Source organism: Agelaius tricolor, unplaced genomic scaffold (genome assembly GCF_023055355.1).
Source record: "Agelaius tricolor isolate 1412-34295 unplaced genomic scaffold, bAgeTri1.0.p SCAF_6, whole genome shotgun sequence".
Classification (NCBI taxonomy): Eukaryota; Metazoa; Chordata; class Aves; order Passeriformes; family Icteridae; genus Agelaius; species Agelaius tricolor.
In genome coordinates this window covers 15,808,822-15,933,238 of record NW_027269266.1, presented here as the reverse complement: position 1 = coordinate 15,933,238, position 124,417 = coordinate 15,808,822, and the positions used below count along the sequence as shown (strand labels likewise).

The 124,417-nt window shown below is 38.6% G+C and overlaps 2 protein-coding genes and 1 long non-coding RNA gene across 5 annotated transcripts; 2 read left to right on the top strand and 1 right to left on the bottom strand.

Moving 5' to 3' along the window:
• Window positions 1-39,747: 39,747 nt before the first annotated feature.
• ARMC3 (armadillo repeat containing 3) lies at window positions 39,748-101,803 on the top strand. Its single transcript, XM_071428822.1, has 19 exons — window positions 39,748-40,085; window positions 46,846-46,889; window positions 51,304-51,352; window positions 58,779-58,896; window positions 60,892-61,017; window positions 62,091-62,159; window positions 62,502-62,677; window positions 64,012-64,206; window positions 64,848-65,031; window positions 70,213-70,365; window positions 70,491-70,596; window positions 82,961-83,210; window positions 84,359-84,495; window positions 87,914-88,082; window positions 88,965-89,065; window positions 91,836-91,898; window positions 97,122-97,319; window positions 99,756-99,918; window positions 101,337-101,803. The coding sequence occupies exons 3-19, from the start codon at window positions 51,305-51,307 to the stop codon at window positions 101,535-101,537; spliced, it is 2,457 nt and encodes an 818-aa protein (XP_071284923.1). The 5' UTR covers window positions 39,748-40,085; window positions 46,846-46,889; window position 51,304; the 3' UTR covers window positions 101,538-101,803.
• Window positions 71,448-114,070, bottom strand: LOC139590902 (uncharacterized). 3 transcript variants are annotated; one of them, XR_011679464.1, is made up of 2 exons: window positions 113,944-114,070; window positions 71,448-72,030 (listed from the first exon to the last, which is right to left on the bottom strand). It is a non-coding gene; the product is annotated as an uncharacterized lncRNA (long non-coding RNA). The 3 variants fall into 3 exon arrangements; XR_011679463.1 differs by lacking the exon at window positions 71,448-72,030 and adding an exon at window positions 99,648-100,496 and having other exon boundaries at window positions 113,944-114,047; XR_011679465.1 differs by lacking the exons at window positions 71,448-72,030; window positions 113,944-114,070 and adding exons at window positions 99,648-100,496; window positions 104,073-107,938.
• MSRB2 (methionine sulfoxide reductase B2) lies at window positions 114,057-123,992 on the top strand. Its single transcript, XM_071428823.1, has 5 exons — window positions 114,057-114,189; window positions 115,160-115,266; window positions 116,238-116,314; window positions 120,266-120,413; window positions 122,935-123,992. The coding sequence occupies exons 1-5, from the start codon at window positions 114,063-114,065 to the stop codon at window positions 123,040-123,042; spliced, it is 567 nt and encodes a 188-aa protein (XP_071284924.1). The 5' UTR covers window positions 114,057-114,062; the 3' UTR covers window positions 123,043-123,992.
• The last annotated feature ends 425 nt before the right edge of the window (window positions 123,993-124,417 follow it).

Genomic DNA, 124,417 nt, shown 5'->3' with positions numbered 1-124,417 from the left:
GGTCACTTCTATGCCTAAATATAGATTTGAAGTCAGACTTTTGGAAGAGTTCACTACCCATTTTATCCCTTACATTACACTTAGAACATGACACCTGAGCATTGTGCAATGCTGCACACATCAACATGACTGACATCTGCCACATATGTGTCTTTCTTCATCCTTCCAGAGTAAATCCATATAGTGAAGCATTTTGGTTTATAAATAATAAAAGTAGCAAACGTTTTAATAGGTTTTTTATAGGGAAGGCTGAAGAAGGAAGTTGCTCTTTTTTCCAGAAGGCTTTCTTGTCATCTTGGCGTAGATTCTAAAGAGCTCTTCCCTGCAAATATGAGCTCTCACTAAAGAAAGTTATTTTATCAGAAGAACAAAAGATCTTGACCACAACAATTACAGCAAAATTTAAAAAAAAATTCAAAGGCCTGGGCTATCTACACGTCAAGGTCTGAGGCAAATATTTGTCCTCTTCAATTTTAAGTACCACAAACAAAGATGGTTGCCTGTATTTGCCTTTCCTGTAGGAACCACTGTGGGCACAGGTTTTCCACTGAATTCATGATACAGGGGCCACTTGAAGAGACAAAACTTGATTACGTTTGCAGCCTTCACTCCTCTTGGGATGTCTTTCCCTCAATTGTAATCCTATCCCTTATAACAGAACAGAGGCTGAGGCCCTCCAGCCAGTGCCCACAGTAAAGATTTTCCCAGTCTACTTCTTGCAGCCTAGACTTCCCTTTCAAACCTCATTTAACTCACCTTCAGCTGGAACTCCTGGGCTCTCTCTTCCCTAGTTCTAGCACTGACCCTGAGGAAAAATGTAATTTTATGCTGAGTCACAATGCAGGGTCCCCAGCCATTGCCCACACCAAAATGTTTTCACAGGCACATTCTTCTCACAATCTACTCTTTGACATGTTCCCTTTCTAAGCTCCCTACATCTGCAGCTCTAGGGTCTCTCTGTCGAAATGCCCACATTAACACTAACACAGATCTTTAGACCAGGACCCCCAGCCAGTGCCCTCAATAAAATATTCTCCCTGCCACATTTGCTCTACCCCACACCTTTTTTTAAAATATCTCCTTTCTAGCTCCACTCCAGCTGCAGCTCCAGGTCCTCTGTGTCTCATAGCTCTAACCTGAAGCCTCAAACAAACCATATGCTGGGCTTTGGATGTGGTGCCAGTGCCTACACCAGGAAGTTCTTGCTGCCAAGTTCTTCTGGCAGCCCACACTTCCCTGGGACAGTCACTTTCTAGCCCTGAGCCAGCTGCAGCTGTTGTCTCTTTCCTTCTGTCAAACATAACCTCAAACCTCACCCTATACCTGGAAGTTATGTTGAGCCTTGGACCAGGCCCCTCAGCCATTGCTTCCACCACCAAATTTTTGCAGGCAAGCTATCCCTGTGGTCCAACCTTTTCACTATCAGCTGCTCTCAAGCTTCCCTTCATCTGCAGCTCTAGGCTCTCTTTGGCTCCCATCACCAGCCCTAACCCTCATACAAGCTGTAGGGTGGACTTCAGGCCAGAATTAGTTGGAAGAGCACCAGTCACAACAAAAAGTTCTTGTGACAAAATTCTTCCTGCACCCCAGGTGTACTAGGCCTGTTCTAACTGCAGCACTACACTCTCTTGTCAAAAATAACCTCAGCTGTAACTCCAACCATAAGAGTAGGCTGGGCCTCAGACCAGGCAGCCCTGCCAAGTTCCTTGAACTTAGATTTCCCCTTAAAAGCCCTTCTCTAACTCTCCTTCTGCTGGAATTCTAGGCTCTTTCTCCCAGCCTTAACTCTAATCCTGATGTAAACATACTCAAATGTGTCACCCCCCTTTTAATTCCCAAGCCAAAACAGTCTCCCAGCCAAGTTCTCTTAGCAGCCCACCTCCTTTCTAACCCAACTCTCAGTTGCAGCTCTGGCCTCTCTTTCTTTCATCCCTAATTTTAACCCTAGCCTCTATTGGCTTTGCATGGCAAGGTTTTCGTTGTGCAGGGGTCTGTAGGGGTGGCTTCTGGGATAAGATGCCAACCCACACTGGAGCAGTCTGCTCCTGAAGGACTTGCATCCTGCAGAAATGGCCCATGCTAAAGCAGTTTGTGAACTACAGCCTGTGGGAGTGACTCATGTTGGAGAAGTTCATGGAGAACTGTCTCCTGGAGGAGGGACCACACATTGGAGCAAAGGAGGAAGAAGGAGAATGGAGCAGCAAAGACAGCGTGAGATGACCTGACCACAGGCACCCATTCCCGCACTGGGAGGAGAAGATTGATAAAATTGGCAGTGAAGTTGAACCTGGCTAGGAGGCTCCCCTTGTCCAGTTGAGGAGGGGACTGAGAGCATAACTTGATGGGCTACTGATATCCAGCCAAGGTCACCCCATCTCAGCCATATCAATAAACCCAACCCAAGGCTGAGTCTTGGGCTAAAGTTTACCTTGGGCTAGGTCAAACAGAAAACTTCCCGGAACGAAATTCTCCTTGCAGCTAACGCTTCCAGTTATCCATTCTTTCACAGTCCTACTGCAGCAGAAGCTTGTGGCTCCCCCTCTCAAGCCTAACCCTGACTTTAATCTCAGAGGCTGAGCTTCAGACATGACCCTCAGCTACTGCCCAGAATGAGAAGTTCTTGAAGCCAATTTCTCTTTGCAGCCCACCCTTCACTTTGAGAGCCCTCTTCTAGCCTCTTCCAAATGTCTAGCCTTCCCCTAGGCTTTCTCTTTTTCTCAGCCCTAACTATGACCACAGGGTGAGCCTTAGACTAGGACACCCCAACAATGCCCACACCAAAACACTTTCCCTTCCAAATTATCTCTGCACTGTTTTTCTCTGAAGCTCCTTTGTAAACCCACTCCAACTGAAGCAGCAGGCTGTCCTTCCCTTGACCCTAATTCTAACTGTACCCTAATCCTTGCTGTAAGCTAAGCCTTGGAGACAGACTCTCTACAAAGAGAACAAACTCACAATCCAGGTCTTTTCTTTGTTCCCTTATGCCTTAGGGACAGTTTTGTGCAGGTGTGAGGGAAGTTTTATTCATGCAGCCTGTCATGACATGGAAGTTGTATTTCAGTCCATTCACAGAATGTTTTATAGCATGACACCATGAGTATATGTTGCAGTCAGCATTCATGGTGCCTGTACAGAAATGGGAGATGAAAGACCAGTCAGTATTTAAATACTTCAGAGCTAAGACTGAACCTGGTACCATGTTGCCCGTCATGCCCATGGAGAGACATCTCCATTAGGAGCCTGGTTTTGTGATGGACTTGGGAGTGCTAGGTTAATAGTTAGACTAGTTCTTAGAGGTATTTTTCAACCTAAATGTCTCTAGAATTCTATCTCTTGGATCACATATCTCCACAACTGCATTCATGCTGCATTGCAGGCAACACTGCTTGTTTCAATTCACAGATAACTGGTCAACAAACTAACTTAAATGTTGTGATGATGGTCCAGACACTAACAAAAAATGAAGGGCCAAGATGTGACAGTAAAACCTCTTTTGAAGTTTCCACGAGTCCTTAGCTGCATTTTAGAAATCTCGTCAGGATCTGGTTCCCATGTAAAGCACTTAGGAAAATGGAGGAGGAGATTAATTATCTGGGTTGCTGTGCATTTCAAATCCTGACTGGAAGTTCCTACTCAACTTTAAATAAATCCACCCCTCAATATATACTGGTGTTTGAGACTTTGAATGTCCAGTTTTTTAATAACTGAATGTAAAGCTTTTGCTTTACATTCAGTTATTAAAAAACTCCACAAGGACTGAATAAAAGAGCACAACCAGAACAAACTCACAATGCTTGGAAACCTTATTAAAGAGGTGTGATGCCACCAGTGGACTAAGCTGATGTTTTTGCAAGCACAGAATGTACTCTGCCTCTCATGAAGTAGTTTACTATCTTTAATAGAACAGTGTGTATGTACGAGCATCAATGGAGACCAAAAGGAAGAGCCTCTAGGCTTGTAAAATGTAACAAAGTAGGCTTGGGGTAAACTATTTATTTTGCAATGTCCAGTCTGCTCCATTTGTTCTGCCATTAGTATTAAAATTCCTGCTTTGTCCCATCTTTTTGGTGCAAGATACTCCCAACTGGAAGCTGGTGGACAAGGGAGAGAGAAGAATCATAAACAATCTAGCAAGACTGTGCTAATGAATGGCTGTTCTTGGCTGACTTCATCAATGGTTAGAATAAACGAAAGCAGGAGTGTGAGCTCTCACCTTCCATTTTAAGAAAGGCCTGGGATTAACCATGATTTAGCAAGCTTGCTTCTAAAACCTATGTGCTCTTTTTGGTGCTTGCCACAGAGTTTTGTTTAGCATGGTTGTTTAAACATAAAATTCATTTGTTACTTTATTTCAGTATGAAAAAGTATATGTTGCTTTTTCTCTCAGTGGTCACCCAGACCATTTCTGCAGGTGAGTTAGGGTCTCCACTTTGAAGGACAGGGATATCACATAGTTTGTGAGGCTTTGCCTAGCTACTGGAAGGTAATATTCCCCTTTACAATTATTTTCTGCAGCTGCAAAGAACAGAAGGCTCACAGAGTTCCCTGGGCCAACTGCCATAGAAACTAATTTCAGCTAAGGCAGACTCATAAATTGTTCCATTACTCCATAAATTGGTCTGGGCACATGTCACTTCAAGCCAAGCTGGGTTACTTTAAATCTACCCTGTAGTTCTGAAATGCTGCTGCCTTTTTAAAAGAACATGTCTTAAAGACATGATGAAAATAAATAATGTCTGAAATCAGTTAATATGCTACAAGAGCACAAAACCTACAAGGACGTCAAATTATTAACCATTACCATTTTTTTTTTGGAAATACAAAAAGACCAGACCGAATATTTTTAAGACAAATACTTTCCTTTATTTGTAAAACAGAAAAGGATAAATAAAAATGCAGACTCCTTAATTGCTCCATATTCAGAAGAACAAGTCAATCTGTATGGGGGAATGATTACTGGATACATATATTTACAGGCAGAAAGCATTGCCTGCACTTTTCAGATGTGCCATTAAGAGCTATAGGATTTGCAGAATTTCACAGTATTACAGAAGATTCCAAGTGGTCTGTGGAACAAAATTCAAAATACAAATTCAAATTTGTTAAATTTAATTTGCAAAGATAAATGTGATAGTTTCTTAAGCCAAAAGGATTCTGACATTTCATTTTAAGCAGTACCAGTTTATTTTTGTTTCTCAACAGGAAGCACAGTACAAAACCAAAGCCCTGCAAAGAGATTATCAGCTCCAATTTGAGATCAGGCAACTAACATAAGTGATGCTTTTTTTTTTTTTTTTTTTTTTTTTTTTTTTTTTGTTTGGTTTTTTTTTTTAAGGGTGAAAAAATAGCATCCCACTTCAGTCTAGGCTTGGGAAATTAGTACAGCCAGGTGCAGCTCCCGTAGTCACAATTCTAAAAACAGTGGAAGCCAGGACAGCTGATTTTCACTGATTTTCACAGCTGATTTTTGTTTGGCTCTCCATAAACAAACCAACTAAGTGTCCCTACGATCAGCATCCAGCAGTAGCAGTGTCTATTTTCATTCAAACAAAGTCAACTCTCCAAGGCAGAGAAATGCAAAACCCAACTGTCCTGCTCCCTCTGGGGCCCTCTGCTTCCCTTTTATGACTTCCCCACTTCGGCAGAACAGCTGCCAGTTCCACCTCCCAGCAGTTTAACAAGCCACAACTGCCAGGTTTTGCAGCTTATATGGTCTTTAAGGGCTAACTTCTTCCTTTTTCTGTAGAAAAGGCTTTTAACCCTTTTTAGGTTCCAGGGCCTACAGTTCAACCTCATGAGTTGTTTGTGTGCAGCTTTCTAGAGTAACTGAGATTTTCCAGTGTCTCTCTGGAGAATCAACTCCTGCTTTATCAGGTCTTATCAGGTGGGAAATTGCAGAACTGTTCCTGTACATTGTTACTCCAGCTGGGGGGTTAGAGGGCAGTATATACAATATATAAACCTTTTATTTCCCCAGCAAATTCCTCAAACTTATTAGGTTTCACTATTAAAATAATACAGAAGGCATCAAATATAAGCTTAATAAGGACATTCTGTATATACATTTTCTTGTTTACTCTTCAATTTGAAAGATGTTTTGCTCAACATCAGGTAATAAATGTCATTTTAAGTAGTCTATTAATTGCTCTCATGCCAGTATAAAAGCATTCTTTTTTTTCAAAATATGCTCTTTATTTTAATCTTCCTCTATCTGCTTTTAGTAACCCTTAAAACATAATAGATTGAGAAATAAGATGTAGTATTTAATTCTTTAAATGCACATCCTTTAATAAAAAATGCTCGGTGCAGAGTTTATCTAATTTTGTAGAAAACCCCAAATACTGTATGTTCCATTTTCCTCTAGCTGTCATATATATAATTCTCAAAATTTCAGAAGAATTTTCAATTCAGAGCCCAGAAATACAGGTTCCTTAGCATCTGCCATTTTAGCATTTTGTGCTTATTGTGGTTAATCACAGGAACTACAATAGCTGAAGAGCTGTCACAGAATTACAGTTCTAACATGTTCAAATTAGAAGCAAATTGGAACATGTTCCCACATGTTCTAATTTGGACAGTTGTCCCTGGAACTGCAGGTTTTGTTTTGAGAAAAGGTTATGCTTGTGCATTCTTTCAGTGTTGCTTTAGGACTTACTAGCATTCTTCTGCTGGAGACCTTGAAACGCTCCACTGATAACAATTAGGTTAGCTCTGGAAATTCTCCTGAAAGTTTTGGAAAAGTAAGCTACAGAGTATTCAAAGCTCAATTTACAGAAACATTCTTTTATTTTGAATGCCTCCATTAAAAACCTCAGATACCAAGACCCAGAGTGCTGACAACAATAACTGAATTCTGAAGCTGTAGTAGACCTTGTGAAAATCAGGTCTCCCATGTATCTAAACAAAGTAACAGGTAAACATCTGTGCAACTTACATTAAAAGAAATCCCATGGTCACCATTGCACCACCTGTCAGTTTGATCCATTCCAGTTTTGAAATCTCTAACCTTTCCTGTATTTGGCCAGCTGGGAAACATTTTTCAGTATATCTAATAAGAATTCTAAATGGTCCAGCTTGTGGCTGCTGCTGCTTGTCCTCTCACTGGGCTCTTCTGCAAAGAGCCTGGATCTGTTTTCTCTCTGCTCCTCTCCCATTCGATGTTTGGAACCAGCAACAGGACCTTCTCTTTGCCTTAATTTCTCACAGCTGAACACACCCAGGTGTCTCAGTGTGCTCTCACAAGCACCTGATGCAGCTCCATAGCTCCTGGTGGCTCTCCACTGCACCTGTCAATGCCTTTCTTGTCTTGTGTACCCCCAAAGAGACACCTCAGATACAGCCTCAGAAGTGCTGAACAGACGGCAATAAATGCTTTCCAGACAAGTGGCTACATTGTTGTTATAGCAACCTATTTAATCTGTCCCAGGTGCAAGATCCCAGACCTCATTTGCCCTTGAACTTCATGAGTTTCTGTCAGATCATTCTCCAGTCTGCCCAGATTCTTTGAACCACAGCTGCTCCCTCCAGTGTCATATTGCCTACAAACTTGCTGAGAGTGCACTCCATCCCACCACCCAGGTCATGAATAAAGATATTGGACAGTGTTATGCCCACTATGAATCCCTGAGGGAGGCCACTTGTACAACCAGTCACCAGTTCTGCTTCATGTTGTTGATTGCAACTCTTCCAGCATGGTGGTCCAGCTGATTTTCTACCCCTGCTATCATCCACTTACAGAATCCATACACCACTAATTTGGCTCTAAGGAGATAATGGGAAACCATATCAAAGGCCTTGCTAGAATCAAAGTACACAACATTGACTGCTCCTCCCTTCATCCCAGAGCGAGTCAACTCATCACAGAAGGCAATCAGGTTGTTCAGGTATCATTTACCCCTGATAATTCTGTGCTGGCTGTTCTCAATCACCCTCTTATCTTTCCTGTGCTTGGAAGTGCTTGTAGGAGATTCAGTGTGTAACATTTCCAGGGAGTGCAGCTCAGCTGAGTGGCCTGTACAGCCTCAAATTCTCCTTGTTCTTCTCAAAGATGGATGTGTGTTTGCCTTCTTTCTTTCTGGCTTCTTTGTAATATATTATTATTCTAGTCAATTTAAAAAAACTACAATGGACCCATATATGCTCTTAGAGGGTATAAATCTATCAAGTCTCTCTTTTATGGAAATTTTTTATTCTAATGTAAGGAACTTGCAATATTTAGATTTCAGGAAATTGTGATGTGGTTCTGCTAGAGAAACTTTTACCCTAGATAACAATCTTGTCTCAAATTCTTTTGATTCACATGAAAAATACACATTTCCCAATAAGTATTCTGTAAGAAAATGAAAACTACACATAGTAATCTCCTTAAATCACTTTCCATTACTTAAAAATGTTCCATGGTGCCAAATATATTTAAAATATTACTTTTTTATAAAATAAATGTAAACAATCAGCGTTGTAAATACCAAAATACAAAAGGACAGAAAACGAATCATGTGCTTGTCCATCTAACTACTTTGTAATTACTACATAAAACCAAAGGATTTCAGAGAAGAGATTCTAGTGACATCTCCAAGAAACTGCACAAAATGCTGTAGACCAGAGGAGAAAGGTGTTTGTGCATGGCAGTGTGCTGCAAACCTGTGCTTGGTCTCATCTTTGAAAGGCCTTTGCAGCTGCAAGCCACAAGGCCACCACTGCTCTACGTGAGGCCATGGTAATGGTTTTGTTCAGTTTACTAAAACTTTTTGTACATGTTTAAAAGCACTCATGTATGAGGCCTGATCTACACATATCTTTTTTGCTGATGTTTTGTCATTAGATGGGTAGTGTAACGTTTAACGTAAATAGTTATCCAGGTACAGAGGTAACTGCAACTGTTTACACTAAACAATCTTACTAGCAAAGGTAGGTTATTTCCTGTTCTTGGGGAAAGTTGCTACACTGTAAGAGCACCTGTATGTGCTACATTGTAAGAGCACATGCATGACATCTTCTACTCGCAGATACTGTAGTGCTTTGCCTGTTCTGGTAAAAGAGTACCCTGAACAGAATCATTACAGCTGTTCTAGAGCTGAGGAGGTGCCTCTTTGCCCAGGGTTTCTTCCTTGGTAAGCTTTGGCAGTGGAGGTGGCACTTCCTGGCAATCATGGGGATGATAAGACACTGCTCAGTCTGCATGTGTGGCTTGGTGTCAGTAACCAGAGTCCTGGTGTGAGATTAATTAGCAAGGATTATCAGTGTTGTTCAAGCACTGTGACCTGTGTGCAGACAAAGCTTTGATCATTATACGTCATAGAAAACTTCATAGCAGTCTTCAGCAGCACATCTCCCAGGTTTGTTATCAGAGCTAACAGGTTTTAGGTTCTCTCAGTTTCACTAGGGAAGCATGACAATTTGCAGAAATTCAGCTTTGGAGAAAGCCAGTGGTCCCATGAGGAAAAAGGACCCATGTAGGTAGGAGCTGGATCAGTTTGTTTGCTCCAAATTGATTATGTTACATCACTACCAATCTGTAGTAGAGGATATTGGAAGCTAGATATGGCCAGGGCTAGGACCAGCACCATTTACATTGCAGATATTGTTTTGACAAGTAAATGAAAGTAGACTTGCCCCATTTTTCACTGGGGGCAAGATTTAAAAATTGTAAAAATATGGCCAAATAATATGGCTTGTTTCATTTTAAAGTGACACAATATAAGCATGAGATTAATAATAATTTAAAATTGGTTATTAGTGTATCCTTTGTTGTTTTTAACTACCTTCCTTACTTTTTGTTTTCCTTTTGATGTTCAAGAATCCAGTTTGTATTTATTTTGCATGAGAGCAAAATCCAGCAGGGTGGGATGACAATTGACATAGCACAGAGGAAGTGAGGGTGTAGAATTATCTATGTGAGTTACTAAATGCAAAAAAGAATGTCTTTTCTGAGCACAGAACATACTTTAACCCCAGCTAGTTCCTTTTCTCACAAAAGAAAAAAAAAAAAAAGAGCATAGCTCCTTTAAAATGAAAGAAGCTACAATGATTAGTACCAGGAGAGCATCTTATCTGTGATTAAAGTAGACTTGGTGATAGATTCATTGTGGGGGTGGAGGATGTTGAGGGGGGGAGGACTGAAATCGCAGGTGAACAAATATATATGCCCAAAGCTCACTCTCTGAAGTAAATGGGTTTATATGTGTGAGCTGGGTAGGATTAGAGGGCAGAAAATGGAAGCAGAAGAAGAAATACCACAAACCACAGCTCATTTGGCCCTCCGCTTTCTTAAGCTGTCACTGTTTCTGCACTTGGAGATGAAGCTGCAGCCACATTTCCTCTGCAAGGCAAGCAGAAAGGGCAGCTGAGACACTTGCAAACTGCAGAGTCAAGTGCAGCGCTGCAGGAGTTCTCATACTGATGAAAATGGCAGCTCTTTGATGTCAGGTACTGCACAGTCCTGCAGAAAGTAAGGCAGAGTTCTCATCCTGTGTTGAAGAAGACAACAAGGAAGCCAAGAGGCTTTGTTTTTGCTTTGAAGCAAATATAAACAGTGGCTGTCTACAAATGAAATATTCACATGTTCCAGTGTGCTTTTCAGTTCCTTGAATAACTATAGTTTGGTTTGAGCTCAAGTGTAAGAAATGTTTTAACTCCCACTCCATGGAAGGAAAAGGCTCCAAGGCCTAAAGGCTGTGCTGAGTACAGAATCAGGACATTGGTGACACTGGACCGGCACTACACTTACTGTTGCAGACACTTTTAGAATCAATATTTACTCACAGAAAATTGTCCAAAAAAAAAAAAAAAAAAAGAATCAGACATGCTTAAATATTTGTAATGGGGCAAGAAACCTTTTCCATCCTACTCACTGTTTGCAGACCACATGGTTTCTGTTCAGGTCCTGCTGGGAAAGAAAGAGGAAGAAAGTAAACCTGGGACAGATTGTAGAGTCTCCTCTATTTCCAAAGCAGAGAAAATACCTACTACAAAAGTAAATATAACTATGTAATCTAATATTTTTGTGTCCTTTTCTGTATTATTTTGGCTGCTGAATATTGCAAAGGAGAGGCTTTTTTAGCTATCCTTATACATGGCAAACAGGTCAGCTCTTCACTAATTGTTGGACAGAATTTATTTTTCAAGATCATTATCTGAGTACCAAAGAATAGTGTTAAGACACTGCTAAAAATTACAAGAAAATATTATTTCTTGTCTTTTAGTGCTTGCACAACTAGGCAGAAACACACAAATACATAAGTCAGAAACACTGCTACAGTGAAGTGCTCAAAAAAAGGGAAATGGAGGAGAAACAAGTACATAATATAATGAAGAGGGAGGGAGAAAGCAGTGGGTGTTTTCTTTCCTCTTCTGCACATTCTTTGTGACAAGAAGATTACTTTGGAGGTTTAGGCATCAAATATTTTTTTTAAAGTAACAGAGAAACCATGAATGAGACTTGTTCTTTTGAAACAAGAATTGCCTTATAAGTGAAATGAAATACCTTCTTCTGGGACAGCAGATGTCATGAAGCATGTCATCAAAGAGACCCACTGTCAGGTAGCAAGTTGTGTTTCCCCTTTTACTCAGAGAAAATAAACAATTGTATGGCTTATCATGTCAGTATTTTATTATTTTGCTTTCTTATCCATTACTGGGATGTTTTCTATGAGTTACTAGGTTCCTCTTGGCTCTGTCCTTCGTTATGTTCACCTGCAGAAAGTAGTATTAGTTGAAACAAATCTCTAAAGGAGAAAAATGTATTTCTCTAAGCATTCCAATAAGCCTGAAATATTGTTGCTTCCAACAGTTTCGAAGGAAAGTAGGAAAAAAAGTCAAGTCAGAGTATCTTTTGGATGAGAAACTATTTAAAAATAGATGTAATCTTTTGTAGGTTAATTTGGTTTCTATGAAGAGAGCAGAGTTGGCGTGTCAGGGAGCAGAGTGGATGGTACAGGAGTGGTCTGTGCTGTGGTTAACCATAACAGGCTGGAGTGGAGACTGTGAGCCCCTCTGTGCCATGCAGGGAGAGCTGTATGGGTCAGCTCTTCACTGCCTTGCAGGAGTGTCACAGGCACCTTTCCCTGACAGTGCTCCCTGTCTAGCTTCAGTGTATCCCAGCTGGTACCACAGAAATTACCTACTAAACTCCTACCATTCTTCCAAATACCACACCACTTGTTAGGTAATAATAGCAGTAATACCTAAGTAGTAATTATGAATATAGCAATAGTAAACATTGAAAAGATAAAAATATTCTCCTATGAAACTTGTAGAGAAAGTAATTTCTCTACACTGCAGCCCTGAGATTATTCCCAAATGTTTCAATAACAATGCTTTAACAATTGTAGGCTGCAATCTAACAAAGTGAATAGATACATTAAATATAAAATGAATGTAGGATATATGTGGAAATTTACAGCCATGTAAATAACATGAGCATAAGGCATTAAAGTTGATGGCTGAACCAGTTAAAAGCTTCAGTTTCTAAAGATTTCACCACTGTCCTGGAGAGATTCATAACTGAATAGAAAATTTCACATGAGTTTCACATGAATAGAAAATTTTAAGATTTAAAATCTCATTCCTGAATACTGTCTATTAACATGCAGGCATATTTTCCATGATGTCCAGGTGAAATTTTTCAAGCTTAAAAGTAATGATCAATCTCAAAAATCAGCCTCCCATTTGGATATTCCTTTTCTCTTTTTCTCCACTTAATTCTGACTCTCAGAGTTCAGCAGCATAACTGGTGCCCCCCATTGACTTCACCTGGTGAACTGTCTGGGCTGCACTTCAGTAAAGAGTTTTAGTCACACCCAAATTCCTTTCAGAAAGATGAGCTCTGGGCTGTAGGAGGTAGTGAAGCACTGTAACAATATTTCAACCACTTCAGTAAAGAGTCATCTCACCAAATATATTCAAAGGAGGGATCTGAGGAGTAGGAAAGCATCAGTGATTACACATTTCTCACCCAAGTAGAAGTGCACTTGAAAAAAACATTCAGATAAAAAGAACTACCTGAAAAAGAGCTATCCTATGCTAAAACTATTTCAAGCTGGTACCTAAAGTGAAGAAAATGTGACTAACGGCATCTGAGGACCGGTTCTTTTGATTTTTACTCAGGAAAATCACTCAGATTGAGGAGAATTTTACCCAAAGCAGGAGATCCATTGGGTGCCTTGGGGTTTACTTACACTGGTCTTGGCAAAACCATTTTTGAATTGAAAATAAAAATTGATGGCTTAAAGGAAAGGCCCTATTCCAAAAGGAGGTAAGGCCTTGAGCCACTATGAAGTCAGATACAGCAGGGTCTCAGTGCATAGCAAGTGACCACAGCATGGGAAGCTGCTGCAATGAAAAAAGAGGGAGCAGGCAGCCTTAATGTTTGAAATTAAATGAAACCATGCACCTCCCATCTCTAAGGCTAGAAACAACCAGTTTGGGCATTGTTAGCTTCCTGATAGAGAGAAATTTCCAACATTTTGGAAATTTCTAGAATGGACATTTTGCCTGCTGAGAGAAACCTGAAGTTTTAGCTGACAGGACATATAAGACCTGTTGCTATCTTAGGAAAAGTTTATAATGTATCCTAAAGGAAGTTACTAGCATTATTTAGTATTTATGTATTATATTAGCTTTTTAAAGCATGGAACAAACTGCAGTTGATTTCTTAATTAACTGTTTCTCAGCAGATGGGGAAAACAGACATTTGGAGGTTAGAATAAATTTGCCATACAAGTAAATGGCAGTCAGGAACATGAATCAGTATCTTCTGGCAAGAAGGGCACAAGTCTTTGCCAGTTCTGTGACAATATGGGCGAATCTAGTATCCTGGGCTTGCTTGCTCCTGTTTGCCTCCTGCCAAGAGACAGGGCTTTATGCTTGCCCAGAGGCCCCTCATCCTGGCATGTGGGATGGTCTCACCACAGCCACTGCTCTGCCCCAGTCCTCTTTACCCAGTGAAGGACTTTATTGTTCACGTACAAAAAAGCCTTAAGTTCAAGCTTCTTTCTTCACACCATTATCAAAACCCTCAGAGACCTGATCCAAAGTAATTAAATTAGGTTTAATGATGCCTTTTAATCCTCGACCCTTTCAGTAATTTTCTAAAAAGTTATCTTGTTTATCAGATGATTTACATGATTCAAATTCTTAATTTCTTGAGATCGCTGAATTTCAGCTAATGTGTTTCAGGTACAACTGTTCAATACAATAATCTTAAACAGTCTACAATTATGGCTTGGTTTGCTCTGTTAAAAATCTATTAAGTTTTCCCTTTCCAGGCTGGAATCTGTTTTGTATGTCTCTCTGGATGACACACAACCTTTAAACATCATTTAAAAGCACCCCTCTGAATGCTCTCCCTTTTTTCTGTAGACAACTTCATTGCCATCTGGGGACACCAACACCAACACTTACCCTACTACAAGGAGCAATGTCATGTTGCAAGCTCAGCCCCTTAGGGTTGATTTCTGCCAAACCAGCAGCAGGTCTAATTGTACCTAGTGGGACAACTGCTGATGTTAGAGAAGGACTTGATTTGGGGGTCCAAAGCATTGTTGTCTGGATTAAAGTCTAGATCTTTGGGAACAGTTTTCCCAAGCTAAAATTGGACTACTCAATTCTTAAAACATTTCCATGTGAGGAGAGCCCAACTTCTGTGAATCCCAAATCTGAAAATTTCTGCAGATACTCAAAGCATTTCTCATAAAACCACTTGCCATGTACTCATTCCTTTCAGGGGAGCAACATATCATTTATCTGTCAGGTTCACATGAATTCATTTTACTCCTAGAAAACTTATTATGAAACAAAAAACATTATTCTTGGCATAATTGGAGAAGAACATCCCTCTTGTAAATATTCAGAAGTATTCTGGATGTGTTCTTGGGCAACTGGCTTTTGGTGACCCTGCTTGAGCAGAGGGGTTAGACCAGATGACCTCCAGAGGTCATCTGGTTTATACTTGTTATACTTAACAAGTATAAACATGTCATTAACTAATCTTTTGGTTTAACTTTCACTTATGCCAAAGTTCCATCACAATTTAGCAGCTTTGAGTAAGTCCCTGAACTGGTGCACTGTGGATCAGATGAGTACAAACGCCAGCACAAGAGAGAGGTGAGGAGGTAGGCAGGGTAATTTATCAGGGAATCACAGCCTTAGGCATAATCTGAGGTGTGTTTTGGCCACATTAGCCAGGAGCCATCATCAGCATTACACTTCTAAAACACCAGCTTTAGGAGAATGTTCTCTTTCAGTAAACATACTGTTTCTCAAACAGTAAACTTGGAGGTTTTCTGTTTGCCACTGGATATGCAGAGAGAGTCAACAATTTTTTTAAGACCCTTCTCTTTCTCTACAGACACTGTCTTTCTCTATCTCTGTATCTCTTTTATTATACTGTGATTAAAAGTGTGGATTAATTGCTCAGCATCTGTGAGAATGAAATGGAATAACCTGAAATTTGCTTGAGACCTCCTGTGATGTGCAAAGTTCTGTTTTTTCCAGTCTTTTGTCTTAGGAATAGAAATTTAGACATATTTCACTGCAATTTCACTAATTTTGAGAATCACATGTAATTAAAATGTTGTTACTGTATGGAAGTTTCAGCCTTTTGAGATTAGTGGCATCTTACAAATATCATGCACACCATGATGATACTGCAGTTTTGGTTTCAGAGGCCAGTGTGGCACACTGCCTCTGTGTCCCATTTGTACTCTCTGAAACATTGCTGCTTTTTTGCACTTTCAGAGCCTTGGATGCATCCTTCCCTTGCAAATGGCCAAATTTGGACACCTCGTTCTCCAAATATTGCTATTAAAATCAAAGAATGCTAATGGCTAAATAAGGTGCAACTCAATATTGCTAAATTAATGAGAATATACCCTTCATCTTTTGCAATATAGGAACCTGCTAAAGTGCTGGCTACAAATTTGTCAAAAGAAAAGATACTCAAAAATATGAGAACAGCATTGGTATATAACTAATCTGAATATCCCTTAGCCATAACAGAGCAAAGTAGCTTTTTCATGTCTTATTTTAAAGAAATGGTAAAAAGAATCACAAAGACCACCTTCTTCTACCATGCATACAGTAATATTATTTCTTACCCTTTCTAAAGATTTGGGGAAAAAATGGGAAATGGTTCAGTATTGCCTGTCATACTCGAAATGTATAAATTGCTGTTGTAGGGGCAGCTTAGGGAGCAGATACTCAGGACATGCAAAGGCACTGAGCAGTTACTCATATGCTAACTGTGTTTTTCCCTTCATATTATCCTGCACACCAGTCTCTACCATTCATACTGTACTTCATCCTTTTGCTCTGTTCAGATCTGATCCCAGATTTTAAATGGGAAAAAAGTATTAATAGAGCCATAATCATATTGCTCCCCCAGGTTCCAATAGCTTTGGAAGAACTGCATTTCATACATTATATGTAACCAAATTAAAAGGCTCAAATTTTTTGTGTGTGATTTCTGGCTCAGAGAGGCTGGGTATAATTATTTCTTCCTAGAGTATTGCATTATACTGTAATTTGCACAATGGCCCAAAAGCCTTCCAGTGTGCCAGCAGAATCAAAAACTCCACCACTTTATAGTCAAGTGCAGTGCTGCTGCTCTGCTTGTTTCAGCATGGGTAGACAATTAGATAAATAGGGTGGAATTAACCCCCTCATCCCCAAATTAGGGGTTGTATCAATATATAAAAAAAACCACTGAGGTTGGAACATAAACCTATTGATTTCATTTCGTCAAAAGTCACCAACATAATATTAAATAACATACAAATTAATTATTTTGAAGTGTGGAACTTGAAATGTTGAAGAGGTTCTACAATAGATTTTCATACTGAGATTCATGAAATTGTTTCCCCCACAGCCTTCGAAAGCAGAAACAATCCTTTCTGTTCTTCTATACGTGTAAAATTAGGTACCATTGAGTCACAGCTGTCTCAGTGGACAGAAAACATTTTTATTGTGACAAAAAGTACCCTCATATGAAGCATTTCAGTAATGTCACCATTTCAGCTGTCAGCTGACATTCAGCTTGACATTTGCAAGGTGACTTCAATGACATGTCTGTAATTTGACTAACTAATGAACCTGAATAATCAAGAGATGATAGCCAAGATAAAACCCAAGCATCTGAAGCACATCTTCAACTTACATTTATGTCACAAATTGCTATGAAATTTTGATGATTCTAAATATTTTAGTGGTCTCTTTAAATCTTGGTTGGATAATGAGTATCACAAAAGCAAAAAAATGTAAAGGAAAATTAATCTCAAATCATTGTTAAATTTGTACACCTGGGCTCACCATTCACTTCATACAAAACAGTCTAGCTTATCCTTCATATCACAGACATTTTTCAATAGCTTTTTATGATGCTCAATAGTTTTTCTGGTCCCAGGTTAAATTGTGCTTTCTTGAGATTAGATTATTGCAGTGAGTTGACTCTTTCAAGATATTGGTTGAAATGCAAACAATAGCTGTACCAAAGAGAAATGCCAAAAAAGTAAGTTCAACTTTTTTCTTTACTTGTCAAAGCAATTATTTAAGATCTCATTTAATGAATTTTTGAAGCAATTTCAGAGTTTCCATTATATTCAGAAAATGATGCCAGTTTTCCTGCATTATTATGGGCTTTTTGGATATAGAAAATAAATGCTTAGGAAAGCATATAATACTTTATTTTTCAGATACTGAAATGCATAATTTCATATATATTTTCTGTTAGTGTTCTGAGCTCACCTAGTTCTTACTCTGCAAGTATTCTTTTAAGAATATCTGCATCTGGAAAATTAAGGCATGTCACCATAATGAATTGCTGTAACTCATCCTTTCTCTTGTTACAGCATGGCTAACATCAACATTGCAAGACATTACATCTATTCTTTAAATATGTTTATTCAGATGTATCCATTTTCTTTTTTACTTTGGAAGTGTTGGAAGCAAAATGTATTCCTTATTATTATAATTTTCTAAAGAAATGCAGTTGCTTTTAAAAAGTCAAAGAAACCTGTTATCTTTTCATCACTTCCCTCAAGTTCTCTTCTCCTCTCCTCTCCTCTCCTCTCCTCTCCTCTCCTCTCCTCTCCTCTCCTCTCCTCTCCTCTCCTCTCCATTTAAGAGGTTGCAGTTCTCTGAAAGTTTTGCTTTTATGCTTAGAAGCAACTTATTGAACAGCAAAGGACAGGGAGATTTTAATTTCAATAGAGGGTGTTTTTTTCAACTCAGAAGACTTCTTCATCTGAATTAGTCATCTGGACTCCTTTCTAAGCACTGAAGAGCTAATTATCATTATAGCAGGACAGTTGGACCATGCTTGGAAAGTTTCTGTTTCCTCTCAGAGGAATATGCAAGGAGGTTAGGATGACTTGGTCTGACAGAGACCTCTTGCTGTTGCCACCCAAAGTTAGAGATGAAGCTCTCCCAAAGCCCTACCTGTATATCAGCCATAAAAGAGCCACTGGAAACTGTCAGTTCTGGCTATGAAGAAAGATGAGCCTGCTTAAAAAAAACAAACCACAATAAACAACATGTGGGGAAAGATTTGTTTGAGTCAACCTAGAAAGAGTAACGCTATTAGGCATCTGGCATTTGGCTCCTATTACAGGGAACAGTAAGGACAGGTCAATGATACAAACAAGAGAAATTAATTTCCTCACAGGAAGTGTACTGGCTGTCTTTTTAATTACTTCTGTTCCAAATGCTTCTGTTTTATGACTTTGAAAATGTACACTTAATTTTTATACTTCAGTGGGTAATCATGCACCTTTTTAGATGGGTAACCAGAGTGCTATCTAGAGTGTTTTTTCAAGGGTGAAAAATCCCCCAAACCTCACAGCATTTTGGAGAACTTATAGTTTAATTGGTATTTTGGGTCATATAGGCATTGTATCGAATAGTCTCTATTGGTACAGAACTTCTAGGGCATCATCTCAATCCAATTTGCATGATTATACCGGAATGCAGCTGCTTTCATGTAGCCACCCTCACTCTTCTTGTATCTAAGTCTATCTCAAAGGTGCAGTAGCTGCCTCAGCTAACCAGATATGATCTGAGAGAAAGAAGCCTCTGAGTAGAGAGAAGAGGCTCAGAAGTCATCCTGATTTGCAATGTTATTTATAGGACTGAGTGGAGATTTTCTGAACATACTGTTTTGTTATGAAATATTTATTTAATTAAAGAAAAAACATTTGCAGGCATATTTGCATCACTTTTGTAATCGTTTAGACTGCCACCCTCCCACTTTCCTCTTGTTGTTCTGTTGGCTTTTTTTGGTTCATACTTCCTATTCCACTGTGCTTTTCTGGCTCATTATCTTTGTCCACTGATGAGATACATGCCTGGGAAATTGTATAAGCACAGCTTGCACTCCCTCTACAAGTTCCCTAGTAAAATTCTCAGTACTCCTCAAGTTTTGTTATTTATTGTGTGCATCAATGGATTTCACATAGGACAGGATCAGTTTCAAGTTCAGCTTCACCTCTTCCAAAGTATAGCTCAACATAAAGAAAGTTCAGCTTTGTCTCCAAGTCCTCAGGTTGCAAAGATGCTCTTGTGAAGTCTTGGCAATCCTGGGAGCTGTCAGATACATGACTACCCTAAGGAAGGTGGAATTTGCACATCTTTTAGTTTCAAAATGCAAATTTCTCTATTGAACATGAGCAATCTGTGAGTTTATAAGAATTTACAAATTTTTTAAGACGGGAAAATTGACTGAATATTTTTTTTCTGTGCAAGGTGGACCTTTTTAGCCACAAATGCTGGGGATGTGCAAATCTATAAGAGGAGAGAGAAAAAAATCTCTTACAGAAAAAAAAAATCTATAACAGAAAGTATCAGCTGACCATGACAAGTGTGCTGATCTCTGCCCTGCCTCACAGTCATCTGCTAACCTATAGGGCACCACACTCAGCACAGTGAATTGGGTACTTGAAATGCTGTTTACCCATTGCTATACACAAAACCAACATTTTACCACCATACTAGGAACACATATTACCCTACTTGCTTCTCTTAACACTGTAAGTGTTGGATATATGCAACAGCTTGACTTTCCCTGCCATCCCCTGTGATCTCTGCTCCTTCTGCCCTAGTCACTCAAAGCTCAGGAATGATGCAAGTCTCGTTCACTGGGGACTTCAAGCTCTTGCCCCAAGCTCATCCTTCAGCTTGAAATGTGGGAGGCACACGCAAGTCTTAGATCTGGTCACAGCAGTTTTTGTATCTTGGCGACTTCAGTTGATGTTTCATGCATGAGAGGCTGCATCTCACTCTGCATTCCAGCAAAGTACCATTTGCTGAGCCTGAGGCTAATATCAGCTGAAATCAGCCTTTAAAGCAAGGAGGAGCAGATCCAGCAATCCTCATCTCCATCAGGAGACACTTCATGTACTGCAAGTGTAGACCAGAGAGGTAGACAGGGATTGCTGGTGTTGATGCTGCTGTCATGAAACAGCATAATATTTGGGAAAAGTATCACAGATAATAACTGATACATTTTTGGGGGGGGAGTTTCAATAATGGTTTTTATCATAGCTTTTGCAATCTGTTCTCCCGGCATTCTAAAGAGCTATTTTTGGGCACCACAATATAAAGCTGTTAGAGAGTGTCCAAAGGAGAGCCATGGTGAAGAGTTTTAGTAGGGGAAACCTTATAAGGAGTGGCTGAGGTTACTTGGTCTGTTCAGCCTGAAGGAGACTGAGGGGAGACCTCATTGTGGTCTTCAACACCCTCACAAGGAGAAGAGGAGGGGCAGGCACTGATCTCTTCACTCTCATGACCAGTGACAGGACCCAAGGGAGTGGCCTGAAACTGTGTCAGGGGAGGTTTAGGTTGGATATCAGGAAAAGTTGTTCACCCAGAGGGTGGTCGAGCACTGGAACAGCTCCCCAGGGAAGTGGTCACAGCACCAGCCTGGCAGAGTTCAAGAAGACTTTGGACAATGCTCTCAGGCACAGGGTGTGATTCTTGGAGTGCCCTGCGCAGGGCCAGCAGTTGGACTCAATAATCCTAATGGGTCTCTTCCAACTCAGCATATTCATATAGCCACTATGATTCTGTGATTCTGTGTTCTCATCCCTCACATTCCTGCAATATCTTAATCTTTTTGTAAAGCCTTATAATTTCAACAAGGTCTACTTCCACTAGTATACCCCTTATTGCTCTTTATTGCAACATGCATATCAAAGCCAGGCAGCTACCAGAACACTGTACTTGCTTTGAGCCTCCCTCCTAAACACACAATTGCATGTAGGGAAACAATCATCTAAGGACACAATGGATTTTTGTTTACTTCTATGGAAGCCTGTACAGCTAGCTAGTAAACAGAAAGCTTTAAGCTATATTAATATCTCTGACAGTGTTCAGGATGTATGGTTATTACAATGAAAAATCAAAATATACTAAATTAGTACCAGTGTGAAATACTGTTTGTAGTCCATGGTCTGATTATATTTTATTTGGCTAAAAAAAAAATAAATTATACCACACAAAAGACTAAGCCAAATTCCCCCAATACCTCAGTGGGTCTCAATTTCAAACTTACAATCACTGGTGTTCTACTGAGGTAGCATATGGCCCATACCTTTAATCTTGATTGATATTAGCAGTTAGCTAATATAATACTCCATATAAAAAGATTTTGCTTACATTAATATAAATATGTTAAGTAAAGAGAAAGACAAATGATGATGCAAGTAAGTTAGCAAAATTTGGTAAAAATATGAGGTAGAACATTTGTTCCTCAGATTTGGACAGTGATAGCTTACCACATTTATGAATAATTCCTTACATTTTTTATCATTTTCTGCCCCAGCAGCTAAATTAGTTTTACAACTATTAATTGAATTGTCTAACTTCACTATGCACTGGGTGATAGAAAGGATTATTAACTCCACTTTACAGATAAGGAAACTGAGACAGGGAGAGGAAATTATTAACTGGAGATCACACAGGGAATCAGAGACAGATAAATCCCAGATCTCTCCATCCAATGCATTAAGCGCTGAACATTGCTACTTCTCCTCACAAACAGCCATCAGAAATGAGATACATTTCAAAGAGAAACAATTAAAGCAACATTTCATCAAAGATAAAAGCTTCTGAAATTCATCCTAGGCTGGTGACCCCAAACATTGTTCTCTTTTGTCTCTGTCACATTGTTTTAAGTGCAGATTATCCCTCCTTCCTTGCTTCCTGCACCATTAAATAGGCCAGGATGGGCAGCACACGCATTTCCATCTCTCCCATAGCCCCCCTGAAAATATCTGTATGTATGTATCTACATACAGACACTGCTGTGTATGCACATAAACACCATTTCTATTGCACAAAAGCTGATCATTCCTTAGCACTCTGGTACCTGAAGCACATCTGCCTCTCCAAAAAGGCAGTCTCTATACAGATGTGGGACATTTTTTCTATCAAGAAGTTAATGGGAAAGTTTAAGAGCAAGTTGTGCCACATTCAATTCTCTGAGAGGATGAGGAGTGAGGGGTAACAAACAAACAAACAAATAACAGTATACCTTATACATCAGAGATTTGCTTGGCCTGACCTCACTTACACTCTGGGTGACCAGGAGAGCTCTGGCATATTCAGCTTGTACAGCACTTGACAATTTCAGCTATCACTTCTCTAAATAAGGTTCTTGATTAAACTAATTAAAGTGGTGTTTGTTAGCTGACAGCCATTAATAAGCAAGCTGGTTAAACACTTGCCACAATGTATCAATCAACAGATTAGAATTTTCTTTGTTTTACTGTAAGCCTACATGTGTTTGTTATAATTACCTTAGTACTTAGATCTAATCCTGAAATTCCATAAATCAACAGATATGTTGCCATTAATTTACACAGAAAAACTAACAGGATATCTATTAAAAACTATTTATAAAGCACTGTATGCAAGCAAATCAGGTGTCTATATGATTACGGTTTTGAAGAACTTTAGTTTCTGGCTTTAGCACTTCTATGCATACTCTATCCCAAATTAATACTTGTACAAAAATTCTTTGCTCTATTTCTAACAGAGTGAATGCTGTCTAATGACTTTCATTTAATGGGTCAGGTCTATACCACTAAAGAAGAGAACAAAATTATTACATAACAAACATTAGGGCAGGTGTGTAGATTCATATCAAACAAAACAAAATACTTAAAGAGATAGAATTAACTATTGAAAAAATCTTGCTTGAGCTACAGCATTTTTGAAAACCATTCTTAAGTTTTGATGTGCAAGTTTGTAAAATAAAGACTTTCCAAATAGCAGCATGGATCAAAAATCATTGTATTTTTAAAACAGTTCTTAATGATTGCTAATTTAGTGTGGAAATAGCCTTCCAAAATGTTCAAAGTTAAATAAAAGTATGTTTGTCTGGACTGGTTTCAGTGGAATCACTGGGAATATGATCTGATGAACAACTTGCTTAGTACTTGAAGATTAAGCCTCAAATAACTATCTGAAAATCGAGAAAATGCAGTTAGATAAAATTAGAGTGACTTACTAATCATAACTGACACTACAACAGTTGTCTTTGCCTATTGCTTTCCATAATTATAAATAGTCTTCTACTGGATTGTCCTGATGTCTCATACAAGGCCCAGAACATGAACACATTCTAATTTAAGCATGACATTACTTAGCTAAAAGGTATAATGCATTAAATGTTAATACTCGCTCTAGATACATTAAAAGTATTTATTTTGCTTGTGAGGTGAATATTATGGTTATTGACTTATAATTATTCTTGGGACCAATTATATTTTGTTGAACAAATTATAGTATGTAAAGAATGATAGAGGAACACTTTAAAAAAAGCTAAAGTGAGTGTGGTTTGTAATAAGACTTTTTCAGGTTATCTAAGAAAAAGAATTTGTAATTAAAGACTTTTGTCTTCTTCCTAACAGCTATAATAGTCCTTAAACACAAAGCCACCTGTTTAGACTTCAGCTGTAGGCCATTACACACCTGTGACCTTCTCCCACCAGCAGCTGAAGAACTTTCATATTGAATCTTTACCTAATGGCAACTCTGTTTTCAAAAAAAACCAAAACAGCCCCAAACTAAAAAACCAACAAAAGCAACCAACCAACCAAAAAATACCCCTGTACCCAGAATTCTGGAATGAAGGACTTCCCCACTTCCAGGAGTCTCTGCCCCTATTCTTTCAGGCTAGAGGGGCTCAGAAATCCAGGAAGTTCTTCCACCAGTGTTATTCTACAGAGGGAAAAATTCATGGTGTATGATCTCATTAAGTGCCTAGGGCTGTGTCAAGGCACTGGATTGTTACGTCTGCACACAGATTAATTTTCAAACCCATCTCCTGAAATCCTTCTCATCCTTGCCTCCCAAGTCCCAGTGCAGAGCCTTGGTCTGCTTCAGTTCCATTTTAGATGCCAAGAAGAATTGAATGTTCAGAAGAATTGAATGCCACAAAATCCAGGCTACAGCTGCATCTCTATTAGTGCTGTGTTTTGAGGCAATGGAATTCCTGCACACTGGTGCAGTCCACAGAACAGTGTTTATGCTGACTGGGTTTCCTTTCAGGGATGTGTAACCTGGTGGTGGTGCTCCACATGGCCAGCAGTTTCACTTCAGCCCTGCTGGGGACACATGAGACTGTAACAGTTCTTGCTGCTCCAGAGCACCACATATTGCAGTGAGTCAGTTACATCAAAAATGTGTTTGAAGCAGATCTCCTGGCTGCCCCACTCTTTGATTTGCACCACAGAGGAGTCTCAGAGAGCCTAAACTGCATTCCTGTAGGTGAAACTAAACTAGAAAATGTACCTCAGTTTCACCTAGGGCACTGCAGCTATTAATGGACATTCAGTGTATAAGATCAGGTGAGATCCAATTTGAAATACACCCTCTGAAACACATAGAATGTGGTCCTCAGCACCAGCTACTCCCCTCTGCAGGCCTGCTCTTCTTGCAGCACACAGTCTGCTAACTCAGACACAGCCTCAGAGAGTTTCAGACCACATATGTGGTCATGATGATTGTGGGGGTTTGGCAGTCCAACTTCAAACTGCTGCACAGTAAAACCCCTGGACTGCACATAATGTAGATGTACAGGCCTCAGAACTGTTCAGCTCAATAACTCTTCCTTTTATTGCACCAAATTACTCGCTTATGTGGCATAGTAGAAAGCTCTTTGCCGTTAGACAGTAGCCTCTGTCATGCAAACAGGTATTTTAGACCTGTGAAAAAATATATGCTGTGTTATCACAATTTTTACACCTGAACATTTCTGCTCATCTCTCTGTTGCTTTAACTGTGTGGTACTACAGACAGTAGGGTTGCAAGCAGGGAGAGACCTGCCATCATAGAGACCCTGAAATGGGTTGAGGACATTGGTTTTCATATCTCTGCTTAGTTAAGACTAAAATTCCATCATGCAGCTTTTACTGGTGGTTTGTTTAAATCCTGCAAATGCAGTTTTATTTTATTAATGTACTGTATATCAGATTAAATTTTGCGTGGGTTTTTTTTAGCTTGGTATATCACCTAGAATTAAAAGTGGAGTCACTGAAATATAAATAAATACATAAGTGGACTCAAATCCACCATAATTCTGCCGGTCTAATTCTGATTTTATGCTAGTGTTAATCAGAACTAAAACAACTGAAAAAAAATGCAGAGTGATATACTTCCAGAGCTGGTACTAGTGCACCTCACAGAATCAGAAAGTTGCCACCTAGCAGCACAGAAACTTCTGCTGTTGTAGATTGCAAATACTAAATGAAGAAAGAAATAATGATGGAGCCTAAAACTGATCTGATGCAAAGCCTGAGAGAGATCCTTCATGATACTTGTCAAAAGGGAACACGAAAGATTCAACCAAGTATTACTGGTCAGGAATTAAAACGTGGAAATGAAGGTTTCCACATACCTCTGACTTCTGCCTTGTGATTTCAGTCTGCAATAGAATCAATGTACAAAAGAAAATAAATTATGACAGAACTACAGACCAAGACCAAGGCTGCTTTAGATTAAGTTACATCAGGGATCTGCACCATCTGTTTTGTATTCAAAAAGAGCAATATTTTAAGACACACTTATTTCAATATACTAAGCATCTTAAGACCTCACATAGTCTTTTAAAATATATATTGAAGTAAAAGTCAAAGTCCAATAGTGGAAACTGAGGGTCCTCAGCATCTTTCAAGAGACATTCAACAATTTCCCAATATCACTGTAAATGGAAAACAAGCCTAATATATATGATTCTTGCCTGAATCCTGTAAAAATAAACACCTTTAGTTATACTGTGCTACTCACATGTTTTAAATGCATATCCTCATCTCTGGAGAATAATCTCCAGTCATAATATTTACAGATAAAGTTGTTATACCATTTTATGGAGAATTTTATAAAACAAAGTATTTGTTTCTTTTTAGTCATGGATGGACCAACTGAATTTTCATACACTAGACTTTAGAGAAACTGGATTTAAAATACAGCTTTTTAATTTTTCACTAGATAGAAAATTCACTGGTTTTGTTGGTTTGTATAACTTTTCTCTTATTATTCAGACTTCACAATGTCCTTGCATTGTATGCCTTGGTGAATTCCCTAACTTCAGGTTTGTTAGCAAAAAAACAATTGATGAACTACCACATATTTTCCTTGAGCACTGCAGTTACAGTTTCCTTTTGACAATTTAGGCAACTCATCCATGCTAGGACAACTCTCAGTTGTTTTTTTAAATGAGTTATCCAACATCATGATAGATATAAAAGGGCCCTTCTGGGATCTGGGTTTTTTAAATGGTTCTCAGAAACTAGGGCTACAAAGATGGCTTCTCTGCAGCTTCTCTGTTTCCAGGCTCTGGCTGTCAGTGCAGCAGTGCTGGTGCCATAGAGCTGCATGAGCAGCAGCATGACCTCCTGGCTCACAGAACCAAGCAGGCCCCTCTATTCGACACTTATGTCCAATTTTGGCAACCATAGTACAAGAACAACACAGGCACACTGGACCAAGTCCTACAGACAGACACCAAGATATTTGAGGGACCAGAAACACAACATACAAGGAGAAGCTGAGGTATCTGGGTTTGCTCAGTCTGGAGGAGAGATGACTAAGTGGGAATAATCCAGTTTCTGCTTTTAACTACCTAACTGGGTTTACAGGAAAGATGAAACCAGACTCTTCTGAGAGCTGCACAAGAAAAAGACAACAGTCAGGTTGAAATAAAGGGAATTCTGAGTGGATACAGAAAAAAATTCTTCTGTGAGAGCACTAAAGGACAGGAACAGGTTTCCCAGAAAGAGCAGGAATCCATCCCTGAAGATACTCAGACTTCAGCAGGACTACTCACAGCAACCTGAAAGCAAATTCTGCTTTGAGCAGGGGGCTGTATGTGGTGACCTCCAATAGTCCTTTCCAACTAAATTCTAAGCCTGTGTGCATGGCCTGCTACTCCTACCACAGTAATACTTCTCATATCTAGCTTCTATATCTGCATCTATACACTAAATCTGTCATCTAGATCCTCATAATCCTCCATCCTGATTAATTTAAAAGTGCTGCTTTCAGGCCATCTGTTATACATATTCCTTCCTGCCCACCCCCGCCCTCCATTGAGTATAGACAAGATGCAGTGGTTATGGTATTCCCTGACCACAGTTCTGACATTACTGCATTTTTGTGTCTCATCACAGCGTTGCTTATCTCTCCCCACAGCACAGCAGATTTGCTTGCCCATTTGTCAGATTCTGCCACTAGGTTCTGCCTGTGCTGGCAGATCTGCATGGCAAATCGTAGGCTGTGACCAGTCCACTGAACTGGTGCATGAATGCCTTCCAGCCTCCCACATTCTTCTGCACAGAGTTCAATTATTGAGATTTTCTGAAGAAGCTGCCAGGTGAGGCATAACTGGAAGGGTTGCGATGTTTGTCAGCAGCTTTCTTTAAAATTATGTGATACAGATTAGAAGATTAGGGAATATGTAGAATATGCTATGTCAGAAATTACATTCAATTAAATAATTACATGTGTCTAGATAACAATATAAGGAATCCCAGCAATTTTTCAAAGTATATGAGTTCCCACAGATAAGGGACCTTTTTGGCAAGAGTCTAGGTAACAACAATAAAAATACTGCAAAGGCTCTTAATTAATCTAAGTTCATTTTCAGTCCAGTATTCTTTAGGCATTTTGATGGTTGTGTTTTTGGAGAAGACTCTAGGATGTTGTCCTCTATATAAATGTATAATTCTGCAAAATAAAGTCCATCACAAAGGTCTGATTCACATACTTGTACACAGGCACCTGGTGATCTCTGAGATGTCCTAATTTCTTGCAAACCCACCATAGCCTCTGGGCACTATAGAGAGAGAACTAATCACACACTACATTGGGCAGCTACCTGAGGGTTCCTGAGATCCTCTAGGATGTCTGAAAAGATATGGAGTACCTTCAAATATAGGCAACTAAATTGGAGGCCCTAGTCCCCAGTTTGTATGTAACTTGTAAAATAATAGAATGACGAAGGAAAAAAATCAACAAAATACAGTGAAATTATTAAAAGAAAATTGTAAGGATTTCAATGGGAAAAAAATCACCATCAGGTATTCGGTTTCAAATGCTGGGTGTATCAGTACTTGGCATGCTGGAATGGAAAGTGCTTTCAGTGATGGTGAGTCTGGTCCCTGCCATCACTGGCATAACCTATAATCCTCTCCAGACCCACAAATTTTGTCCTTGAGCACATATCACCTGCTCTGCCAACTAACAGCCAAACCTGGTAATCAGTTATAGCCCCTAGATAAATGTGATACAAAAATGAGTTATATTTTCCTGGAAATATCTACATTTTGTTTGTTTCTCACACTCTTTCCATTCTTTTGGAATGTGTTTAGACCATGATTTTAAAGAATTGTCAAGCTGGTTATCCAGCTGCAAATTATGGAATACTTGTCTCCAACTATCTGACTATAATGTTCTTAGAGAAAGTGGAAGTACTTTCTAGACAACAACCCTGTATTTTTCATGTCTTTTGGATAAAAACTACAAATAATGATATCTCCTTTTGTACTGCCTCTATCCATTTTGGACAGACAATCAGCTGTCTAAAAACTGATGTTTGCTTTATGTTATTCCATATAAAAAGAGAAGAAATAAATTCAGGACAGATCAACACAGAAAAACAAAATCCTCATTTTCAAAGTGGTCTAACAAACAACAGCTTCAGTAAGGGAAGATAAGTAATGCAACTAATAAATTAGGATTTTACTGAACTCTCTACCTAATGGGAAGTTAGAAACATTTGGGGCCGGACCTCAAACTACACAGTCAACAGAGGTCAAACCCACTGACTGAAACTGAGATGTGGATTTAATTCTCTTCACAAAGGAAGGGAGTGCTGCTAACTTCCCATATTTTTGGTCATCTTTTTGCTTGAAACTCTTCACTGGAAAGTTCAAAAGTTCAAAATAATGTTGAGGGGGAGGACTAAAAACTTAGTGTTTCAAAAAAAATGAAGATAGTCTTTATCAAAACTATAGAGAGCCTTGTCCACCAGACCCCTATGAGGTCCTATACTGTAAATAACTGCATAACTCTGTGAATATAACTATGGGGAAAATCATTAATAATACATTGGTCAAAATATTTGCATATTAAACCCACCAAAATACCCCCAAATTCATCCACACAATCATTATTCAGCACAATATATTAATTACAGATTGACCTTGACAACTATGACCAGCTTCATAAAAGCATTCTGACATGAAGCGTAACCTCTCATTTACTTATAGTAAAGGATTCTTTTCTGGATTTAGGTGGCTTGTTATAACAGTCTCTATCTTTTTTGGGATATTATTGCCATATTCTCTCCTTCCTTAGCAGAGAAATTAAAAATACCTGATGGTGGTAATTTTCCTGCTGTATGTTTCTTCTGGCATAATAAGCTCAATGTGGTTACAGCCTTCTATCTCTTTTATCCAAAAGATGTGAGTGAATGTACAAGATGCTAGTCTGTGATAATCACATTCATTACATAACTGAATTTAGACTTCCAAGTATTTCACACGGCTTGCAGGGCTCCCACAGTTGGCTCCTGCCTGGCCTTCTCTTGCAGCTGGGGATCTAACACGCACATGTATTCAGCACTGACACAGATCCTTTGATTTGGGACATGAGATCATGGAGCAGGAATGAAGCTGTCGCAAGCCCAGGCCATCTTAATGGAGCCTTCTGCTCCCAGAGGTCCTGCTAGGGGATGTGCTCTCTGGGCACTGCCCAGTTCCCCAGCTGCATGCTAGCACATCACTCAGTGCTCCCTCTGTGCCCTGGCCTCACACAGCATTCCCACAGGTACTGAAATAAATAGGACGGAAAGCACCGATATCTGATACCATGCAATGCACAGAACTTGCAGTTTATTACTAAGCAGACAGTGCAATAAATCCCTCTGTATTATATTTAGTAATGGTAGCATTTGTGCCATTCAGGAAAGTGATCTGGATAGTTTTGTAAAACCCCACGGCTTTGAATAAATCACTTCCAGAGTGAAGTATTTGACTGATGAGACACTAACTGTCCTACAGCGAGAAAATTGTTCAGGCTGGGAAGATGACAGGTTCAGAGCCCGAAAAACAATACACCATAGAGAGGCTGGAAAGAACAACATGTACAGAAGACCAAAGGGCAATTGTCACTATCCCTGAGTAATGACCATAACAACAGGTGCTAAAACATACAATACAACTATATAGTACTAGCCAATTTCTAAACTGGCAGAAAGCTGAATAGCCAAGTGAAACCCTTTTATAAGCAAGAGAGTCTCATTAGCACAATGAAAGGGACAAATAAAAATGACTAGGTTTTGTTTGCAATACCCATTACAGTCGCCTGCAACGTGAAAGAACTTCCTGTTTTCTACTTACATTTGATCGCCCTATGCCATATCTAATATAATGGTTGCCAAGTGGAAAATAAGTAGAATCTGTTGTTAAAATGTCTATGGCCTTGCAATGGTTATATTTTTTCCCCATCTTTCTTTCCAATGGGATCTCTGTCTAACCAAATACCATATATAACTATTCCAATTTTCCTTCTCAAAGATGTTTATCCTTTCTTATCTAGCCTGCCTGTCATATCTTATTATAATTTACAAAGATCTGAAATACACTGTTCTGATAAACCTGTCAGAATAATAACAGAAACACATATAGTTAATCATTGTGATAGGGTTTTCATATTATCCTGGGAAAGACAGAACTGAACATTATGAATAATGCTAAATATAATTTATATGAATATATAAATCCTTACCAGTGGTTTCAATTTTCTAATAAACTTGAAATTTTATCAGATACTAATTTCTAATAAGCATGATTCATTATGACTTACTATGCACAGATTTACTATTCGTGACAGTGAAGTTGACAGCAGACATGGGCACAGAGTATTCCTGAAAAATTTTTTAAAAGTTGTAGCTATCTATAAGTCTGCCTAACATAAAATACTTGTTTTACAGAACATTTACAGAATGTCAGTATGTCTGTGTTGGTCTTCAGTAACTATGTTACTCTCAGCCTTTTTTTTTAATATAGCATGCAACCAGGCTGAGGTAGCTAGAGATAAGGATTGGCATCAAGCTGTCATTTGGGGAAATATTGCATCTAGATTCTTCAGGTCCAGTCAGGGAGACCTGAAGAGAGATTTATCTTCTCCCATAAATTGCTAATGACTTCAACATTGAATTCACGAGTTTGGAGAACAGAAAATATAAACCCTGGAGAATGGCTTTTTTTGTTTGAAAGGCACATTAGCTGTAATCCTAAGCATATGACCCTGCCCCCTGCACAAATAAAGGAAAATCCAACAGAACAAGCAAAACCATTCTTTGATTTATTTCTCTGACTGTTCATGCTCCAGCTTTGTCATCAAGCAATCCATTTCAGCCTCCTCTGTGCACCTTGCATGTCTTCTCATTTCGCTGTTTTTCACTGCAGCTCTTCTTGCTGCTACTGCCTCCTAAGTCACACACAAATAGATTTAGTAATGAACATTTAATGGCAAAGGCCTTTGAAAATGATAGAACTAATTTTTTTTTGTCTAGTTGATAGCTTGCAGCACCAAACAAAACAGAATCATTAAACGGTTCAATGGACTAAGATCAAAGGGAGACACCTGTAAGCAAAATCCTCTATTATCCTTTCACTGTCAAAAGTAATTGTTGCTAATTGAACAAGTTTGTTTAATTGTAATATAGCTCAAGAGACCATATCCTGAGCTGCTGGAAATAGATCTGCTTCTGCTGAAGTCAGCTCTGCTAATCTATAGCAACTGAGGAACTGTCACAAGGAAACAGTTAACCCATTGCTTAACTGCATGACCAGCTTTTGCAACCAAAAATGTCTCAAAAGTTGGGCTGAACAAGAAAAAACGTCACATTAATCTTTGCCTAATTTGATGTGAGAAGCTATTAAATACACGCTTTGGTATCAGTAGACTAAAAAGCTTCCAATAGAATTTTATGAAGGCTAAATTTAAAATATGCCAGCAAGTCTGCAAGCAGACACCAGCCATTCTTTTGTAAATGCTTTTAAAATCTGATTTCCCTTTGCAAGCAAGCAAGCTTCTCTCCTACCAGCTCAGTTTAACACATCACCACAACAAACCAGCAAGCGATGAGAAGCAGTGCTAGTGTACAGATTTAAATGTTTAGAAAGCAAATAATCATAAATCCAGCACATCTTCAAATCAGTCATCTTTATAAAAAGAGCTTAAAAAAAAAAAAAAAGGAATGTTTCTGAGCACCCTGGTTTGAGTGTGCTCAGCTTCATGTGCCTTGTGTCAGGAACTAAAACCCATGAAATCTCTGGCTTGCATCCTTCCCCTTCTCACTCCTGCTTTAATTCTGCAAGACAGTTCCTGAATGTGAATGGTGAAAAGAACAAGATCCTGGGGTACCACAAAGACAGACGTTATTCCTTCTGGGTACAGTCATTTGTGTATCTCACTGACCATAAGGTAGGCAACAAAACACAATTATATATCTAAAAGCCTTTTCCAATACCATTACTCTCTGCATTGGAAACCATATCCTCAAGCTTGAACTTCCCAAGTTCTTTGAAAAGTTTCTGTTCTGGTCTATAAATGAGCCATGTAAGGAAACTGACTGAATTATTGCTGTTCTGGTCAACAGTGATTTTGCAAAACCACACAGCATTTAGTCCTTGTCCAATTTAAGCATAGCAAAAGGTGCATTAATTAGTATGTATCTACTCAGAAATTAGGAACGGGCAAGTACAAAAACTGCAATTCTTCTCGAGTCAAAGGGAGTGCCAGATCCAATGACACCTAACTGAACACAGGAAAAGGAGAAAACAAAGGAGGGCTGTGTTGCAAGAAATGTTAATGTTAGTTAACATCTTATTTAATATTCTAAACTAAATGCAGCTCTGAAACAATTCTGTGCAGAAATCCTACCAAAACTTCTGAACGCACCCTGACAAACACCTCAAATGGCTGGGCTGATGACCAATTTCTTAACATCCAGAAATATGGAGCATTTTGGTAGGCTGACAATATGCCAAGGTAATTTTCAACACAAATAACGCCAAACCAAGAACTGGATGGTAATTGACACAGGAAATGTGTGAAATTCAAAATAATTTCAAGTAAAAATGAGAGTCTTATTCATTCATTTCCATGCAGTTCAAGGTCACTGACTAAAGCACGGCTTATCTTGCTTTCTGTGCTCCTCTTCCACTTTGTCTAGACTTTTAGGAGCAAAATTATAAGAAGAGCTTGGCTGATAGATCTAAATCTATATCTAAATCTAATTGAAAATGTGAATGACTATTCTAACAGTAAGGCCTGGCACTGCAACCAGGTAGACAGCAGTGCTGGCTCCTTCCAAGTTACCCATTCATTGAGCAGTTGGCCAGCAAGATGCTGGGCTCTCATTCTGGTGGGAGTCTGGCAAAAGCACTCCAAAACAAGCATTTGTAGGGTGTAGGAACAAATAGGTGCACTGAATCTTACAAAAGTTCCACTAACTGACTGAGATGGGAAAAGGGAAGAAAGCAGCTTGAAGATATTTTGATATCCCTAAATACAGGTATCTGACTTTTTGCAATAGTAACAGGCTATTGACATACTCTTACAACTTAACATCAGAAAGGACAACAGAGAGATGTATCCTGGGTAAAAGTAAAGAATGTAAGAAAGAATAATTAAAAGTAATATATAGACTGACAACTTAAAATATTTTAAATAATATTGAGTTCATTTCTGAACCCATTCTCTAGATCTAAAAGGAATTTCCAGTTTAAAAAAAACCCCCCAAAAAAAACCACAATGGGACTTTCATCCAAACTAGTATCTTTCTAAGGAAAATTTATTTTTATGACTCATGTGCATAACCTCAAGCTTTAAAATGTTTATTTCTTTTCTGTTTGCAGAATTAAACAAAACAAACCCTATACAGGGGATTTTTTTTCCTCTTAAATGCAGAGATATTTTGCCTTAAGATTTTAAAAGTTGCACAGTAAGAAAAAGAAAAAATGCAACTGTATTAATGTACTCTGTACTGTTTTTTTGACTTGAGAGAGTTATGTAAATTACATAGCAGATTTATGAAGAGGAACTGAAGAAAAGTGAAAAAATTGCTCAATTTCCCCAGCGAATCTGAAAGAAACTTAGGGAGAAAAAGAAAGGGACCAAACCCTCAAATTCTGAGAATTCTGTATCTATAATTAAAAGAGCAAAGACTTTGATAAAGAATAATTTTCATTTTGAATGTTGCAGTATTGAATCAACTTAAAAATATTCATTAAACTATCTTCTATATTTTGTGACTCTAGCCTTCAAATGCAAGATAAGAACAGAAAACAACACTGCCTTGCTGAAACACAGCCTTTGGCAAGGCTTCAGAGGATCGGTGCTGCTACAAGAATGGAAACAATGCAGCACAATTTGTCCTGAGGACACTACAGAATATTTCATCTTTGAAGAATGAAGCTGTACATTGAAATTTGGGCGAGAAAAGTCTTGGGAGTTTTAAACAAAATCTGTGTATTTCTTCATTGGCACAGGAGATTGTGGTCTCTGAGAACACCCGATATCAAACAATCTGTCCAGGATGACACTTAACAGTATCCCTGAGAACTGATTCAGTTTAGCCTTTAAAAGGATCTATGTCTTGGGAAAACAAAGTTTAAAATATATTTGCTAAGAGATGTGAAAATGTTTAGGCAGAATTATCTGATCTATGTTAGATATGAGGTCAAAAATTTCTTCAGTTTCTTCCATTCCTTCACAGTCATTCCTTGCAGTCATCCTTCAACATCTCTGATAATATCTACAGTTTTCAAATACCACTTTAGATAAAAACCATACTTGTATATGTTCATTTACATTAGCTTACAGTGGTCACTCCTAACCTACTTTTACATAAAAATGTGATAGTCATGGTGACTCTCATTTTCTTGGGATACATATGCCCTAAGGAATACGTTTGCCACATATTGATTTCCCAGGTACCACTCAAGCATCTCCTTCATGATTTTGTAATGTTTATGTGTTGCAGCGACAATTTTTGAGAACTGTGATGAATTTCATTTCAAAACACTGTGTATGATGAGAACTTCAGAAGTCCCCACTTTCATAGGCAGATATTCACCTACAGAAATACTAAAGTATTTGGTAATTTCTGTTAAATAACTAAATTGGTTTCATTTTATGCAGTTTATTCAAGATTCAAAGATCTGTGGTCACAACTCCTGGCTTAAAGCTTTCACTACTGAACCACCTGTCCCTTTCTGAGAGTCTCAAGCTATGAATACACATGCACATGCACTGTTGTGACATATCATGACCAGCACTTGGTACAAGGTGTGGCTGCAGGTCACCAGCTTCTAAATGATAGCGCTATGCTATTTGCTAAAAGTTATAATTCATTAATTTATTTTTATTGTTTTATAGAAGAGAATACAACTGCATTGGGGGAACATTTTTCAATACTCCATACCATACGCTTGTTCAGGCAGGGTGCCTATGAAAAATGAAGACTTACAAATCTCACTTGCAAATTGAAAGAAGGAAAGGCTTGTTCTCCATTTTGATTTCTTTTTTTTTTCCCTAGAGAAAGAGGTCCATTTACATTGATATTGAGTAATTTAATGTGTGAAGTAATACAGAAAACTGAAATGCCAAGATGATGTGTTGTAAATTCATCACTCCTTAAGCCAGCTGCTTCTTGTCAGAAAAGGAAAGTTCCTTTTAAGTGTCTTTTGAGACTGATATAAAACATGTTATATGACAAGACTGTTTGTACTGTATGTCATCAGGCATTTCTTAAAGCATAAATTATGATTTTTTTAATGGAAAAAAAAGAATTATTTCATACAAGCACTGCAGCAAATAGTAATTCTACTTCTGATGTTTTAGGAAATGAGAAATTACTCCCCCAGTGGCACTTCCAGTAAAAGCAGAAAGATAATTTCGAACACTTCAACATGCAAATTTCCAACACTTAAATTCAACAAGTACTTTGATTTGGCAGTAGCTTATTCATTTAAATACCTTTTGAAATTAAATATTTTAAATGTTCTAAAATGTTGTTCCCCAATATTCTTTCAAATATGTTTTTAATTCATACTTGAGGGGTTTTTTTTCAGAACCTTTAAATTAATCAAACTGATTAGCCCTGTCCCTTCATAGGACAGCACACAAATTCTATAGTGGCTTTATCCAAAGTTTAGTCACAAAATTTCATTAAAATGTGTAGTTAATGAAGCTCTTGTAATTACAGACTTTTTCACTCTGTTAGGTATTGAGTCTCTAGGAAGTTATTTTATTTCATAATCTCCTGTCTTTAATGCAATATGTATTATTTTGATTTGTATATTTTTTAGCATTAGAAAAAATTATATTTCAATAAAATATTGAGCTCAAGAAGTGTTTGGACAATGCTCTTAGGCCCATGCTGTTATTCTTGGGGCTGTCTTGAGCAGGGCCAAGAACTGGACTCAATGATCCTTGTGAATCCCCTCCAACTCAGAATATTCTGTTATTCTGTGGATCCTGTAATTTCTGACTCTCTGCCTGTTGTGAGTTTTCATGGCATTTTTTAGGTGTTCTCATTTGTTCTCTCCCTTTGCTTCCTTATTAGTAAGTTGTTACTTAATGACAAATTCAGAAAATTTCCACAAAATTAAATTATAAAATATTTTTCTTGATATATTTGTATAATTTTGCCAAAACACAGGTAAAAATACTGCAAATATATGTCTGTCACACAGGGTTTGATTGCCACTTCTCATGTTTGATTGCCACTTCTCATGGCAAACACAGATGAAAATAAAAACACGAAGTCTTCTTCCTGTCACTGCAGGCTTGACTTTCTCCTGGTCATCTGCTGTTGTCCATCTTCCTTTCTGCTTCACAAAACAGACTCACACTCTTCACAAAATTTATGAAAAGTCCTGGCTACGAGTCTGAGAGTACCTGTGCTTTTCCTACCTGTGGAAGACCCTTTAGTCCTCAGGGACAGCCGAGGCCCTGGTTCCATGTGAGTGTATTGAAATGCAGGGTGAACACGCAGGGTGAACGTACACCCGATTACCACGTCCCTCCTCTTCCATGTGGACTCTGCATCTGTTTATCTTCTATGTGATCATTTATATGAAATAAGGAAAATATCTAACCACCTAGCAGTTGGCCAGAATTATGTTTGAAATAGCAACAAGAAGTACCATTATTGATGACAAAAAAAAAAAAAAAAGACAAACTTTCCTAGTAATGGATATTGTGTTTGGGATGAGGAGATCCTGAGGAGATCCCAAGCAGCAACTATGTACCAGTGGGCTGCTTGATCACTGTATCTCCACACCCACAGCAGGATGCAGGACAGAATTAGAAAAAGAGAAGTGAGAAAAGAACAAATGGCTCAAGATAAAGACTGTGTAATAAATGAAGAAAAAGTTTTAAAAAACCCCAATGATCTGCAAAGACTTAGCACCTCCCACCAGCAGGCAAGTGCCCAGCCAGTCCCCAAGCAACAGCTACTTTAGGAAGACCACCCTCCAGCTTTATTGCTGAGCCTAATGTGATTGGGCATAAAATCACCCCTTGGTCAGTCGGGGTCAGCTCTCCCAGCTGTGTCCCCTTCCCAAACTCCTGCCCACCCCCAGCCTACCCCCTGGCAGGGCAGTGAGAGAAACAGAGGTGGCCTTGACATTGTGCAAGCACTGCTTATCAAGAGTGTAATTAGCACAGTTTGGTCACAAACATACAACATGGCAATGTACAAGCTGCTATGAAGACAAATATCTGCAGCCCAGCCACACTCAGCACAGAGTTAAACCCAAATTTTTGCCTTTACTATTTACATTCATCTCTTATATTTATAGCACCTACCTGTCACTGTGGTGCCTGACTGTTTAGAGAAAAGTCCATGAAGAAGTTAGGGAAGCTGGTGACTTGCCTATACCAAAAGTTTTTGCTTCCTTTCCTGCCAGGGTGAGATTCTACTAACCATTGTAAACCTGGGACATCCATTGGTCAGGCCTTATGGAAAGTCAGTCAGTCACAAAGTTTGTGAAAACAAAGTGTGATTTCCTCTATCTCCAGAGGTACCAGTCAGTAGAAATTGTTCTCGACTTGTCATGGCAGTTGCTTTCCAAGGAAGATGACTATAAACCTCCATAAATTTTCTATAGGAGTTATGATGTTGAAAGTGGAAGGAGATGCCTTTACATGTGTCTTGCCTATGGCTGAAAATGACCCACTGGCTCTTCTGTTATGATAGCACATATTTGTCATAGTGTGAGGCCAGGATATGTTTCTGCCATGATCTCAACAGAATGATATGGCTTATAAAAATAGAACCAAATTTATATTTATAACATCATAAGAAATCTGGGGAGAAAGCAATGATATTTATGATTAAAAGGATCACAGTAGAGAGACAGTAGCAGCTGTAATTTCTTTACCTATAGCTTACCTGACTTTGAGGCCCCAAATTATTATATTTGCCTGATTTCTGTTACTCCTGCAGCTACTGATAGCAATTATGCTGCATTTCAAGTAGAAAACGTTATTTGATTTCAGAATTCAGCTTAGGATTCCTTCCAGAAGAGCCCTGGCTGGCAAAAGAGAACACTGGAATGAATTATTATTCTGAGACTAGCACAATTCCCCACAGAGCACAGCTTCCTTCATCACCAGCCCAGAGCTGAGGAGTGGAGGTCGCCCCTCGGGCCCGCTGTGCCTCTGGGCTGATGCTCTGCCCATGGCTTTGCCCATTGCTCCTGAAAACTGCTGGCTTCCACTTTTCTAATTTTTTTTCCCCATGAATGCCCTGAAAATAGAAAGTGAAACAGGGTAGAGAAAAATCACAAAAGTAAGGCGTGAACATATCAATCTGCAAATTTTAGACAGACTGCACACGTTGGTTAATTTTCAAAAATTGTGTCTTTGGGTGAGTAAGCAGCCTTTTCCTTTAGTCTGCAGAAATAACTGATTCTTTTTTCCATCATTACCCAGAGCCCATCAACATTAACGACTTGAAGTTTCCCTCAAAGCAGCGTCACCGGCACTTCGGAGTCGGGATACACTGTGAAGAACTGGATTAAACGCGTGTGTCACGGCGAAACGCTTCCCTGAAGGCTTCTGGGAGCTCACACGAAACGCTCGAAGCCGTTGCCCAGGGACAACCGGCAGAGCGGAGGGAAGGAAGGAGGCGCGGGGGCGGCGGGCCCGGCTCCCTCAGGCCCGGCCTCCCTCAGGCGCGGCCGCCGCCGTCTCCCGGCAACGCCGAAGCAGCGGCGCGGGCGGCGCTGCGCGATCGCCCCCGGGCGGCGCGGGGGGCGCGGGCGCTGCGCTCCGCTGGCTGCGGGCAAGGCCGGGCAGCGTTGGCCGCGCCGAGGGCAGCGGGGCTCGGGGCAGTGAGCACAAACCACCGGTACAGCCCCCGGGTCGCGGCGGTGCCGGGCGGCATCGGCGGTATCGGGCGGGCGGTGCGTTAGCGGCCGGAGCCCTCGGGCCGTGCCCCGGCTGCCGGGGGGTCTGGCTCCTCGGCGCTTGCCAGTGAACTGAGGGCCAAGTGTCTGTAGACCTTCGGAGTAAGTTAAGGTTTTAAAAGCTGGGGGTTTTAAAATTTTGTTTTGGTTTTTCGTTTTGTTTTGTTTTGGGTTTTTTTGTGGGTTTTGTTTTGTTTTGTTGGGTTATTTTTGGTTTTTTTTTCTTTTTTTTTCTTTTTGTTTTGTTTTGTTTTGTTTTGTTTTGTTTCGTTTTTGGTGTTTTTTTTTTTTTTTTTTTTTTTTTGTGATATCATCCTTCCAGGTACCAAAAGAGAATTTACAGGAAGGATGGAGCAAGACTGTTTACGAGGGCATGTAGTGACAGGATAAGGGGGAATGGGTTTAAATTGAAAGAGAGTGGGTTTACATTAGATCTTGGGAAAAAATTCTTGACTGAGAGGGTGGTGAGGCACTGGAACAGGTTGCCCAGGGAAGCTGTGGATGCCCCATCCCTGGAGGTGCTCAAGGCCAGGTTGGATGGGGCTCTGAAAAACCTGGTCTAGTGGAAAGTGTGCCCTGCCCACAGCAGAGGAGTTAGAACTAGATAATTGTCAAGATCACATTCCAACTATCATTCTAAGATTCTATAATTCTTAAAGGCATACATTGAAGTTTCCTCCAACCATAGCCAAAAAGCCCACTAAAAACTTACTGTCTCCATGATAAGGATATCAACCCCTTTAAGAACAGTAGTGGCAATTGCAAGATTTATATTAAAGTTATGATGTTTAATAACAACTGAAGTGCATCACTATGAACATAGATAAAATTTAAACCCAGACAGAATATCCTGCACTGAAGGGCTCCTCACACTATTTCATACCAGAAACTGGGAATTTAGGAACCGATGTCAACAATGAGTGGACACATTCAGCAGATAACTGTACCAGTCTTTTTAGATGCAAATTGGGAAGCAAGAAACTGCAGTAAGGAAAGACCTGCCATAAGGAAACTTAGATGGTAGAAGAAAAAGAATTTTATTTAAAAATCTAGATAGATAACATGGAAAAAGAAAAATAACAGTTCTCTTCAGTGAGACGTGGAATTTCTGTGTGACAGTAACATGAAAGGTATGAAATCTAAAACTCTGTGGATTGGAGATGAGAATTTAAAAAAACCCAATTGGATACAGAGGGTTTCTCTAAAAGAACAGTAACGGGTGATTAGGCTATTAGGGGGAAAACCTCACCTCATTTATTAATATTTCAAAAGTTTTGGGACTATTGTAGATGGGAATTTCAAAGCAAAATATGGATCAGCTGGTAGAGAAGCATTGTCTATAGTACAGAACTCTTTTAAAATTTTTTTGGCTATCTGATGTTATCATCTATACAAGATAGTCTGAGATTATGCAAGGTAAAGACATCTGCTTTCTATTGTTCATTGACAGTGAGCAAGATCAATTTCACATTTATTGATGAAAGCAAGATTTCCTTTTTAAACTTCCTTTCATTTTTTTATTTTTATCGGGTTGCCATTTTCTGATTATCTAATATTCCTCTAACACAATGAACGCCAACATGGGCTTATATGTCCACTGCTGTCCTTAGGTTTGCAAATCTGCTACCTCCATATTTGTCTTAAACTGCAACAAATGTCTTTTTTCTTTTTTTTTTTTTACTGCAAACGTAATAGAGCCTGGTAAATGAGCAGTTCAAATGAAACAATAGGGCTACCCTTGCAGACATAACCATCAAAATCATGAACGTGATAGTAACACATCTGAGACGTTTCCCGTGTTGACAAAGAAGTATGAGTACAATTTTGTACAAGGCAGGGGAGGCTTCATCTGGGATGTTCAGCAGAGGTCATCCATGTTTTCAAAAGGACTTAAAAAACGCTTATGAGGATGATCTTTCTAAAGCAAAAATTCAGAAAAGGAAACAGCCAATACATTTCTTTGAAGATAAAATTATTAATGGAAGCAGTTTCCATATTCCTATATTCTTACCGGGTCTTGGAAAAGTAAGGGCTAAACTTAGAGTTTATCTCATTTCCTGGGGTTCTACTTATGTTATGGTGTTCCTTACTCATAATTCATGTGTGTGTGTGTGTGTGTGTGTGTGTTTTGTGGTTGCTGCCTTTTTTTTTTTGAGTCCCCTTTACAGCCTGCAGAAACTCTTTTGTTGCCTTTGCTATGTTGCATCATAGCCATTTTTCAGAGCCTATTTATATTGTTTAAAATAACTTCATTTTCTGAAAAATACTTCATGCTCTTCAACTGTACTTTAGTTAAGCCAGATGGTGACATATGGCCTTGTCTCTTCTTGCTCTTTTGCTTTTACATGCATAAACTACATATTTGCAGTGGTAAACTTTTTTACCAAGAAAGGAAAGAACATAGGATTTCAGTATGTGCAGTGTGAGAAGTCCTTTGATTAAGGTTGCAGTTTTGTATCCTTAAAATAGACAGAGCCTACTATATATGTAATGTACATATACACATGAAAAATTATTAGAGATAATATATATTATGTATTATATGTGTATTATGAATTGAAATAGAGAGGAGGATAAACATTCTGTTTGTGTTTCATTTAGGATTTCTATTTGTTAAAAGCCTAAATAATTATAAAATTTCACTATAAGTTATAATTATTATAATGTTTTACAATTTTTATTAAAACATTATGCAATGAATAACATGCTGCTGGGACATGATTTTTCTTTCTAAAGCAATCTGAACACTTCACTCAACAGCATGTGTCTTCAGAGAGCTTGTGAAGCCTCTTATTTGAGCATCTTTTTTCTGTAGATAAGTCTTTAAACATTCTGGTTGAATTTAGATACATGTTTCTTCAGTTATTTACATTAAAAGAGGCCCTGGGGAAAGATCTGGACTAATTAGAGGATTGGGCAATTACCAGACATGTGAAATTTAACAAGGTCAAGTGTCAGGGATATGACAACCCTGGATGTATGAACAGGAAGGGGACCTGGGGGTCCTGGTCCATGGCAAGGTGAACCTGAGCCAGCAGTGCCCTGGCAGCCAGGAGGGCCAACCCTGTCCTGGGGGGCATCAGGGACAGCATGGCCAGCAGGGCAAGGGAGGGATTGTCCTGCTCTGCTCTGCATTGGAGGGGCCTCACCTCAAGTGCTGGGGGCAGTTCTGGGTGCCACAATGTAAAAAAGACATTTAACTGTTAGATTGTCCAAAGGAGGGCCATGAGGATGGTGAAAGTCTGGAGAGGAAGCTGTGTGAGAAGCACTGAGATCACTCCTCTTGTTCAGCCTGAAGGAGACCAGGAGGAGCCCCCCCGTCCCCAGCCTTCACAGGGAGAAGTGGAAGGTCAGGCACTGATCTCTTCTCTGTGGTGACCAGTGACATGACCTGAGGGAATGGCCTCAAGGTGTGTGAAGGGAGATTTTTTTTTTTAGGAAAAATTTCTTCACCCAGAGGGTGGTTGGAAGAGGTCCCCAGGGACCTGTTCACTGAAGCAGGTCTCCAGGGAAGTGGTCACAGTACTTGAACAGGTCCCCAGGGAAGTGGTCACAGCACCAAGCCTGACAGAGTTCAAGAAGCACCTGGACTCTCAGGCACATGGTGTGACGTTTGGGGATGGTGCTGTGCAGGGCCAGGAGTTGGACTCGATGATCCTGATGGGTCCCTTCCAACCCAGCAGATTCTATGTGGGAAATAAGGAATCTTTTTTTTTTGAGGAAAGCAGAATTCTTTAGGCTAACAAAATGAAATGTTACCTTCAGATAGAGGAAGGGCATGATCAGAGGGCTGGAGTACCTGTCCTATGCAGATAGGCTGAGAGAGTTGGTGGTTTTCAGCCTGGAGAGGAGAAGGCTCTGGGGAGACCTTAGAGCACCTTCTAGTACCTAAAATGACCCCACAGGAGAGCTGGAAAGGGACTTTTTACAAGGGCATGCAGGGATTCGGCATAGGCGACTGGCTTTAAAAATCAAAGAGAGTAGGTTTAGGTTACATAGTCACTCAGAGGGTGGTGAGACATTGGAAGAAGTTGCCCAGAGAAGTTGTGGATCCATCACTGGAAGTGTTCAAGGCCTGGTTGGATGGGGGTTTGAGCAACCTTGTCTAGTGGAGGTGTCCTTGCCCATGGCAGCGGGGCTGGAATGAGATGATATTTAAGGGCCCTTCCAACAAAACCATTCTAGGATTCTAAATGTATTCTGATTCTATATATGTAATTATATGTGGAATTTATAGAATATAATATATGGCATGCATAGAATACAGTAAATATATATTGTATAGTATAAATATTTACTATAAAGAATATTTTCATACATGCCAGCAAAGAAAGTAATTGAAATAATTGAACAACTTTTTTTAACAACTTCTTAATGAGACAGGTGGGAAAAATATTTAAGGTTTTTAAGATATAGTGTGATAGGTGGGATTAATATGATGCAGTGTCTGTGATGGGGAGAGGGACAAGTCCACTCGTTCAGAATGTCCCTTTCCCCTGATGCTCCCATGAAACTGACAGGAGGAAGCATTCGTTTTAATTCATGTAGATTGTCACAGCTGGCTAAAATCTTAGGAGTGTCTTTAATTTTTTACTAGTACTTCTTCCTGAGTCAGACCATCCTTGCCTTCTGAATGGGAAGTGTCTGGCTATTGTAGCTCAGATAATGGTTGTGCAACTAGTGTCTCTTACTTGGTTTAGATTAAGTCAATTTTTCTTTAGTCTGTTTTTCATGGGATGAGGGATTTCACTATGCATCTCAGACATTTAGAATTACACACGAAAATCTCCTCGATTCATCTTGTCACAGCTTGGATTCTCCAAGGATAGATCCTAGGTCTGATGTTTATTTAATCTGTTCATTATAATTTGGAAATTAGCAATAACATAGAGAAATAAAAATATTCTGGTGAGATTAAAATAATTTGTTACAACTAAAGAAGACTTGTAGAAACTTCTGAGAGCTCTTCTGCATTTGGGTGAACTAGTAACACCATGACAAATAAAACTCATTGTTGATGAAAGCAGTGTAATTTATGTCAGGAATACTTGGAACAATATATTCTCTTCAGTAGTAAATCTAAATTAATTGTGATCGACTGAGAAAATGAGCTGTTTACCATATGTGGATAACTTAGTGAAAATCTTCACTGAGGAAACTGGGTTAAAATAAATACCCTGAAAGTTACAATGTCACTCGAATAAGTCAGTAGTGTTCTAGAATTGATTACAGTATTTCTTGTTAGGTACGTCATATCTGAGAAAGGTTTAACAGTCACAGAGGGACTCTGAGACAGGAAACATACATGTCTGGAAAACCTATATGGAAAAAAATAATTAAGACAGCTTAGAAAGGAGGTAAATCAGAATGTACAGTGACTTATAAAGGAAGTTAGAAAAGATCAAGTCAAGGCATCTGGTAACTAAAGCTGTAATATAAGAAGGAAGGGTTATTGTGTTGGATTGAATAACACATTTAAACTATTTACATATTTTTAAATCTAAGGAGTAGTTCCTTATACAGGACACTTGACAATTGGATATATGCTGTAGCATGTCTAAGAATGAGGAGTAAAAGGATTAGGCGTTTATGTGGACAGTAAAAATAGCTACTATTGTTAGGAAGAACATAAAAACTTTAGGAGATCTAAACCTTGGTACTTTAGGGAAATAGAAACCCTGTAACAGATGGAAGAAATCTGACTTTTGGGATTAGTTTCAGGCATTTATCAGAAACATTTGTCTGTTGTCATTCTGGAGGCTGGATACTGATCAGCCATGTGGAAGACTGTTCTTATTCACAGAATCACAGAATCACAGGGTGAGTCAGGTTGGAAGGGACCACAGTGGTCATCTGGTCCAACCTCCCTGCTCAAGCAAGGCCATCCCAGAGCACATTGCACAGGATTGCATCCAGATGGTTCTTAAATCTCTCCAGTGAGGGAGACTCCACACCCTCTCTGGACAATCTGTTCCAGTGCTTGATCACCTGCAGAGTAAAGAAGCTTTTCCTCATTCAGGTGGAACTTCCTCATCATTTTTTCAACAAATATACACATGCACACAGATAAAACAGTGGGCAAATTCAAAGGCCTTGACTTAATTGGTCTCCCACATAATGTATTATTTTCATATGGCACAAATATCTATATCTGCAGGAACTGAATATTAAATTGGACCTGCTATCTCTTATAAACTCTTTTATTATATGAAGCCAAGTTTTTTAATGGTGTGGTAATGCTTGCACTGTCATGACAACACAGGGAAAGGGAAGTCTATTGATCCATATTTAAGGATTTGGGCAGAAAAAAAGATGAAAGGAGAATTTGGGAGAAGGAAAGGAGTTTCAAGACTATTCCACATTATTCTCTTAATTAAGATGAAGCTATCTGAGAATGATGAGGATATTAAGGCTGGTATACAGAGGATGTATTGTTTTATGGACTCAAGAAAGGAGTGAGATTGTCTGCTGATGATATGATTATCTTTTGATTCCATTGGAGGGCAGCAGTACTAGAATGTCCATACAAAAATCAGTTGAAATAATCAATGATAATGACTGATTTATAGGCAATTTTCACTGTTATCACAAGAAAAAAGTTTCTCTGAGACAAAAATAAACAGCTATACTTCAATTAAATTTGTTCAACTAAATTGACATTATGAAATTATCACCTGTAAGGCAAAAAGAATCTTACTTGTGCATCATTTTCAGTAAGAACCTGAAAATCGTGGCTAGGTTGGAGTAACACGGATTGAGACTAATTTAAGGAATTTGACTGTTAATTTGAAAGTGGATCATGTAATAAACAACTGGTTAGAAGCTATTTCTAAATCCTTCTCCTTGCATTGCTTTTCCACAGGGGTAATTGCTCTCAGCCCAGACCTTTGATTCCTTGACTAAGAGGTAAGTTCCACTGCTGGCAGTGCCTCTGACTTACTCCTGTTCTTCGACTCAGCTCTCACAGTTTGTGCAGGGTCCTAGGTTGTTGCAGCTGTTATTTAAGGTTTTAGAAAACAGAAGATGCAAATGGAACAGGAAGTGTTTTTTAAGTGCATTGTCTGATTTAAACTCAGGAAATACCATGTTCTTTAGGTGTATGCAACAGGACTCTAACAGGGTAAAGGAAGTACTTATAAGTCTTCGATATTTCAAACAGACAAACAATCAGAAATATTTCCTCATATTTCAAAGTATAACTTAGAGATTCTTTTTTTGTTAAAGCTCACTTGCTAGCCATCATCTTGTGTTTTTAAAAATAAAAAGTGTAGTGACTAGAAATAAGTGGGTATCTCAAATTTGCAATCTAAGAAAGTATTCACACTAAGAAAAGCAACTATTCACATTAAAGCATCACAGTAAAAATAAATAAGTACAGGGATCAGGGCCACCATTATCTTATGATCTAGTACTTGGAGTCTGCTCCTCTGAGCAGGCATCTGCAGCAACTCTTCCAAAAACTAAATAAATTTTCTGTATTTTATTTGACATGGCAGAGATGCCAGTTCCTGATAAAATAGTTTAGAAGTTAGAGGCTTCCACTTTGAACCAAAAAATCTGCATTTCTGACCTTCTGCAAAATCATTTTCCACTCACAGGCAGAATGTTCTGGTCATAGAGATATTACTGGAGATGTGCCTGTTCCTGCAGCCATTGCAAAAAAGACAAGGTGGCTGTGTTTTTTTGTATGCCTGGTTCTGCTGGTGTTCAGTCTGCTATGATAGTGTCTGCCAGACCTAGCCTGGCATGTGGATTCATGTGGAGAAATGGGGTAATAAACTTAGCTCACAAACTTAGATGTCAATGTAAATACATGAGCTAACAACTCCAGACTCTGGTCTTGGTCCAAGGAAAAAGTAGTTATTTTTAAGGTGCTATTCCATTTTAGATACCTCCTTTAAGATGAATCTGCCTTAAGAGCTATTGAATAGGTTGATTAGATCTCCATCAATTATCAAGCAGAGTGATTAACTTTAGTGCTGATACTTAGTTTTGTTTAATGGACACTACTCATAGATTCTGGATATGGGTTTAACTTAGGATGCTCATACTGGAGTGGTTCTGGTCCTGTGGGAAAGCTAATGAAGTTCAGAGTGAAACAGGGAAGTGCCTACTGAGCTAAGGCACTAAGAATAGCCAGAGCTGAGGGAGAGCTTTGGGGATTGTGGTTTTGGAATGAGGATTTAGTTAGACATAATGACTGTCCTGCTGCTTGAGAGACACCACCTGATTGCACCACTGCACTAAAACTGCCTTGGAGAAGGAAAAGCAGGCTAGGTTGTCTACCACTGAGGCAATAAATTCCAGGTGAAGGGCAGGAAGTAGCATAGAATGATAACTTCATGGATTGCTTGGCTATGTATTGGCCACATCTGTTAGGTCAAAGTACTTTATTACCTCTAGCTCTACATGATTTAAAACAATCAACCCTTTAATCTCAAAAAACATATGTAGAAAAGGCATGCTCCTATGATTCTAGAAATGTGCAGGACATGAAGTAGAGGATATTACTCAAATGAGAATTTTGTCTTTAAAATTTAGAAACATAGAATAATTTAGTTTGGAAAAGACCTTTTAGAACAAGTCCAGCTGTTAACCTAACACTGCCCAGCCCACGACTAAGCCATGTCCCTGAGCACCAAATATCTTAATACCTCCAGGACTGGTGGCTCAAGCACTTCCCTGGGCAGCCTGTTCCAATGCTTACAATCCTTTTGGTGAATAAATATTTCCTAATATCCAATCTAAACCAACCCTGGCACAACTTGAGGCCATTTTCTCTTGCTGTAATGCTTGTTATGTGGAAGAAGAGACCAGCCCCCACCTTGGTGCACCCTCCTTTCAGGCAGTTGCAGAGAGCAGTAAGGTCCCCCTGAGTCTCCTCCAGGCAAAGTGTTAACCCATCCATGCCATAAACAGCAAGTTTTTCCAGGAATGAATTAATTTAATTACATGTACACGTAATTACTAGTGAATAATTTTGAATAATTTTCATTTTTAAAATAAGTTTTACAGGGAACATTAAGCCAGCATTTGATAGGTATAAAAATTTAAGCCCGACTACAATTGTTGTCCAAATTCGAAATATTTAGATTGGTTAACTGAGAAACTACTGAGAAAAAGACAGCATGCAGTTATCTTGGAGAGAAAGGGATTTGAATAAAGAAGCTCTTTTATGGGTCAGTAGCCTTTCAATACCTGTACGCATTGATTGTCTGTGATAATTACAGTTCAATGCAGAAGACACATTTTTAATTATCAGTAAGCCAAAGAATTCCGTGTCCATCATTCCTTCAAGTCAGAGAATGACCACTGAATACAGAGAGGTTTATGGAAACAAAGCTCACACCAATGTTTGATGGCAAAATGTATTGAAACTTAGATTAGTAACTGCACCAAAGAAATAGACAGAGTGGCATAACTGACAGTAAGGTAATCGACCTGTTCTCTCTGCTTGTTGCTACAAATCACACTGCTTGTTTTTAAATGAAATTTTTTAAGGAACCAAATATTTCTGAACACTGAGAAATATGTAAAAGTTTCTTTAAAATATGCTCAGAAATTGTATGTATTTATACAGAGTGAAGAAATATTTGCCATTAAAAGCCTCAGTTATTCTTGGTCTTGAAATATATATAATTTTAATCTGAGAACATTAATTATATAACATTATAAATAATTTTTCATTAATTAACTTTTAAAATTAGTTGGTTTAAACTTAATTAAACTCACTCAGAATTAGAATTGCCTTTTATGACTGCAGCTTAATTTATATCTGAAATGAATTGAGCTGAACTGAATGATTCTGAGTATGTGTCCATATCTCCATACTGGGATCTAGCACAATCTAAATAACCCAGATTTCCTGAATGTCCATCTAAATCTGGTTCTTGCATGTGTGCATGATTCTTACTTTCTCCAGTGACTGCATAAATCAGAAGGTAGTATGTCCATCACACCTGTTGAATATACTGTCAATAAATTGTTCTTATGCTTTTTCTTACATAAATTAATTTGTCTCTGGCCAAAGCTGTGCTTTCTGACACACTGAATTTGTGTGTGTGTGTTTCATGCATGTGTGTGTACAGATGCAAAAGGATAAAGCAGATTAGAGCTGAAAAGTCTTTGGCTGTGTGGATCTTCCTCTCAAAACTGTAATTAGTGACCTGCCTATGAAGTCTGAAATTTCAGATCTGGTTTTACGATGTGCTATATCAACTGCTTTCATTAGTGCTGTGTTAATTTATTTGTAGAGATTGGTAGAGGAGCAGTACTGGAAAATTCAAGAAGAGCTCCAAATTTTTGTTGAAAACAACAAGTAAGCATCCAGGTTACAGCTCATGCTGCACTAGAAAATAATCTCTTATAGCAGAGGTAGGCTCTCAATAAACCCTGGCTGAGGGTGAATGTGTGGTCTCCCTTTGAGAACTAACTGAGGAATTAACAAGGGGTACTAGCGGTGCACATTTCACTTTTACGCATTGTTAAAACAAACTTAAGTTTGCCATAACTTGAGTTATGTTCTATGCAAAGCTAGTGCTAGTGGCTCATGTTGCCCTTTACTTTTGCCTGTACCTCAACTGGAAGGCTCTGCTGAAGTTTTGCAAGCTACATGAAATTAGGTCCACATGAGGTATTACATCCATATGCTTCAGAAGCTGCTATTAGATGCAGCTGAGGAGGTCTTCTTGGTTATGTGCACGTGTGCTAATACAAAAAGAAAAATTAATAAGACAAGCTGGACTTTGTGTAAATAAATGTAACTTTTTAAAAATCAATGACATTTATACTGTGCAGAACTGTTTCTTAATACCTGCAGACCTGATTTTTGTCTCCTGTGAAATATGAACAGAGAATTCAAATTGCATTTGAACCATGTTTTCAAGGTAGAACTTATTTGTACGTTCTGCAGTTGTATGGAATATTTGCCAACATAGAATGTGTAGACAAACATGGGGAAATGCCCTAAAAGGACTTTCAAGTTGATATATGATTATAGATGCAGATAAAACTAATTTACAGAATGGAATATTCTATGTATTTGTACCACATTACAACCTAAGCCTGTGCTGTCTGAGACCTTTTTAGCTATGTATGTTGTTGACATGTATTTTACCAAATGTGTACAAATGTTAGAAAGAGGGACTACTTTCTCTATAGAAATTACTTTGTCAAAGAAATTTTCAGACTGATTTGGTGGGTAAAATGAATAAGACAGTCAGTCTTAAAAGGTTCCCTGAATTACTGGTAAACTGGTTCCTAAAACACAGAAGGGAGTTTGTTTGCCTGCTTTTATTTTTGTTTGTTTGTTTGTTTTTAGAATGGGTAAAAAAGCAAAGAAGGAAACAGAGTCTCCACCCAAGGATGTGGTAAGTTTATAAACTGTTATGTGCTATAAAATAAACATTACACAATTACAGGCCCAGCTCTACCGTCCTTACATAGTTCCTTATTCTCCTGGTTTACCCACATTATTCTAAAAATGGCTTTTAAAGATGTCTCTGTTTCTGCTTTTCTTGGAAGGCATACAAACCAGAGTGACTGGGCATGTGTAGTTCTTTGTAGAGATTGTTGTCTTTGGCAGGCATTGCAAACAGTTATGTATGAAACAATCCAGGCTTCTTTTTATTTGAAGAACAGTGTTAGCTTTCTCTTCGTAAAAATCAAAGGAGAATGGAGAAGAGCGACCTGAAATCTGCCTGTCTTTTCAACTGTGAATACATTCTCTTTCTTTAAGGATGAAAGAGTTAAAAGCCTAGATGGATCTGTGTTTTTTTACAGAATACAAAATTTGACAAATATTTTGAATAATACTACATACTCTGTCTCTTTTGCAAATATGTACAGTCTTAAGAGGCAGTTTAGGTTTTTCTGTTGTCATTGGAAGTACAGTGAAAAGTAGAGGAGCTGTAGCCAAATATAGAATAATGGTGATCGGGAGACTTTTTTTTCAAAAGGTGGAGGTTAAGGGTCTGATACTAGCACACTTTTCAAGAATTTCTGTAAATTCACAAGGTACAAAGAGGCCCCCAAAAAGATAATTGTTTGAAACACAGCTATTTTTTAAAGTTTAGTTGTTTTCTTCAGAAAGAAGTAGAGGAAATACAGAAACATTGAAAAGAGTACAGTATCAACTCTGTGTCAAATAACAACCAAATTAATGAAAATGCAGACCTCAATGAGTCCCACTCCCTCAGTGAGTCCCACCAAATGCCAAGTTCTTTACACTGTTTAAAAAACACAGTGGATTTATGTGTAAAGAGCTGTAGTACTGCAAGAGCTTTTTCAAAGGTCACAGAAAAGTCACCAAAAACTACGTTGCAATTTCAATATTAAATAAGCATATATAGTTTTGACTAAGACAGTAATATCCAATAGTCATGATGTCACTGAGACAGAGCAGTTGACATCAGGTTTACCCAGCTGTTCTGTGGAAAGGTGAATATTACAAATGTAATTCATAGCCTTCAATCAATAATAAATCCTTATGAAAAGAAATTGTATAAAACCTCATATAAAGAATATATATATAATATATAATATAATATAATATAATATAATATAATATAATATAATATAATATAACATATAAAGAATATAAAGAATACACTCACAAAGAAGGTGCATGTAGATGAGTCTAATTCAAACAGGCCTGAGAAATTAAGACTAAATATCTTTGCAGCCTAAGAAAAGGTTTGAAAGGCACGGCAACACATTTAAGTCATACAGAGGAGCTGAAGTAAATAGCTAAAAAATCAGTAGATGCAGCACCACAATTTCTATATCCAAAATATACAATTAGATTTTCTAGAGAAAATGGTGGGACAGCATGCTAGGTACTACAATCTACAATAACCTGTGAATACACAGAAAAAGTCAGTAAAACTATCAAAAGGAATGAATTGGAAAGAGTGAATTCCAGATGGCATCTACAGCTTTTGGCTTAGTTTTTACCCTTATTGTGCTTCAGCCTAGCATGTCTATTCTGACAGTTGTAGCAGGAGAAATGTGGCGTATCAGGACAATATTAAACATGAAAATAGATCATTTTAACTATTAATGAAGAAAATCTTACCATAATAAGAATTTTGTTCATAATAATTGAGTAAAATCAAATCTGAAAACTTTAAATTTCACCTGGGTGTTTCAGATGGCAGGAAATGAGATGCAGACAAAATAAAATATGTATTAGCTATTATCTTGTGATTGATAATCTGTTTATGAAAATGTCAAGTCCAAGAAAAGAAGCCTTGAGATAATGTAGACGGGCTTATAAAAGAAGGCCTTTGTGCATGTGGAATGCTCTGAGAATATATGGTACTGCAGATGACCACTAATTTTTTATAGATTTCTAGGAACAGGTGGGAAACACATCTCTTAGCCTAGCCACTGCTTATATGTTTCAGAAAGTATTCCTGAGGACTCTGTTTTCACTGCCTTTCCTAATTTGTCTTATAGTATTCTCTGTTCTGAGAACTGGTCTCCAAGAGGAAAAACATTTCTTTGAGCCTCTGTCTCTATATGAATGACCTAAGACAGCAATTCAGGCAGATAAAATATGCTAGCTTTGACATAGATTGATAGGAACTTTTCACATGATATCTACATTAGGTTTGGTCTAGACAATACTATTATTTGATCATCAGCTAGGCCATGGATATTGAAAGGGGAGCCTGAGATTATCCCTAGAGAAAATACTGAAGTGTTATCACTTAAAGAAAGCTATAGATACCTGAGTATTTTTGAAAAAGGCTTCATTCACAAGACTGTTATTAAAAAAAGTGGAATGTATGAATTGGCACAGTCAGCTCCTGAAATTGTCCCCACATAAACACCTTCTTTTGATTAATGTCTAAATATTAATTTGACTTGACTTTAGTGAGGCTTTCAAAACTGCCTCTTGTAACATCCTCATAGGTAAACTGGTGAAGAACAGAAGAGATAAACAGACAGTGTTAATGAACCAAAAGGTAGCTGAACTGACAGGCTCAGAAGGTTGTAATCAGCCTCATGAGATCCTGTTAGAGGCCAGGCACTCGTGTTGTGCTCCAGGGGGTGATCCTGGAGCAGATACTGTTCAACCTCTTCCTTAGTGACCTGAATGATGGGACAGAGTGCACACCCAGCAAGTTTGAAGAAGATAAAAAATTAAGAGGAGTGATTGACAGACCAGATGGTTGTGCAGCCATTCAGGGGGACCTCAACAATTTCCTAGAGAAATAGGAAATAGGGAATTTAATTAAGTTCAATAAAGGGAAATGGCTAAATCCTGCACCTGGGGGAAGAATATCCGGTAGAGACTGGGTGAAGACCAGCTGGAAAGCAGCTTTACAGGAAAGAACCTGGTGATTCTGGTGGACTTGCATCAGAAATGGGAACTTGGGACAAAGAAAGCTAACAAAATCCTGGGCATTAGGCAGAGTGTTGCCAGCAACCTGGGAGAGGGGACTCTTGTGTTTCACTCAGTACTGGTGAGTGAGGCCACACCTGGAGCGCTGTGTTCTGTTCTGCGTTCTCTGGTACAAGAGAGATGAGGCCTTAGTGGAACAAAGTCTTGGAGCGTTTGTCTTAGGAGGAGGTACTGACAGTTGGGACTGCTTGGTCTTGAGGGAAGGCTTGGAGGAGTCCTGTCAGTGTAAAACTTGCTGATGGGAAGAAGTAAAGAAATCAGGTTAGGCTCTTCACAGTGGTGTCCTGTGAAAAGATGAGAGGCAGTAGGCACAAAAGGAAATGCAGGAAGTTTCCATTTAAGCATAAGAAAAAAAATTCCTCTTTTGCCTTAACAGTGATGGAGCACAGCATAGGTTGTCCAGGGAGCTTGTGGAGTCTCCATCCTTGGGGTTACTCAAAATCAGACTGTGCACTGGCCCTGAGCTCACCCTGCTCTGAACAGAGCTGTTGGACCAGATCGCCTTCTATTATCAACTGTTTGTGATTCAGTGAATATCTTGGGGTTTATTGTTAGTACAGGAGATCAGACACCCACATCCAGGTATCTACTAAATCTGTTTTTCTAGGTAAAGGGACTAAGAGTAGTGAAGATATCTGTAGTTCTTCTGAAGATTCTATGAGAGGTGAAAGGTTAAAACTGACCTTAAATCAAATTCAAGGGATTAAAAAAAAAAAAAGGAAAACCAGCATGATTAAATAATAGAATGATTAGCAGATAAATACATCCTTCAAAAGGTGGGATTTTCATCCAAATGGGAAAACAAAAAAATGCTTCCACTTCCAATGAGAAGTAAAAGCATTGTCACCCTGCATCAAAATATTTTGGGAGAGAACTAGCAAAGATACAAAAAGTAGCAGTAAAGCTTTTTCAAATTGACTAGATGCAAAAAGCTTCTTAGGGTGAACATTATTAGGTGATTGCAGTCATGAAAGAAAAGCGAAATTACTTATTTTTGTGTCAAAAGACAAAGCAATGTGGTAATCACTAAAATAAATGTGATAAAATTGCCCAAGTAGGAATAAATAGTGTTTGCCCAGGTCTTGTGCTAAATGAAAAATAGCTAACATCAGAAAATGTGGTACTAGAAGAATGGATGGTAGAAAATTTTGTTTTCAAAAGGAAATACAGCAATAATTACATGAAGTTTATCTTCTGTGCTGTGTTAATTGGTAGAAAGAGTTCTTGAAAAAAACAAAATCAAACCCATGGAGAAATATGATAGTAATGGGGAAGAATCAATAGTGCTTGTGTAGAGGAGTGTTTGAGCTATGAAATCTACTTGAATTCTTTAGAGGGATATTCTTTGGATAATGGTGTTCTAATTGATACAGTTGCTTAGCTTTTCCAAAAGTTTTCAGACCAGGCTTTTCACTCTCATAAAGATGAACGGGTAAAAAGAAATTACTCTTGTAGTAGTAAAGTCTGGTTATAAAATAGGAAGCAAAGGTGAGAAAACAAATTATTGTTCAGATATTGTAATGGCGAGAAGTTGCCAGTCGTGGGATTTTTATTCTGCAGCTGTGTCATCGTGTGTATCAGAATGAATGTGGATATTTTCATGAAAATGGCATCCAGTTCCTAAGTAGGAGAAAGTGAATAAGTACAAAATGTCAAGTTCCAGAAATAAAAGACAAAACATTGTGTTACTAGCATGCACGTGAATGCCATTAACAGTTCTGGTGTTCCCAACCCAAAAAGGTAGAGCTGAACTATAAAGAACTAGAAAGACATCAGGATGAACTAAGAAAGAATGAACTAAGAAGGACAACAAGGACAGTCGGGTGGCCTCTGTTTTAGGAAAGATCAAAGGGAGTTGGTTTCTTCATTCTCAGGAGGAATCACTGTGAAGAGGAATATCATAGAAACTTATGAAATTATGAATATACAGTGAAGGCAAATGAGTGTAATTTATTTCACCTTTTCTTATAGTGAATGAACTGTGGAGGATAAATAAAATTATCAGGTGGTATTTTTAAAACAAAGAAGAGGCACAGTTATTTTATGAATATTTAACTGTGATACTTGTGTCTCAGAATATTAAGGGTGTTAAAATACAGATGGCTTTAAAAATTATGTAGCAAGTTTTTCCTGGACTTTTTGAACACAGAGATAAAATCACTAGGTTCTCCAGTTCTCTAGGTTGCAGAGCTAGTATCTGAGAGGGAACATAAGTAAAATTTAATAGTCTGCTTGGCCACACCTATTACTTGGCCCTTGTCAGAGACAGGAGGGACTAGGTGGGTCTTTGGTCTGACTGGAAACATATTTTGTATTACATTCAATTTCAACTAAATTAAGTTGATGGAAGTAAAAAACAACTCAAATCACAAAAAACAAAACACCCCTCCCCCCCAAAAAAAATCCCTAACGGAAACAAAACAAACAAGCAAAAACAAAAACAAACAAACAAAAAAAAATCCAAAAATCCCAAACCAAAACCAAACATACACAAAAGTCAAGATCAAAGACATGTTATAGCTTTCTTTTTCATTTAACTTGCTGTTTTCTTAATACAAACTGAATGATGGAAATGTTGTTGCTTATAAATGAGTTAAATTTCTGTGTTTAATTCAAAGTTGTTTGTAACTTCAAGTATATTATTCTAGCACATATAATGTCCTGTATGTGCCATTACAAGGAAGAGTCTGCAATAATGTATGAAGATTTAGATGCAAGCCTTGTATAAAAAAAAAAAGGTGGAACACTATCTATGCAGACATAACGATAGGTCATAAGGAGTTCTGTGATAGTTTGGATGAACAACATTACCTCCCAGCAAATCACAGAGTGGGTCAGGTAGGAAGGGACCACAGTGGTCATCTGGTCCAACATCCCTGCTCATGCAGGGTCATCCCAGAGCACATTGCACAGGATTGCATCCAGATGGTTCTTGGGTATTTCCAGTGAGGGAGACTCCACACCCTCTCTGGGCAACCTGTTCCAGTGCACAGTCACCACACAATAAAGAATTTCTTCCTCAATCACTCACTTGCTCAGGCCTCTGATTCTTAAAGATACATTGATTTCAGTGACTATTTTTACTGCATTTTTAGCACAAAAGTGCTTTTAATAGAGAGTGCCTACTGAATATTGCATACAGTAATAGCAAATCTAATGTCTAAGCAAATAGTTAGAGATTAGACTAATTTCACTGAGCTCATGTGCCAACCGTTCATTAAATCCCAGGAATTTTCATTGAGTTGGGATTTATACAATTACTTGTAAACATGAGAAATGCTGAAAATGGAGCAATGCAATTCTGACTTTGGTATTAGATCAATGTATAAATATTATACATGTGCCTGTGATGTAGCTATTAGAAGTTTTTTTAATGAAGTAAATAAAATGATTGACATTTGTAAATATATATGTATATATATTGTAATATTTAAAATTAATTTGTATTGCTATCTTATAATCTGCTATATTTTAAAGGTAATACATTGTTTTCGAAAAACTGCATGACCCCAGTATCCAGTAGTTTCCCTACATAACGCAGATACTGTATAGGCCTGAAGTGTGAGGCTAGAAACCATGCTAATCATTTACTTTAAATTCAAGGAAGCTTAAAACTTTTTAATGAGTAGAATTTTCAGAATTCCTTGAGTCTTCTTAGGAAACAAAAGGCTTTTTTAGAGGATTCCCTTGCTCAAGTGATGTTAGTCCTAAGGAGTCTATTAAGAGGGTGAAAACTGTCCGATTTGTTGGAAGATTTCTTTCTGCATGAGAGAGCTCAGAAATGGAAATGAAACCTTTGTATCATTTCTAGCTGGGTGAGCAGGAATTATATCTTGCAAGTACTTCATCTAGTACGGGATCATGGTGAGCTGGTGAACTGAGCTGACAAAGGCACAGAAAGTGTTCTTTTATTTTTTAAGCAGCAGCAAAGTGATATTGCCACAGAGTAACGAAATCCTCTTCATTGTACACCTGCTGAGTCCACGGGCTCTGTGTACAGCTGCTCAAAAAAAACTTCTCATGTCTGGTTCTGAAGTCTCAGAATGCTCTTACATGTATAACAACGACATAGCTTGTTACCTTCAAAAATTTCTAGATTTGCAGGGAAGCATGAAGGTTTTCCCAAAATTCTCATCTGGGTTGAAATCACGGTTGTATTTATTTGGAAGTCCATTATTCTTTCTAATTTTTCAACACTTACTCTAATTGTTATTAAAAGAATTGGACTTTTCCAAGGAAACAGCAACTCATTAATATTTCTAATTCAGTGTAAATATCAAACGAGATTTATTTTCTATTTAATGAAATGTGGGATCTACCGCAGCACACAGGAAGACTCAGTATAAATCAAACTTTTCTTTCCCTTTTTTTTGTTTTGTTTTTAGTTTGATCCTTTATTGATTGAAAGCAAAACACCAGCAACAGTTGTGCTAATGCTTAGTTCTCCTGAAAATGAAGTTTTGGCCAAAGCATGTGATGCTCTATATAAATTTGCATCAAAAGGTTAGTATTTTTGCAATAAGCTTTGTTTTGCAGTGCTTATATTTTGATAGTTGTTTCATTTCCTAGCATTGAAATCTTACTTTCTCCTCAAAGGTATCTGTTGAAGTTTGGGGGGGTTTTTTGAAGTGCCTATCCAACCTGTAGTTGCAGTAAGAAAGAAGTCTTGTAGTTTGCATGAAGGAAACTTTCATAATTTTGTTGGAGAATTTTATATATACTGTTTAATAGAGCTCATTTTAAATATAAGATAGATATGGGTTTTTATAAGCAACAGATCTGCAGCTGAGAAAGAATTCTTTTTTTATGTTGGAGTTTGAAACGTCTGTACAGTATAGTGATTTTAATCTTCAGTTTTCAATGACAAGAACCTCTTAGCCTTTTTCTGTTATTTTGACACAAAGTTGTTGTGTTGGTGTTTCTGTGCAGGTGATTCATTGGAGGCTGCTCAGCCTCCTTTATCAAGCGTATTTCTGTATGAGTTGGGAATCTAACAGGTCTCCAAGATTCTGAATCTTCCAAAGGTCCCTGTATAATCTATAGCTAAACATCATGTTCAAGGTGCTCAGGAGACAAACAGCTGTATAACAAAGGCTAAAATTTATGTAGCATGTAATTTCCTATGCTGTCTCCTACTTATTCCATGTGATTCGATGTTAGCCACTCACATTGGTATGCACTGGTGGTGTTCTTGCTCTGATTAATCTGGTTTAATTTTAATTTCCATTTCATTTGTGTTTTCTTTAAAAATTATGCATTTATATGCTGATTATTATACTGATGTAAATTACCAACACTGATGAAGTTGTGAGAATGGCAGAAGTCTTTGACAGCTGGCTAGGGGTCACTGGGTTCTGAAAGATATTTAGATTCTGCTTAATATGGCAAGCTTGGTCGAGGGCATGGGATCAAATTCAGAAGATGTGAAGAGAGAATGTGGACTGTTGGGAGACAGCTATGAACCATAAACTCTTGCTGGCTCCTTCCCTCCTGTCCGCAGCAAAATATGTCGCACTGCAGAAGGGCAGATGTGCCATGTCTTTTATGTTTAAAAGAATAATCCTTTAAATTATTAATGTAGATATTCCTGTAATCTTCCAGAAGACTAGACTGTAACTTTGTGGTATGGCACAAGAGAAGGGGTTGTTTTCAGTTAATTAATTGCAGTTAATCTAATTTTTTGAAGTGTTGCTAGTAAAAAGTCCCATAATAAATAATAACTTCTCAATTTTAAGCATGTCTTGGCCTGAGAATGAGCACAGATGTCCAGCTTCCTCTCACATTTCTCACTTGTAGCCAGGAAGGGCAGGCATGCTTCATTAGAAAATGAATTATAAAACTGTTGTGGGAACTGAGAATAGGAGTAGGATTGGGATTTTGTTTCTTGAGGTTTGTGTGTGTTTTGTGTGAGGAGGGACAGAAGGCTGTAATCACACTAAACTCCTCTGTTTTTCCATGTCCAGCACCTATTCAGCTATAAAGCACTTCATTCTCAGGTGGTAGAAATCTTAGGTAGGAATAATGATACAAATCCTGGTAGTTGCTTCCCTTGAGGGATAGTAAAGAGTCACAGAATCAGTGAACTGTTATGTTGAGGAAAATGCAATTGGGAGGCAAGAGAGGAGGAAAATAAAATGCATATTCACCTGAATTTTATCAGGTGTACAGTATTCACCTGATACTGTTCACCTGTACTTTGCTAAGTAGGAAGCTTTCCTTTGTACTTCCATTTGTCTCCAACAAATGACTGGAGTGTCCAATAGACAGAGGCGTCCTTTGCTTGAAAAATGAGAATTAATCTGAGATACTATTAATCCTTGAAACTATTTGAGACATATTTATTAGGGGTGTAAATCAAATGATCTTCAAAGGAGCTGTCAGGCCTCTGTTCTTTGGTTCTACTGTTCAATAAAAGATTGGTAGAGGTTTTACCTTGATTCATTAGAGCTGTGAGGTTGCTGGCCTTTTTCTTAGGCTTTTAACCCAGTTCCTTTTCAGGTGATGAAAACAAAGTGACACTTCTTGGTCTTGGAGCATTGGAACATCTATATAAGCTCCTCTCACACGAAGATCCACTTGTACGCAGAAATGCCGTCATGGTATTTGGCATCATGGCTTCTAATAGTAAGAATCTCGAGGTTTTACTATTTTTCAGTGTGTAGTCATCAAGACAAGAAGTTGATCATGTGAAAAAATCCTATATTAATGGCCCAGAGTAAAGTGATGTAAGGTTGAGTTTCAGTGCCTGTTATTTTATAGTGCTTTATAGACCTATAGCTGATTAATGCAATTAAACAGGTCTTAATTTGGTGAAGATCTTATCCAGTTTTCTTCCATGAGGATATCCCAACCACAGTCTAAGTCTTTTCATCAGCTGCTACCTGCTTGTCATGCTGCACTGGACCTTGCCCTCTTAGATTACTTTTAATTCAGCATTAGCATATTGTCAGTGGTGCTGCACAAACACGGATTTGAATGAACAAATATATCCCATTTATAGTCACATCTTAATTGGTTTTTTATTTAAAAGTAAATGAAACTCATACCTTTTTTTTTCTCACATTTCAACATGTTGAATATGTTGATAATAACAACGCAGCCCTGTAGGATCACATGAAGTCTGTCCCAAAAAATATTACTTGATTTTTCTATCCAAAGGTTGAGGTTTTACTACTTTGCCATTGACAACATTAGAAATGCAATCTGAAAGACTTTACTGTGATTTTAGTAAGACCTGTGTAATTCATGTTTTCCATTTGCTGTGTGGGCTGGCATCAGCATAAAATTGCAAAGTGATGGCTTGAAAACTAAATAACAGAAGGATTGTTTTTAATTTGATAATTTTAACCACAAATAATTTTAACTCTCAGGGTATGACTTCTTTGGCAGCTAAAATTGTGCAATATTTAACAGTACTTGCTAGATGGAAGTATTTTGAATAAAGTTTCAATGAAATATAGAGGAACTTCATGTGCATCAAATGCCATAGAATGTCATCTGCAACTTGAAAGTCTCTACTTTTTTTTCTGGGCCCATTACGATCTTGGTCTAACTTTAGTTGTGTGTCTTTCCCAGTCAGGTCTTTTTGTCACTCAGGGAATAACCATAAGTACATTTTGCTTGGAGCGGATTCTGTTTCTTTACTCAGCCAACACTGCCAAACAAATGACTTGATATTTGTATTTTCTTCATTGTAGATGATGTGAGGAAGTTACTGAGGGAACTGGATGTCACAAATTCACTTATATCACAGCTGGCTCCAGAAGGTACCTTATAGTATTCATTCCTTGTGCAAAAGCACAGTCAGAAATAATTTATGATTGCCATTTTATCAGACAATTTAATAAAATCTACCCTGTAACGTGATTTTTCCTAGTACATGTTAAATAGGTAAGTGCTTTTATAGGAGTAGCTCTGTAGCTCACTGAGTAGTGTTTTGTGTTGTACAGATGGAACAAGATGTTTATGGACATATTGGGTATGGTTAACAACTATTGTTTATTGACTTCAAATAATGCTTTAAATTAAAATTAATTCTCTACTGAATTTGTGAAAATATTCTGTGCTGAATAAAACTTAATCAAAATGTTTATTTTTTTTCCCCACAGAAGATGTAGTTATCCATGAGTTTGCTACTCTTTGTCTAGCATATATGGCTGTTGAATATACTACTAAAGTAAAAATATTTGAGCAAGGTGGGTTAGAACCACTTATCAGACTGCTGGGTAGCCCTGATCCTGATGTTACGAAGAATTCACTTGAGTGTATCTACTTTTTGGTACAGGTAAAGTTTGCTCTTGTTTGTTGCATTAAACTTCAGAGGCAGATAAGCATTTGCACCCCTACGCCTGACATTCTCTGTGGGGTTCAGTAATTATAAAATATTTGCTTCCTTTACTCCACAGTGTTCGTGAATGTTTTTGAAACATTGACTCCTTGCACCTGAGTCCCTAAATGTTAAATTGGTTAGGAATAGAGCTGTTTTTAATTCTGTTAAACTTAATGCAGTTGTCTGTGCTGTACTGCAGTAAAAGTAAAATCAGTAGGAGGTTCAGATTTTTAAAACTAAATAATAATTTGCCTTCTGTCTTAGTTGAAAAATGTTAGTCTTAGTAATGAGAGTTGTAATCTGTCTATCCAAAAGGCTGGAATTACCCTGTAAATTAAAGAACTACCAATTGCATTGTTTCTTGTTTTGACCGGCAAGTCCGTAGAACAATTTGGAACATCTTTTAATGATAGGTGAATGCTGTCAACAGCTACTTTCCATACTGGGAGGAATAGATTCGTTATTGGCTACTTCCACTAATGTCATCCATATGCTGCTTAGCAAAAGAATGGTGCATTTGTGTGGCAGTTCTTTCCCATGGCTTAAGCGAATCAATTCAGTAATGAATTCAGTTTATAACTCTATCTCTTTTGGGGCATCAGAGCATGTCTATTCAGAATCACATTTTACTCTTTCTCCTTTTTTACTATCTCGCTGTCTTTGTTGCAGGGTATATCTGGATAACTGCACCTGGTGCTTGCTTATATTGATAAGGATAATTGCATGCTGCACATGTGCAATAAGCTATTTAAAAGCAAATTGTAATTTATTTATTTATTTTCTTTTTTAATATAATCAACTACTGTCTTTTTATTAAGCTGCACATTCACTGTTTAAAGTTGAAATTTTAAATTGTCATTTTGTAATTACTAAAACAAAAGAAGATATAACCAGGCAACCACAGCAGAGTGCAAAAAACTGTTTTCCTCCCACTGAGGTAAATAAAAATGGTGAAACTAAATTTAAAAACTTTCTCAAAGAAACATTTATGTTGAGGCATACATGGTAAAATAAAGAGTGAATATGCTTTTTTATACAGGACTAGATTTTGTGGTGAGTACGTCAGTCATGCAGAAAACCCCTAGAATTTCAGGTTTTTGGGGCTTGATTATATTCAGTTTGATTCTTAGCTTAAAAGAAAGAAGTCTGCAGAACTGGAAGCTCTGCAGTATTGACTCATTATTTAATGTCTGAATTCAGATTTTTGGTGTTCTTTCTGCAAAGTGAGAAATTGATGTATTGTTATATTCTCTATCACTAACATTCTTTGTTGGAATATTTTACTGCAGGATTTTCAAAACCGTGCTGCAGTTCGGGAACTGAATGTAATTCCACCCTTGCTGGGACTACTGGAATCTGAATATCCAGTCATTCAGTCATTGGCCCTTCAAACCTTAGAAGTAATTAGCAAAGACAGAGAAACCAGGATATTACTGGAAGAATATAAGGGATTAGATTGCCTTCTGAATATACTGGAAAACAATGTACGGTTTACTTGCCTTAAGATTTTTTTTGTTCTTAGTGCTGATGTTTGTATGACTAATGAGAAATAATACTTATTTTCTGGAAGAGAGATATAAGAATAAAGAGTTACTTACTTGGAGGGAACTTTGATAGAAATAAGATAAGCTAGGATATCTAGCTTACTAAGAAAAGAAGCAAAGACATTTCCCAAAGTGTTTATTATTCAATTTTTGAATTGAGTTTACTTTATATAATGGCTTTAGACACAATTTCCTATCATTGTTTATGTTATTATGAGACTCAGTTTAGTGTTTCTGGAGTTCAGGTGCCACAATGGGAAATACAATGCATAGAGATATTAGTGAAGTTTTTTAAGTTTTAAGATCACAGGCACATTCTGACTACCTGTCTAGCCTGTTTTGATGTAAATTAAAAACTTCTGGGAGTTTTACTATTTTTAATAAATTGTGTTGAATCCTAGAGTCATCATCAAATAAATTATATGAAAATATGTATTTGTAAATGTGTACTTTGCAGTATGAATAAACTGTCCAAAAGAAAGTTGCAACAATTATCTTACAAACTTAAAAGCCTAAGTTATTTTAGTCCTGATTTCAAGGTTGTTTGGGTTTTTTTTGCTTTAAAATTTTTTTTTTATTAGGAACTCAGCGATCTACATGTCGAAACTCTTGCTGTGTTGGGAAATTGCCTCGAGGATGCGCATACTCTGCAACAGATTCAGCTGACAGGAGGCATTAAAAAACTACTTTCATTTTTAGAAGTCTCTACTGTTCCTGATATTCAGAAGAATGCAGCAAAGGCAATTACCAATGCAGCTTATGACTGTATGTGACTTTTCAACAATCCATGGACATGAAATTGTTTATGAAGTAAATTTTTATCCAGAATGAGGTCATCTTCTCTGGTTGAGGGTAGTACTTGTGTTGAGGAAAGCACTGGCAAGAATTAATTACAGTGATGAATCTTGCCAATCAGAGCAGCAATTGAATGCTAGGAGATTTTATATATATATATGTATATATTTGAAAATGTTATGGTTTTGCCTCAATTTATTTTCAATTTATTTTTATTATTTTATTTTAATATGTTCTTGTAAAATTATGTCCTCAAAGGAAAATGGCCTCTGAAAATATGATCCCTGTCTTTTGTTTAGTGATGCCAGCTGACTGCCATCTTAAGCCACCTTTGCTGGCACTGTTTCTGCCTCTATCTGTTAAGACTTCATTGCAAGCTGACTTCCTTTTGCATTCAACTGCTCTTCTAAATGTCAGGCAATTTCAAATACAAATTCCTTTAACAGAGGCATGAAAGGAAACCTTTCAAATAGCTTGCAGATTAATATTCCCAGGGGAGTTAAATAGTTTCATTGTAATCTTTTTATAATTATTCATCCTATAGTTCTTTTTTATATACTTTTCTTTAATTCACTGAGGAATTCTGAATTAGGCAGAACATGCTCATCATTTATGCCCACAAGGATGGTCTTTTAATCAAACTACATTTGAAATTCCTTCCATACATTGGCTACTGAGTTGCAACATGTGCCAAGTAGTGTTGTATAACAAAATGCAATGTAACTAATAACATACTTCTGACTATAGATTTTACTTCTGTCAAGGGATTTTTATGACAGTAGAATTTAAATATTTCATTCATAATTCTGGCACCTTGTGGTTGAATCATGGCTTTATGTGTATTTTAAAAATAGGTCATTTAATTTAATACATGGATAAAATAATCTTTCTGCCCTATTTCAGACCTCCTTTCATCTCTCCCCATGCTATCTTTCTGATTCTTTTCTCACCTTGCTTAGTTTGATATCCTGAATATTCGTAATTATTTGGATTGAAAATGATATACAGAAAGAATGTCCGAGTATTCTGTGGATTTTTCTTTGCTTTTGTCATTATCTGTTGGAAGCTTGGCAAGTCACTGAAAATTGTTTTCATTAATGTTCAGGTATCAAAGGCAGAAAGGGACCTTCTTATGTCAGTATTTTCTTTGTGTATTTTCCTGTGTTGTTATTTTATTACGCTACTTAGGACTGTCAGTATCATTTTTATAGTCCTGTGACAGGCTTGTAAGTTGTATGCTAAGCAGATTTATATTTGCTCCCACTGCTTTCTACTGCATCTTCCTCCTTTATCATATTTATTTTCAAATAAGCATAGCCTTCTTTTCCTCTTTCACACTTTTTTTTTCAGTTTTTGTGGCCTAATATTTTAGCAGCTGTTAGTAGAAGCATGTCTGAGCACATTTTTAAAGCACGGTTGCAAGAACCACAGATAATATATTACAGTACTGCCTGTGATCTTATATCATGGGTTGTTACCGTCAGTGAAGATGCATCTTCTTGTCATGCTTCTTTACAAATGGAGTCAATGAGGTTTCATTATAAAGGTTTGCTCTCTTCTTCAGCCTATGACAGTTAGTATGGATGCAGCAAGCTGGGAAAATACATCAAAAGGAGATTTAAAATGTTTGCTTTCAAGCTGTGGAATTTTGGTGACACCCAGTTAGACAACAGGAAACTTCTTGTCCTGGTGCAGGGGAGAACACAGTCCAGTAAAATTGCTGCTCAATGTAGTCCCCAAAAGCACTGAAAATTTTTCAGCTACCTAGAGATACTGGTCTAAAGTCAGCCTTGCAATGAAAAGAAAAGGCCATTATAAGAAACAGCCCAAGTGCAAAAAGAAAACAGAAATATTTTCAGGTTTTGTTTTTTGATTGGATTGTGGTTGTAAGCATTCTAAACAGCCTATCCAAAATGCAACACTAGCATATACTATACTAGTACTTGCCTTGATGTGAATCCAGTAGAAGACAACACAGCTCTTAGTTCTGTAGTGACTTTTCATTAAATTTGCAATAGCTATACCCTCATTCTACAGGTTTGATAATCATGGTTGCAATTTACCAACGTTTCCTGTATACTTGGGTAAAAAAATACTGCTTTTCATTGGAATGAAAACCTACTTCTGCCATGACAGAACATGTATCTAGCTGTTTTTTTTTTTAATCCTGGCAGCTGAGTATACAGCAGTATCTGGTTTTGAAATTATTATTGTTGACAGATGGAATTTGGTTTTGGATTGGGGTTTTTTTTCCTGATAGATGTGATCATAGCAAGCAGTTTTGTTTTATGTCCCTTTCAACCCTTTGGAAAGGGACTCTTGTAACTTAGTGTTGTTGTTATAAGATATATATATCCCTTAAGAGTTATTCTTAGTATCAGAATAAATTACATGGTATAAACATGATATTCAGCTTTAAATAGCATCTTTAGGATGCTTCTCTGTTTAAGTACATTAAAATGGATCATATTTCTACACATAATCATTATGCCTTTGTCTCTGAATTTTTTTTTTGTTCTCTAACATAATTTTGAATTTATTATATTAATTTATTGATTATTTTGTTTTGTTTGCTCAGAATTACACTGGTGAATTGTACTGTAATTCTTGCCTTGCCCACCAAATAATGCAGTCATTTCAGAATGCTAAATTGTAATCTAATTCTATAAATTATTGAATGTCTGTGAGTGGATTATCTAGACTGTTGATTAAGGAGAGCCTGATTTTCCCCTGACAATGCCAGACACACCAGCAACAACAAAATGCTGTGGAGTGTATATGGAGAAAGTGATGATCACTCTTGCTCTGCCAAACTTCTGGTTTGAAGCTCTCCACATTCTTTCTGTGTATCTCAGTGCATCTCATGCTCAAAGGGAAGCACACTAAACATGCTCTGTGGCCTGAATAAGAAAGGCAATTCATAATACAGATCTTTGTTTATCTGAGTTAACTCAAGATCAGTGGGAGGTCATGATACTATTTAGCATTACATTTTTTCATTTGAAATTGGTATAAATAATTACAAAAGGTGATGACAGTGACCTGAAAAGTAATCAGTAGAACTCAGATTATGATTTTGGGGTAAGAGGGAGAAATAGGAAAATATATGGAAAAATAAAGGTTGTCTCACCACGAGGTCAATGCATTAAAATCTGGACAGAATGGTAGATACTCCAAACTCTTTTAGTCGTGTATGCTTTATTTTCATTCATGTTAAATCAATGTATTCAAATCACTTAGGGGTCAAGAAATTAATCACTGTAAAATCGGTGTTGGCACTGACATATGAAGTACTTCAGTTGTGCAATCTTTCTAGTCTGTAGTAAAGGACCCAAAGGAAACAACTCATACATACAGAGAGAGGATTAGCAAAAAATGTTCATCCCTTAGGTAGAATTGGCACTTGGATATTGAAGTATTAATAATTTTCATTGATCTTACTACCTAAATATACATCCATACTCTTTATCGTAAGTTCAATTTCAAGATGACTTTATTATTATAAAATTATTTTTCTGTTTAAAGTATTTTAATTACTGTTTTCAGACATTCAAATTATTCATATTATTATTTTGTGTAGGCATAAATTATCTTTAAAATAAATGCTTATTCATCATAGCTGCTTTTAAAAGCAAGAATAATTTTAAAGAAAATCTGTAAACAAATAAGTAACTTGCTGTACAATAAACACATTACTGAGGCATGAAGAACCTCTAGAGATCATTATTAGGGATTATGGACTGCCTTGGGAAGCAACAGGCCAGTGACACACTTGTCAACTTGTCAAAACATTCTCTCATCCCAACTGAGGCCTTCTCTTGAGAGCTGGCTGATATGCATCAAGGCTGTGGCCAAAGTTCTGCTGACACTTAAAATCTTCTCTGTTTTATTTGTTGCATCTTTGTTTTGAGATTTCATTTGTGTATCTGAGGGTTCTAAAAGAGTTTAAAACTGAGCTGAAGAGGAGAAATCGTCTGCACTTGTCTCATCTCCATGCTTTGAGTCATTTCTGCTCTAATTACATTTTTGATCAAACTTGCTTTTCATTGACTTTGTGGACTTGTATTTGTTTACTTTTCACTACAGATTCAGATTTATCTAAAATAATACTTACAATATCTTTTTTCCCCTTTAATTTTTTTTTTATTTGGAGGACAGCAAGCAGTGGTAAAATTTCTAAATATTTTGAAGTCTCACTGACTTCTCAGTTCTTGAAATTCTTTAGTACATTCCAAATTCTACTATGTAGATATAACTTCCAGCATGTAATTAGTCTGGTTTAAATTATGCATATGGTTAAATGTTTATTGTCTCACCTTGTAGAGTTTCCGTGCTCTCCAATGCATTTCTGCATGAGAAAGTTTCTTTCAGGGATCTTTCTAAGAAACACCTGCATTTCTGATCTCATCAGTTTTGAGATGAGGGAGTTTATTAATTTATTGGTATCCACAGACAGATGTCTGTAGGTACTTCATGGGTGCTGTGTGTTGTTACTTGTGCAGAGGAAGGAGCATCTCTGTCCTTCTGCAGTTGCTGCTGGTTAGTGCAGTGTAGGTCAGCAGTGAACACTGTGTTAAACTACAAAATTCAAATTCTCTGCAAACTGGGCAGAAAACTTTCTTTGTAATGTTCCTTGCCTATTTTTGCTATTTTAATACATTGAGTGGTATTTCACCAAGTTCAGTTGTACATTTACTGGTATGTTTTTCAGTTTTATACATTTGGACTTTGTTAGCATAAACTGAAGTTCAGCACAATCCTGAATAAGTATGATCTGTTGCATTGGAAAAGCTGTTTCCATCAAGCCGGTATGCACTCTGTGGTTTTAAAGTCTTTCAGAGAACAAACTTTGCATTCTATTGGGCTATGTATGTTTATACTGTGTTTAATGGTCATCGTTTGGGCTTGGTTCAGAGTTCAGTGAAGCCTAATCCAGGAGCTCGATTTTGGATGATCCTTGCGCATCCCTTCCAACTCAGGATGTTCTGTGATGGGATTTGGCTCAGGTCCTTTGTGCATATCTCTTTGTGGCTGGTTAGTTAGCCTCTGTTACTAAAATATTTCCAAAAACTAAATTAAATCAATTTAATGTCCTTTCACTGATTTGGAAAACAAATGCTGATTAATGCTATTGTTATTTCTCATTTAAAGCTGAAATACGAAAAATCTTACATTGGGAACAGGTTGAGAAATTTCTCCTAAGCCTTTTGGAAACTAACAATGATGAAGTTAAAATTGCTGCTTCCCAAGCCATTTCTGCCATGTGTGAGAATATAGACAGTAAATGTGTCCTTGGACTCCAGGGTAAGTATGGTGGGAAAAGATGAAATATGAATTTGTGTTTTTTCTGTTTATTAGGAGAATATTACAATTTTGCAGATTACTATGGCTTATTTAAATGTTCATATATATAATTATCTCTTTCAAAGGGATTCCTCAGCTAGTAAAGTTGCTAAGCAGTGATAATGAAGAGCTAAAAGAAGCTGTAGTGACAGCATTAACTAATTTGACAACAGCCAATCTTAGAAATGCAAGGTGAGTCTGCAGTAATTAAATTATTATTTTAAACACTTATCTGAAGTGTTAATATTTTGATTTTTAAAGAATGCCTCATCTTGTTCTTATGGTACAGGGCAGGTCTGTTGAATTTGACTGTAAGGCACTTTTTGGTGCTTATGAGTCACCTGGAATAGCTAGGTTCTCATCAGTGTTACAAGAGTTGTGCTGTCTCTACTAACATTAGCATCATCAAGGGAAGGTATGAAGCAGATGTAATGAAGGCAGAGCTGTAAATCATGTTCTGAAGAGAATATATGAGCAAAATATGCCGTATAGTCTAAAGCATTTGATGTGGAGTTTTTTTTTAAACTCCAAAATCCAAAATCATTGACATATTTTAAAATTTGATGGTTCATACAACCTTTTTGACTGATCTAAATCTGTTCTTTGAGGGAGATAGATCTCCTGAATATTGGCATTGTTTTGCTCTTCCTTTTTTCAATTATTTACCAAGTCATAGAGAATGCTTGTAGTGCATTCTCTGAAAGAAAAGAAGTGTGCCTTCAGAAACCAAAATTACTAACAAAGGTAACAATGGTTAGCTCACTATATCTTCCAAAACAATTATATAAACTAAATTCTACTGCCAGCTCTGCAGCATTCTTTTATCCCAACTCTATTAGAAGTCCTGTTCAGAGAAGAGTAACAGAGCAGTGTGATGTCTATGAGCAATCACATGTAATTTACAAACCAAAAAAAAACCAAAAAAAAAACCAACCAAAAAAAAAAAAAAACAACCCCCTTCAAAGTTTCTTGGAATATACTTAAAGAAGTTATAATACAGTCACAGGCATTCTTTAAAGTGAAAAAGTAAAGTAACTCACAAAACAAATTGTTTCAATTTATTGATTCATCTCTAATAGTCACTTATATTCACTTAATGTTACCAGATGGAGCAATAATTTGACACAAGAGAATAATACTCTGTTCTCAGATTCACATACTACATTTTTTTTGTCTGATATTCTGCTCTCCTCATGTGCTGGACTCTTCAGTTAGTGTCAGTGGGAGTCACACACACATAAAACGAGCACAGTGCTGGAGTCCAGAGGTCAAACTTTCAGCTCTGCTACAGCTGGTTTTCGTAGTGCAGCCCTTTGAGGTTTCACATTGTGAAAAGGGGATCTCTGGAGAGTTTTGAGTTGGTATAGCAGCTTATGCCAACTCATTCCATTTCTTTTGCTAAGGAGATAGTCAGGACATTGTTTAGCTCAACTGCTGGAACAATTCTCTGAGACCTCAGGCAGGGAAATAGCTGCCTCTCTTCCTCTGCATTATAATGAAGTCCGTATTTGTTTCTTGCTGGGCAGAGTCAGGAAATTGTAAAGGTGGCTTACATATACTTCTCTCTTCTTGCAATCCAGCTTTGAGTACAATATGGAAGCACCAGATAATCTAATCAGAGGTCTTCTGTGAAAATCAGGAAGCAATAATTTACATTAAATATGTATATTGGATGAATTCCATGTGACTATATAATTACTTCAAAGCTTCATTTCTAAATCAAAACCATTAATAAGTCACAGAAGGGTCTGAGTGTGACTAGGATCTATAAATGAATATATAGTGTTGAACCCTTAGCTGATACAAATTGGTATAGTTCCAGCTCACTGACTGACTATCAAGCCCATATTTATTTTACATTCACATAATAGGGAAAAAAATAGTTTGGAGAAAATTCATTCCATATTGAGTTACCATAATCATATTTCATACTAGAATGTTTCATTTGTATGTCCTGTAGACCACTGAAAATAAGTGTATAAATAATGAAGATGCTGATGCACTTTTATAATAATGTTACTTCACTGTGTGATTATGTTGACAATATTCTGATCTCAAATGAAACTGATGAGACTAGTGCCCTTTTATCAGTTATGTATTAGATTCTTGTTATAAACCCTTCAAGAATATAAAATCAGAAAGGTAGTAGCAGCAGGTGGACCTTATGTAGCAAGAACAAAATGGGTCCAGTGATGGGGAAGACTATTTGCTGTAAATGCTTTTCACTGGCCAGTCAAATATTCAACCTTGTTGAACTCATATGCATGCATTCTGCTGTATTTCATTTCATAAGCATTTTTCTATATTATGTTGATTGAAGAATGTGTACCTTGCCCTTTTATTTGGTACAGTATATGTTTGAGGATATAAAACGAATACAAGATGTTTCTATTTTTGCTGGAGATTTGTTGTTCTTATTAGGCGTATCAAAAGGTGCTGCCAGCTTTTCATATAATACAGGAAAAAGAAGCAATTTAAAGCAATCGTGTAATTAAAACTCCCACCATAGGTAGCTCATAATGATAAAGTCTTTCATTGATTAATAGCACAAGAACAGCATAGGCAATGGGCAATACTACCCCCCACTAATGTATATTAACCTTGACCTTTAGGTGCTTCCCCACAGCAATGAAAGGCTGGTTCTATACCCCTACCCAATCAATCCTTTGTTCCTCCACTGAGACAGCTAATAACGGTGTCAAATACGGTGGAGGTTTGGTAATTAGAACACCTGTTCACAATGAACGGGACAGAGACCAGCTTGTCATTTGACACAAGTCCTCAAGCAACCATGATTTGGCAAAAATAAATAAATTAATTAATTACTCTGCTTCCTGGTGTATTTTAACAAAAAATCTAGGGCAGAAGAGGACATGAGTCCCATACAAGTGGTTTGAGTTTTCAGGTTTATTGGACAACATGGATTTTCAATAGGATCTCTACCAGAAAACATAGCAGTTAATACAAATAACTTCTAAAATATTTCAGCATTTAAGTTTTGCTGCAGAGCTGATGTTGTGTCCCACTTCAATAGCACATAGGAGAAAATATGGTGGTCAAATGCCTCCTTAGTTTACAGACTGACATCCTCAGAATATGCTTTTATGAGAATTTTACCATAAGGACAGAGTTTTAATGCTGGTCAATATTGATGATAAATCCTTGTTAATAATTAGGCTCAGTAAAAATAAAATTGCAAAGTATATTGCAATTTAAAATATCATGGGCTTATTCTAATGTCTTATGTTACTATGTGTGCATAGCTCTGAGGTCATCCTTGATATATATATATATATATATATATATATATATATATATATATATATATATATATATATATATATATATATCAGAATTTGTTTCTGTGGTCTGCTTCTGGAAAAAAAGGAGAATTATGTTCACCTGTGTATTTGCATCCATCTTTTCTATCATATTTTTTTAATCCAGAGCAATAACTTGCTTTACTGAAAACAGTTTTTTGGGCAGCAGAATGCCATTTGAAGAATCCTGAAGCTCTCTGGGTTTGCTGTGTCCAGGCACCAGGCAGTGTGGGTGCAGTCACTCCAGTAACGGATGTGATGCACGAATGGAACAATTGCACACGAACAAAGAAACAGCAGCGTCATCTGTTGGGCAGGAAAATAAGTGATTCTGTGCCACACATCTAATCCTGGAACAAATGGCTTACCTCTGCCTCTGCCTATTTTTTCTCATTTAAAGTATAATCAATTATTTTTGCTTTTCATGTATTCAGGATTAGATAATCATGTTAAATATAAATACGATATGAGAAGTAGCACATAGAAATAAGCTCTCATGTATACCAGTTAGTCAGACATGAATTTAACCAGCTCTTTCCTTCAGTATTGTCGTAGCACAAATGCCATTTCTAATACCTGCCTTCATAAATCTGGCAATGTCTGAATTCTGGGCACCTAATGGATTTGCCACTAAAGGAAAACATATGCTCTGAAATTTAGAACTTTGTGCTGGACATGAAAACTAATTTTAAGCCTCAATAATATTTGTCCTCAATTGTTTATTTTAACATCAAAATTTATAGCATTCAGTTAGAATTTGGTCTGGGGGAAGAAGGAAAAGAATGGTTTTTCTTCATCTGTACCAAGGACTGCAGAAAGTTTTGGTACATGACAGACTTATGGCAGAATATTTCTCCTGGTATTAATAATAAGTGTCAGGTGACAAAATTCTGTTTTATATCTGTATTCAAGATAGTGAAGTATCATCCCAAAATTTCCAAAGTCAGCAAGCTTGATGTTATTTAATTTTCTAATTTTTAAATTCACAGGAATCAGAGAACCTATTTGAATTCACAAAGGTTATATCCATATAGGCAGTTCCAAGCATTGGTGCAGCATCTGAATGGATGCTTTCTGAAATGTACCAAGATTGTCAAGATTTGAGAACAGTTTGGGATAGGAACAGAGGTTGGGAACTCATTGGTTATGGACAGTGCCCAGTGAAGAGAAAGTGAGTTGTTCCCCTGACTTTAGTGGGTGTTCTATCTATTATTGCAAACTGAAATTCATACACTGATCTAATGACTCAAAATACATCCTCAGTCTGTTTCACCTGCATTGAGAGTGTCTCACCTTTTTCAACTGAGATTTTCAGTACACAAAAGATTTTTTTATTGTTTATAAGACAAGTATGGCTGTCAAGGAAAAAAAATTGAAGAACATCCGGGTTTTTTTACATTCCAAATATTGTTATTAGTAGGAAGTAGGGATTAATACCATTAGGTAGTAATATCTCTAGGTAGTAATCTTCTCTATTAGAAAATGGGAAACTTACTAATAGCTTTTCTCTTTCAAGACTGTAAATAGAACCTAATTCACATAAATATTAAAGTGTTGATATTATTTAAGATAATACATTTGCATGAATATGTGTTAATTTATGAGAACAGGAACACAAATTTAATAACATAAAAAGATGATGATCCACTGTAGGTTTTGTCTTTTTTTGTGGTTTTAGTTCTTTATGACAGAAGTTCATTTTTCTGAAGGAGGAAATCAACAATAGAATGCTGACTGTATTGTGTAGCAGTAATATGTTTTAATACTGACCCCTAGTGACAGAATTATATTTTTGAGCTAATGTGCTGCAAGGTAAAGGGATGTTTTTGAGTTTTTTGGGTTGTGCTGTTACTTTTTTACGTTAGCATCCATGTCTACACTCTGTGAAATACAGTTATTTCAGGCCACGAACAGGTTCTTTTTCATTTCTCTTACTCTATATACATATTGTGGGAAGAACTGTATTTAAAAAAACAAAAAAACAAAAAAACAAAAGACAACAAAGTCATTTCCCACTACCTCAGAGCTCACAAGCTTTTCCCATACATCTTGACTTCCATTGAAAACTGCAAAATGTTTTATGATAAATTTCTCCCTTGGCAGAAAAGCTGAGTTAAGCCGTGTGCCTGGGATGCCATTCAGAAATGGGCTCCCATTAAGACTTTAACATCACATAGATGACTGATACACAACCCACAGACATGGGGCTGTGCCCTGCTGGCAGTCAAAAACCTTTCATACAGCCAGCTGTTGTGTTTTTTCCTTAGATTGGGAAGGTGTGGCTGCATGGGAAAACCCTTCTGTAGGCTCAGACACTGTAACTGTTTTCTTCCCAGTAGACTTTCACAAAAAAAAAAAAAAAGTTATGCATTCTCCTGGATGTTTTTTTTTTAGTTGTTTTTTAACTTTGGGGTTATGTTCAAGACAAAGACCAATACAGAACATTTATCTCTATCTAACACAGATCTCATGTCACCACATCCTAAAGTGCATGGAAACCTAAGTAGATCCAAAATAGTTTCAGGGAGAATGCAGAATACTTCTGATCTGGGATGATGATAACTACATAGAAATTTTACTCCTTTTAGATACTGCAGAATGTTTTGGCCTGTTTGTGCAACCCTACTTTCAAAGCCTTGCAGCATGATCACTGTTTATCTTAGCTGTGGACAGCTGGAATTTCACTTAGACCATGTTTGTTGTCACCTGTAACTTCCCATGATGGATTTCTGTGGGATCAGGTGAAAACTTTTTCTTCCTGGATGGAGATTCCTAAGCGTGAGAGAGAAAATTTTCTTTTGTGTAGTGGACACAAGTACCATGATTACTCTTGAGTGTGTATCCTTGCAATGTCCTTCAGTGATGTGCACTGAGATAAATTATGCGTTTTATGAATTAAAAGTGGCAAGGGTTATTCTACATAAAAGTAAATATTTCAGACAAATGTATTGGTGCTTTTGCATGCACATTTTCTTTATAGTAGATTTCTAAATTAAATTATTTAAGTATATATTTTCACTTACTTAAGTGAAATATACTTCACTTCACTACTTAACTATAGTGTGAAGTTATTTATTTGAAGTAAGGAAATTTTTCTGTAAGGAAATTCCAGGGTTATGACTGACCATGCAAACTAAATTCTGCCCTGCTGTGAATTTAACCTGTGCACTGATTACAGCATGTTGGCCACTTGGACTGTCATCTGGTAAAAATAGGATTTCACAAGTAACTTTAACATTTTGAAATACAACCTTAGGAATTTTATCATAACATATTCATATTATGTGTATTTTCTTAGAGATGTAATTTAAAGAGAGAAAGCTAAAAGCATAAATTTCTGCACCCTAAATCATCGTAAGAGCTTGAGCTTGTAGCAAGGCAAAACATACAGCTGCCATTTGAGATATGTTCACAGTTGTCCAGAAAAGAGTTATCTAGAAGTGAAAGCTGAAGTTCACAATCCAAAGTACTGTGTGTAGAGACTGACTTGGCACAGCTCTTTTATCCTTCCTCAGCTGGTGCTTCCAAAGAAGAACCATGGGATCTTTCAGGAGGAAAAAGGGTTTCTATTGTTGAATTTTAAGCCTTTCACATAATAGTGGAAATATCAGAAATTCTTTACAAAGGTTGCAAATATTATTATAGCTGGAAGTCTCAGGCATCATGAACCGATAGTTCATTACCAATGCTCCTGTAATATTTTAAATTAGCTATACTACAGTTTTAGAACTGAGATCTGTGTAACTTTGTCAGATGAGTTCAATGATAGACATTAGAAGATCTCTGTGAATTGTTAAATGAGAGTCAGGTATTACAGACTCTGCTAACCCAGACAGTTTAAGGTTTTATTGCATCCAGACTATGAGGTTTATTGAGTTTTGGTTTTTTTACAGTTTTAACAAGATACTTGTCATTAGAAAATAGGAAAAGAGGCTTCAGTTCCTGACATGAAAAATTAATATGGTTTGTTGATATCATCAATATTTTTATTGGAGCACAAAGGCCCCCAGATTGTAGATCAGAGTCTCTTGTGCTAGATTCCCTTACTCAGAATAAACATACTGACATTAATCTCCCTTGTCTAGTGAAGAAAACGGAAGTAATATTAGTCTTTAAATAAAATACGAGTGACTATTTACAACAGTCAATTGCTTTTGAAAATAATTAAATCACAAAGTGAAATTTTTGATAAGTGCAGAAGACATTTATTGGATGTGATTATTCTGATGGCATAACAAGGCTAATGAAGAATATGAATACATTTAAGGAATTAAAAAAGGAATCTATTTCTCAATGCTTTTTCAAACTTCTGGTTATGATATTCTTTCTCAGACAGAAATTGCATAAGAGAGCTGGATCAAAAATGTCTTCTGTGAAAAAGAAGTCATACGATTTAACACAGATAGAGTTGATTTTAAAAAATGTGTGTAATTAGATGCATAATTCTTATGCATAATTTACATGCAATTATGTATGAAAATGAGCTATGCACAGGCATAAATGGCTAGCTAAGCACCTCACACACAATCACAGTAATTTTGCACAGAAATTAAACATGCAGTTGCAAACACATTTGAAAAAAATGAAGTCCAGTGAGGAGGAAAAATTTGAATTTTTTCTGAGCAGAAATTATATTAAATCCTCAGTCAGGAGGGGGGGAGTAAACAGCATAGAAGTGAATAAAAATATAATTCATTATAAACCAGTTTATGTTCAGTCATGGTAGAAGAAACAAAACCAAACATACTTTACCATTTTTATGAAGTGTCAGTCTCACTAGTGTAAATTTAGTACAATCCTGAGTAAACAGTGGTGTCAAGCTGTACAGCTCTTCTCCTCTGTGTCCCCTCCCCCAGAGGTTGTTTCACTTCGGGGTTTGAGGGGCAATCTCAGTGTTTTCTGGCAGCTCTTTGAACACTCTTAGTTGCTTTCTCCCTTAGGCTAGACTTTCTCTTCAGGAAGAAAAGCTAGCTGGACCATTCCTGATGCTCTAAGTAAATAATCTGTTATTTTTCTTGCCATGGCTAGAAGGGTTGGTCACAGACCAGAGCTTTTATGGTCCTGTGATACCAACAAAGAGGTGGTTCTTGCTGCAGAGTGCTTATAGTACTAAAAGTAAAATTAAGTATAAAAACCCCACAGGATTTTCATCAAATTTTTAGTGCTGATTGTTTTCACAACACAGTCCCAATATCTGAGCTTTCCTATCACACCCCAGACAACTAAAGCACCAAAATACTCATTCATACACATCTCCAAAATGTCTGTTAAAAAAAAGTTTGTATTGTGAAGTTTGTGGTAATGATTTTGTTGTCAACTTTTAATTTATTTTTTCAGTAAAAGCAGTAAAGAAAATGTTTGTTTTTTCTCAGTCTCTTAGCATTTATTCTTTGAGTCTTGTAATCTCAGAGAATTTTCAAGAAAATGTCTTAACACTATAATGTATATTTAAAATTAATAAATTAAATATTTATTATATAACCTTTTATTATTTGTGTTCTCAACGAAAGCTGAAAAAATATTTTAGCTATTCTTGAATACAGTAATTTGAATCCAGTTGTAATCAGAATTTTACTGTTTCACTAGAGAGCATGCTTAGGCTCCTTAGGGTACCTGAACAGTGTGTACTTTGATTAAGGTAAATGCCTAACCCTGTTAGGCTAGGCATTCTAAGGATCATAATATATGGTTATAATTAATAACATTTCATTTATTTTAACTTTAATTAAACTCTGAAATTCCTACAGCATTCTTGTATTTTTTTCCTGTTTGTAGTTCAGATAGGCAGCTTCCTTTTTAGAGGAAAAAAAAGGTGATGTGGCAGATGCACCATCCTTTTTTTTTTTTTTTTTCTTCTCTTGTTATCTTCTTTCCTTTTCCCTAACCTCTTTCTTCTTGTTTAGGAAAGTATATACTTTGAATATATACAAAACATGGAGGAAAAAACTTGTGAATTTATATAATTTACTCCTTTTCCACATCAAAAAGTATATACTTCTTTTCAGCTAAACCAAGGCTCACTTCTTCCTTGAAGATATAGTTCTGTAGTGGAAGCACTGATAAATTGCACAGTCTCAGTAGGATGTGTCTGAAGGAGAGTGCTCTGGAGGCAGGGAGAGTCTAGTGCTGATCTGTAGTAACTGAAGACAGAGCTGGTAAAAGCATTCTCTGACTTTTGTTGGCTCATAATAAAAAAAATTCACAGTGCATGTCTCTGCCCAAGATAAAAGGGAACAAGGACCTCCATACTTATTACTGTGGTATTTTAGCATCTTAAACTTAGCCATGTTCATTCTTTCAGCTCCCTTCTGAGGTCAGATTCTGTGGGCCAGGGTGACAGTGCTATTTCTGTGTTCTCCAGAGGCCGGTGGAGTAGGAATGAGTTGAACTATGGATTCCCCATTCCTTCTTCTTCTGTGTCCATCTCTGTTAGCAGGACACAGCACTGGCCTCAGATGTTCATGCCCTCTTAAAAAGTTATTCCCAAAGGTATTGGTTACCTTCAACTCTTGCTAGCAGCCATTGTCACTTCAAACAAATTCTTTTTGCCTTGTGCTCAGAAGTGCTACTTGATTAAACTGTGTGTAGGAAACTGGGATTCAAAACGAGTCTGCTCAGAAGTAGAATGCAGGATAGAAATAAATATGTATGATCTTCTAAATCAGTGGTTCTCAACCTTTTTGAAGTTGAGTGGCACTTGAGAAAATTGGCTGTGCTCTGTACCTTGCTGAGGTCAGCTCTGAGCTCATGAGGAGCCGTCACCTTGCTCTTTTGTTAAGTGCCTGTGTACTTGCTGGTTTTATGGAAATTATAGTAAATCTGCTTATGATGTGAGCTATGTCATTCAGTGCTGTGTATCATTCTGTAGCCAGTCTGTTAGGGATTGTATGTTTACTAGGAGATCCTGTGGGAGAAAATGTGTATTCTTGGGTGTACTATAGGAATAGTAAGTCCTGTACTTACTGCAGAAATATTGGATATACTACACCTGTGAGATGCAGTGCTGCATTTTATGACTAGTGAATCTGTCCCATAAATCCTGGAATTTCTGTGTATCCATTGTAAAGAAGAAACAGCTTGATTTTGGTTTTGTTTTTTTCCTTCTTGGGCAAAGTGTGTGTGTATGCACTGCATGATGCAGTAAATCTGATAGCTCATGGACACTCAGCTCACTGTGTGCAGCTGTGTGTGTATGGTGGGTCTCACCCAGGCTGTGCCAGCAGGTACCTCATGCCATTGTTACACGTGCTGTTAATGTGATGTTTTCCAGCAAGCCTGTGATACATATGGTGTACAGCTCATTCTTACATGAGCAATCAGCATGTCCAGAATTTCTTCACATACAGCAGCCTGGATAGAGCTACAACAGTCCTGAAGCTGAAAATTTCGATAAAATTTTCATGGGCAAGATAAGACAGTTTTAACTAAATAAGTATAGTGGCCTTACCTAAGTAAAAAACCCAAAACAACCACAGGAAAAAAAAGCCACCCAACAAATAAAACATTTTCAGCTCTTCTTATTCTGGTCAAGTAGGAAAGGGGAAAGAGGACACAAAGGGAAATCCAGCTACTTGAAGGAAGACAGAGAGGTGCAGTGTGGGACATCTGAAAACATGGGATTTACTTCTGAATAGAGACCAAAGTGCTTGCATTAAAGCTACTGGTGCTCCAGGAGGGTTAATTAGGCAACACCAAACTGACCCCGTATCTTAATGCTGCACCTTCAGTCCCTGGATTGCTGCTTTTTCCCTGGTTTTCTGAACATGTAACTGTTGTCTGCCTGCCAGATATTGTAAGATCCATGCTCCAGCACGGCTTGTGAGCTGCCACTGCCTTGCGCCTGAGGCAGAGATGAGAGTAACAGACCCCATTAGGCTCTGCTCGTTCATTCCAGGTATGCTCAGGAGCATCTGTATCCTCCCTCTCTGACCATGTGGAGATACTTGCACTAAGATGAGTTCACAGTAAGACCTACATAATCATGCCCATGTATGGGGATTATTTTAGTAATTATCATTAGTGGCACAGGTTGGCAAGTATTCTACTGTCCTGTTTGCATAAAAGTGCGACCGTCAGCTTTCCTCATGGGTTTTTTTGTTTGTTATCAATGCCAACAGTCTTTGGTAGTATAGTGGTTTCTTTTATATGTGATACTTCTAATCTTGGTTTATTTTGTGACTGTGAAAGTTATCCAAATATTAATCAAATTTTGGTAAGGTGCTGTTACAGTAAAGGATTTTCACATAGAGTTGTCTTTTATGACTGTGTTCACAGAAATTCTGCAGAACTTATAAAAAGTGTAAACTTCTTTTTTGAAGATTTTTTATGGTTTTGATGTAGACAACGTGTACTAATAGAGGGTATAAAAAGCAGTTGCAGTGAAAATTCAACTTGCCATCCGTGCATTCCCATTGCTAACAATATTGCCAACTTTTAAGAAACAGATTAGCCTTAAGTAAAATTATATATCCTCTAATAGTACAGCTCCGTACACCTTCTGCTGTCTCGTGCTCAAAGTTGCTATTTCATTAATAATGCTTCTTCAGCTATTTTTTCCTTTGACTGTTCTCTAATCAAAATCTATGAAGTTCTCCTTAGAAAAAAATCCCAACCATCTTCCCCAATATTATTTGAAATAACGTTAACATATATTGAAATAACAATAAAATAATAGATTATTTTGCACATCTATCTTAGGACTTGTCCACAGGAGCATTTGTTCCAGCACTGCTGAGGGGCACACCCTTCAGCCATGGATGCAATATCATCTGGTAACAGAGGGAATATGTAAACTGGATCTGCTGTTGATAGACTAGATGATCTGGACACTCTGTTCACTATAATCCTCATTAGTAGTGCTAGAATGATTGTGGGGAGAGGTGGTAAGAGGCTGTGGTAAGAAGCATTTGTGTGGAACTAAAGATACAGAAATTCTGCACCTTTGAAAAGATGCAGGATTTAATTGACTTGTTCAATACTTGAGAAAGAATCCATGTCCTTGTAAGTTAAAGAATCCAGAAGTTTGTGACTTGATCTGTCTGTGGTTCTGCCTCTTGAACTTCTCACCGTGAGTCATATAGAAATCACGCAAACACACATTTATATGTACACATGCTACATATGTATATATGTAAACCTTGAATTGTAATATTAGTTTAGTTGATAAAAACAGCATACTGACAAGAAAAAATAGTCCTAAAATAACAAATATTTTTTCCCCTTTTTCATTTTGCTAGTGTTGTAGCTAAGGCTGAAGGAATTGCACCATTAATTAAAACCTTGAACGCCCAGAGGGATGGAGCCATTTCCAATGCCATTGCAGTGCTCACCAATCTGTCCCTGCAAGAGCCCCTCCGTGCCAGCATCCAGAGCCAGGGCATCATGAGTGCCCTTGTGGGGCCACTGCGCTCAACCAACAGCCAAGTGCAGAGCAAAGCAGCCTTTGCCGTGGCTGCCTTTGCTTGTGATGCTGATGCACGAGCTGAGGTAAAACTGAGGTTGTGTTTATTGATGATGTTTCTAGATCTGAGGTGGGAGTTATATTAACCAAGAATCTGTTGTGTCTGACCTAGAAGGCCTGAGTTTTCTATGTAGTCACTCATTTTTGTGATACTGTTCTGCTAAATATGGCTCAGTTTTTCAGGAGATTTTGGAAAGGGTTTTCTTTAACTTCAATTTTCACGACTGTGTTTGCTTGCACCAAATTAATGCTTTGCAGCTTTTCAGTGACTTCAATGAACTGTAACTAGGGCTATATCTTGATCTGTATATTTAGGAGCATTAAACATCAAGGTTTCTTTCAGCTGCAACTGTCGGCTCAACTTTGAAGATGGGAAGTTCAGTCCTCTTTACTCTCCCTCAGTGTTCTGTTGCCCATTTTCAAGGCCTGAACGGCAATGTCTGACCTTGATTAATGAGATACTGGATGTGCATGGAGTCAATGTATTTCAGACAAAACTCAAAATATAATTAATCCTTTGATCAGTGACATCCAGCAAGTTGAACTCTTTTCTGTTTATGAATTGGTCATAGTATTTTCTTCTCATAAATAAGAATGATGCTATGTGCATTCATAAATCATAAGCTAGGGTTTTCTCATGGGTCAAGGCTATTAATTAGGACATGAATAAGGGGCATAGATAATTAATCTACCTCTTTCAGTGTCCTTAAAATGTCTTTCTCTTCGAAAATCCAAATGAGCAATATTTCCTCCAGCATGTATAGGAAAGATACTGTAGCACACAAGAGAATAGGATGTTAATAAGATTGTCATACATACAATACAAATTCAAATGTATTGTGATGGAAATTAGTTGCTAGGAGGCACCAGAGCACAGAAAAAGCTGTGTAAGTCTCTGTGGCAGTCTTGGGTTGCATAGTCTCTTTGGGTTCCACACTGCAGCCTAATAACTGAAAAACAGGGCAAAGCCAGAAGGGACGACTCACTTGTACCACTTAAAAGCTCCAGCCTATGCAGACTTCACAGAAGCACAGAATCCCCATAAATTACCTTTTTTTTCAGCCCAGTGTAGCTTTTCTACAAAGCTTGAATGTTTTGGGAGGTGAATTTCGCAAGCTGTTCTTGCTGGAATAGATGAAATATGTAAGTGGCAATGTTTTCACCTTTTTAATAGTTAAGAAATGTCGGCGGGCTGGGACCACTCGTTGAATTGCTGCATTCTAGGGATGAAGAAGTCAGAAGAAATGCCTGTTGGGCTGTTATGGTCTGTGGAAGTGATGAAGTAACTGCTTTTGAACTGTGCAGGTTTGGGTGAGTAGAAATAATATCAAAAGTCAAAAGAAAATTTTTGATGAGAGAACTCAATTTAAGTCAATCTTTGCATATTTATAGCTGAATAACAAAGCTTTCTGATAAGCTGAAACTACTTTTGCACCACAGATGTTACAGATGAAATGGTATTGATTTTAAGGAACAGGATCTTCTGGCAAAATATAAGCCTGTTGATAGAACTGTCTAGAATTATAAAACATTTATTGTTTCTGTTACTGAAATAGGCTTTATATTGAAGATAACTTATATCAGTCAATATCAGGGACTACAGTGCCCCATACATTTGAAAGTGAAATAAAGGTTTCAGACTAAGTTTAATATACAGTAAATTGTACTTACTACACACAGACTAGATTTGATTTAAAAGCTCTGGTTAACTGCAGGTGTGCTGAAGTGTCATGGAAAAGTGGCTCTGTTTTATTCTTTCTTAGGAATTCCCAGGTCCATATATTAATATCTGAATTAGAAAGGCTGGTTTAGCTTATAAGAATTATGACTCGGGACTCCTCAGACAAGGTGACTCTTTTAGTTACTGTTAAATTAAAATATTTGTAATTGCCCTGCTCCCTCTGCTGGGCACTTCTCTGGTGACTGTGCAGATACTTTAAATCCATCTATGAGGGAATTTCAGAGACTCTCAGAAATTCAGATCAGGAGGGGCCCTCAAAGGTGATATTATCCATCTATCCTAGTGTAAGACTGAATAAGGTACACTGCCATATTTTGGCTTGGATAAATTTGGGTAAATACTGATCCTGCTGGAGTTTGACAACTTTCTGAGGTAACCTGTTCCAGTGCTGGAATATCCTTACACTTAGAAGGGGTTTCTCAGTTCTAAATATCCCTTTGGTTGTCCTGCTTTCAGTGAGATTGAATAACCACTTTTTATAGCAATTTGAGTTTACCTCACTGAATTTTCTCATTTTTCATGTCCCCCTTGTTTCTTTTTCATGACAAAGTAAAAATGTTAGACAAGTTTTGTTTGTATCATTTCATCACACTTCTCTGAGTTTCTCTAATTTTTTATGCCATTTTGAAGTGCCATCTCCCAGCCTGGATGAGGTACTTCAGGTGAGGTCATACCACCATCAAATAAAACTCAGTAATTATTTTCTCTGTCCTGCATATGGCACTGTTCTTATTTAATCCCTTTTTTTGACATTATCCAAGCAGGACTCCAATTTAAGTGTCCTTCAAGTTTGACAGCATATTATTGATAATAATACATTAAGCATAGTTTTTCAACTAGTTAAGCACTACTTCATGTTATTTTCATGTCGATCATATTTCCCTGACCTGCTCATGAGTGTCCAAGTAGGAATAAGTGAAAATACTTATAAAAGTCAAAATGTATCTCAAATTCAGCTCATATCTCACATCTACTTCTTCTGCCTCTGTGTTGAGTCAATTGCCCTATTGCAGCAAGGATTAGATTGACTTTTCATGGTTGATTCTTGACAAATATGTAATGGCTATTTCTCATCTCTTGTTGCTTGCCTACTGATGGTTTAATAATTTGTTATGGTGTTCTTCAGACACTGAAATTTGGCTGAATGATCTCTATTATAATTTCCTTGTTCATAGTTTTTTCAAAACTAGATAGTATCTTTGCCCTTCTCCACTCTCCATCCATCTAGCCTAGAATTTTCCAATACAATTATAAATAGTTCCAATGTTGATTTTGCAAATTAATAAAGTGTATGAGGTAAGTGTCCTCAGGGACTGCTAACTGTGTCTCCTCAAACTTATCCTTGACATTTTAAGACTATTGTTTCTACCTCCTTGTTAATATTACTGCCAGGCATCTGCTTGAAACCTTTCTATGAAAACTGAAGCAAAAAAGATATCAGACTCTTCAGTCTTTCTGTGCCATCTGTTATGAGTTTTCTTCCCACATTGAGTTATAGATGTACATTTTCCTCTCTTACTTGTAGCATGTGAAACAATCATTTTTGCTTCAGTCCCTGAATAGTTGTGTCTCACTTTGCCTGTTCATCTTTCAGGTTCGTCCCTTACTTTTTCTATTTTGTTGAAAGTGTCAGTGTTTCCATTTCCTGGCTTTTTTGGCTTTTTTTTTTTTTTTTTTTTTTTTTGCTTTTCAACTCTTCATGGAAATTTTGGTGTGGCCGCTTTATTTGTCTTTTGTTTTGGCTTATCTTCGTTCCATATGAGGGTAATTGTGCCTGTAATGTAATTTGATTTAGACCCTGCTGTACACATTTTACCTGCCTGCCTTTATTCATTTTCCCCTTTAAAATTGTTCCCTGTGTTACTTGCTGAAGATGTTGTAGATACACAGCTTGAACTGCTCTTCCACTATCTTCTCCCACTTCTCTCTTCTGTAAGAAAAGGATGTCATTTGCCTTGCCTGAAAAACTTGTTCTCTGGAATTCATCTGAATTCATCCCTTCAGAAGTCTACATTGTAGATGTCCACAGCTGAGGACATCTAGTTCACAGAAATATATATATATATATAGTGTATATATAAAATTGATTCCTTGGGACATGAAGAATATCTGCATGTGTGCATAGTTACACACAGATTTTTGAATATGTACTCTTACACACACACATGAGAATATATAATCCTTTTTTCCTGGTGGTTTTTTTTTCATTCCTGAACAGTCTTAGAACTGCAGTATGTAATGTTTTCCTGATTCAGCTTCCTTTATTTTCTTAGTGATGTTTTCCTAAGTTTTTCAGGTCAAAAGTTGTCAGTTTGTGGATCTCAGCACCAGAAAAAGCTCAGGAAATTAATTCCTGTTCTCCCATGTCCCCATGTTACTATTTGTTTCTATGTCTATACTGCAAAAATCCTGCCATTCTGGTGGTGTTGATACAACTCCTTGTGTCTTTGTGTTTCCATGCTTGTTCATGTTTAGCAAATATCTGCCAGCTCTGCTCCCCCAAACACTGTAACAATGCTAGACCAGAAGGATTCTCACATTGCATAATGCACAACTGAATCTGCAAATTGCCTTGCAGCTGAAAAGAGAGAGAGAGAGGGAGAGAGGTTGCCTGGACTGTATCATATGGTCAGCTCTGACCATTATTCCTTTTACATGTTTTTTCTCCCAAGTTCTCTGCAGTGCTCTATAACATCCTTCTAGATAAAAGGTTGTGGCATCCTGTCTGCATTTCTTTAGGTAGCATTTAACTACCTAAAGGAATTGTTTTTGCTTTTGAGCACTGCTTTTGCTTTAGACGACTGTTTTCCTTCCCTAGAGAAGAATTCTGTGCAGCACAGCCACTCCTTGCTGGCCCAGAGGGCACAGGACCAGCACTTGGAAGTGAATCTATCTTGGCCTTGGTAATGCTGAAAACTAACTCTGGGCTGTATAATAACATTTAATTAGTATTTAATGATTAATTTGCCTTTGTATTTAATTTATCAGTGCTTTAGACATCCTAGAAGAAATTAATCTGTCAACAAAGCGTAAAAATAAGTTTAGTGAAGCTGCTCTGGAAAAGCTACTTGATAATAATCTTTCCCAAAAGTACAGCCGGATGGGATATTTATCACCAAGTAATATCATTACTAATGGATTCTATGATTGTGGTCAGGTAAGCTATTCTAAACAAATTACTCTATTTAGAAAGAGTAACATTTTCCTCTTAATTTAGAAAGAGTACTGTAGCAACAACCAAATTCTGGCTACAGAAAATACTTTGTTTTCTTGTCCTGAAATTTCACAGCTGGTATACAGATCTCTTTTGAATATCTTTCTTAATGGATGAAATCATCTTCATGGCATTCCCTAGCTGTGATCTTCCCAATCCTATCTGAGCTGTTTAGACCCTTCTAGATCCTTTCTCAAACTTCAGTTCTTCTGGTCTCTTTCCCTGCATTATACTTAATGCTAACTTGACATTGTATGACATGTGGATGTTTTGTTTGTTAATTTTTACATAAGGAAGCAAAGAGTTCATATTTTCACCTCGGTCATGACCCTTTCTCTCACAAAAGAAGTGTTTGTGTATAAAGTCTGACTCCAGTATCACTTATTAGTGCTGTGCTCAATTTAAATCTGAGAAGGACTTTTCAAAATACCCAGATAAATTAGAAATACCAGTGTTACTGACAATCAGTGAAATACCTGCTCCTAAGCCACTCGGTTGCTTTTGAAAATTCTGTCCTATGTTGTAAAGCCTTCAGAGGCAGGAACATCTCCTTATTCTGGAGCAGTTTGGAATGCTTCAAACCAATAACTACAAGCTAAAATATTTATAAACAATCTTTTCTAAGAAAAAATTATTAAGAAAATGCAAATTGAGAGGAAAATATTTTCAGATCTTTTGAATAGCTTTATAAGTTCTAACACAGTATTTGGTTTAGGATTAGGAATTTTAAATTACTGTTTAGGTAAAAACATCTTCTAAATAGATTTTTTCTCTGCATCTTTAACTTAGCAGAAAACCTTGTATTTTATGCTAATTTTCTTGTAGGTAAAACATGGAGGGAAATTTTTGTCTTTGGAAGAACTAAGCAAGCAAGAGCTTACTGACCGTCGGGCAATAATCTTCATTAATGCTAAACCCCAAGAAAAGTGAGTCATGTTAGATCTATTAGTATTTGTTGTAATAGCTCATCTTTTTAATGGTTTTCACTGTTTCCAGTACAAACTTCATTCTATCTATCTATCTATCTATCTATCTATCTATCCATCTATCTATCCACACACACACATATATAAATAGCAACATCTATTTTATTCCCAGCACAGTGCTTTTAAGTCCTAGGAGGCAAAACATTCATATTTTATAGAATAAGAATTCAGAAAATACCTCATTCAGTTGAGTTGCTTTGTTTATCCTAGCCTTGAAGACTCATTCATTTAACTCTCTTTGATTCCTGATGATGGGACACCCAGTGTTTTATTAGTTATAACAAAGCTGGTCATCTGCTGTAATAATTATGTCATCTGAGCTGAATGTCAACATTCACAGTGAAAGCTATGATTTGATGGTCCTCTTGTACAGACAAATGCATGGAATTTTAAGCACATCATTCCAAGGGGTGGGACAAAGACAAGCATTAAGCTTTCAGGCTTGATAAAGAACCTGTGTCCATTTCTTCTCTGTTTAAGTTGAAGCCAGCCTAACAAATCTTTTTAGATTTGAATGCAGGAAATTAGTATTGGGCTTGTTTAACTGGGAGCCATTTCCTGTAAACAGTCTCACAGATCAAAGATCACTCTACCAACATTTTGCAAGTCCAAAAACTTCTTCTCTGTCAACACATCACATATTTGGGTTACAGTATCATTAGCTTCCCTTTTAAGCTTGTATATGACACCATAAAGATGTCTGGGAATATCTGTGACAAATTAGACTTCCATGCTCTTTGTTGATCCCTCGAGCTGTCTCTAACTATCAGGTCTTCATTCTTTGACTTTGATATAGCTTCTTCCTTTTGCACATTGGCAGCAGCCTTACTCCCCAGTTACTTTTGTGTTCATCATTGGGCATTCTCAGAAGAAAAGAGTTCTAGCACAGGAACTGGCAGTTCTCATTGGCAGAGCTTTAAACCAGCCTGGAAGGGGGAAGGGGACAAAGCCAGGCTGGCCAGTGATGAGTGATGGGAGGGGGTGTCAGTACTTGAGGAAAGGAGCACCAACAGGATCCCTCAATCTGCCTCAGGAGGTGTTGGCTACAATGCACCACACCTGAAATGTGTCCCCACTAAAGCACCCAGCAAGGGGGACAAACAAGGGAATCCAGGCTTTGGCCCAGTCCTGGAGATTCAACATCTCTGGCAGAAGTGAAACCTGGTGGGATGGATCCTGTGCCTGGAGTGCCCTCTTGGATGGTTCCAGGCTCTTCAGGAGGGACAGGCAGGGCAGGAGAGGAGCAGGGATGGCTCTCTATGGAATTGAAGGGGCAGAATGTATGGAGCTCACGGCTGCCAATGGCACAGCTGAGAGCCTCTGGATAAGAATCCAGGGACAAACAAATAATGCAGATGCCATCGTGGGAGTCCACTACAGACCTTCTGGAGAGGACAAGGATGAATTATTCTTTGAGGAACTAAGGGACTCTTCCAAGTCAACTGCTCTTGTCTCTATGGGAGACTTCAAGTTGCCAGAAATTAACTGGGAACATCACACAGCTGGTACAACCCAGGCCAGAAGATTCCTAAAAACCTGAATGAAAACTTTATGGAACAGGCTTGGAAAGATGCCCTCCTTGGTCTACTCCTTGTCAACAGGGTGGATCTTGTGAGCAAGTGGAGATTGGAAGCCATTTTGGCCACAATGACCATGAAGAGATCAAGTATAAAATCTCTGTTAACAGAGGGAAAAGTGCAAAAACCTCGACTCTGGACCTGAGGAGAGCAGACCTCAGGGAATTAGTGAGTAAGATCCCTTGGAAAAAAGCTTTTGCAGGTGCTGCAGTCCATCAGTGCTGGTCACTTTTTAAACATCACCTACTAAGGGCACAGGAGCAGGCAATTCCCAAATGTTAGAAATCAAGAATACAAGGCAGATGGCCATCTTGGTTGAACAAGAATCTTCTCTTGAAAATTAGGCAAAAAAAAGGTGTATGCCCAGTGGAAGCAAGGTCAGGTGACATGGGAAAAACACAGAGCCACTGCTGGCCACTCTTGGGAGAAAATTCATGTGGCCAAAGTTTGTCTGGAGTTGAAGCCAGCCAGAACTTCGGGGGACAAGAAAAAGAGTTTTTTCAAACATATTAAATGGCAACAGGCAGTGCCTTGAGGGGAAGCCATGTAAGAAGTGGCTGAGGTCACTTGGTCTGCTCAGCCTGGAGGAGACTGAGGGGAGACCTCATGGCAATCTACAACTTCCTCACGAGGGGAAGAGGAGGGTCAGGCACTGATCTCTTCTCTGTGGTGACCAGTGACAGAACCCAAGGGAATGGCCTGAGTTTGTGTCAGGGGAGGTTTAGGTTGGATATTAGGAAAAGGTTCTTCCCCCAGAGGGTGGCTGAGCACTGGAACAGCTCCCCAGGGAAGTGGTCACAGCACCAAGCCTTACAGATTTCAAGAAGGATTTGGACAATGCTCTCAGGCACATGGCATGACTCCTGGGGATGGTTCTGTGCAGAGCCAGGAGTTGGATATGATGATCTCGATGGGTCCCTTCCAACTCAGCATATTCTGTCATTCTGTGATTCCATACTTCATTTTTGATCCCTGAATTAAGGTCTGGTTTATTAGTAGTTTGTTATTTCTTTCACTTATATACCACCTATGAATATATTTATTGTCCTTTAAAATCCAAACTCCATTTTCATAGCTTCACATGCAAATATTAACTTGGCAAACAAATGCAAAAATATCTTCTTCTATTTCAGTGTTGTAGAAGTACAAGAAGTATCACCGTCTGTTTCGGGAAGAAGCAGCAAAGAAAAATCAAGGTATGGTTCTCAGATTTACTAGTTGTCAATGTTGTGTTATTGCTGTAACACTAGAAATAGAAGTCTGAGAAAATAGTGACAGATAGTTTCTGAATGGAGTACAAATACCTAAACACAATGTTAAATATATTTTTGGAGTCTTTCTTTCATCTCCTATTTGCAGTAATATTCCTTTGTCTATCTTAGTGATTATTCTTCCTCTCTTCCCCTGCTGTACTTGAAGAGCTCACACTTATTTGCTCTTTTTTTTTTCTTCATTATCCCTTGGATGCAGTGAAATACTGTTATTTTACAACTTAACAACCAAGACATGGGGAAATTACAGTAGAAGTTCCTTCTCAGTTTAGAACCGAAACCCATAAAATGTTCCTACACTGCCTACATGCCTCCTTATTTCTAGGTTAAACCTCTTCCAGTGGTCTTCCAGACTAAAAGCTGAGAAGGGTGTGCTCAGAGCTGTCCTGATTTTTAGGCAACTAGCCTAAAAATGCTTCACTCTTGCAGCACTTGTCCTGATCCATACAATACACCAGGTACAGTGCTGCAGTCTGTCTCTTCATACCAAGTAGATCAGAACCACTACTCTTGTAGTGGAAAATTAATTTCCTTCTTTTACAGAAAGAGGATTTGAGTCTGTCCCTCACACCTGCAGAGAGCTGACCACAAGATATTTGGGGTTTGGCAGTCTTTTTGTGGTTTGATGTAGCTGATCACTAATGATGAGGTGCAATGAACAGGGTGTTTTACTTGAGCTGTTCAGGTACTTAACTCTCCTCACTCTCACCAAGACCAGGCTTTTAGTCCTTGTCTAATATAAAATACTTGACCTGTAGTTTGTTTCTGTGGAAGGAAACGGAGCCACAGTCTCCCAACTGTCCTTCCTGTAAAACAGCAGCACAATCATGACCACAACAGAGCCTTCTGCAGAAGGCAGGTGTGCATGCCTGATTCCAGGGGAATCCAAAAGCAGTCCAAATGGAGCCTCCTTGCCATCAGTGGAATGGTCTCTAGTCCTTGATAGGAATGTGATACAACCTACAACTGTCCTTGGCTTTTCTGTTAGCTAACTTAGTGACAATTTAGCATGCTGGTTTCTGTGGGTCCCAGTCCTGACTTCCTAATTTTCCTTTCTTTATGGTAAAGGGAGCCTTGGCAATGGCTAAGGGCTGTGAGTTGTAGTCAGTGATGGAAATGCTGAGTGCTGCAGGGTTGGAGAAAAAGGAGAAATGGCGTGTCTGATGTAGGAGCTGATGTACTGTGTTTCCAATTTTTATTGTGGAGCTCATTCATGAACTGACACCCTACTGTCTGTACAGGTGTTTTATTGACAGAGATAATGGCTGATTTCTGACGCTGCTTGTTTATTTCTGTGTATGATTGCATCTGCACTTGAGAAATGAAATGTGCAGTAAGAAAATCAAGACAAAACTGAAACCTGCTTTTGATGTCAATAATTCAGTGGTATCTCCAATAGAGGAAAATCAGAAGTTACAATGGTGTTCACTCAGCAAAAGCAGCACTAGAGAAAAAGGCTAAAAGTATTGTACTTTGAGTTATATTTGAATGTGTTTGAATTATATCAATTTGTTGGGAACAGACATGCAAATTACTGACAGATTATAGCTACTGACGGTGAATGTTTGAGGCTTGGGTTGAATGTTTGAATGTTTTTTACTTAAATCAGGACCCAAATTGTCAGACTAGTCTATCCAAAAGTTATTGACTTACAAGGCAGACATTCCCAAATAACTGCTTGCAGTTATTTGGACTGCAAGCACTTCTGAAATTCAGTTTAAATAATTTCATAGCAGATACCTGAAATGAATTGCATTGTGGAAAGTTCCTGTTTCAGGATGCACCAGAGTAGAAACAGCAGCTTGAGTGCCTTAGGAGGCCTGTCCCAGCTTCTGCCCCCTCCCAGGTCCTCCTGCTGCCCCATGTGCCCTGCTCATGACCCACTGTGCCTCTGCCAGTTTAGTCAAAGGGAGCAGAGGTAAGGGGAGATGCTGAGCCCCATTTATTTTTTCTCTGCTCCATTGGGGTGTTCCTTCACCTTGGAAGATGCTCTAGAGTCATAGGCCATTTTATATAGTCTCAGGAGCTGGGAGACCTGTTCTGACAAGATAATATATTTGTTTATTACAGTGTGTGATGAGGATACACTTGGATAGTTGCTTTCTAATGTAATTTATATCACTTACAGTGTAAATGACTGCTCTGTTTGCAACCACAACTCCTTTGAAAAACAAAAAATTTTCTTTAGGAAAAAATAAATACCTGACTCAATTTCCCATAGTAAACCTTGCAGGGGTGCAAGGACTCCTTTCTTCAAGTATGAAATAATTGCTTTTGAATGTCATGATCAAGTTCTATGATTTATAACCCCATTGTCATTCATTTTGAATCCATAATTCATACATCATTATTATTATTAATTTCTGAGATATATGGGAGTACTTGAAGGTCAGTAGCTGACTCCAAGTCTCAAACATGCTTAGACTTTTTCCTATGTATTTTTTCCTTTGATCATATGTTTCTGTTCATCATTATTTTGCAAAGTACTACTGAACACTGTTTAAAACCATTGTTTTGAAAAAGTGATACTACTTTATATAAACCATAGTTGAAAGCCAAGAGAAAGGGCAGTTGTAATTGTCTGCTGGAAATGTTTGAATTAGATGTGAGGAAGTGCCTAGTTGATAGTTTGACATATATTTTCATTGGCAGCAACATTTTTAATCAGGCAGTTTCATATCTGATATACACATTGACTGGGCTAAAAGATTGTATTTAATGTAGACTAATAAATGTGTATTTATTCCCTCCTATGTTTCAGTACTGCATTCAAGGAAACACTCCCCAATGCTAAGTTGTTCCTTTTTAGAAGAGAACCAGGGCATTTAAGCTACACAAAATGGGAAAGAACATAGGTGTCATGGCTGCTTTTGATGGTAGAATATTGTATTGGCTGCCTTTTTCCTCCAGCTGATGCTCTGGTGACCTGTTGGACTCTTGTACTAAAGTTGCAAAGAATCAGAAACAGCTTGGAGACTATTAAGTGCCATGAGCTCTCCTTTGCAATATTCCTCTGCTTTCACAGCAAGCAGTCTCATGACTAAGAAGACAGCTCTGAGAAATGAGAGTGATTTTTTTTCTGATGTCACAATTCCCACTGGCAAGAGAATGGGAATTAAAAAAGAGGGCAAGAAAAAAGGGCAGTAGAAGTCTCTTGTAGAGGTTACTGGTTATTTTATAACAGTGAGCTGTAAGACAGCAGCTCCACAGTTCCTTATGAGATAAGGATTAGACAGATATGATGAACTGAAGAGTTGAGGAGTAAGACAGAGACAAGTGTGGACGACAACCTTAAATCAGCTGTTCCACCAAGGAGCACAATATAGTCATACCTGAGAGAAATAAGCAGCAGCAAAAAAACCCAAACAAATCACTGTTCAAACCCATCTCTCTCAGGTGTTTTTTTCCTGAAAATTGGAAAGGAGGAGAATAAGTGTGATTCTAGAGTCATTTGAATAGGTAGGAATAGGAAACAAATTCTCCTCTAGCACTGTAATTTAATGGCGCACTTCTTATAGAGAAAAGAAAGTACCGGAAGGATAGAAGGGAAGAAGTGGGAGGGGAAAGGGAAAATGACAGAGAAACAAGAATTGTAGCATTTGTAAGTGTTGCTCTTTTGAAAACCTCCTAAACTGGACACCAGAGAGTTGGGAGTAATTCAAGATTTTTTAAACACAATATCTTTAACCATAATGTATAAATGGATAAATTGATAAGTAGATAGCTATTTAATCTAGCTTTATAAGGTTCTCTGGCTATAGTTAGATAGAGTCAAATTAGATAAAGAAAACTGTTTTTCTGCTTTATTCCAAGTGTAAGGGTAATTAATAACCAGAACAGTTTATTTAAGAGGATGGTGAATTTTCTATAATTTTAAGATTAGATCTTAATTGGTTACCCTTCTAAAATAATGTGCTTTGTGACACCTATTTAAAGGGCTCTTTGTGAATATGGTAGATCTCCATAGGTTAAAGAAAAGTTTGCAAAGTATTCTGAAGACAAATTGCTTGAATTCAACTACTGATAATGATGTATGCCCTTTTGCTTTGTTCAATGCCTTCCATCTTAAGAGTGCTATTCATAGTATAAATTTTAAGAATAATTTGAAGAGCATGCAATAATGATAGTGTGTCTTGGAGCCATGTACTCTAGTGGTCCTTTATTTCTTTTTTTTTCCTTTTCCTTTCAAGATCACCAGAAGTATTACAGATTTTAAAAAATGAGCCAGAACTGTAAAATGAAATAAAGAATTTTTGTTGTATTTCACAGTAAAAATTTTCAGGATCTGCACTGAAAAAAGACACAATGCTTACAAAACACTAGTTTCATGTGTTCCCACAAATGAAAGATCCTAAACTGTCTGATTGTATAGACCTTAATAATACCTCTAGTAAGATAATGGTTTTATAGTTGCTGCATAACTTGTGAAATGCACAATATTTAATTTAAGCAGAACAGTAATTTCATTTATACTTCTGCTGGGTGCTTAAGATACCTGTTTAGGATCATAGTCATTTTTCAGATCCCGAGCATTACGAAAATATGAAGCACGTGCCTTGAAAAAGAGTCAACAAAACCACAGAATCATTGTAAAATCTTTCTCTGGCAAGCCATGCTGTAGTTTGCATAATGCTTGAAGTACAGAGGCTGTCTTTTGGAAAGTCCTGTCAAGATTTCAGCAGTACTTTTGATACCATTTTTTCCTTTATTTGAAGACCAGATTTTTATCAAGTAAAAAATCATTGGAGTTTGTTGTTTTTAGTTCATATCCATACAAAACTAAACCATAACTAAAAATATGCCCTATATCTATATAGTAGGTAAGTAAGTGTCTCCTCCTCTATATAATCCATACATGGGAAAGGCATATCAGAGCCATTAATTAAAAATAAAATGAGAATTGACAACAATGTCAATATGGAGCTAGTGGCATTTGTTCCTAACCACCTCCTGTGGTCATGTTCCACAAGTGTTCTCTACAGCTTGGTAGATTTTGGATATTTGTTATCAAAATAAAAGATGCCTCCTACCTTCCACCTCTCCCTAGTCAAATTGTCTAAATGTCCTGTTGGCGAACTAATGTGTTTGAATTTGAACTTTAGAGAATATAGTATTCTAGATAAGTGTATCATTTTTTTTCTCTGTAAGAAAAGGGAAAGGGAAAAAAGAGGAGGAAAAACCAAAAGAAGTTGTTCGAGTTGCACCTACAATCCTGGAGGAAATAAAGCTAGAAAATTCCCATTGGGTACCACCACCTGACTTCGTTTTAATGGATTACATTAATGATGCTTCCAAAACAATTCTACCAATAACTTCTACCCGGGAACAGGTTGTGGCTCTTGCACAGTGAGTACCAAATCGTATTTCCATAAGCTGAATTGGTAAAATAACTGTTTTCTTATCCAAAGTCAACTTTTTCAAAATAGTTATTTTCCCATGCTTAAGTGGAATCAAAATCAGCTTTGGCCCAGAATGCTGACATATTTAGATTTTAAGCTTCTTGTTTCTAATTTTGTTGCAATTAATTTAATATATTTTAAAATAAAGTATTACTTGCAACAAAAGACTATCAATTTCTCATTAAAAAAAATATTCTCATAGACAATTTCAGGGTATTTTTCGCATTTATACATCTGTACTGATTCTTTCCAGTGAACACATGAGCTGCATATAGCATCTACATAATCAAGGAGCCCCAGAGCTCCAGGTTTTGCAAAGCCTAAAAACATGGTTAGAACCCAAACCCAACAGTCAAGATGGTTGCAAGTGACATGTATCATGTTTGTTCTCCTGCCATCTTTCCTGCCTGCTTGGTTTTGGAACCCCTTGGGACTGCAACTCTGTGGTATTTTGTTTTCCATTGAGCCAAAAGCATAATGCAAGTTTTCTAACATAGCTTTTAAGTGCTCTTGTAATTAACATCCTGACGATTTAATAGTGCCAGAATATTGCAATAGTGCATGTACAGACTGTTGGTATCAATGTGTGATTCATTGGTTACGCTGACTGCTCAGCCTGGGCACCAATCACTGTCACCTCCAAGCAAAGTGTCTGTTTTCATCTTCTCCATAGTTTAACCTTTATATCTCAGCAGTTTCCAGACTGCCTCCTGAATCTGGAGAGTTTGGCATCAGATCTCACTTACTTTCACAAAATTTGTTACTTTTACTAACTCTCGTTTTTAATGAAGTCATCTAATGTGATATGAGGAATGAATTTTCCATTGATTGCAGAATTTGACAGGACAGAAATTCATCCTTAACTATCCATCTGTGTATAAATCATGCTGCCTTCCTCAAGGTGGAATCCATAAAATTCTCTTATAAATCTGCTCTTCTAATACACCAGTGAAATACTTGCAGACACACAACCCAGTGAAACAATCATGGGAAATTTAACTAGAATGTTTTCTGTGGGGATTTTTCTGTCTGTGTTCCATTTCAGGCACCTGCCTGAATAGCATGTGTTGAATAGGGAGTGGGGGAGAAGGCAGCTGCAGCATCCCTCAGCAGCCTGGCAGCCCGGCTGGAGTTCCTCCTGTGCTCATTGGGGATGAGGTCAGGCTAGATGAGGGACATGAGAAATGCTGGATGTGTCCTTTGGAACAAACACAGCACACCTTTGTGTGGTGGTGAGCACGCTGGCTGGGCAGCATTGCTCTCTTTAATGAGGGCTGCCCATGGGCACACACAGCGCAAGGGGCTGCTGTGCTGCCCCACACTTTGTCAGCTTCACCCAGTAATTCCCAGCTTCAAGATACCCTGTCTGACACACTTGGTGATAGTTCCCTGTGCCCATGCTATTGCAACCAATGCTTCCTCAACTCTGAATTTTGAAAAGTGAGGCCTCGGAGGTTGCCTTGCTTGTGCTGGGCAGAGGAACGTGTTTACTGCTTCTGCAGAGGAGGGGATGCAGGTTTTAGCTCCCTGTTGGAAGCAATGGCTTGTGATTTTCATGTCAGGTCTGCAACATCTCATCCAGAGTGAGAGACCTTAATAACCCTTGTGCCTGTGGCTGAGACACTGAGGGGAACAAAGGTCTTTACACACAGTGACCTGCACAGGGGAGATGAAGGTGTGTGTGTCTATGGGGAGACTTACAAACCAGGGCTTGGTCCTGTGTGTGCACACTCCCCCAAAAGATGTGGTTTTGGCAGAACTTGCACTGACAATGAGTTCTGATCTGTTTCTGTTTCTGAGCCATCTGTTTAAATGGATAAATACCGCTCATGTGCAAAATATTGGCTTCAATATAAGAAAGCACACATAGAAGATAAGTACCTTCAATGAATACAGCTGCTTTTCTATGTTGGGGTCATTACCTGTGGCTTTATTTTTGTCATACATATTCTCATGCTTTTATTACTATTTCAAACAAATGATAGGTCTGGTGACTGTAATATGTAACTCACCTAATCTGTTACCTGTAAACATGACCATCAGCTTCTGTAATTACTTCTTCAGTAATTACACTGTTATTGATGACCTTTTCTGATGACTTTGTGCCTATACTACAGCTCTCCAGAATCTCTGCTTTTGCACCTTGGTTTAGGTGACAAAATATGAATGACCTGAGTTATGGTTATCTGTATTAATCAGTAAGCATATTTAAAATACCAATTAATGAATTTTAAAAATAAATTAATTAAGCAAAAGTAGAAAAAGTATTACAGTCTTAAAGGTCATTCCCTTCTTGCTTGTATACATTTTATTGTGCTGCATTTTTGCAATAAATACAAGAGGAATTATAGATTTAATTGATCCCAGTATACATTTGAAACAGGTTTGTTGCAGACAGGATGGGTGGCCCTGTTGAAAAAGAGGAACTACATAATTTCTGCTGGGAACTTGACATGAGTGAAATAGAATTTGACCTGAAAAGCAACATTGTGCCTATCGGGAGAATCAAAAGAGGGACATTCTATCACAGAGCTTTACTTTTCAAGGTACATTATCATTTATTTTGCAACAGCACATATTGTTGTTAAATGGATAATCTAAACTAAAGTATATTTGCATCAGTTTGATACATTATTTATATTCATGTAAAATCTTTTGTATACAGTTTCATAATTTTTCGACAGCAAAGTTGATTTCCCAGTGAATGAAAGCCAGCATCGCTTCTTTCTCTAAACATTCTTGTTGTCATTAAATTGTCTTAAGTGATATCAGCAGAATACTTGATAAATGGCAAAAAGCCAAAGTATTTGATTTGGAGTCAAAACATTTTACATTTTCTGTAAACTGCAAAATATTGAATTATGCAGCTTCCTTGTTTTTCCATGCTGCAAATCTTAACTTGTTGAGACAATTTTTTATTTGGTATCTATCCAGTATTCTGTGATAGTATATAACAGCTTCTATGTTCTAATTTCTTAGAAGAAACGGAGAAGTTTTATTTGTTTTTTCTTTGTATGAAGATGTACTGGTGCAGGTTATCTGTCCCATCCTTTTTCCTTGGCTGGATTTTTCTCTTTCTTGAGTGGAAAGAAACAGAGAATCAAACACATCAAGAAGGAAGAACCTAGGAAAGAGTACACAGGAGAAAGTGTACAACCCTAAATTTATGGTATCCATGAGGAGATAAAGTTTCCAACTTATTTTATGACATTCTGAGGCTGTGAATTAATTATACTCCACTGTCCTAAGAAACTTTTGTGGGGACAGGTCATCTCTCTTAAAGCCACAGCACTCTAAGCAATGGGTATCTGTCCATTTGTAACAAGTTAAAAATCTTCCAGGATTTCATTCCTTCACAGCAGATGTGTGTTGAAAAAGCAGTTTGGTAGCTGGAAAGCATTATAGGTCTGTCTGTGATAGTGCAACCCAGAGGAAGGGCAGGTGTTTCATCTAGCAGACACTTGCCTCGCATTTCATTGCTTCCCACATTTCCAGGGCTGAAAAGCAAGGAGTGTGCTTCAGAGTGAAGCAACAGTCATAAACTTACACTGATAAAAATGTTACCTTTTTACACTTAATATTTCATACTAGCTGTATGTGTGCAGTGTGCCTACACCTCATTGCTTAAATATACTTTAAATGTTATTCAGAAGTAAAGTCTTCCAAGTAGACAAAAACCATTGCTGGGAACTACCATATCAGTGTTTGAAAAGAGTTAAAATTAATGTTTTTCAAGCTGTGCATTGGAAATGTGAGAAATAACGTTTAAAAACCTACACTTTCTACACAAAACCAACAATAAAGGTTTGAAGTTTGGAACACTTGGGAAATTTATAAAGCATGTTTCAAGAAAGCTCTAGGACATTCAGGTGTTGGTTTTGTTTTTAAGCATCACTGGGCCTTGCTGTATATCACAGAAGCTACATGAATTAACTGCATTAACTACTTTTTCTTTCTTTTTTAGGTGATAGCAGACAGAATTGGCATTGGCTGTAGTTTAGTTCGTGGCAAGTATAACAGATGTTGGAATGAAGTTAAATTGGTTGAATACTCTCCCAAAGGGCTTCTGCTTCCTCCTCAAGAGTATGTTGTAGATGTAATGTTTGAACCAGGCTGTTTGCTAAAACAAGGAAGTGCAAAGGCTGATCAATACAAACGTATTTAATAATCTTGATGAACATCACCAAAATAAATATTTTAAATATGTTTGCAGTGCTGTATCCAACTATCAAAAAGAAGCATATCTGGCATGTTGTCTGAAATGTTTAATTAAATGTGGTTTTGATATCTAGCTTCAGTGCTTAGAAATTTTGTTAATTTTTTTTGTAGTATTTGAAGACTAAGTTGCAAAACTACAGATTAAAATTTGGTAATCAATAATATTTGGTGTATGCTAACATTACAATGCCTATTAAATGGGTTAAATTCCAATACAGCATATTCTTTTTTTTTTAATTTTCCTTCAAATCCCATGCACACTTATAGGAATTTCATGTCCATAAAGCAAAAAAATGTGCCATCTGATGAAATTACAAGACACCTAAAAACAACTGGACAATTTTTGTGTGAAATAATCCAAGAATTGAGAACTAGAACTACAGTAACAGTATACTTTCAGCCTCCATAGAAAAAAAATCCCATTTATATTTCTTAGAACTTGGCAGAGTTAATATTTACAGATAAAAAGGATACTCTGGATGAAAGTATATACTGTTTGTCCTGGCACAGGAAAGACGGATGATTGATAAGTTAGTGCTTGTGATCTGTTTAAGTTCTTTATTTTTGACTTGAAGATAAAATGGACTCCGAGAAGGCAGCAGTTTAAGACAGGGAATTTGTATTTCTTGCAGCCTTGGGTAAAGTGGTGCTGCTGAAGAGTGGTGGTGCTTTTAAGAGAGGTAAAACACTGGCTAGAACACTCTGGGAAACACTTCCTAGTGAAACTGTCAGGGATGTACTGGAGTATTTCAGAGAGCACCACTATCAATTGAGTTTACTGTGGAAAGCTGAGAGAATGTACTGTACAGCAGTTAGGCCAGTGCAGGCCTAACAGAACTGAGTTTCAGAAGACCAGAACACCTACAACAAGGAATTTACTTCCTGCCTACCAAAAATGTGATTAAAAAAATTGGGGTCTGTATTCTTTTAGCTTTTTAATGTTTGTATAAGCAGTCACATGCCTTGACTGCTTTGGTTGAGGAGGAGGAAGTTTGTATCTGTTGTATTCATTACTGCTCATGAGCATGATCCCACCACTCCCTCTCCTTCCTCCTCTGACATGCAGCCTGATTTCCTGGTAGCCCTTAGGGGAACATTTTGTCTAAATTTATGTTGTAAATTTGGTTATATGGCCTCATGTTCATTTTTTTTACCTTATGTTCAACAGTCCTCTAGACATCAGAATGAAAAAGAAATCTGGAAACAAAATGCAGGATGTGCTGGCAGAACTGAGAGAAAGGTGAGGATGTGTTTCTTATCATTGCTATGTAGCAGGTAGGAGACTGATGGAAGGTCATATGCTCTCACTGACAGGTATGATTGGGTATAGAAACCCACAACTTTGAAAGTCCAGTAAATTGAAGTAAAATAAGAATTAATTTCCTGCTAGCTATCATTTTGTATAGTTTTCTTACATTGGAATTTCATTATTTTGTATTGGAACCATAATGTTAAAGTATGACTTACTGTGTTTGAGGAGGTCTTGAAAAGAAAGCAATTTTTGTTGTTTCTAATAAAAATCAATATTTAAAAAAACAGACAAAATGCAGTTTTTCAAAATAAAAATTGGGAAATTTTTAGACCTATAAGCTCACTTTACATAAAATAATTATCTAAATAAATAAAACCAAATACTATACCCTGCATTGCATAATGCAGAATTTGATGATCCAGAAACGTAGGATCCAAAAATGTTTTATGTCTTTCACAGTTTTGAACTTTGTACTGAGTTCTGTCACTTCAAAATTGTAATGCACCTGGCTGTCAGAATTAAGATCTAGATAGAATATAAACATTTCAATCTAAAATGGTTACTTTGAAAACTGTACTTTATTTGTCAAGTACGTCAAGAAATGCCACACTTTTTTATTTGATGCTAATCAGGGACCTGTAATTGTGTCCATGGCCTGGTGAAGAATCCCCCACCTTTGATAAGAGCAGCTCAGCTCACACTCATTCCAGAACTGAATCAGAAAACAAAATGTTTAAACATTTCTACGGGGCTCAGCTGGGTGAGTATTCCCAGGACATACCCAGCACACACCATTTGGCTTGGGCTGTGCCTGAGGGAATTGATTGCCTACCTTCATTTAAGGAGCAGATGGGGAAGGGCTCCTATTTCCTTTTACATAATAGTTCACTGGGCAGATCAGTCACACAGAAAGGAGTCAGGCTTGATGCCTTCCTAAGCACAAACAAAACAGTCTGCAGCTACCTCATTGCAGGATCTGTTCTGGCTACTAAGCACTCTGCATCCCTTTTTAAAGATCTGCTGTCATGCAGAAAAGAGTGCAGGATTAATAGACTACAGAAACAGAAAAGTTGAGCAACCTCTTCAACTTAATATTTGGGAGTAGCAATTAGGCTTTTCCTTTGGGAAAAAAATAGTCTGGGTCTCTAATACCCACTTCCAGAAATGTTCTTATATTTTTCTGCCTAGACATGTAAATATCTACTGTAAAATGTAGAAACTGTATCCTACCTAGAACAAGATCCTGTTAATTAGGTGCTCTCCTGCAAGGTGAAGAGCTGTCTTAAGTAATGAGACAAGGTTCATTCCTCCAGAGCTGTAACCACCAGGCAATGACACAGAAATGGCTTCATGGCCAGCAGCTGTGCAGAATAAAAACCAAATGAGATATGCTCAGCTTCTTGAAAAAGAGGGCATGTAGATGGTTATCCCAGGACAGTGATGGGGACTGAAGATCCTGATTTGAATGAGGACCCCCAAGTCATCCTCACTGTTGTGTCTGTGCTTCTGAGAGAAGCTGGCATGAAGACTCTTTCCTCCTGTTCGTGGAAACTGCCCAGCTTAGTATTGGCTGTGCAGAAATGATGAAGTGCCCTGCTCAGCTTCCTGCATGGTCTCTTCCAAGGCATCTGCAAGTGACACACCACACATGCACACACATACACACCCCACTGCTCCCACTACTCATTAAAAAGAATTTTAATTTTGATTTGGCATTGAAAAGCACAATGCTTAATATATAGCACATCTGCATATCAAGAAATATGAATCTGGACTGTGTTAATAAAAGGTCAGGTATGATTCCTACCTGTCTGATGAATGTGAGTCAGTAAAGCAGCAGACCAAAGTGATGGTGGTATCAATGGGATTGCAACTTCCTGTAGAGGTTTTGGTATGAGGGAGTCTAATGCTTTGGCCCTGCAAACCTCTGCTTTTGCTTGTTCTGTGTGTCTGGGATCATTGTGGCTAAGGGAGTCATTCCAGTCTCTGCAGATGAGTTTTTGGCTGAGGCCTGTTTCTGAGGGGTGCTTCTGGTAATCACCTCACTGCAGAAGTGGACTCTGCTTCCCCCAGCAGATGCCAAGGCAGTACAGATTGCTGGCAGCAGCAGTACCAGCTCTTCCATGCTTCTCTGCTATTGCCCTTGATCCTGAGCAGTAGGAACACTGAGGGTAACTTACACTTGTTTTATCTTTATGCTAGCAGGGAACAATTGCAGTGTAATTTATAGCTTTGGGACATTTCAAATGGTTTCTGATTACCCACTACTAAACTAGAACATTGGCTTGACATCCCTCCCTCAAACTGTGCACTCCCATGCTTGTAGAAATTGAAATTAACTCTTCCTCCATGAAATCTCTGTTGCTGATTAACTCTGGGTCCTGAGAAGAATCCAGAGCTCTCAGAACAAAATGCATATTTATTTTCAGATGCAAGAGGAACTTTTTTCTGTTACTTTTCTCACTAAACTTGTCTTCAGGGAAAAACAAGTCTTTTATTAAGAAACGTGGGCTTTGAATGGTGACATACTATTTCATTTACAACTTCTTTGCATGGATCTGCACCTCTTCTACTACATGATTCATTTCTCTGTAAATCCAGCTCATTATCAACACACAGTGTCAGAATGGAAACTGCAGAGACAGTAGACCTTTACTGGCCAGTATGTCAACTTAGTTAACACAGAAAAGTGCACTAAAACATTTATTATATTCATAGCTGCCTTGCTGGTTTATACAAGGGTCTTCCTCCCAACAACTCTTTGGCACTACCTATTTTCCTTCAGAAGACTGAAAAAAAAAATCCCTATATAATTAAAAGCCCAAACACATCACAACAAAGTAGAAGAAGAAAGCATAAGAAGAAAGCATGGACAGACAGACTCAAGCCAGGAGTCTGTCCTTGAAAGTAACCTATCTCCAACAATAGTCAGTATGGAGAAGGTAAAAAGCATGGTTCAAATACATTTGTGCATTTCCAGAGTACTCTGCAGGGTTCAGCACTTCACAGCTGAGCAGATTTCTGTGTGTCTAGGGATTTAATAACACATTTACACAGAGATGAAAACACGTAGCACAGATACACCTCTACAACTACCCTCTGGCACATCCAATACACAAACCCTCTAACTCTACAGCTGTGCCATGGGACAGTTCTCCAGAACTGCTACTACAGCAGACCTTTGCAGATAAATTAACAGCTCTTTAGCCCTCTTAATAAGCTTATTATTTTTCTATTATACAAACACTATCTCTGACACTGAAAGATATCAGAAATAGTGGAATAACTTTATCTGGCCTTTCTTGTCCACTGTCACCCAGGCAGAATTTAGAATTCACGTACAGGTACAGTATGCACAGGAATGAGCAAAACACAGCTGGAGAGACATACAGGAGAGAGACATAACCCTAACCCTAACCCATATATACACACATATGTGTCTCTGACCTATAAAAATGTTATTTGTAGGACATGGAAGAAATTGGAGTATTGGAGATACAATGAGCTAGTAAAAGCTTTCCTTTCATGAACAGTGAGCTTACTTGCATGGTAATGAACCAGCTGGTTCTTCCGGGTCATTGATGTTTCACTGATATGCTAAGACACCATCTATGGAAACCTTGTACAAAGCATAATTGAAGCAAGTTCTTACTTGAAGTTGGAAAGATGTTGGGGGAAATGCAGCAAGATGAGAAGAACAATTGTATCAGAGTAGGCAGCAGATCCTGTTACTCATGCAGCCCTTTGCCCAGGCTACACCCACCTACTCCAATGCTGTCCACAACCAGCTCCCCTCATGCTGGTCCTACCTGGCAAGTGAGCACAGCAGACCCTGTCTTCCAGCAGACCAAATGCTTGGGCTCCACAGGATCTCTTTGCTTATTTTAGAATAAGAGACAAAAAAAGCTCTTCAGCAAGTGCTGTTTGCTGCTGGTTTTCCCTCCCTCATCCATGCTGCATAAAAATAACAAAACTCTCCCTAGGCTCCATGGTGGGTAACATCTCCTTTTTGTGGTGCCAGTGTTGTGCAAGTTTGCTGTAAAAACATGGTGCAAGTTCTTGTGAAGCAGAAACTGCTTCAAAGTCGCTTCATTCTTTTGTTGCAAGAAAGGTTGAGCTAACCACCCAACCAGAGACCTCAGTGCCTGCTGCTCCCACAGCTTGCAGTCTTGCTGTTCTCCATTTCTTTGTTGCTTTCTCTTACTATTTCCAGGAGACTTCCCTAGATTGTCTTACTGTGTCTGATACTCATCTCTTGTGTTTTCTCATCTATATCCTGTTGTGGTTTAACATCAGCCATCAGCCCCACACAGCCTCTCATGCACTCCACCTCCTGTAACTGGGGGGAGAGAATCAGAAAATTCAGTTTAATAGGTAAAACAAAAACTGCGCATGCAAGCAGAACAACCCTAGGAATTCATCACCACTTCCCATGGCCAGGCAGGTATTCAGCCATCCCCAAGAGAACAGGGCTCCATCACGTGTTAGCAGTGACTCAGCAAGACAAACAGAATCACAGAACCAATTGGGTTGGAACAGACCTTTGAGATCTCTGAGTCCAACCTTTGACCAGACACCACCAAGCCAGTTAGACCATGGTTCTAAGTACCATGTCCAGTCTTTTCTAAACACATGCAGGGAGTGGACCTCCACCAACACCACAAAGGATACCACCCTGAATGTCCTCCCCCTTCCTTCTTCTCCCCCCTGTTTTATGCATGGAGCATGATGCTATGTGCTATGGAATATGCCTCTGGTCACTTAGGGTCAGCGTCCTGGCTCTGTCCCCTCACAGGTTCTTGTGCAACCCCAGCCCATTCACAGATGGAGTAAGGAGCAGAAAAGGCCTTAGTGCTGTGTAAGGGCTGCTCAGCAGTAACAAACACATCCCCATGTTATCAACAATGTCTCCAGGACAAAACCAAAACAAAGCCCCATACCAGCTACTGTGAAATAAATTAACTCTATCCCATTCAAAATCAGCACACCTTTTTCTACAGATCAGCTGTTCTTCCTAGTTATAAGAAGGATTTGAACAAAAACCCCCACACCATAGCATGTTTTTAATTCCTTTTGAGTAGGAGCTTCTCTGAACAAGGTGCTTTTAGTGACACAGTCTGAAAGAAGATTCCTTAAAGGCCAGGTGTCAAAAAGATTTTAAAGAGTCAAAAGGCTTTTCAAAATGTCAAGTCATTAGTTTTAATTGGCATTAGGGAACATATTATGAAAGACTGGAGGTCTGCTCGGTGTCCCAAGATATAAGAGATGTTGGTAATGATATCTAATTTCCAAAGTTGGAGAATTCTCTGACAAATGGGCACTCTTAAGACACAGTTTATCCATGATAGATCATACAGAAGAATCACATGCTGTGAGTGCCAGTTTCTTTTCATTACACTGTTTTTTCTGCAGACTTCTAATGTAAGTGGGTTTAATCCGAGATTCACCTGCTATTAATGGGAGCTGCATTACCAAAGAGAGACCTAGTGACTAAAGGCTGGCTCCTAGGTATAAGTATGTGCAAAAAAAGCCAGGGACTATAAGCCCAAATATTGGGCTATTCAGGTACTAAATTTCTTCAGGAACTCCCAATGACAAGACAGCATCAGGAACTGACAGGGACTTGGACTTTGCAGCACTGGGCCAAATTTAATGTTGGTCCTAAGTAAGCTCCCTGCAGGTTCCACAAGGCAAGAGCTGTGTGGCATATGGTACAGGTCCAAAAAACAAATAATGTGAAATGCAGGGTGAGCTCAGGAAGCAGGGTTCCATGTGCTAAGGATCACACTGGTCCAATGCTCAGGGTGCCTTCTTCTGAGCAAAACCTCTGGTTGGAATTCTGGAGTTATTTACACAGGGATTACTCTGTAGCATTTTTTACCATGGGATAGAGAAGGGAAGGGAGTCACAGAATCCTAGAATGGTTTGAGTTGGGAGGGCTCCTAAAGATCATCTCATTCCAACCCCCATAGTGGGCAGAGACACCTTCCACTGGACCAAGCTGTCCCAAACACCATCCAACCTGACCTTGAACACTTCTAGGCATGGGACATCCACAGCTTCTCAGGGGAATGTGTTCCAGTGCCTCATCCAGGGGCTGCCACGGATTCAGTGCATTGTTGCCTCTTGCTGTGAATTTGCTGACCACAGAAATTCAGTAGTAGAGAGTAGCAGAGGTTTCAGTCAGGTCAGTGCTCAGTTTCGATACTGAAACACTGCTGGACATTAGGTATGGTGGGGAGGTATCTTTGCTTGGCACTCAGAAATTAAAGCAGTTCACTATAAATGGGTTAGCAATACCTGGTTTATCAGAATTTTTTCTTGCTAGATGAATGGCAGTATGGTGTAGAAACAAGAGGTCCATGTGAAACCTAGAGCCTGCTCTGATCCTTTCTACCCTCTTCCTACATAGCAGATATGGACAAAAACTTTTACCACTGACTCAGTACACTGTGCCTTTTCAAAAGCTCCTCACCTAAGGTTCCCACATAAGTAGGTTGTCCCCATAGATCTGGACAGATTTTATAACACATGAAGCTGGAGAAGTTTTTGCTCAGTTCAGAGTTGCTCAGATAGGTCCTGGAAAAGAAACCCCAACTCCTGTTCCAGTGGGAGCAGGGTGTGCTGGGCCAGATTGTCCCCAGGCACTTCATTTTTGTGAAGTGGAAAACCAGATCATGCCTTGAGAACAGAATGCTAGTTTTTCCAACAAAAATAAATCTTTGGGGGCTCACCTAAGAGAGAAGGAAAGGAAGATTCATTGCTTCACTTACATGAATCCCAAATTTAAAAATACATCTAAGATGAATGAGTGGGAATAAAACTTGTTCTAGTGAGCCTCATTCCTCAGTAATTCCCATTTGCTGGGAAAAAGGCAAACTCTTATCAGGGAAGTCACTCTAGGAAGAGAAGCATTTTCCTAATCAGAGTGTGAAGCATGCCCTACTCTTAAATCATTTATATTTTACTTTTTTATGATGCAATCATGAATTAGCTTTTTCTGTGTTTGTAATGAGAGAATAGAACAGATGGTCAGGGCTTAGTTCAGGGTGATAAATCCATTAAGATAACCTACAGAAAGTGGCTGCTGGGACAGTTGCTGCCAAATAAGTGTTCATTCAATTTTTTGTTCAGGCCTTGGGTACTGTGTGGAAGAACCATCTCAGTTCTTCACTACCATGGGATAAAAGGGATAAGAAATCACACACAAATTTGTGGAATGTATTATTACTGTCTACATTGCTCAAGGAACTGGATGGTATGGTATAGGGGATGCACAGGGTAATGTAGAGAAATATCCTGGACTTGTTGCTTCCCAATAGCTGCCCCTGAAGATACACATTCTCCATACCAGACTGCATGTCTACTTTTAGCTGAACCAATGGCTCAATTGCAGAGTTCAGTTTTCCATCAAGGAGTGATTGCAAATTCCCATTTAACTTTGAATTCATGCCTTCACTTGTTATGCAGGAAATTTCTCAAAGCATTTAGAATCCTAGGATTCTATATGCTATATTCTATACTGGACAGGCCCTATGGAGGGCACTTGGTCTAATCCAACTCAAAGCATTTGTCACAGTGGACCAAACCCCTGGGTCTCTTCCAACTGGAACTATTCTGTTCTATTCTGTCCTGTTCAAATTCCACCCTTAGACTCCAAGAGAAGGCTCCCACTTAAGCTAGGCCACAAATATGACCTATTACTTTCCAAAAACAAAGGTTAGAATAATCAGGTATCCTCTAGCTTATGATTAGCAAAAAGAGATAATAAGCCATAAAGCAAACAAAGTGAGAAGTTGTGTGTTCATTATTTCTGATGATGTCTTTGACCTGAATCACATCAGGCTGCTCCATAAATGAATCTAAGCAGAATCCATAGCTCAGCTTCAGGGAGGTTCAGATCTGCATTCAGTCTCTGTGTGTCTCTGGAAACCAGCAGTACACTTTTCCAAAGTACTTTGACACTTCTGCTTCTAATAAATTTTGCCAAAATCCCTTTCCATCACTGGAATCCAGCACCAGAGCACTACCACATTTCTTTAGATAGTGCTTCCATGTGGAAACAGTATCTCCATATACCAGGACCTCAGAGTTTCACCACACCTGAGCAGCTAGAAGCTGGCTGTGGAGCTGTATCCAGTCTATGGAAGAGAGAGAAGACTCTGCTGAGGAAGGATGTGGAGTTCCTGCAGTATCTCCTACAAAGCATTGAGAGTTTCCATGGAGGAAACAGAGCCCCCCACAGATACAACCCACCCCTGAGGGGCTCATGCCAGATCCCTGCTCTTCACTCCCCGGGCACCTGGGCACACGGCACCCTACATACAAGACAAATTGTTCATGGTGAGCTCCCACATGTTTCAGTGGAACCACTCCATAGGAGGGGACACACATAGGTCTGACAAAGTGAGCAGAGGAAAACCAATTGCATGCAAATACATATAAAGTAAACCCCCACAATTTCTTTCAAGTGTTTTCTTCCATACATGGTAATGTCAGGGGGATTTATTAACAAAAGCTGTGTAAGCAGAGGTTTGAATTTGAACAGGTTTTTTTTTTCACTTCTTCACCTCATTGCTGCCTGGCTGAGTGCTCAGTATCTGCCAGCACAGGCATTACATGATGCTCTGCTTGTCCCCACAGCCATCAGTCCAGGCAGAGCCTGAGCTGGGAAATGGCTGGAGCCTGAATAAATATTAGCAGGATAGTCTGGGTTGTGACTGCTTCCCTCTTCCCTTCTGCTCTCACCTGCACATGTGCTGCTGCTGCTGCTGCCTCGGCACAGAGCCACACTACAGGAGGAGCTGAGGAGCTTCTCCCCATCCACAGATGTCTAATGGGACACTGTGCTTTGGATGAGTGACCCTCCCCTGGATGCAGCTTGTGTACATGCTGGAGACAGGTGACATTTTAACAATAAATCTGCTGAATTACAACTCAGGGAGAATTTACTTAGAAATTTACATAATGTAGCTAGGGGAGATTTTTAAATGCTTCCGCTTGTGCATAAGGAAGAAAAAAAAAATAGGAGGAAAATGAGTAACAGTTTAATTGGCTTTCAGAACAGTCTATGGGGAGAAAGGCAGGCCGGATGTCTGCCTAGCTACACGGCTTGGTGTGTGCTGTAACCATGGGAGGCAACATTACAGGCATGACAGGACAATGATTTGGTTTTTCAGCACTGAAGATCTGAAAAATGAATTACCTCCAGCTGGGGGGTTGTTTTCCACTTGAGGAAGACCTGTCATGCTGGTTTGGATGACTGCAGGTCAGGCTTCTGTTGGAGGGAAAAATGGAGGATTTTCTCCTGGTCTGCCATGCACCACCTCAAATATGGATCACAGCTGTTGGGATGAATGGGATCTGCCTCTTCCACCATCCCCCTCATTTTAATCAAGGAGTGGCTTGTAATGAACAGGGTAACTGAGAGGATGATGAGATTTGGGCTGATGAGCCTGATGCCTTGTGCTCCTTCTGCTCCCACTTCCCCCCAGACCCCTACTTCCCTCCTCCAGAATCTGGGGAAAATGGTACAGCAGCAGAACTGTGTTGGTTCAGTTCCCACTGCCTCAAAACTGCTGCATTTTGGGACGGTACCAGTAACAGAGACCTGCAAGAAAGATACTGACAGTTGATTTTTTATTTAATTTTGTCTTTTAAAAAAGCACCAGTGAAATCGATGTCAATTACATTAAAACATGCAAGTTGCAGGACTAACCACTTTCTCTCAGCCTCCTTCATTTCTCAGATAATTCAGGGAGAACTCTATTGATTACCTGTCCTCCTCAGGAGCAAACACCATCTGAGTGAGATTAACACCAGGAATGTGAGGGAAATGCCTCTTTTCTACAGCTGAACTAGAGGCAGAGGCCAGGAGTGACACCATCACCTGCTACCACTTTCTGGCCCTAAGCCACTTGCCAGAACTGGGGACATGTCGGGCTGGGTCTCTCCTCACCAAAGCTCCGTAACCTGTTTCACCTCCCTCCAAAACCATGGCTACATGGCTGATATGCCATGGGGGTAAGTTAGAAAGTGTATGGAAAGATCACAGGACCATCACTTGCCAAAATGGCTGAACATGGAAAAATGCTGTCCCTCTGCCTATAGCATGGATGCCAGCACCAAAGTGGGGTGGCAAAGCCCTCTCCTCCCTGCCAGCAGCACTGCTCTCCTAACACCCTGAATCACAGTCCTGAGGACTCACAGGCATCCCACTCCAGGGTTTTTATCCAGGTACTCTGCCTTCACTCCACCGTGTCTTATTGCACAGAACAAAGCCATAAATCAGCCGTGCCCTGCTCCCCTCTGCAGCACGGGGGAGCCTCGCTGACATTCATGCTTTGCTGCAGTGCTCTGTGGATCCGAGCAGAGGCAGTGATTGCAGCCGGGGTACTGATCAGATGCTGTCTTGGATGTCCTCAGCTGCCATGGAACTCACTGTCTTAGGCATAAGGATGCTTCAATACAAACGTGTATATTCAGGACTGATCACACAAGACTATTTTTTAGCTTTGATTTTAGAATTAGGCTAGAAGAATTAGACTAAAAGAAAGTAAATTTATTGTTAACTTTGTTTATTATTAGCATCATTATTAGCTTTGTTGTCCAATGTAATCAAAACACTTCCTTCCCCATCCTTCTGAAATGATGAACTAATTCCAAATCAGAAATGAAATTATTGGAACAGAAGCAGACAGTAGCATTAAGGCTTAACCTAGAAAACTAAGTTGTGTTTAGATCTACCTTTTAAGGACGGGCTGCCTAACTAACACACGTGTCCTATTACAGGTATATTTATAGGCCAAGCTAAGGCAGCTGTGACTGCAAATCACCACAGGAAACCCTCAGATGACACAAAGCAGGAAAGGCTCAGCACAGCTCCTTCGCCATTCCTTGAGCAACAGCGCTGAGATCAGTGCCTGTAACACGCATCCAGGACAGTAAAAGTGCTTTTGCATGCAAGTACCAGACCTGTTCTCCTTAAAAACAACCTAGAATAGCTGCAAGCAAACGTCTCAACAGGATTTTGTTACGTTTACAGCCGCAGCGAGTGTTCATTTTTAAGCTCCTCTCGGTAAGAAGTGATTGAAACCTTTACCTGCAAATGCTGCATCGGCATTTAAGCGGGTGCTTTGCTCATTGCTTTTATGAGGTCTGATTCTTTAGGTGGAACGCAGGGATTACACACGGAATCTTTCCCGGTGCCGCCCCGCCGCTATGGCGGCTCGTCCGCTCAGGGGGATGCTCGGAGGGATGCTCGGAGGGATGCTCGGGAGGATGCTCGGGAGCGGCCGCCCGCTCCTCCCGCTGCCGAGCGCCGCCCGCGCTGCGCACAGAGACACAGGTACCGCATGGGGAGGGGGAAAGGAGCCCCTGCTCGCCGGCTTCTGGCCGCTTAAGGAGGGCTGCGTTAGCATGCTGTAGGTTTTTGTCTTGAACTGGCAGGCTAAGCTCTAGGTTTTTTGGTTAAACTATCATGTTCAAATTAATTTCCCCCTGCCCTCTCCCCCGCCCCCAGTCTCACCTCTACCTTGCAAGAGGTGAATTCAGGCAAGCATTCGCTCCTCAGGAGCTGATTGTTTATCAAGGATCCCGTGCTGATGGGAGACAGGCTGGGAGGCAGTTCCCCACCTCAAACTTTTAGTTTAGGAGAGTATTAAACTATTTTACTCCCTGTTTTTCAGCCAGTCTATTAATTCTTTGCCAATCCTGTACCACCACAAGCGTTCTTGGTGTGTACAGGCTCACAGGACATGTTGCTGGAGGTTTGCACCATAATGGGCAACTTCTGCTCTGCTGTTGTGCGTCCCTCACTGAACTGTGGCCCCATTTCCCTTGGCTGTAGGTGTTGCTGCCTTGCAGTCCTTCTTTGCACCACTTTTCACTGGGGCCTGTGGGAGTTGCCAGTGTTCCACAGCCCACAGATGAACATTACTTCTGGTTTCTGAGGGTTTCCAAGAGGTTTTCCAAACCTTTTAGTGCTATCCAGGGATGAAGGAGGAGCACTGGCAGACCAGCTGTTATCCTGAGCCAGGGCAGAGGGCTGTGCTGGGAGGGTGGGTGGTACCTGGAGTCAGAGGTGCCCATTTCCTTTACAAACCTTCCCAAGTGGTTTGCTGGAGCTGCTCTCTGGATGCAGCACTCCAAATGGAAAGCAGATGCCAAGTCCTGCATGTGCCCCTGCTCATGCCCCTGAACTGCCCTCTGTGCTTTGTCTGTACCCACAGAAACTTTTGGAGAACTGAAATGATGATGGAAAGCATCAGTGGAATCTAAGCTATCTTACTAAATTATCTTTTTATATCTAATTGAAGACACAGACCCCCTCACTAAACAAGCTCAAGCAGCTGCTGCAACAGACTGGAAAAAGAAACTGACTCCGGAGCAATTCTATGTCACGCGAGAAAAAGGAACAGAACCGGTGAGCAGAAATGCTGATGCTGCCCAAGGGTGAGCACCTCCTCTGCCTGCTGGGCACAGAAAATCCTGCCCTGAGGAGCTCTCACCACTCCCTTTCTTCACAGGACTTCCCCTGCCTTCCTGTGGATGAAAGTTAGACTCAACATACGGAACAGGGTGGATTTTGTTCTGACCCAGACTGTTTTGCAGATGAAAAACATTCTGCATTCTTTTCATATTTTATTGGGTTTTTTTTCTGGGATACTTTCCTGCCAGATTAACTGTTTGTGTGGTGGGAGTAGAGGCCCGTCCGGAGGACAGGGAGATCCTCAGATATTTTTATCCTGTAGCCTCCTTTTTATGGCCATATGTAGATTAGCCATGGAAATCTTAAACATAGTGCTCCCTTCAGGAGATGGGTTCTCCCTCAGGTGCCAGATCACCCACCCACATGTCCCCACATTTCCTCCTTCTGGGAAGGAAGCCATGTAGCATTGTGGGTGGAGTGCTGGCTGTCCCTAGCCCAGAGACAGGACTTCTGCACACATGGAGCACGTACCATGTGATCTGTGCCCAAATCCATATCTGTAAAATAAGGATCCCAGTACCAGACCATGCAGGAAGGAGGAGAGTCTCTTTGTAAAGCCACTTTAAAGTTGTGGCAGTCCATAGCAGAGCCCTGGCCTTTGGGATCCTGCACATTTCACCAGTTTCTTGGAGGTCACGACTCCATCCTTGGTACCTGGATGATTTACGCATCTGACCGGTCTCAAAGTTTGTGGGGGTAGGGGGTAGTCTTCACTGCTAGCCCAAAGGCATCCTCCCCTTCATTTTTTCAGGCTGCTAATCTTTCTTCTTCAAAGCCCCCCTGCAAAGCCTTCTTTTTATGGTTTTTCTCCTGTTTTGAATCTGATTCCTACATGCTTCTTCCAGATGGTGAGCTTTTAAAGACCTACATTATTAACTTCTCTTTTTTCCTTCCTATTTGAAAAGCCATTCAGTGGGATCTACCTGAATAACACAGAATCAGGAATATACTGCTGTGTGTGCTGCAATGCCCCCCTCTTCAGGTAACATCCTCTGGATTTCCCAGCATCTTTAACATGTACTGATTGTGGCAGGAAGGGCAAAGTCTTTTCATGAATGGCATGGAAAGTGTTGGTCAGAAGAACAATCCCTTGGTGCCCAAGTGCTGTGTGTAAGTGTTCCAGGATGCCTGTGGTGACACAGATCCATGGTATGCCTTGTCCTTGAGCTGATGAGGATTGCCCATGGCCAGCACACAGCTTCAGGCTGTAGTCTGCATGTTTCTCATGACACACTTTCTAGTTGAGAATAATTCTCTGGTTAAGAGGTCCTTAAGACACAAGCTGCTGCAAAATCCATGTATTTATGCATGAGTGTCACTGTGTGTTTGCTCTGTTCTTGTGCTCCTCCATACTCATCTTCTGCCACTCATGCTGCTGGGCTGGAGAGACCTTGGTCTGCCTTTGTTCGCTATTGTGATGTTCTCACTGCTGGGTCCCTCACACTGCAGCTGAGACCTTCTCTTCACCCCCACCCCCTCCTTGTTCCCTAAATTAAATCCCACTATTCTTGCCTTTTTGGTTACATCTACTTTTTAAAGCCTGGCTGCAAATGATTGCACAGTTAACCTCTGTGCTCTTTACAATACTATGTATTTTGCAACTTCATTAAAGTCTAAGTAAAAGGAAATAGAGTGCCTTGGAGTAGGATGTGCAGAGAGTGTTCTGCTCTCTGTTAATGAACCAGGACAGACAGTTTCTCATATTTTTGGCCTAGAAAATAGCCCTTATTTATTCCCAACTGAGAATTGAATGAAATGTGGCTGATTTAAAGGATGAATCATAGATCAGAACTTCAAATGGGATGGTAAGGATCAAGAGATCTGGATAGTAAGAAATGAGGGGAAAATGTAATGGATGTATTGAAAATAAACCTAAACTAAGCAATTAAATGGTAATTGTGTATAATTAGTTTTCCTTTGGCCAAGTGCAGAAAACTATTGTTATGCAAACATGCATTTGCTTACATGTATAATTTTCCATAGAGGTTTGCTAATGAATACTTCTAAATAAATTGATTTCTGGTGTTAGCTCAGTATTACAAAATATTCTGAAGAGAAATATAAAACCTAAAAACACCGCTGGAAAATTCAGATAAATTAGAGAAATTGTACTAAGCTGTGGAAAAAGTACTAAGCTGTGGAAGAGTTCCTTCCATTCCTTCAGGTTTTCCTTCAATTTTGGCCCCTTTTATATTAGACAATTGATATTGACAGGCCAACATGAAGAGAGACAAACACCGGGGGAAATTGCTTCTGTTGTTAAACTAGTAACAAAACAGCAATATAACCAAACAGCCAGGCTTGCCCTTTGCACTATGCAGCTCTCAGAGAATATAAGCACTTTTCTTTGCAGCACAAGATAATGCTAAGCCTCACAGACAAAAAAGGCCAAACTTTCAGGAAAAAAAATCTTGTAGGAAAAAAGGAAACTATTAAATGTGAAAAATCACCTGAAAATATGTTTTCCATGGAGATGTTATGCTGTGGAGAACACAAGGAATGAGGGGGAGAAGTGGTATTGGATAAGAGATCAATTCATCATATTTATTTCCTAGTCCATTAAAAATATTCTTGTGAATTTTTGTTTTTTTCAAATGCGTTAGATCATTAGCTGCAGGTAAACATGAAGTATTTCCTCCTTTCTTTGAAACATGTGTGTATACATTTAAATCATAATTTAGTACCTTCTGCTACCAAATATACATTTGAAAGAGTTGGAAATACATGGAACAAACCCCTAACCTTTATAGATAGCAAATTGTTGTGCTTTAATGAAAACTCAAACCTTCATCAAACCATAAACCTACAGCTGAGATTCATACAGCAAAAAGCACTTTTTAAAATTATCTGGATTCCATCCAGGATGACTGAAACAGGGATCAAAGTAAATGACATGTGCTGGAGGAATGGTGTGTCGAGGTCTAATCTAATGCATATGTTTAGGGAAAGTCCATTTATCCATAAATTAAGTGGTGAAATACTTCAAAGGACAAATATGATCTTGAACAGCAATATTTTTGGGTACTAAAATGTTTCTATTAGGGAATCTAAGTGACATTACTCTTAATAAAACCACACAGAGACCATTTCTGTTGAGAGCTAGTTTAACAGCTCAAAAGATTGTTCCTTTAGCAGTGGAAAACATCTACAATAAACTTAAGTATTGTGAGTGGCATGTAAGGGACAGAGTCACTCAGGGTCAGATGCAAAACCCACACAGTGTTAAAGACCTTCCTTGACTCTGTGGGTTTTCAAAGAGGATCATTGTATCTATCTGTGAATATACATAAGGATTCCTGCGTCAAAAAATAAAAGAGTTTTGATAAAAAGAAACAGAACAGATGTATGTCAGGGAAGCTCAGAAGTCATGTATGGATTTGTATCCCCCAGGCCATTCTTGGGGACTCTGTGCCTGGTAGGGACAGTGTTCATGTGGGTTTGTGGCAGGGAAAACAGGGAGCCTTCTTGAGCTGGAAAGAAACAGGCCTGGAGCCCTGAGGACCTTGATGTACAAACACAGAGTCTGCAAAGTGCATGAGCTTCAGAGCAGGCTGCTCCTCTGCTGTGCCCTATTTCCCTCCAGTTTTGTGGAGAGGAGGGGAAGGAGAACATTTCTCATGGCTGTGTGTTGATGTTAATGACCGAGCTACAGCCCACACAAAAAGTAGCCTCTGGTCATTCTGTGCTAGCAAATCCTCTTTTATTTCCACAGCTGCATTACTCAACGACAGCCCTGTACAGATTATTATAAAAATGCTGACTCATGCACTGCTCTTTGGGTTGGATTTTTAAAGTTTTTTCTCCCGTTTGTTTGCCTTATATTTCTAAAAGGCACTGCAATTAAGATTTTCAGATTTTTCTTTGCCGTGTGAACAACCCACCAAAATATACATGATGTATATGACATACTTTGTTTTGAATTCTGCTGTAACTAACCTTTCAATCCCCTCGATCGGGCTGCTAGTGGTGCTGATGTCTCCATCCACCACTAGATGCCAGTAAGAGCATTGGGTTTGCAAAACTGGGAAAAAAACATGAGAAATCATGAGGAAATGGTTGTGGTGAGTCTCCAGACCTCTAATCTGAGAAGTATATGAACCTATCTTAATTTCTTGTTCTAACTCACACTAGGTCCCTCTTTGATGAGAGAAGGTTCATATTGCTGTCAAAACTTGCACAATTTGAAACAAAAAGGATTATCTCATTTCTGTACCAAATCCCTAAAATGTCTTTTGATCACATTTGCCAATACACTCTGGGTTTTAATATGCAGCTAAACAGTGCTGGTCACCCTGGATGTTCACAGGGGCACCCACAAGCTGACAGTCTGTTGTACTGTTTCTTCTGGCTGCCTTTATCTCTTGGGAAAAGTAGATCTCTGTGCTGTGAGGATTTGTCATTGGTTGATGGATGGTTTGAGCAAGGCTCTGTTTGATTTTCCAAACCAGCTTGATGGCTGACTGCAAGACAAAGCCTCTATCATCATCAGGCACGAGCCTGGTCTGGTGGGCCAGCCCAGCCTTTGTCTGCTCTTCATTTCTTCTTGTGAACTCTCTTCTCTGAGATTGCTGGATTGAGCCAGGCTTCAAACTGCATCTCTGTAGGTGAAATTCAGCTAAACACTATAGCATAATGTTAGTATTGCATAGTTGTCAGAGAAAAAAAAACCACCTCTTCTAAGCTTTATAAAATACCAACTTGACATTGAAATAGAAACAGTGAGACAAAATCTCCTGTTGTGAGCTGATTGAGAATTCCCTTTGGAAAAGAGTTTCCAGCACAGTTCAATGCCAATGAGAAAACTTCTACTGGGCCAAATATTGATATTGGTACAACACAGGAATGAGAGAAGAAGCCAATGTTATTAATAGAAGCAGACTCTTTTATAACATCTCTGTTATTAACTAACAAGAAGATCTGGTTTCCACTACAGCTCAGAGAAGAAATACAATTCTGGGACTGGATGGCCATCTTTTTCTGAGGCTTATGGTACTTGTGGCAGAGATGAAAGTAACACCAATATTGTGAGACGACCAGACAACTCACTGGGGTCAAGAAGAACTGAAGTTGTCTGCAAACAGGTTGGTTTATTTTGGAAATGACACACAAAGACACAAAACTTAGCAGATAAGTTTTCTTTGTGCCTATGACTGAATCTACCTAAATACAACAGTGAGAATTACAGTATCACTGGAGCCATTCTTTCCAAGTCTGAGCTGAAGAAAAGTGTGTGTCTGGGGAAAGCAATTGTGTATGTATAGCCAAAGGCTGGAGCTCACAGAGAAAATGTACTGAAGGTGTGCTGCAAGGTGTGACAAGAGATGGTAGAAGATCTGAGATAGGGTCCATGAATTTGGCCCATCACAGGGACAGTTCTTCCTCATTCAGCCTTTTATTTTACTTGCTGTAGATGTTCTTAAAATATTCAGAGATTGAGACCAGGCCTTGAAGCCATTTGCAGCCATTACTGTTTGCCCTGCAGGATGGTAGCTGTGCTCTGCATCTCCACAGCTATTTTCTGTGGATTCTCTTGTTTCACAGAAGCTACCCTTCTATTTTTTCCTAGCTATTTTGACTCCCTCAGTCATTTTCCCTCTTCTCAGTCATCTCTTTTCTAGACTAGAAATTTCCAGTTCCTTCAGCTGTTCCTTTTTATGCAGTGCTTTTTAGTGTGCTCACCATTCTGTTGCTCTGTTCTGCATCCTTCCCAATTGAGCCTTTTCCTTCTTGTAGTAGAGTGCAAGGTTGGACACAGCACTGCAGCTGGGCCCAGCCTGCAGCAGGGGTTAGAGGCTGTTCAGGTGTGTTAGAAATGGTGTTCCTTACACCTTTACCTTTCCACAGACCATATAACACAGACACTTATTTATTTTGGAACCTGCTGTAATACCCAGGTTCTTTTTCTAAGCAACAGCCACCTTTAACCATTTCTTCCCAACCCTGAATCTGTTTTTTACTTCGGTTAAAGTATAAAAGTATGCAATTGAATTTAATAAATTGCATCCTGGATTGGGGTTTTTTTTATGTTGCTGTGAGTATGTTTTTGTAAACTGTTAAGATGGTTAATGCTGTCCTTCCATGTGCTTGCAGCAGGCTTAGGTACATCTGCAAATGTAACAAGAATTTGCTGCAGCCCTTTATCTTGGAAGTGTTCACATTTACAGCCATATGCAGCAAGCACCTTCAAGAACCCCAGCTGAAGACATTCCAAGTTAATAATGTCACTGATAGCTATACTGTGTCTAATATTTTCATGTCAGTAATTTGAGAGGGGAATCCTCAGGTGATCTATGAGAATGACCTACAGTGACTTATTAACTTGAAATTCTCATGACATATTGAGTTTATTAGATCCTCTCATTTATTTCCTATACTTTCTGGCAATACCATTTGAATTTCTCTTCTGGGATCAGCTTGTTTGGGGCAGATACTTGCCCACTGACAAGATGTGATTCCTTGTCACTCCTCAGGACTCTCCCACTCACACAACTCAACAGTGATTTAATCATGGAAGTTTCTTAATTCAGGATAGCACAGTAATAACAATGTTGGTCCATAATTCCAATGATAATAAATGCAATGACAATGGTTTCTGGTCACCAGTGGTGCTGCCCAGGGCTCAGTGCTGGCACAGCTCTGTTCAATGTCTTTATCAATGACCCACATGAGGGGATCCAGGGCACCCTCAGGCAGCCTGCAGACACAGCGAGCTGGGTGGGAGTGTTGAGCTGCTGGAGGGCAGGAAGGCTCTGCAGGGGCATCTGCACAGGCTGCACTGATGGGGAGAGCCCAGAGCTCTGAGGTCCAACAAGGCCGAGTGCCTGGGCCTGCTCCTGCCCTTGCTCACAACAACCCCTGCAGCTACAGCCTGGGGCAGAGTGGCTGCAAAGATGCCTGGAGGGAAAGGTGCTGGGGGTGCTGCTCAACAGCAGCTGAACATGAGCCACAGAGAGCCCAGGTGGCCAAGAGGCCAATGGCATCCTGGCCTGGCTCAGCTATGGAGTGGCAGCAGGACCAGGGCAGTGATCATCCCCCTGATCATCCTCACTCAGCACTGGTGAGGCCACACCTTGAATTCTGGGTTCAGTTCTGTGCCCCTCACTACAAGAAGGACATTGAGGTGCTGAAGAGAGTCCAGAGAAGGGCAATGGAGCTGGGGAAGGGTTTGGAGCACAAGTTTGATGAGGAGAAGCTGAGGGAGCTGGGGATGCTTAGCTGGAGAAAAGGAGGCTCAGGGGGGACCTCATCACTCTCTACAACTGCCTGGAAGGAGGGTGCAGCCAGGTGAGGGTTGGGCTCTTCTCCCAGGCAGTGGAGACAAGACAAGAGGACATGGCCTGAGGCTGTACCAGGGAGCTTCAGGCTGGACATCAGTGGGAATTTCTTCGTGAAAAGTGTTGTTAAGCATTGGAGTGGACTGCTGAGGGAGGTGCTGGAGTCACCATGCCTGGAGGTGTTCAAGAAATCACTGGACATGGCAATTAGTGCCATGGTGGTGATCAGTCAAAGATGGGCTCTGTGAATGAGAGGTCTTTCCCAACCCAAATGAATCTGTCATTTTGCAGTAAGACAATAATAAAATGGTAATAATTTCTGTTGCAGTGTGACGCCCATCTAGGCCATGTGTTTGATGATGGACCCACACCTTCTGGGCAGAGGTTCTGTATCAACAGCATTTCATTGAACTTTAAACCAGGCTCTGGTCACTGACAAGTGGCTCTCTCTGGCTTCCAGAACATTCTTTCTCTGCTCCTACAGCATGCTTGTGGAAAACTCTCATGCTTTTGATATATAACTCAAATTTTAGTGTTTATGCTGTAGTAGCTTTGTTTTCCAGCTGTTATCATTGTTGATAAAATACATTTTTGTTTTAACTCTCTGACAGTCTGTCTTTTCATGGTTAGCGTGGTGTGTTGATCTGCTTATTGTATTTTTTTAATTAAAAAAAAAATCTATGCAATAGTTCACATTTGCAGCTATCATCATTATTTGTATTGAGGCTGTGAAATGAGGTGCTCTCCTGAACCTGACTGCCTATTCTGAGCAGTAGTTGTGGCACTCAGGAACACAGATGGACATGGCTGATCACGGTAATCTTACACTTCTATAAAATCATCATATCCTTCTAATGGAAGCAAAAATAACATTAATCTTCAAATAAGGTCTGAGGGGGTTTTTTTCCCCTGATGTGAGAGACCCTTAGCTGAGCCAAGTGACGTTTCAGGGAACCCATAAAAGCAAAGTCCTGAAGGAGGACCTAATTAAAACTATTTCAGGCAATGGAACCAGTGGAGAAATGAAGTCTTTCTTCTTTTATATCAATTATTTTGATTCTGTATCCAATAGCAGAGTTGAAAGAGGGTTTGCTCCAGAAAATTTTCTTACAGCAATTAGATGATAATAATGTAATGATATGTGTAATATTTGCAGACTTCTGTTATCACTTATGTATTTCAGAATCCAAAAATAAAAATCAATATGGAATTTACTGCATTTGGGGAAAATAAATCAGCATTAAAAAAACAGGCTTGGTAAAGTGTTGCTTTTGATGCCTTGTCTGTTCTTCCTTGTACAAGTTTGTAAATATTTCTGCATTTGCCCAAGCATTGTCATTACGGTTTGCCCTAAAAGCAAAATAAATCCTATGTCTGTTAAACCGAGCTTTCCTTCCTTCAGAATTTTTTCCAGGGAAAATAATCTCTGACTCAGAACATCAGCTTCACTAAACTGGCTGGGTTTAAATGCTTCCCTGCTGAGAGTTACTAGGCAACATCTCATTTGGCTTTACCTATAACAGCCTGTTTCCACTCTCTCCACTTTGGTTGCCTCAGTGATAAAAAGGGTGTGTTCATTTACTAGTGTAGTCTTAAAGCTGTTTAATGTCTTCAGAAAATGGACCTCTACTGCACTGAATTTATTTCTGCTCCTTCCATCTTGGAGCTCTGTGGTTTTTCATTCTCCTCTGCTTTCTACAGGGGAGCTCTACAATTCCAAAAACTCTACAAATAACTCTACAAATCCAAAAACATCATAGAAGCAATGATCACTACAGCCAACCTAAACCAGAACGGCACAAAGCCCACCA

Coding starts and splice junctions, on each gene's coding strand:
- ARMC3 (XM_071428822.1), top strand. CDS start 51,305: ATGGGTAAAAAAGCAAAGAAGGAAACAGAGTCTCCACCCAAGGATGTG. Junction 83,211..84,358: donor ATGCTGATGCACGAGCTGAG/GTAAAACTGAGG, acceptor CCTTTTTAATAG/TTAAGAAATGTCGGCGGGCT. Junction 84,496..87,913: donor TTTGAACTGTGCAGGTTTGG/GTGAGTAGAAAT, acceptor TTAATTTATCAG/TGCTTTAGACATCCTAGAAG.
- MSRB2 (XM_071428823.1), top strand. CDS start 114,063: ATGGCGGCTCGTCCGCTCAGGGGGATGCTCGGAGGGATGCTCGGAGGG. Junction 114,190..115,159: donor CGCTGCGCACAGAGACACAG/GTACCGCATGGG, acceptor ATCTAATTGAAG/ACACAGACCCCCTCACTAAA. Junction 120,414..122,934: donor CTGAAGTTGTCTGCAAACAG/GTTGGTTTATTT, acceptor TTTCTGTTGCAG/TGTGACGCCCATCTAGGCCA.